General features: G+C 39.4%; 2 protein-coding genes, 1 long non-coding RNA gene and 1 pseudogene across 6 annotated transcripts; 2 read left to right on the top strand and 2 right to left on the bottom strand.

Annotated features, from left to right (window-relative positions):
- Positions 1 to 8864: 8864 nt before the first annotated feature.
- Positions 8865 to 13308, bottom strand: LOC132653037 (uncharacterized). Its single transcript, XR_009590674.1, has 2 exons — positions 13097 to 13308; positions 8865 to 12182 (listed from the first exon to the last, which is right to left on the bottom strand). It is a non-coding gene; the product is annotated as an uncharacterized LOC132653037 (long non-coding RNA).
- Positions 13309 to 13409: 101 nt separating this feature from the next.
- Positions 13410 to 87613, top strand: Tpp2 (tripeptidyl peptidase 2). Of its 4 annotated transcripts, XM_060379835.1 has the most exons (30): positions 13414 to 13668; positions 21241 to 21369; positions 27470 to 27565; positions 29973 to 30077; positions 33276 to 33400; positions 34500 to 34663; positions 36396 to 36550; positions 37326 to 37402; positions 39788 to 39915; positions 40552 to 40651; positions 44720 to 44868; positions 47328 to 47443; positions 48044 to 48212; positions 49195 to 49352; positions 50018 to 50094; positions 52448 to 52554; positions 54222 to 54376; positions 55813 to 55929; positions 56127 to 56227; positions 62303 to 62399; positions 63366 to 63503; positions 64812 to 65056; positions 65280 to 65358; positions 67130 to 67168; positions 72022 to 72173; positions 77262 to 77358; positions 78678 to 78808; positions 84230 to 84437; positions 85769 to 85888; positions 86665 to 87613. In XM_060379835.1, exons 1-30 carry the CDS (start codon positions 13504 to 13506, stop codon positions 86752 to 86754), a joined length of 3789 nt encoding a protein of 1262 aa, XP_060235818.1. In that variant the 5' UTR covers positions 13414 to 13503; the 3' UTR covers positions 86755 to 87613. The 4 variants fall into 4 exon arrangements, with proteins under 4 accessions (XP_060235821.1, XP_060235818.1, XP_060235820.1 ...); XM_060379837.1 differs by lacking the exon at positions 29973 to 30077; XM_060379836.1 differs by lacking the exon at positions 67130 to 67168.
- LOC132653036 (kelch repeat and BTB domain-containing protein 8-like) lies at positions 56238 to 62285 on the top strand (annotated as a pseudogene).
- Positions 87614 to 94671: 7058 nt separating the features above from the next.
- Mettl21c (methyltransferase 21C, AARS1 lysine) lies at positions 94672 to 101725 on the bottom strand. Its single transcript, XM_021664796.2, has 4 exons — positions 101644 to 101725; positions 98441 to 98592; positions 95550 to 95667; positions 94672 to 95066 (listed from the first exon to the last, which is right to left on the bottom strand). Exons 1-4 carry the CDS (start codon positions 101723 to 101725, stop codon positions 94672 to 94674), a joined length of 747 nt encoding a protein of 248 aa, XP_021520471.1.
- Positions 101726 to 129033: the final 27308 nt, after the last annotated feature.

Below are 129033 nucleotides of genomic sequence, written 5' to 3'. Positions count from 1 at the left end.
AGAAAGAAAAAAAGATGGGAAAAATCGACAATTAAGTTTGGAATGCACGAAGTGTGATATTCCCAGTTGGTATCCAAGCAGAAATAGTAGCCAGCTGACATTCTGAAGACAAGACCAAGTAGAGACTCAAGTTTTGGTCTGTTCAGCACAGTGCTGGGAGCCATGCAACCAAATTTCAACACAAGAGAAGCCAGGTGTGCTGAAACTAAGCTCCAGAGCATGCTGGCATCAGAGGTCACAGTAAAAGACAAACGAGCAGAGAATGCTGAAGCAGGGAAGCAGGGAAGCAGGGAAGCAGGGAAGCAGGGAAGCAGGGAAGCAGGGAAGCAGGGAAGAAGCAGGGAAGCAGGATTGTTCTGACAGCCAGTGAACGAAAGACTTCCAGAAAAGCAGAGAGCAGCGTGACTGTCGAACAATCCCAATAACAATCAAGGAAAAAAGACGAGGAACAGAGTTCAGGTTTCACATGGTATTGAGTTTCTGCTTTCAGAAGAAAGAAGAGAATGAAAGAGAAAGAGAGAGAGAGAGAGACTGACTATTCTCACTGGTCTTAATAAAACAGGAAAGGTTTATGGTAGACAAACATGGAGATTTGTCAAGGCTTAAAAATGAGCCAAGAAAGAGGAAGAGAGAAGGACAGATCTGAAGCTGAGAGGCAAAAAACTGCTAACACAACAGATTTCTTTAAGTCTTAAAAAGCACTGAGGAGATAACTCGGTCAGTAAAATGCTTACCTTGAGAACATGAGGGCCTGAGCTCACTCTTCAGAGTACATAGAAACAAAAGCCAGGTATCATAATGTGTGCTGTCCCCAAAGCTGAGGAACAGGCACATCCCTAAGACACCATAGCCAGCCAGTAGAGCCTCCCTAGCCAACAAGAGACTTGACTCAAAAATGGTAATCAGCACCTAAGGAAGGACACCTGAGCTTGTTCCCTGAACTCCATACGGCCGTAAATAGGCACCAATTCACACAGACCCATCTACCTGCACACACACAAACTCAAATACATACACAGGAAAAAAGATTGCCGTTTTATTTCTCTGTATGCACAACAAAGCTCTTTTAGAAATACATTTAGTGGTTAAGTAAAGTTGAGTTCAGTGGCCCTCAGCCTTCCTTAATGGTAAAACTTACCTGCCTAAGAGATAATCATTTGCAATGTGTTAGTAATGTTTGTGCTCTCTCTCTCTCAAGCTGTGTGTGTTATATGCTTGTGTATGTGCATATACTCATGTGTATGTTAGTATTTTTGTATGAGATCACTCTCACACACAAAAGAGACAAGGTCTCTCACAGAGCCCAGAGCTTGCCAAGCCGGCTAGAAAGTCTGGCCAGAATGGCCTTGGAATCCACCTGTGTCGGCCTGCTACAATCCCCAGTGCCTGGCCATTGGCTTTTACCTGGGTGTTGGAATCCAAACTCAGTTCCTCATGTTTGTAGGACAATTACTTTGCCGAGTCATCCCTCAAGTCTCTGTACTGTTAATAAGAGTGTTGCATCATGAAATCTTTGGGTAAGTTTGGAAATACTAGTTGAGGAAATAGTTCTCTCAGTAAACAAATACAAGTAGTTTCAGAAGATTAGAGAATTCTTAGCTATACCAATACTCTGTCATTATAGTTCACACACAGAGAGTCATTCTATAACCAGTTCTCCATTAGACATTCTTTCATTTTTTAATATTATATTTTTATTTCATGTGTATGGGCATCCTGCCTGTGTGTATGTCTATATATGTGTGCCTTTGTGCTTAAGGGCATTAGATCTCCTGCAACTGGAGTTATAGACAGTTATGGGTTGCCGTGTGGTTTCTGGGAATCAAATATGGGTCTTTTGGAAGAACTAGCAGTATTATTATGAACCACTGAACCATCTCTCCAGCCCTGGACATTCTTTTATTAAAGGAAAAAAAAACGTGCTGTGAAATCAGAGATGTATTTTACCACAACAAATTAAATTCTAGAAACTGAACATTTTCAATAAAATAATCTACAAATTATAATATTCTACAAATATTATTCCACAGTAATATACAAATTATAAACTGATTTAACACACAGAGGCATGTAAAGTCCATTTACTATATGCTTAAACTTAAAAAAAAAACAAAAAACAACAACTTCTGGCAAATGTAATAGTCCCTTAAAAATCACCTTGCCTATTAGCAAAATTTTAACTTGGAGAAGCAGAATTCTAAATGACTGGTTTGTTTGTTGTCTTTACCATATACCAGCATGACATAATAATAGCAGTTGTGTGATGCCATAGTGAAAAGTTTTGCATTTCTGTTATAAACCCCCACCTTGTAGTTGAGGAAACAGGGACCTTGTTATAGGTCATTAGCTAATAAGTGGCAGAACTAGGTTCAGAAGACAAGGTCCTTGAACTTCTGTCTAAATGCCTTGCAACCTACTCCCCGCCTCTCTTGCTCAACACAGGATACTTGGATAATTGCTGTGATGCATTTTTAAGTGGAGTCATAAGCCAAACATATTGTTCTGGCACTCCAAGGTGTGGGCTGATGGTCATGGCATGTGAAAACCTGAACAGGACCTCAAAAGACAGCAATCACACTTACGAAACCCAGTCCTGAGCCCAGAGATTCAAGCCTCTGAAATACTTTCCACAGGCAATCCAAGGACAGCAAGAACCACACCATGAACAGATCCCTCAATATCCCATATAATGTACGTGTTGTCATTATCGTAGTAAGTAGCTGCCAAAAATTCAGTGGGTGTAAACTCATGCTTTTCCTCCTGGCCCCAAACTCCCAGAATAAAACCTCTGAGACTCAGAATATATTTACAAATACCTAGGCTTTTTCTCTGACTAGCTCATAACGTAATAGCCTGTTTATACTAATCTACGTTCTGCCACATGACTGGTTACCTTTGCTCAGGTTCCATGGGTCTGTCCTCCTTACACCTTCCCACACAGACCTTTTCACGCCTGGCAGTCTCCCAGAAACCTTTCTGCCTACCTGATATCCCGCTTTCTACCCTTTCCTATAGACCATACATGTTTTAAATCGACAGGTGATGTATTTTACAATACAAAAATATTCTTTCTACAAGTGGGCATATGTTTTTGTTGGTTAGTATATATCAGGGATTTGGGTGAGTTCCAACAAATACAATGTTGTGTCTTAGATCCTAAGAACCAAAAATTCATGTGGTCCCCAGTGTGGAGCAAAGGAGGAGCAGGAGGACCTTTAAAGGGTAGAGCTTGTGGGAAGACCACACACCTCTTCCCCTCATCTCCATTTTTTGGCCATGAGGTGAGTGGGTTTTTCTCCACCAACCAGCCCTGCCATCATGTATTTTAATCAGTGTTCTATTGCTATGAAGAGACACCCTCGACCACGGCAACTCTTATAAAGGAAAGTATATTTCACTGGAACTTCCATACCGTTTCAGAAGTTTAGTCCAATAATACCAAGACAGGAAGCATGGCAGTACACAAGTAGACAATGGTGCTGGAGAAGCAGCTGAGAGTTCTACACTTGAATCCATAGGCAGCTGGAAGAGAGAGACTCTGGGCTTGGTATGGTCTTTGAGGTTTCAAAGCCCATCCCCCAGTGACACACTTCTTCATACAAGGCCACACCTCCTAATCCTTTCAAATAGTGCCAAACTCTGATGACCAGTATTCTAATGTATGAGCCTATGGGGACCTTTCTCATTTGAACCACCACAACTAATGGCCCAAGGCAATCAATTGAAACTATGAGCCAAAAGAAAACTTTTCTCTTTGTAAGTTGATCATCTCAGGTATTCACTATAGTAATGGAAAGTTAACACATTCAACAGGCCTTGTTCTTCTTAAAGTTATTTTTAGTGAAAGAAAATTGTAAAGAAAGTTAAGTAAGAGTATTGTCTTATTTGAGGTTTCATTGCTTTGAAGAGACACCATGACCAAGGCAGCTTTCATAAGGGAAAACATTTAAATTTGTGCTACCTTACAGTTTCAAAAGTTCAGTCCATTTTCATCATGGTGGAAAGCATGGCGGTATCCAGGCAGACATGGTGCTAAAGAAGAGTTCAGAGTTCTATGTCTCAATCCTCAGCAGCAAGGATAAGACTGGATGTGTTTTTCACTGGGCATAGCTTGAGCATTTAAGACCTTAAAACCCAGCTTCCACAGGGACACACTTCCTTTAACAAGGCCACACCTACCCCAATAAGGCCACACCTCCTAATAGTGTCATTTCCTACGGTCAAGCATTCAAACACATAAATTTATGGAGGTCATACCAATTCAAACTACCACAAGCATTAAATGTAAGGATACAAGGTAATCATAAGCCAATCCAAAAGCAGATAGCCCCTAGGCCTGGGTGGCTCTGAGAATAGAGCTGCATCGTAACCATAGGTCAACAGCAGCGCTGGGAACTTAACTTCTAGAACCTGCTCTCTATGCATCCTCTGCAGCTATGAACTTTTATGCTTTGTTCTATCTGTCTCACCTATTGCCTGAAAACATATGGGCAGAGCTTTCCTGTCCATTTAGCAGGTCAATTCCTCTAAGAACAGAATGGAACTTATGTAGGCCATAGGTGAAAGTCTGACTTTGTCAAGAATGAAATAAATTAAGATTGTTCTTCCATGAAAGATTTATGTTTTAAAAACTACTGTCCTTCAAGAAAGCTCTTGTTACCAGCTTCACAATATCCATGGGGTTAAAAACATAATAGCATGTCTAAACAAGTTAATAATATGCATGTTTAAATACAAATAATTATTTGTGATAGTATTCACTGAGAAGTATTGAGAAACAATCCCTACATCTAAGGTTCAAGGAATATCTTGGGAGAAGGGGCAAAAAGATTGTTAACAGTCAAGTGACCAGGATATCTGTTACAAGATAGTATTTTATAGACATGACACAGATGCCACACCCATGAGATCTCAATAATATTGGTATCTACCCAAGACCTACACAATGATAATAGTAGACATGCCAACATAGATGGGAAGTTTCAAAAGATCCACCCCTAGATGGAGGGCTACAGGAATTCAATAGCTGCTGAGAGAGGGAGAAGCAGTTTTCTGCACGGGTGAGCTTCCTGGAAAGTTATCCTACCCTGAGTGGTAATCCTAAACACAGGTACATAACAGCAACCCCAAATAGGCTCAGATATACATAAACATGTATATAACAATAATATAGAAGAAGAAGAAGTCATGATCTAAAAGGGAATGGAGGAAGGATATGGTTTGAAGGAAGGTTTGAAGGTTGAGGGAAGGAGTAGTAATGGTATATACCATTCATATAGTAAAGTCTCAAAAAATCTAAATAAAAAATTTTAAAACTCAAGAGAAAGTGAGGTATTAAGAAGTGAAATAAAAATGAAGTCAGTGATAAAAATATCATATGCCAAAATCTGAGTGAAAAGGAAAGAGGGATCACATACACACACATGTTCCTTGAATGTGTAAGGTGTTTCTGGAAAGACAGATAATTTATCTTTATACAATTTTAGTGTTTGAGCTGATACATGTTTTTCCTATGATAGGGCAAATATTACAACCTTTAAAATTTTTCTAACATGTTCATTTTTCTCACTTATTAAAAACATCAAGGAAATGAAAATCAAGAGACCAACTACTAAATAAGTAATAACCAATAACCAAACACTGAAGTATTAAAATGAAATTGACTTGTGGACAGAGCTTTCAGAATTTATTCATAGCTGAAGCACTGTGAGAGACACATGAGTATTAACAGAACTCAAATCCTTACTCAGGAAGGACCTGTCGCAGTTCGCCTATCATTCTTGAGACATTTGTGCTAGGAGGTGCACACTTAGACATGTGTGATTCAGGAGACCTGGAACATTTGTTGCAGTCTCTTTAGGGTACCTTCCATGAGCAGACACCTATCACACTCTACTTAGAAGTTCAAGCAAGGGAACTGACCACAGAGAGAGGTTGCTTCCTGCTGTAGATTTCACGCTATCAGAGTTTCACTGGAGTCAAAACAAGGGAATGGAGATAGAGGCAGTAGTAAAACTGTTCACAGAACTTACTCATTATTCTTGACTGCATGTTTGTGTCTGATAGTCACACATTGAAATCTAATCCATCAAAGAAGCAGTGATTGGAGGTGAACTTTTGGGAGGTTATTAAGTCATGAGATGGAGCCATCATGAATGATATAACTGCCCTTGTAAAAGAGGCCTTGGTGAACTCCTTTTCCCCTTCCCCATGTAAAGCTATATTCAAAATGCAGCTGCCTGTGAACAGAAACTAGACACTGAATTTTTCTATAAATTGATACTGTACTTCTCATCCTCTAAAATTATAAGAAATGTCTCCTGTTTATAAACCACTTAGCCCATGGTAGTTTCAAATAGCCCACACAGGTGAAGAGGGTTCCCTTGAGCACATGATGAAATGGCACTTTTTTGCTCTCTTGAAATTGAGCGTGGTTGTAATACTTTGATCAGCCAAATGTAAGCAGAAGTGATTAAGGTTTTAGAAGCCAGTGCATGCCACCCATGTAGCATATAGAAGAGCTACATAAGAGTTTATAGATTTAACGATTATAATACATTTACTATCATGCTCATTTTTCCTCCATTCTACAGAAGAAAAAGATGAATCTTTGAGCCTAGAAACGAGTTTCAGAGCTATTGTCTGGAGAAGGAGAAAGAACAGTTCTAGCTCCACAGAATGGGATATGATTGTAGCCAGTGTGGTTTGTTTATCTCCACCAAAGACATCTCACAAACTCCAAGCAACAGCAAAGCTACACACACACACACACACACACACACACACACACACTTTGGGTACCTACATAACGATAATAGTCAACACGCCAACAGAGATGGAAATTTCATAAGGCCCCACCCCTAGATGAAGGGGTATGGGCGATCAATAGCTTTTGAGAGAGGGTGAAGCCTCTGGTTGCAAGTGATTGCCATGCAAGGAGGGAACAATTAGAGAGAATGAATACATCTTCTCAATGCCTGTAACAACTCTGGAGGCTCCACAGCCAAATGCCCAGGTTGTCCTGCAATTTGGAGGATAAATACAGCTGTGAAGCTTTGATTTACATTGCACTGTATAGACTTCTGAGTTGTGTGCATATTTAATATATGTTGATACGCTGTATTTTATAGAGGAATGCATATATACTGTATGTACTGTATTCTAGTCTGGTCCTCCAAGAAACAGATGCCAAAACAGAATCAAATAAGCAAGATTCTATTGAGTGAAGTATTGTGCAGTCTGAAATCACATCCCCACCCAACAGAGGTGCCAGGCTATGGTGTACATGTGACTTGCGTTCAGAGAAGAGGGAAAGATTGAGCAATTGTACCCTAGATCATCATGCTCTCTAAAGTACACCTACACTTGAGAGACTTTGGAGGATCAAAGAAATCCCTCATCTCCCAGGAGATCAGCCTCCTTGAGATCTCTACTGCAATTAGTCATTGCTGTAGACCATCCACGGGGAGGTGTGGCCTTGAGGCAAGTGCTGTGGAGGATTTCACGGCCTGCAGAGCTGTGGCGTGTTAAATGCTTAGTCTCCACCTGCTCGAGGAAATCTGATGACACAGTGCTCTGTAAACTAACCCAAGGTGCAGTAATACTGCAATGTGATTGCGTTCTCGTGTGGGGCAGGTATGAGGAGAAGGCACATTCATCTGACTCAGCACCTCCTGCTTTAAACCATCCTCCCTGGGGCTTTCTGGGAATCCAGCTTGTTGCTTAACCTCACACAGGGAGACAGACATTTTGTTCTCATGATCTGTCTTGACGTATTCTTCTCTTCCTTCTTCTCTCACAGCTAAGCCTTGTTTTGTTTACCTGTAATTTTATTCTATTTCCCCCACTGAAAGTATCTTCTGATTATTTCTTTCCTATATCTAATGGTCAAGTTGTCAAGAAGCACAACTGAATACCTAAAAAAAAAAAATCCTTCTATCTAGAAATGCCATTGCATCAATGGAAGAAAAAATATGAACATGTATAATGTGCAATATTGTGGCTTGAAAATGAAAAAAAAAAAAGATTTTCAATGGAGTTAAAGTGGCTTCAGCATTACATAAAATAGAGGTCTTAAAACTAAGATACAAAGTCATGCTTTCTCAGACAACTGGGAATAATGCTACCTCAAGATCGAGCTATACCACTCCTGGGCATAAACTTAACTCCCTGACAGTGTGCCTATGGTGGAAGGGCATATCTGTTCTCCTTTGCACCTTCTATTTTATGATTGGGTCCTCTTTTTTTTTAATTGGAGGGGTGCCATATATCCCGAATATTGTTATTATTAACTACAAGCATAGGAGCCTTAGAAGCATACAAAATGGACAAACTAAAATACTGTGAAACTTAAAAATCAAAGTCCAATATCCTGTACCATAGGAAAATTTAAATCAAGAATAAATTTTTTGAGATAGAGTCTGGTTGCCTAGTGCAGACTGGCCTCCAATTCAAAATCCTTTTGCTTCTACCTCATAGGAGCTGGGATTACAAGTGCCACAACCACAGACCATAGCAAATGTTAGTCTTTCGAACATACCCCAAATCTCCTATGTGGAGCAGGTGCTGGGGAGTGAGCAGGAAAGCACAGCAGCATGCAGTGCTCTGCTGGGTTTTGTGTTTAATTTTCATCGTGTCATTAAATCTTCTTTGTTTCCAATTCAGGCAAAGATTACAGCAAAAGATGGCATCTGTCACGAGTGGTTCAAAAGATGAAAGTAACTGTGCTTCCAGATCTTGTTCGTGTCACCTTTGGGGCAAGTTACATAACACTTCTGTATCCTGGTTTTGCTCCCTAAAGAGTAGCAGCTGATGGCTCTGATTTTACACATGGAAATGTTATACTCTGTACTAGAGCAGTCTCGTTTTATTTTTGAGATAAATATCTTTATTATTATTATTTTAAATAACTAAAATAGAAGGCCATTTTTATTTCAGTTAAACAAACAATATGAAAATGAAACAAGACATTTTTATAATATTCATACAATACACACTTAAGAAGTAATTTTGTGTCCTGCTTTCCACACACAGGCCTTTTTTTTGTGGTTTTATTTTTTAAATTAATTTTTTTTATAATAATTACAGTTTATTTACTTTATATCCCAGCTGTAGCTCCCTCTCTCATTTCCTCCCAATCCCACCCTCCCTCCCTCATCTCCTCCCTGCCCCTCTCTAAGTCCACTGATAGGGGAGGGCTTCCTCCCCTTCCTCCCGACCCTAGCTTATCAGGTCTCACCAGGACTGGCTACAGTGTCCTCCTCTGTGGCCTAGCTAGGCTGCTCCTCCCACAGGGATTGGGGTCGTCAAAGAGCTAGCCACAGAGGTCATGCCAGAGACAGTCCTTGTTCCCTTTACTAGCCACTTGGATACTGAGCTGCCATGGGCTACATCCGAGTAAGGGTTCTAGGTTATATCCAGGCCTGGTCCTTTGCTGGAGAATCAGTCTCAGACAAGATCCTGTGCCCAGATATATTTGGTCCTTGTAGAGCTCCTGTCCTCTCTAGGTCTTACTAACTCTCTCTTCTTTCATGAATTCTGCCCAAAGTTTGGCCATGAGTCTCAGCATCTGCTTTGATACACTGCTAGAGTCTTTCAGAGGCCCTCTATGGAAGGCTCCTGTTCTGCTTCTCATTTTCTCCTACTTCCAATGTCCATCCAATTTGTCTTTCTAAGTAAAGACTGATCATCTTACCTTCTTGTTTAGCTTCTTTAGGTGTACAGATTTTAGTATGTTTATCGTATCTTATAGGTCTAGTATCCACTTATAAGTTAGTATATACCATGTGTGTCTTTCTGCTTCTGGGATACCTCACTCAGGATGATCTTTTCTAGGTCCCACCATTTGCCTGCAAATTTCATGATTTCCTTGTTTTTAATTGCTTAGTAGTATTCCATTGTGTAAATGTACCACAATTTCTGTATCCACTCCTCTGCTGAGGGACATCTGGGTTGTTTCCAGGTTCTGGCTATTACAAATAAAGCTGCTATGAACATGGTTGAACAAATGTCCTTGTTGTGTACTTAAGCATATTTTGGATATATGCCCAGGAGTGGTATAGCTGGATCTTGAGGAAGCATTATTCCTAATTGACTGAGCAGTTTCTTATTAATGGAAATATGGCTTATTCATGTCATACATCTTTATAAAAGCTGTCTTTTTATCCTTCCTCTCACTCCCCTATCCCCCCTTTTTCTGATTTTTTTTTATCTTAAGATTTACTCATTCAAGTGATAGCACATGCTAGCGAGGATGTGGAGAAAGGGAACTAGTATAACCAATTTGGAAATCAATCTGGCACTTTCTCAGAAAGTTGGGACTAGTGCCACCTCAATACTGAGGTATGCCACTCCTGGGCATATAACCAAAAAAAAAAAACAAAAAAAAAAAAAACCGCTCCACCACACAACAATTACATTTGCTCAACTATGTTCACAGCCACTCTATTCATAATAACCAGAGTCTGGAAACAACCTAGATGTCCCTCAACTGAAAAATGGATACAGAAGTTGTGGTACATTTACACAACGGAATACTATTCACTATTAAATACTATTAAAAACAAGGAAATCATGAAATTTGCAGGCAAATGGATGGAACTAGAAAAGATCATCCTAAGTGAGGTAACCTAGAACCAGAAAGATGCACATGGAATATACTCACTTATAAGCGGTTTTAGCCATGAAGTTCAGGATAACTATACTACAATCCACAGACCTAAAAAGCTAAATAATGAGGACCCTAGGGAGGATGCTTAATTCTTATTCAGAAGGGCAAACAGAATAAACACTGGAAGTGGTTGAAGATGGGAGCCTAACAGAAATGTCCTCTGACAGACTCCACCCAACAGGGGATCAAAGCACATGCAACTCACAGCCAAACTTTGGGCAGAGCGCAGGGAGTCATAGGAAAGAGTGGGGAATAGAAGGGCCCAAAGCAGGTAGGACCTCCAGAAGACCAACAGAGTCAACAAATCTCGGCCCATGGGGACCTGCCAAGGACCATGTATGAGAAGGACCTAGACCCCTCTCAGATGTAGCCCATAGGCAGCTCACTCTTCATGTGAGTTCCCTAGTAAGGGGAGCAGGGGCTGTCTCTGACATGGACTCTGTTGTCCATTCTTTGATCACTTCCCTCTGATGGGGGGCCATTGCCAGGCCACAGAGGAAGAGGATGCAAACAGTCCTAAGGAAACTTGACAGGCTGGGGTCAGAGAAATAAGAGGGGATAAGGGGGTAGGAGGAGGGAGAATGGGACAGGGCGGAGATGAGGGAGCGGACTACAATTGGGATGTAAAGTGAATAAATTATAAAAAAATAAAGTTAAATTTAAAAAAGATCTACTCATATTGTTTCATTACCTTTGTAATTGTAAGACAACTTAATCAAAAAGAAAAATTAATGTTCTGATCCCAAGAAATTCCTTGAAATTACAATTTAATACATTTTATGTTATGTAGTGGTAAGAGATATTTTATTGTTATGTATTTATAATGGAAGGTCACCTCTTCAAAACTGTAAGTTACATCAGGATCAAATTCTGTATAGAATGAAAATACAGTTGCAAAGGAAAATAGTGACATAGAATGGTTGACTTTCAGTGTTTGGGTGTTTTACAAATAAGGGATGTTAGGCATTAAAGAGTAATATTCAACTGACTATACAGAAATGAGTGATACAGAGTGCTAGTATATAAGTACACCTGCAATTTTTTTTTTTTTTAAATCTCCAAAGTATGATATGGCATCAAGATGTCACCTTACAACTGTATAAAGAATTACTTAATTAAAAAAAATGTGGGAGACAGGACAAAAAACTTGAAATTATTATTATTTTTAAAATTCTGCTGCTTAGTTTTCATAATAATCAGTTCTATTCTGGGCACTCACTGAGAAGGCATTCATACTCTCGCTTGTGGTCACAACACAGTAGGGTTGAAAATACTACAGGCAGACCATCAAAAAAAAAAAAAAAAGACCTTAGTTTCATCAGTGACTTGTTTTATAACCCGTGGCTTTCAGAGTCTTTCAGAGTCATTTCCTCTTTGTGAAATGAAGTGGTGGGGCCATGGCTCATGTAAAGCTGCAAACCAATTCATTTTGCACTGCATGATCAATACTGAATGTCTCTGGGGAGTTTGTCATTTTCTTTTCTTTATTGTTCAAGTACTTTCCAATTCTTTCCTAAAGGAAATGAAACACGGTTGGGAATAAAGAAACATTAACCTTGCTGCTTTTCCCTTACCACCAAGAGTAAATTCTAACCCTCACCCTTACAGAATGAAAAATGGTGATCAGCAGGAATTACTGCAGCCACTAGAGCAAAGTCTGAGGAGTGCTGTGGTTTGAAAAAAAGGCCATAGAAGAAGTTCAATTGCACCTGCCTCTTAAACTGGAGTCCATAGAAATGCAAAGAGCCCATTGACTGCATAGGAAAAAATTACTTTTATATCTGAAATTGTCTATAATTATGCATGTAAACTACACTGCTGCTTTGTTACCAATTAATCTGTGTAGTTTAGATATATTCAAATGTCATTTACGCTTGCTTCCCGATTTAGACATCATGGTAGTTTATTAGACTTGACGCTGTTTCCTGTAATTTAACGCAAAAAAGAGCACATACATAATTACTTGCATATGTGCAGCTGTGCCAGTAGAACAAAAATGGGGTTTTCCTAACTGTATTTCAACCGTTTACTTCCTGTATAATCCTCTAGATTTCATCTTATGGATTTAAAAACAGCTGTGAGAAGGTCTCTTGAGATTGTCAATGGGGCAATAAGATGACCCTGGAAGGTATAGGCACAGCCAGCTCATTCAGGGACCTGGCACTGTACATCCTAATGGGGGAAAAATGCAAACCATGGCTCCAGAACTGTCTTGAGCCAGAAGCGGCAAACAGGAACTTCGCTGGAGAAAAGGCAGATTATTATTTTTTTTTTAGAAATCCCGGAAGCCAAGAGTAAGCCGTGAAGACAGCAGGGGCCCACTTCGGTCCCGGGCGTGGCTTCAGAAACACTGCCAAGAGACTAGCTAGCAACCCACTTCCTGTTGACTACACCGCTCCCTCTCCCCACAATACCCCTCCACCGCACCGTGCCGGAAAACGCAGGACCCGGGGCCTCCACCGCTGAACCTGAGACCCGCAAGCTCGACTTCTCCCAAAGGCTGACAGCTCTGAAGCCCTAGCCCGGTCTCTCCGCACTCCAAACGCAGACCCTTTAAGAACCCCGCTGCGGTACCGAGCCTTCCGCACCAGCGCAAACTCCACCCCCGCTCTAAAATCCGTGCAACATTCCGCTCTAGCGCTTCGCAGCGGCGCCGTTGGCTTACGTTGCGGCATCCGATTGGCCGGGCATCCCTGCGCTCCTGTGATTGGGTGCTGGGGGCCAGGGCCCGCCCCTTCCCCCTCCGGCTGGCGGTCGCCGGGTGTTCTCGCGCCGCTCGTCCGCGAGCAGCCTGGCAGTTTGCCTCTTCCTCGTCCGTCCTCTACCTTGCGTCCATGGCCACCGCCGCGACCGAGGAGCCCTTCCCTTTCCACGGTCTTCTGCCAAAGAAAGAGACCGGGGCCTCCTCCTTCTTGTGCCGCTACCCGGAGTATGACGGTCGCGGGGTGCTCATCGCTGTCCTGGACACGGGGGTCGACCCCGGGGCCCCAGGCATGCAGGTGAGGCGGCGCCGAAGGCCCGCGGCCCTCCGGGACCAAGCCGGGGGCGGGCCGGACAGCTCCGGGCCACCGCCGGCCCGGTGCCCGCTCCACACAAAAGCGGCATGGTCGGCGTGGCTGGTCCGGATGGGGCGCCGCGGGGAAGCCCAGCCGGTCAGCCGGGGCGGGCCAGGCCCCGCGGCTCCTCAGGGTCAGCACCCGATCACGCCGAGCGAGGATTTTAGAGTTTTTAAGCTTGGGGGCGATGGGGAGGGTGGGGTCGACACCGGTAGGCCGGCAGCCCTGACACCACTCGCTAGTTACGTGGTTTGGGCATGGGTTTTGGCAAGACCAGCAAAGCTGGGTTCCCAGACGAAAACCCGGTACGCTTCCGGAATGGTTTCTTCTGATGCTTGTGTTTCTACAGTGTATTTTTTAGGTTGCGTGCTGTGTATTTGTTCAGCGTCCTTGAGATTTCCTCAGCTCGTCTTTTTACGTAAGGCACAATCAGTTTGGTTGGTGCGAACTTTTCAGGCCTTTTAAACCCTTCAAAACATGAGAGAACATACTTTGATTATGGCTTCCCCAAAAGATTTCATTTTCCTTTATGCAAGTTAGAAGTCTTACAGCACGGACCTTACTGAAAAGTGATGTTTAAAAAAAAAATGTCCCTGAGTAGAATACATAGTGTTTTAAAACTAAACTACCCTTTTACGAAAACCTACTAATAAATGCTTTCTAACCACTGTTGAAGATCTTCCCTGACTAGTCCTAGCGCTCATTTTCCTCCTTTTTGGCCCTGCCTCTGTGTTATCAGACACATTAGATTACATAGATACCATTTAAATCCTTACTCCTCACTAAAGAGGGATGCCTAATAATTCCTCTCCTCCTAGCTCTTGATTTTCCTTCCGTCTTCAGCTCTTTCATTGTGCTGTCTGATAATTGACATAAACGTTAGGAATTAGTGCAAGGGGTAGTAGAAAGCCTGTGTAGCCACTCTGTGGAATTCTCAGAGGGCCCTGCTTCCATGAATTTGTTACTTCTTTCACTCTCTGGAGCACTCCTTTGCCCTGGAGCATACGGTGGTGGTCCTGCCTGGCAGAGTCCCTGATTTGAAGTTCTGGTAATTAGTTCTGCCTTGGTGAATATAGTTATTTTATTAACAGTGATTTCTAAGGTGACAGCATTGCCGCATTGTGAGCTTTTTACACAGTGGAAATGCTTCCCATTACACAGTAGTGTGTGTTTACTTTTTATAGGGTGTGTGGGAGGGTAATTGGCTCACTGGTTCTTTTGTTGGAGGATCAGAAAATTGTGGAGTAGTACTACTCAGTGGGCATTTGTAATAGTTCCAGTTCTGCTTATCAGAGTATTTTGTTTCTGTAAAATAACAGTTTTCACTCCAGAGAATTACTTGACAATTGAATCCATTATATGTGACTTTAAAGTGCTAAAGAAAAAATATTGAATACTATTTTTTAAAAGACCTGAACAAACACTAAATGTCTTAAAGGAGTTCATTCTGAAGGGAAAAAGTTTGATATTTACATACAACATAAATATAAACAAACTATTGAACCAAATAAAACCTAAGATCATCTAACATTAATTCTCAGATTCTAAATAGATTGTTTTTTTTTAATTCAGCAAGAAAGTTACACGAGTGACTCTGATTTTTTTTATCTTACCTGACAAAATTATTTTGTAGCTCTGTACATATATCATTAAGTTAAGAAAGCAAATAGAAACAAACAAAAATAATAAAAGAGGAGGCTTAGCTGGCTATTTGCGATGCCAAATAGGCTTTAAGTAAAGACTAGAGACACAAATGAGAACTTGGAGGAAACAGCTGATAGCCAGTTATCTCCTCCTTGATAACTTCCTTAGACCAGGTCCTCTATTGTCACAGCTTCTGGGTGTATTCAAAGTAGAGAGAACAGCCAGATAGGAAAGCACTCTTCTGGGTACAGACAGTATAAGGAGATCAGTAATTACATAAATGATTAAATACTCCCTCAGCAAGCATTCAGGTACCTGGTAGATGCCTACAAATCCATTAAATAATGAAGTCCTGCAAACTATGACTTTCACAGAGATACAGAGTGAGATGACAGGAAGACTGATTGTAAGACCACGAAGGTAAAACTTGGTCTGGGCCTTATGTACAAAAGAATTCTCACTGCTAGTAATTCATGCTTCACTTTTCCAAACTTAATATTCATCAAAGGCAAACCAAGTGTCACATCTTCATTCAAAACAAAGTCAGTTTGCTTTTATTTGAATAAAACTCCGCAATTTTGAATTCTAAGGCCTTTCACTTTCCAGCTCCTAGCCTTTGAGTGTAGCCTCAGTACCACCCTAAACTTTCTTTAATATTTTATTTCCATCTTTCTCAGATCCTCTTGATGCCTCATCCTACTACATGTATTTGCATGTATTAACTTTGCCCAGAAGTTTTCTATAATCGCTTATAAACGCCTGCTTCATTCTTTTAACACATTACTGATTTAATTCAGCCTTTTGCTAGGTTTTAGTTAGATTGCTAAGGTCTGTGGCTTCACAGATGTAAGGTCCAATCAATCCCTATTAAAAATGATTTCAATTTTTCTCCCTTTTGTTCTCCTCTAAAGTTGTAAATTCCCCTAATTTTTTCATTTTATTACTTAAACTTAAATTTCTTGGAAAACATATATCAACTTTATTTGGTATGAAATCTGCTAGTAATAATATGCATTCTTGTTGAAAGGAGCCATGTATATGTATAGTAGGGAAATATAATTTCCTCTTGGAGAAAAACAGTTTGGTGTAAAAGTATACAAGTAACCTTTAAAAGTTTATTTTAATAAGTAATCATATATAGACTTGGTTATATAGTATTCCTGTTAATAGTCTTTTACTTATGTTTAGTTTCTGCAAGTTGAGCTTTGTTTTCTTTGTGTTTCGTGGCTACCTCCTTAACCTTTTGGATCATTATCTCTACTGATCTGTTATCTCAACTGATGATGAGCTTTCTAAAAGCAGGGATCCTTGATCATGCTGTTGGAATAAAAGTTGCTAACTTTTTTTATCATATATGAAATCCCTTACTTAAGTGAACATTTTCAGTGTCTCCCTTGAAAGTTCAACTACTTATACTCAAATTGTATTTGTTTTTTTAGTGAACTTCTGTTTAAATGGTTTATAAGCTTAGCCCCTCTTGTTCTGGTCTTCTCTACAGATGCTTAATGAATGGCTTCTACCCATAACAGTTTTTGCTTTATAATAGATACAGTGGAGAAATAAGTTACTTGGAGTCCTGACATTTCGGGGAAATCTTAAGGCAGTTTCTCTTTATTTAGCTAACATATCCAGGAAGCATTTCCCAGTCTTCCCGTCAGGACAGAGGACCTATTACTGTTGCTTTCTCCAAAATGTCATTCTATAGGCTTTCCCAGCCCTCACCCATGCACCTCTTCTTCAAAGATGGGCAGCATATTGCCGCTATTACTGGTTGAATCTTCTTCTGGTCCCAAAGCCCCACTGCAGAATTCTCATATGGACTTGCCTTTACATTTTATTTTCTAGTCCTAAATTCTGTCTGTTAGCATTTTTATCTGTGTAGGATACCTTAAATCACCTTGCAACCTTTATAACTTGCATTTATGAACCTTAAAGTGTTTTATTAGACCTTTAGACATCTATCCTCATAACTTAAACTTGTATATCCTTAGGCCTTGTATCTAATTATTTACTGTGAGACATAGGTAAGATGTCTATGAACCCTTCATTAACCTTTAAGTAAAGAATAGTAAAAGGTTATATCTGAGACCTGCTTTTTGAGTCTAGCAACAAAGCAGATTGTCAGTAACAGCTCTAGGAGTGAGGCTTAAGGCCAGGTCTCCTGCATATGAAGACTGAGAAGGCATCTGAAGCTTCCCAAGATAGAAGTTGGCAATATGACTGTGAGACCCAAGTGTAAGGTTAAAACAGACCTGCGATGTTATCCTGGGCTGGGCGAGGGTGGTGGAGGTTGCTGAATCTAGGAGCCATTTGTTCCCCACCAGGCCAAGGAGCTTGAAGGCTGCAAGTGTCTGTGGCTCTTGGTCTACATGGCTGGGCACAGAGGACAAGCCTGCATGGGAGCATTTTGACTTCCAGAGGCCATCTGCCATCAGGCAGTCATGGTAAATCATTAAATCCCATTTGGTTTCTTTTTTTTCTTATCTTTCTTTTTTTTTTTTTTTGGCCCACATACTGATAATGAGGATTTATTTTTCTACTTTAATATGATTTTGATAGTGACTTTTTCTGAATTGTGATATTAAGCCTTCTGGTTATCAGAATTCTTCTAGTATAAATATCTAAGTTAAACTAAAGAATTGTTGTTCATAAAAATCACAGCTGAGCCTGACAGGCCCTTTGGAGCCTCACAGCATCATGCTATGTGGGATTCACCAGCTGTGCCTTCTAAGCTTTATCAAGAAAAAAAATTGTGCGCTGTTTTCTCTAAGAGTTACTTCTTCCTTGAGTATATGTTAAATACAAAGCTATGCAAATACTGTAGAGGAAATACTTTGTGTTAGAGAAAAGATTCATGGTGGTCAAAAAGATTCATTAGTAATGGCATTAATGCTGGTTTTAATTTTCCAAGTGGAAGGAAAGTCTAAAGACTTTGTGCTTGTTACATTTTTGACATTTGCTTTTTTAAATTTAATTTTCTTTTTTTTTTTAGACTTTGTGTTTCCATGTTTAATTCCTGCTAGTGTGTGTGTATATAAATGTGTGTTTGTACACATAAGTACAGTTTTAACTAGTATATATATTTATTGTACAAAATGATGGGTTTTCTTATGACATTTTTATTCATATGTACCCCCAAAACAATAAATAATACATGGAAAAATGATTTAGAAAGTTCTCAAAAGAAGAACAGGGCTTGTAAGGTGGCTTAGTGGGTAAATGTGCCTGCCACCAATCCTGACAACCCGAGTTGAATCTTCATGACCCAAGTGGTAGAAAGAGAGAACCTGCTCCTACAAGTTGTCATCTGATTTCTACTTAAACTCTGGCATACTTGCACTCATATACATACCCATTCCTACAATTTAAAAAATGTCCAACTATCCAATAATTACATGAAAAAATATTTAGCATCCTTAGTCATCAGGGCAACACAAGTCAATTCTGTATTGAGATCTCAGCTTAACGAATTCAGAATTTCTATCAAGAAAAGCAATAGATGCTGGTGAAGATAAGGTTGAAGGCTTCTGAATGATCCTTATATACTCTTGGTGGAATTATATATTAGAACGGCTGCTATGGAAATAAGTATTGAAGTTCCTTAAGTATATAAGGACGTAACAACTTGCCTTTCCAAAACTCGCCCTGAAAAGAGCCTATCGGTTACCTCTTCTGTGAAGACACACCACTACTTCTTCCAGCAGTGGGATTGTGGCTGTCATGAAAGTGTATGGCTAGTAAAGAAACGTACCTTACCAAAGTTAAAGCTAATGCTAAGGAATCCATGTTGGATCATTCAGTAATTAAAAAGAAAAAGTTAAACCCAGTAAGCCTTGTTTGATGTTGGGTATATGTTGGCAAGTTGAATTCATGTAGATACCGCCTGTCCCTATGGACCTTATCCTCTTAACAGAAGAACATGATGAGTGCCACCTCGCTGAATATGTCATTGCAAGTTGGCTCATGTCCTGCAAAGTGAACAGTGCAGTCTGGTGATCAAGTTCACGATAGTGAGCACATTCAGAGATCACTGGGGAGGTTTTTCTGAAATGGTGAGACTTTCTGAATTTCAAAGATGATTGTATGAAAATGGCAAGTGGCGAGAAAGGTCTGTGTTTTATAGGAAGTTATTGCCACAAAGCTTTTCAAGTTCTGAGTGCTCTATGAATCTGTGGAAGGAAAGTTTAAAGGGGAGGAATAGAAAAACACAGTTTGTCTTAATAGTGCATTGTAGAGGCCCCGCTGTGAACTGTGAGCCTTTAAGAGCATGATTATATAGGGCTTCTTCAGTGTAACTAATTTCTTTTTGTCCAAGAAATTTTACACAACCCCAGGTGTGTAGGCAAATTAAATAGTTAAACCACACAAGCATTTACTGATAAGTCATAAAAAAGTTTAAGGGCTGGAGAAATGGCTCAGTGGTTAAAAGCACTTACTGCTCTTGCAGAGGTCCCAAGTTCAGTTCCCAGCCCACGTGGTATTTCACAGCCACGTTCAACTACAGTTCTGAGGCTCCACACCCTCTTCTGGCCTCTGAGGGTGCCTGGCACACATGTAGTACGTATACATACATACATACATGCAAACACTCATACACAGCGAATAAAAATTAACCTTTAAAAATTTTTTACTTAATATTTGGTTTCATATAATAGCATTTACTAAAGGCAAAAACAAAAAATGTGCATATGCAATGAAATGAATAAACTTACCATAAAACAATTTAATTTGATGTTACTATGCTCAGGTGTGATAGAGGGAAAATATTAAACATTTTTCTGAAATTAAGCCATTAGGTTTCTATAAGAGTAGAAAATTTCATGCAGTAAAGATGTTGCAGTCTTTAGGATACAGTAGGATCAAGTCAGCCTGAGGTGTTTCAAACAAGTGTCTGATGAATTTTGTGGTATGGTGGCATGCATATGTACATGGTGAATGTTCAAAACCAAGTCCGCAGTTTTTATACAATGCAGTCAGCGTTGTGTGCTGCCACAGATACTTCAGATTCATTGCACATTTGGTTTTGAAGTATGTTTTGGTTATAGCATATTCGGTAATGTTTTACTGTTGTCAATTTTTTTTGTGACACCATAGGAGATTAAGTGACAGGACCCTCATGAAGAGTGAGTTTCAACTCACTTTAAGAAGCTGATACCTATCTTCATTATGAAAGGAAGAGATGCTAGTGGTTTAGCAAGTTGCCACAATGGTGATAAAAAGTAGAAAATGGATTTGAATTCCCTTTTAGAGGGAATGCTTCCTGATAGCTGTGATGCAAGGTATAAACTAGATAATCAGAGAAGTGCTTCTGTTTCTGGTTTCAACAATGTGTGATGGTGGTAACTGAGAAGACAGTGTTTGGAGAAAAACAAATTAGGGAGTGTATTGCCTTTGAACTTGCAACTTACTAAATTTCAAGTATTAGTGACATTCCATAATGAAGCATTATTTTCTATCCAGTTGAAAGCTCACTCTCTTTAGACACTTGCTCTAAAGAAGGCCTTCCTTGGCCAACAACTTAAAATTGAAAAATCCATACTACTTGTCTCCTGTCTTCTACTTCATTTCTCTCAGGACTTTACATCTATATTGTCTCCTTTCTTACTCTGCAGTATTTAAGGGATTTTTGTGTACAAACAACGGCTATAACCAACACCAAAAGATTATAGATATTTAAGAAATATATGAAACCACTTGAAGGATTGTATATTGTTTCTGTGACTTTTTTCATTAGTGTTTGTTATACCTTGTCTTAATTCAATTATATTTTTAATATAAAACAATTTTCACAAGCAATTATATATATGTACATATATATACTTTACTTTCTTGAAAGACAATAACTAATATTTTATTTGCCTCAATTTTTAGGTTACAACTGATGGAAAACCAAAAATCATTGATATCATTGATACAACAGGAAGTGGTGATGTGAATACTGCTACAGAAGTAGAACCAAAAGATGGGGAAATTATTGGTCTTTCTGGAAGAGTGCTTAAGGTTGGAACATTTATCTTATTGAATGGGTTTTTTAAAAAATATGTTTCTAATGCCCCCTTCTTTTTGTAATGTTGCTTCAAAACATCTATTTTTTTTTTTTTCTTTTTGGTAACTGAAATTGGTAGTATAGCAGTATTTACCTGTTACTTGGAAAGCAAATTATCCCAAACCCCTTGGTTTAAAATAAGGAGAAGATGGTCTATTACTGTGCTCCAGGAGCCTAAGTGTGATGTTAATGAATGTAGACAGTAGTGAATCGTAATGAAGTTTTAAATTGTTGGCCACAGCTGCTGTTTCATGTAAAGCTTAGTTAGCTCAGGTGCACTATGAAGTTAGCTCTTTCGTGGATGTCTTTTTTTTTTTTTTCCATTTGTTTTGTTTGAGACAGAGTCTCTCTATGTACTCCTTGATGTCCTGGAACTCTAGGTAGACCAAGCGGGCCTCAAGTTCACAGAGATCTGCCTGCTTTTGCCTCCAGGTGCTAGAATTAAAGGCTGTGCCATCATGCCTTGTTTCTTTTTCACATGGCCCTCTTCACAAAGCTGTTGTGTAGTATAGCATGGCAGCTGTCTCATCTCAGGACAAGAGCTCTATGAGAGTAACCAAGGTGAAAGTCAATAAATCAGCAGACACGTGAAAGAGGTATTTCATGACAGCATAATAGCACATCCGTAGTGTAAGGTGTGGATCATGAGGGCCATCTTAGAAGTTATTTGTTCAGGGAAGTACTGAAAGTTTGGATTGTTTTCTTTAATTGCAGTCAATCCATGGTTTTTAAATTTAAAATAGAAAAACAGAAAGTAACCACCCATAAAGTTTTGCCTTCATCATTTTCTTAGTGAACCTGGCCATAAAGAAATATTTAGACCCTAATCCTGACCATCTTAAATGACTGGCTTTGTTTTATTTTGTCCTTGGTAGAAAGGCATGGGAAAGCTAAGCATGAGAAAATAGCTATAAAACAATCCTAGAGCTATTCATGAGTTCTGGTTAATGAATTTAGAGGATGACAAAAAAATTGAGAGTGATTTTTTAATATTAATTTTTTAAAACAAGCAGACTTAATTTAACGTCCATTAATTTACTCTAGGACAGTGAATCAACATTTCTTTTTTTTTTTAAAGATTTATTTATTATGTATACAACGTTCTGCCTGCATGTACACCTGAACACGAGAGTCCATTACAGATGGTTGTGAGCCACCATGTGGTTGCTGGGAATTGAACTCAGGACCTCTGGAAGAGGAAGCAGTGCTCTTAACCTCTGAGCCATCTCTCCAGCCCCCAGTGAATCAACATTTCTAATGAGCCTTGCAGATTTAGACTATGTAATTATTTTTAGTTGCTTATTTTTGGATACCTGTAATAACCTAAGCTTTAAATAAGCCATATGAACTGTTGTCTCTGTTTTCTACCTTTGTGCAGATAAATAAAATACAGTATTTAAGTTTCCCTATTTTTAGCTTTTCATTAATGCCCTCATTTCTTTATCAGTTCTTTGTGTTGTTGTGTTTGCAAGATTTGAGATTCTTACAACTTGCCTTTATATTACAGTAATTTGTTCAGCTTCACTGCTGAGTAGTGTGCTGAGTAGGTTTCTATACAGCACATTCTATCTATTCTGTTGTGTTGAACTGTTTCTTGCAGTATAGCATGGCCTGGTTATTAACAGTTGAGAACTTTTAATAACAGTTTTTTGAAAGCATTATACTCATTTCCTGTGCATATGTGCAGATGTTTCCAGGGTTTATGCCAAAAGTAGAATTGCTGAGTCATGGAGTTAGCTTTACTAGGTCCTGTGTGACAGCTTTATCATTTAGCCAAGGCTGGCCTTATACTCCTCTGCTTTTCAGCCTCCCAAGTGCTGGGATTACAGGTATGTGCCATCATGCCTGGCCAACTTTTAACTTATAATACTTGGTATTTTCAGGACTTTAAACATTTAAAAAAAATAGAATGGGAATCGCAGCACACTACATTGTAGGTTTAATTTACATTTTGAGATCAGTCATTATTAAAGTTCATTTACCTTTTTCTTTTTCTGTTTTTTTTTCTTTTTTGTACTAAATTGTCCTTTTTCTTGTGGTTTTTATATTCCATTTTCTGTTTTATACTTAAAGTTTTCAATTTGTACATATCAATTTTACATATATGTACATATTTAATTAATGAAAATTCCTGAATTTATTACTGTGATAATGAAGATATTCTCTGTATTCCTAGAAATGTGTGGTTTTTCTTATTTGTTCTAGAGAATTAGACTAGAATTGATTTTTCCGCTTAGTTTGAAACAGCTGTCCTATTTTTCCTGTAAGAACACCCAATGTGCCAACATCGCACTTTAACATTCCGTTAGTTCTTCAGTAATTCTGTCTTTATTTTTACTTTGCAACCTTCAAAGTGTGTTAACAAGCCATGTCTAACTTGAGGCTCACAGGAGACATTTGGGCCAAGAGAGCTATTGGCATGGCCTAAGAGAAAGTCAGATTCATGTACGAGTTGGTGGGGATTGGCAAGGGGTAGATTTTGGGTTGTCAGGTTTGTATGTAACAGTGTTGTGTGAGCAACATCAAAAGTTTGGGCGTACCTGTTAGTCTTAGTTTTAGTTCTCTTTGTCCTGTGGTTTTCCTGTAGTTCCTCTACTGCATCCTGATTGCATTTTATTTATTTGTTTGTCTATCTTATCTATTTTTACTTACAGTAATTTTATCCATGCACCGTTCTGATTTTAGTGACATTGGGAAGGGAACACCATGTTGTTCTCACTTTAGCAGATTTAAGTTAAGCACTTTTAAAATCATCTCTATTTAGTTTCAAACACTGAAAACTTTTTAGAAAGCTAATACAGGCGTGGAGAGTAGGTGACTAGATACAGATAGCCAGAGCAAATAGTGTGTGAATGTTCAGGCATATGCTAGCTGGCAGGACTGAGACAGCTCATGGTTTTGGTGACACTTGATCCATTAAAAAACATCTCATTTGTTAGGCAGCCTCTCTTACTGTAATTTGTAATTAAAGAGATTATGTACTGCAGACACAGAGAGATTTTGAGTTCCAGGCAAACTGGATTTACATACATAACAGTATCCTATCTTTAGAAAAAGAGGCAAAGAGCCAGGCATGGTGGTGTATGCCTTTAATCCCAGCACCCAGGGAGGCAAGGGCCAGCGGATTGCTGTGAGTTTGAGGTCAGTTTGGTCTATGAAGGACAGCCAAGGCTACACAGAGAGACCCTGTCTTGGAAAAAAAAAAAAAAAGGCAGCTATGCTCACCATGGGGCCCTGAGGGGTTAGCTCAGTAGGGATGATTTGCAGTGTGACTATGAACATGTGAGCAGCACAGTGTAAAATCGAGGTGTGGTATACACACACCTAAAACTTCAGCACAGGAATTTGGAATCAGTAGGATCCCTTGATCTCAGTAGTTAGCTAATTGGTGAGCTTCAGTTTAGTGAGAGAGCCTGTCTCAAAAAAACAAGCCGCAGAACAAGTGAGGAATTCTCCATCAACCTTTAGCTTCCATGTATTGCATGTGTGCAACATATGTGCACGCCCACACAGACATACATTACACACAGAAGAAAATGATTATAATTACTGTATGTAGTTTGAACCATTTTAAAGATTTTGCTTTTTCTTTATTACAATTTATTCACTTTGTATCCCAGCTGTAGCCTTCTCCCTCATCCCCTCCCAGTCCTGCCCCTCTCCCTCTTCTCCTCCCATGCCTCTTCTCCAGTCTAATATAAAGATTTCTTAAAATGAAGAAAATGTAAAGCTTTGCTTCTTAAAGATATCATATATAACTTCAAAATGTAAACATTCCATAATTGCTTAAGTTTAGATAGCATGACTTTAATTTTGAGGTTTTTTTTTAATATAATTTTTATAACTAGTCTCCTTTAAGGAAGACATACAGTCCTAAGTTTTGAGATGTATGTGATTCCGTGGGTCTTGTAGAGTTTTATTTATATCATAGTTAAACATAAATTGGCAGCTGGATTATTTTCATTGTGTTTTATATATATATGCTAGCTAATGTGATTAGAGTTTTGCTTTTCTTTATTAGCATTTCAGTGCCTTTTGAACAGTTTTGAAGTTGTTGGTAGGTATTTGTGTTGCCTGATAGTGGCATTTTGTTGCAACACATTTTTTGTTATGTCATGGGCATTACAAGAATATTGAAGAACATGTTTTCCCAAAAAAAATGATGGGTTTCTCTAGAAAGCCAGTTGGTTCAGAAATTATTAGTTAAAACATAGGCCTTTAATAATTTTCATGTATCTAAGTGTGTGAAATTTTCACCCAAAAGTTATTTGCTAAATTTCAAAAATCGTTTCTGGGAAATAATTGCAATGGAACATAAGTTGGGGAGCAATACCGTATAAGTGAGATAAGTGAGGATTCTTTTTGATTTCCTGTTCTCTGCTGCTCTGGAACTCATGTAGACTAGGCTGTCCTCAAACTCACAGAGATCCACCTGCCTCTGACTTCAGTTGCTGGGATTAAAGATGTAAGCTAGCCAGAATGAGTTGTTAGTAATTTAACCTTGTAGTTATTATATAGATAACAGCAATTTTTCATAATTAAGGGGAATAAGATTAGATTTTGATATTTTAAATTGGTTGGTGCTCTTTGCATTTTATTATTCATAAGAATCATAGAGTTAATGACCCCTAGCTTCCCTGTTGGGTAGAAGATAGACATGAGTAGTAGAGCTGGACAGCCAGAGGCATGTTCTTTGAGCAGCCTTCCTCTCTATTGCAAATCTCATTCTTCATTATAAGTTGAGCTTTAAAAAGAACAGGTGCTTTTAATACTGGAGAGGTGGAATGTATCAACCAACCCAGTGCATGAGAGCAGTCATGAACCTTTGAGTCAATCTCAGAGGGAGTTAACCAAGAAGCTGTGGTTGTATCTTGGCATTTGTATTTTCATAATGCTCCATTGTGCTTAAATGGCCTTGAGGCTGCTGATAGATTGACTGTTTCCACTATGATAGATGGGGTATATCAGAAGCTGAGGTGCTAGGGTATTTTCCCACACATGCACTGATGCCTACATCCTCAAAAGATCTTGACTTCATTATTTCACTTACTTTCTGGTTTTATCTTTTCCTCCCATAATTTAGGAAGAGAAGAGGGTCTTTTTACCTCATGAATATGCCACCCAGTTCATAAATATTCATAGAAAGTTCTCTTTGGAATTTATATTAAAACAGCAGTGCTGCCACCTCACTTTTGAGACAGCAAACTCTCCCCTCTCCTTTGGAGTGCTTACTTGCTTTTTTGTATTAACTTCTTTTAAACCTTGTCTTACCTTGTCTTGCAACTGAATTATTTTGCTTCTAAGAAGAATAGAGACCACACATATACACACACACACACACACACACACACACACACACTCATAAGGTTTGAATTATGCAATATTTTTGCCCTGGTACACAAAAGGAAATAAATGTACCCCCTACCCCATTAGTGTTGATGTTTAGAATCACAGCCACACTTAAAATCTCATGTCCTGTGAACTGAAATTTTTGGTTTTCATGATGGAACTAGATTTCAAAGTTTTACCTTCCTTTTGTTTGTATAAGTAATTTCATTTCATCTTTCTATTAAAAACTTTTTAAATATTATGAGGTAATTTGAGAGAGTATTATAGATCTTATATAAAATTAATGTGATTTTATAGTGCTTTATCTGTAAGGATGCAAAGAGCTCTGTTTAATATATGTGCATTATATGTATGGTTGTAGAAGAATGTCACTCTTAGTCTAGTAGGAAATTAGAGTGTGGAAAAAGTTCTGAAAATGTGTGCTTCTCCTCCCTGTTACTTAATTGGCACGAGTACGGTAAAGGGAGATGTGAGGTGTCAGAAATGTTTAAGAACTGGTTTAATGAAGTAGTATGTTTTCAGAGGATTTTATAAATTATGCAGCCACAGTGACATTAAGTGACTGCTTAGAGTATTAAAAGTCTTTCTCTTGCACATAAGCGCTGTTACGCAGTGTGAGCCAGTGGAATAGATGTGAAATAGTTTGTCCTCATGGTGCTGTATCATTGGCATTGGTAAAGAGTGAACAATTTGTTTCACCTGCAGATTCCTGCAAGCTGGACAAATCCTTCGGGAAAATATCACATTGGCATTAAAAATGGCTATGATTTCTATCCAAAGGCTCTCAAGGAAAGGATACAGGTAATGAGAAACATAGTGTCAGTTGCTTGCAAATGTCTATGCTTAGATTGTGTGAAGAATGAGGATTTTCTTTGGTTTTGGTTTCATAAACTCATGAGGTCTTAAATTTTTGAGAAACTTGGATGTTGAAAGACTGTTCAAGGGTATGCTTTTTACTTAAAGTGATTCTTAGTTTGGAGTAGTTGGTTTAAGGATGTTTAAAGCAAAATAAACTAAAGCTCAAGCGTTTGTGTTTTCTTTTTTGGGGGGGAATAGGTGACATAAACTGGTTTTATTAATGTATAGACCTCTTTATTTTTGTTCATGTGTGTGTTTGTGTGTATTTTAAGAAAATTTGCCCCATTTATCTTGTTGTCTAGTTTTCTTGATCTCATTTGTTTGTTATCATTTACTATTATTCTGTTAATCAGGTCTAAAGCTATTGAAGTATGTGTATAAGTAAACAAGTCTGGGCGTGGAGAGGTAGCTTAGCAGTTTAGAGGGTTTATTGCCTTTTCATCGAACCCAAGTTCATTTCCCAGCATGCACATCAGATGACTTAAAACCACCTATGACTCCAGTTCCAGGGAATCCGATGCCCTCCTCTGGCTTCTGTGGGCGCCAGTATGCATCTAGTGCACTAGACTCACACATGCACACATGCACACAAAGATAAAATCGGTCTGGAGTTACGGAAAGAAGAGTCAGGTGTGGGTAGGAGTCTGCTTTAAAGACTTGCTGGCTAACGGAACTTCTGTCACGATGCAAATGTTTGAAGTGCTTAATCTCTGCTCTGTTAAGGCAACTGCTGGGGGTTACTGCACCACACAGGGCCATTTCTGAGCCCCACGTGGCAGTAATTGTTGATGTAAGTCCAGAGTACTTCAACTGTAAAACAAAAGTGTGATCTTGTCAGAAATCCTAATAGATATGTGGATGCTGACATATAATCACAATGTATTCTTCTTCCTTTGAGATCCATGAATTGGAACTTACTTTAATGCACACAGCTTTAATTAAATAAAAAATACAGATGTCAGGAAACTTTTAATTTGGCGTATTATTTTTAGTCAGTTTCGATAAGGAAGAAATTGACATATGAATATAAATCATGTAGTTAGAGTAGACTCTTCCAAGATAGCTCAGTTTATTAGTTTAATGAAAGGATTCTTTTATTGAGCAGACTTTTGTTAGGAGATACTATGTGATGAAGAATGAAGATAATGTTAAGGACCGGGACAGGAATTATTGAGGGTATCTGCCCTTCCCAGTGAAGCTACAGTTTTTCTTTGCCATCACCTTGTAGTTGACTGTCTTCATTTTCCAATTCTGTATGGGTTCAGAAGTCAGTATTTTTTACTTTAAATGACAGGGATACAGTTTGTTTTCTGATGATACTCTACATTTTGGAGAAGGGTGGGTATAAATTGAGGAATAACAATATAAAAATATTTTTGTATGACATGATAAACTTGTTCTCCTAACCAACTTCATTAATTGATCCAATACTTTACCTTCAATAGAAATTTTTTATGTCTAAATTTTTGTATATTTTTATACTTTTTTAAAATTTATTCACTTTATATCCCAGTTGTAACCCCCTCCCTCATCTTCTCCCTGTCCCATTCTCCTCCCCCTTCTACCCTCTCCCTCTCCCCTAGTTCACTAAAAGGCAAAGTCCTCCCCTACTGTCTGACCCTGGCCTATCAGGTCTCACCAGGACTGCCTACATCCTGTTTCTCTGTGGCCTGGCAAGGTCTTCCCGGCAGGGGGAAGTAATCAAAGAGCAGACAACCAAGTTCATGACAGAGGCAGCCCCTGCTCCCCTTACTCGGGTACCCACATGGAGACTGAGCTGCCTATCAGCTGCATCTGAGCGGAGGGTCTAGGTCCTCTCCATGCATGGTCCTTGGTTGGTGCATCAATCTCTGCTGGCCCCCCTCGGCCCAGATTTTTTGGCTTTGTTGGTCTCCTTGTGGAGGTTCTGTTCCCTCCATGTCATTCTATCCTCCACTTCTTCCATAAGACTCCCTGAGCTCTGGCCAAAGTTTGGCTGTGGGCCTCTGCATCTGCTTCCATCTCCTGCTGGGTAGAGTCTTTCAAGACACATATGGTAGGCTTCCATCCTTTTCTACCTCTTCTGGTGTCTATCCTTATCCTGTTTTCCCTGTGAATGAGAATTAAGTATCCTCCCTAGGGTCTTCATTGTTGTTTATCTTCTTTAGTTCTATAGATTTTAGTATGGTTATTCTGTATTATTCAGCTACTATCCACTTACTTTGAAAGCCTTTGTTTGATAACTTTATAGTATCTGAACTGCTAGCATGCCATAAACATAATCATAGGTTTACTTGCCTGTTTTGTCTGCCTGATTGTGAGTTTGTTTTTTTTTTTTTTTTTTTTTTTTTCTTTTTTTTGGTCTTTGCAGAAGGAACGGAAGGAAAAAATCTGGGATCCGATTCACAGAGTTGCACTTGCAGAAGCTTGTAGAAAACAAGAAGAATTTGATATTGCCAACAATGGCTCTTCCCAAGTCGGTGCTACTCACTTTCATTTACATGTTTCACTGAATTATATTAGTATTCTAAAGGGTGCATTTTCATAGGATTAATCCCTTGGCTATGTTTTGGGTTTTGTTTTGCTTTTTAAAGATTTGTTTCCTTACATATTGCATATGAGTACTCTATAATGCACTATCTGCACGTACACTTGCATGCCAGATGAGGGCATCAGATCCCAGTATAGGTGGTGGTTTTGTTTTTTAAACATTTGTTTATTTATTTATTTTGTATGAGCATCTGCATGTACACCTGCACGCAAGAAGAGGGCATCAGATCCCAGTATAGACGGTTGTGAGCCACCATGTGGCTGGAAATTGGACTCAGGACCTCTGGAAGAGCAGACCGTGCTCATAACCTCTGAGCCATCTCTCTCCATTACCTCCTCTCCCATGACAGTTTTTTCTCAGTTGTTTAAAGTTACCAGTTCTGATGTCATTATTCAGACCACATCAATTAACAGTTTTGATGTCATTATTCAGACCACATCAATTAACATACTTCTTTTATGGAAAATTTAGAATTTATGTAATTTTTTAGAAACATGTATTTATGAATGTTTTAAAACATAACCATGAAATCTTTGTTACATAGAAATTCCTTTGTACCTTTTCGTAGCTGTTGTCTTATTTGTCTTCCCTGGAAGTCATAATCCTGTTTTATAACACTGTGGAATGATTTTCCTCTTTAAGATGGAACCATGCAGAACTTTTATACAGTTTCTTTTGCTAAGAAAGTTAGAATATCTTCCGTGTCCTGACTATTGCATTTAGTTTACCCCTGTTATAGTAGTCTATTTTTAGGGCTGCTACAGTGTGTTCATCTTGTAGATGGGTACTGCCTTTGTTTTTATTTTAGTTTCATTTACTCATTTATTCACTCATTCATTTATTTTTTTTTGACTACTAAGAATAATGTCATTTTAGGAGCTAGAGAGATTGCTCAGCAGTTCAGAACACTTGCTGCTTGCGAGGATGACCTAGAGCTGGTCTGCAACTCTAGTTGCAGAGGATCCAAGGCATTCTGGCCTCTAGAGGCATCAGGCGTGCTGGTGGTGCACATACATACATGCATGCATACAAAACCCTAGTACACATGAAATCAAAGTAAATCTTTAAGGAATCATTTAAAACATTGTTGGCTAAAGCTTTTTGTAGATTATAATGATTATGCCAGTTTATATTCCCACCAGATGCATATAAGTGTACCCATTAATGCCATTAAAGATTTTCTTTATTTTGATTTTATATATATGAATGTTTTTCTGCAGAATGTGTGCATGGTACCTTCAGGCCAAAACTCTGAGCTCCTGGAACTCAGACTTCATAGTTATAAGTCACCATGTGGGTCCTGGGGAGTAAATGTAGGTCCTCTGCTTTTAACCACTGAGCCATTGTTCTAGAAACACCCCCCCCCCCACTGGCTTTAAATCAGTTTATAAATGGAAATAATGTCTTTGTATGTTTTTTGTTTGTTTTTATGGTTTTTCTCTAAAAAGAAAAGCCAAGGTACGTTTATTTCAACAACAATGTTAGAATTTAGAACAACATTGAAGAAGCAAACAAGCTTCTCAGTGTTAGCAATTCTGGGAGTTTACTCTGCAGTTTGGGGGCAATACACCCATATTCCCAGGTTATTCTTACACTTTCCAAAATCATATTTTAAAAATACTAGCAGTTGTCATACTGTAATTTGATAACTACAATTAAATAAAATGCCCTTAAGTTTAGTAATACTGCCTTTTCCACCTTTTCACCATTTCCCTCTTTCTCTTCATCCTGTCCTCTCTGCCCCACCTCCAGCGCGCTCCCTTTTCCCCTCCCCTCCCTTGCTGCTCCCATTAAACCTATATTTATATAATATAGCTTCATCTTGCCATTAGCTCATTCCATTTTATTTAATCATCTGGTGCCTGTGACTCGGGGGAAGCTAAGCCCCACAAGCTGGACTTTGTGGGCCACTCCCTTGACCTCATAGTTCTCTGCTCATCATCTTCAAACCCTGAGAGAACTTGAGTACCCAGCCTGGCAACTTGGTAAACCGTTTCTCTTCTCCCACCTCCCTCTTCGTCTGAATTCATATCCTGTTTCCTCAAGAACTGCATCCAGAACTCAGGTGCTCTGGCCGAAACCTCACAGACTGAATCAGCTAAACCTGCTGGTTCCTAGCTGCAGATGGTCTCACTGATCCTGGAAAGCAAATAGAACAGCTTGCTCTTGGAATTAGGCCAACATTCCAGCTATTTGCCCCACATCCCAAAATTCAACACCCTCAATGTCAGCTGGAAGTAGTGAGAAAAGATGCTTTGCTCATTATTTATTAACAAAAGGCTGGGATGTCAAAGTCCCTTCCTGCTGCAGGGCGTGGCTGCCATACCCTGCCCTCTACCTAGAGGTGGATCTTCTCTCCCAGAAGCCCTTCACTGTATAATCCAGGCATCTTGGTTCTGCAGGCCCTTTCCCCAGTTTTTGCCCTTCCCACCTTTCTCCCCTTCCTGCCCTCTCCCTTCCTCCCCCATCCTCCCAGAGCATATTCCCCTCCCCCTCCCTCACTGCTCCCAATAAACCTGCATTTATATAATATATGAAAAAAATAGTTTAGTAATACTTACAAAGAACTATACCTTGTGGAATAGTCATGAAAACATCAGTAAGGTAACAGGTTCATTGGAATCAGAGGTAGACACTGCTGATTTAGGGCCTTACCTTGAATTGAAAATGTGTTAAACCTTGAGAGTGCATTCAAAGAACTTCCATGAAATATGCTGTATCTGTGAACTCATGAATAGTAAGCTTTTTGTCTTCATTATGAATGAGGGGACTGCAGCAGTGTTGGACAGCACAGGCTTGTAAATAAGTAACAAGTGAAAAGTGTTCATTATGCTGTCGCGGGAACAACTCACAACTTGCTGTTCATTCTTTTGAATTGTGCTTTTATTATGAATGTACACCTTTTCTTAATCAAAAGTCAAATGGTGGATTGAAGATAGAACGTAGTGGTAGGGCACTTGCCTTATATACCCAAGGCTCCAGCTTCAGTTTCGACCACTGCTTTAAAGCATCTTCTCATTTTTCCAAAGTGAGGTGATTTTTTTTTCTATTTGTTCAGCACTGTCTTTACAACTGTCAGGTACACACAAAATGTTCTAATATTAATCTGTTTTTGGTTAATAGGCCAATAAACTAATCAAGGAAGAGCTACAAAGTCAAGTGGAATTACTCAATTCTTTTGAGAAAAAGTATAGTGACCCAGGCCCTGTGTATGACTGCTTGGTGTGGCATGATGGTGAGACCTGGAGGTAATCTCAAGTCTTTTGTCATGCTTATTAAAAATCATTTTATCAGCTCTGAAGAACTCTCAACCCTCAGAGCTGTACAGAGTTTATAACCATATCACTTAGCAACACTGTGTAGTTGTGGATAAGCCTTTTGAACTTAGTATTTTTCACAGTAAATGTTACATTTATCTATTTTTTTATAAACTTAGTTTATTAACTACATTTTGTCAGGCTGATCACTGAGGTATGTGGAAATGTTCCTTGTTAAAGCTAGACAATTTGGAAAGTAACCAAAAATATTGTAGAACATTTACTAAAAACATATTGAGGGTGAAAAGAAGAAAAATTGATTGGCATAGATTTTTTTTTAATAGCTAAGTTAACTTGGCAGTGCTAGTAATTAAGTGTTCAGTTCTGAGTTATGCGAAATGATTCATATGTGCAACCTCAGTACTTGATAGGCTAAGATAGAAGGATTGGTACAAGTTTGAGGCCTGTGTGGGCTGCTCAGTGACTATTAGGCCGTTTGGGGCTGTGTAGCAAAACTCTGAGAAGGCTCACACAAACATGCAATACATAGAGAAAAGTACAAAAACAAAGTATTGATCTTTGCTTAATTTACATTTCATTTGTGACTGATTCATTTAAACAGTGATGTGCTTAAAATACATATTTTTTAATTTTAGAAAACCATAAGATGAGGTGGAAATTTTGTTTTGTTAAAAAATATATGTAAAGCTTTCTGTGAGTGGAGTTTGAAGTGTAAAGTCATGTGTTGTCGGGAAGCTGGAAAGGTCCTGGATTACAATGGCAGCAGGAAGTAAGGGCTGTCCTACACTAGTCTCCATTCTAACCCAATTTTTAGTTGTAATTTCTCACCAGCCCGGTTGATTTTCTATACCATCTGTGCCTGTCAGTGTCACTGTGTTTGGTTTTAGCACTAGCTTCGGGGAGACTTCTAACCTAAGCTTTACTGCTTATTCTCTGAAACAAAGGAATCTAGGCATTGGATTTGAGTGGTGGAAAAGTGAGCAGTGAGAAGATGACCAAGAAACTATATTGTGTGATTCTTAGAAGAGTGGAAGGATAAATTTTAATGTTTATTTTTCCTTCCCAACAGAGCCTGTGTTGATTCGAATGAAAGTGGGGATTTGAGTAAATCTACTGTATTGAGAAACTACAAAGAGGCCCAGGAATACGGCTCTTTTGGCACAGCTGAGATGCTGAATTATTCTGTTAATATTTATGATGATGGAAACCTGCTCTCCATTGTGACCAGTGGAGGTATCTGTTTTTCAAATTTACTAGTGAGAGATAGTCATGCAGTGGCTGAATGATAAATTTCTGCAGCCACAGTGAGGCTTTAGTGAATTTATTATAGAAATTTCTGTTGAAGGACAAAGCCTAGTAACTTTGATGTGATTTTACTCTCTTCTTTTTAAATTATAAACTGTGTAGAAGTAGTTCATAAATAAAAGCAAAACCTTAACATCCAAAAATTCGTTCATAAGTATGAAGTGATAATACTTGCACATATTAACCGTTGATAAATTGAGAAATTTATCTCTAAGTACAGACTTAAGTAAAATGGTTCTTAGCGTAGTAGTCTATGTAGGTTTAAAAAAGTTTTCTACTAGATAGCACACCACTAGATAACTGTCCAAGGCAGAATTTAATACTTGTGTCATGATGTAAAATATTACATAATCAAAAATAATATATACAAATGTCAAATGTGTGGGTTTTAGTGAAAATGTCTATCGTAAAACACTTGTATAAAGTGGAAGACTATGCCAGATAATAATGTACATTACAGATAAGTTTGGATGATTTAATACTGAGAATATAAAAGCAAGTGGAAAGATTATGTTGCCTTCAAGGTTGGGCAGGTGAGGAGACAGGAGGATGCAGTAAGATGTGACTGTTGAGGAAAAAGACCAGAGATATGAGTTCAAAAGACTATAAATGAGGACAGAATGTAATCAAAGTACAGTAAGCATGAAATTATTTTATGGGCTAACATGAGAAAAAACAATAACCTTAATATCCTTCTTCCAAGTTTACTACTCTCTTGATTTTTATCTTGGCTACTTTGGACCATATGGGTGTGTTTGTATTGAGTCAAAAGTGATAAAATAGTCTTAATTTCCACATGGCTTACCCTTTTTTCAATTATGTAAATGAAATTAACCCAGTTTTTATATGAGACTTTAATTCAGCCTTATTTTTATGAGCTTTATTTCAGTGCATATTAGTTCATATTTATTGTATGTCAATTCTAAGGATTGATATATTAAATATCCATTTGCTTTTAGTGAACCCTAAGTTAATTGGAATTTTGAATCATATAAATGATGAAGCAATGAAATTTTTTGTGAATATCTTGGTAAACATGTTTATGTGTGTCTGTTGGGTACTGGAGCAAAGGCGAGACTGCTCAATTCATAAGTATGCCTGTGTTCAGATTCTTTGAACAAGAACAGTGCATTGTATGCTCTTAACTATTGCCAACCTTCAACATTATAGTTATGTTGAAAAGTATATGGAGGTAACTTCATTGTGACAGTAATTTGCAATTCCAAGATGACTAATGAAGCAAAACAGGTTTTCCTATTTGTGTGACTTGTGGACATCGTTTTGTGAAATGCGTGTCGCATGTTTCACCTGCTTTCCTTTGTGAGCAGGTGTCTCCACTCCTTTTCCTCTTTGCTTGGTTTGGAAGATTTTTTATCTACTGTGGAGTTCTGTGTGTTACAAATACTGGCTGTCTTCTGTGGCTTACATTTTTTACTTACTATGAACAGAGTTGCATACAGGTTAGAGAAAAAATAAATTTGTAGTTGTAGTTTATTTTGTGTGACCTGTAAAAGCATGTTTGAAATACTAGATATATATTCAGGGTAATTTTTATTTAAATTATATTTTTTAAGTTATTTTGTCTTCATACACACATGTTGAAATGGTTAAAGTTTTAACCATTTCATTTTATACACAAACACCCTCTTTCTGTCTGTAGGAGCTCATGGAACCCATGTAGCGAGTATAGCTGCTGGGCATTTTCCAGAAGAGCCTGAACGGAATGGAGTCGCTCCTGGTGCTCAGATTCTGTCAATTAAGATTGGTGATACGAGGCTAAGCACCATGGAAACAGGCACAGGCCTCATCAGAGCTGTGAGTGTCTGCGAGTTCTTGACATAGATTAATAATTTAGGGATGTAGAAATTTACAGAATTTTTATAAGATACTCGGTTTATCAAAAGTATTTAAAACAATATTTTGGTGTATAGAACAGTATTTTTAGAAGCAAATCATTGCTGATTAATTCATTTTACATTTTTTAAAGTTGCCATGTGGCAGTAGTGCTTGGCTTTAATTCCAACACTTGGGAGGCAGAGGCAGGTGGATCTCTTGAGTTTGAGGCCAGCCTGGTCTGAGTAAGTTCCAGGACAACCAAGACTACACAGACGAACCCTGTCTCGAAAAACAAAACAACAAAAATTTAAAGTTAAAAATTACCAGGAAAAAGTTTTTTAAGTCTTTGTAGAAAAAAATATTTTATACTCATTGTAGTAAATCTCAATATAATTTTAAAAAATATATAACTTGCTCCAATACTCTAAAAGGAAATTTGACTTTTTAATAAATTTAATATTCTATATTGCAGTTTTTCATATAACTTAAGTATCTTTAAAATCTAATGAGAATCATTGTATTGCCTCACCCATTTTCTTTTATGGTTTCTTCATTCTAAAGAGAATAATTTCAGTTTTAATTGACAGTTTACTGAATTTGTTTCCCTGCTATCCTTTGGCTTTAATTACAGTTTGCTTAGAAATACCTTCAAAATTAGGATATGATTAGTCCTGACACTATAGGATTATTTTCTGGCTAAGCTGTTTCTACAGATAACTTACTAAACCAGATTCTTGTCTTAATCTTTTAATAGATGATAGAAGTTATAAATCATAAGTGTGATCTTGTCAACTACAGTTATGGAGAAGCAACTCATTGGCCAAATTCTGGGTAAGTATTTGTTGGCAGTTGTTATATCAGACTCTACTTAATGAAAAGGATTAAATGTTTTAAAGTAAACTGAACTTACAGTAAAATATAACCATGATGAGCAGAAAATTGTGTTTCATAAGTCAGACCTTCAGTTCCATGTCATGTCTTTGATGCCAGGTCCAGTCACTACATCTTGCAAGACCATTCCAAGCACTCCTTCATAATGGTGCTTCTGAGAGTCAAAACTACCAAGCCCTCTGGCTTCCACATTTTCCTTTCTAGCCAGTTTGGATTTGTTAGTCCATCCGTTACCAAAATAGCTCATTCACATCTGTCCTGGGATTTCTCAGTGCTACTTAACTGCAGACCCACAGTTCTCAGACTTTGGTGCTCTTACACATATTGGCTCCACTTGTTAAGCTGCCTTGTCTCCTCAGTGTGTGCCACTTTCTCTCCTAAATTGCTTTCTTTCTTGTAAGTTTGTTGCGTGACAAAACTTTTCCTATGGAGATCAAAGCACATGCCTACTTACCTGATAGGAAGCCCACAAGAGACCAAAATAGGAATACCATCAAAGTCCAACTTGGGGAACCAGTGAGTTTTATCAGAGTTACTTATGGCAGTATGGATGAGAGGTTTCTCACAGAAGGAGAAGTGACTCAAGACAGCTGCATCACCAAAGTCCACGCCAGCATAGGTGACAGCTCTCAAAAGGTGGGAACTTGGAGCACATTGCATAGTCTGCAGGAAGCTCAACAGGTTGGAGAGTGACCTTTTCAGATCCCTCAGTTGGTGTAAACCTCTTCCAGGCAGATTGGTTGGTTTCTGCTTCTTCCAGACAGCTGGTGTGTTCTCAGCATCTACTTTGCAGTTTAACTTTTTAAAGTCTTCATTGTAAATTGACTTCACTCCTGTGAGAGGGACTCTCAGCTTTCATTGCTTATTCTGACAAGGAGGGGCCTAGTGAATCTGGTCAGTTTCAGGCACTTCCTGAAGCCATTTTGAGTTGTTTACCTTCCTGCTTAAAGAGGAGCACACTGCAGGATTAACTATTTCAACCTCAGAGGAAACAATTTACATTATCCGTATCTTTTCTTCCAGTATGGTGTTTACCTTAACTTGATTTACCGTAGCTCCTTTCCTTTATATTCTATGTGTATAAAATATTTAGGGCTTAGTGGTCAGTGTCTCTATCACTCCTATCACCAAAGCATTAATATATGCCAGTTAACCTGGTATCTGAACCTGTATTTAAAGTCCTATCAAGAGGGAAGCTTTAATGATCTAGAGGCTGCACTTTATTTTTCTGTGAAGTATTATTTCTTTTTATAGTGCAGTCTTGCCCTTTCTGTCATCTCCTTAATCTTCATCTGAGTGATCCTTTTCTCCTGTGTCAGTTATACTAAATTTCACTCCCTATCTCCCCTACTCCCCCCCCCCCGTGTGTGTGTGTGTGTGTGTGTGTGTGTGTGTGTGTGTATGTGTGTGTGTTCAACTTGTGTCATGGTGTCCATGGAGGTCAGAAGAGGTCAGTAGATCCTTGGAGCTTCCTTTCACATGTATTTGTGAGTCTCAATGTTGATTGTGTTGGTAACTGAACTGGGATCTTTTGTCAGACATTGGATTTTGCAGGACCCTTTGGAGCTAGATGTTTTATAATTTCCATTTTCTATATTAATATAACTTCATCTCCTTTAACTAATGCCAGTAAACTTTCTTGCTTGCTGTCAATCTCTAACTAGATTGCGATTTTGAAATTCTTAGGTTTTCTCCTAGTCTTTTTCCTACATTCCACTCCCCCATTTAACTGTGTCATTAAAGATACTAGCTGTTTCAGTCAGAAAATCCTTGGTCCAAATACAGACAAGAGTCACTTCAGTTTTCTGTTTTATTTAATTATTTATTTCTCTCTCTCTCAGTGTTACCACTTCATAACCCTTGTGAATAATTTAATGCTTTATAGTGGTTTTTTTTGTTTGTTTTCCACATATGGTTTTGTTTGTTTGTTTGCTTGCTTCTTTTGGCACAGGGTCCCACTGTGTAGCCTTGTTTGGCCTCCATGTAAACCAGATTGGCCTCTTAATTCCTAACATTACTTTTCTGACTGCCTCCAGAGGGCTGGAATTAAAGGTGTGCACCATCAGCCAAGCTTTATCTTATGTTTTTCATGCATTTAATTTGATTTTCCAATTCCCTGAAATTCAACTAGGGTATATGAATTGAAATGGCATTGTGTCTTGCTAAAAGCTCATGTCTGTAAAATCACATAACTGAGTGAATCTAATATATATCTCCTCATTTAAAGCTACTATCAGTTTTACAGTTTGGAATCATTGTGATTGGTTTAGTTATACACAAATATGGGACAGTTGTATTTGCTCAAAGTAGCTCTTTCTTTTTCAGGAGAATATGTGAAGTGATTAATGAAGCAGTGTGGAAACATAATACAATTTATGTTTCTAGTGCTGGGAATAATGGCCCATGCCTTTCTACAGTAGGTTGTCCTGGTGGAACTACATCCAGTGTGATAGGTCAGTAAGCTTTACAGTTTCTGAAATAGGTTTGTTTAAGTACAAGCAAAACAGAGATTCCTAAAGCGGACTGGAGAGACCCTGTATCCAAAACTATATAAATTAAAAGTAAACCACAGTTTAATCAGGTATTGTGTTCTATATAGAAAACACTGGAGGCCCAGGTATTTTCAGTCATTTTACATTATGACAGGGTGCTTTCATCTAGAGTCAACTTGAATAAACTAACTTTCACTTCATACTCTTCTAAGTAAGCATATGGTTTTGTGGGCTGCATGTGACTTGCAGGCTCTTGCTTGGCCATACCTTCATATAGACATTAAATGTGTTTCTAGAAAAATCTGAGGAGCTGTTATCTAGAATTTATTGTAATTTAGGAAAAATGGTTTAATAGACACACATCCACACTTTTTAGCAGTTTTTTAATGTACATAGTATTTTTATATGTACAAACCCAGTATACTTTGTATAGCATAGCTTTCTCTATTAGGTGTTCCCTTTCCATTTACAAGAGAGAGAGTGCTGGTGTAGAGACTAAGCAGTTTACCCATGCGCACAGGGTATGTCACTGGGGAAAATAGGATACATGCAGTGAATTGTGTTCCCTTTGGTTAATGGTGAACTCCATTGTAATAGGTGTTGGAGCTTATGTTTCTCCTGATATGATGGTTGCAGAGTATTCACTGAGAGAGAAATTACCTGCAAATCAATACACATGGTCGTCTAGAGGCCCAAGGTAAGTACAAGTAATGATTGGAAGTAATACATGTGTTTGATTAAACGTGATATTATTGGGAGAGGGGGCTTGCAGATTATAAGTAGTGATAGTCTTGTCAGACAATTTGATATTTAAACTTTGGGGAAACAAATGTTGTGCCTTTTAAAGGATCGTAGTAACAGATCTTATGTTTATTTTGAGGTTACAATCTACTTTGAGGATTTTGGGTAGGATCTATAGGCAAACAAATTCAGATTGACAAGTTTCAGTTTTCTAACACTGTCTGAACTCTCTGTTTGGTTGGAGGAACAAATCTGTTTTATTAAGAGATTATGTAAGTCCTAATTTTTATTGTACCTCATTATGACATCATAGTGAGTACTGACACCTGATTAAAAATAAAATCTATTTTAATTCATCCCTTTATTTCTTTGGAGATGATTTAGAAGAATTTTGATTTTGATCCAGCAACTGTTCTAGTGCCTGCATTATGGTCAGACACAAACGGCCAGTTTGTGATATGAGCTCACAGTGACATTGCTGGATGGTGGGACAGTATGTGTGAGAATAGTTGGTTATCCCATCCTAGAGGAGGTGGTCATAGTTTTGAAGGATTGATAGAATGTTAATAGACAATAGGAAGTTCTATATGGAGTGAATGCATGAAGTCAAAGATGAGCAGGTTTTTGTATGGAACTAATTCATTATACTAAACTAATTATGTATCAGGGAAAGTTTGTCTTGTACCGTCACCATTGGCTGCTCTCCTTCATTCATCTGATATCAGTAAGAATAACTATAGATGAGAATCCAAAGTCTGGGTTTCAGAGATGTTCAGAGAAAACATTCTTACAGAGGACTTGAGTTCAGTTTTTAGCACCTACATTAGGTAGCTCACAACTGGCTGTAACTTAACCAGAGAATTTACTACCTCTGCTGTCCAGACAGACAGATACGTACACAAACACACACATACACACTTACTTAAAAATAATAAAAATAAAATTTAAAACATTTTAGAAGAATCACAGAGGTTAAAGGTTTGTGTTCAGTTAATACAAAAATTATTTAATGAGTTCTAAATCTGATTTCTAAGTTAAAAGTTTTATGTTGAAATTTAAAATAAAATTATATTTAAAATAAAACAAAAGTATTAAAGACTGTTACTTAAGCCAGCCTTTGCAAATGTCTTTTGCTGTATAACATTTAAGGAATGTTTTTAGATGATTGGGGTATAGTGCAGTGGTAGAATGTATGTATGCTTAGCATATGTAAGGACTTGGATTCAGCCTCCAGCACCAAAAACAAAACAAAGTGAATTAAAGTAATATGCAAAGAATTATTTCAATAAATTACCAAAACAAATTGATCTGAGTTTGTCTTTATCTCGTATACAACACACATGAAATACCTTAGCAAATATTTGGTTAAATTATTAAATTTATACCTTAATAATTTGTAGTAATGATTATTGTGGACTAATGATTATTGTGAAGAATATATTTGATAGTGCTCCCTGAAAAATTGTCCTACCTCAGTATTAAACATTAGATGTATAGATGTATAGATCTGCTTTTAATTTCTTTCGTTCTCTGTTGCAACTAAAGCTTTACACAAAAGTCTATCAGGGCCTATTTGCAGGAATTGCAGCCCTGCCACATAGTGCCTGGCTTCGGTTGCTCTCCAGGAATCCGTCAATGTAGCCTTCTTGTTCTTGTTCTTTTTTTTTTTTTTTTTTGGTCTTCAGAACCAATACCACATGGACGTTTATGACACTGCCATGTTCTGCTGTCCTTTAGAGAGGTAGCCCAGCGCTTGGACCACAGTTGTATCAGCCTCTGTGTGCTAACTCTAGAGAAACACTTTCCCATGCATTTGCCTTTAAGGAACCCTCAACCGCATGCCATCTTAGGCTTTCTTTAGATCACTATAAAATGGGGCCTCTCGAGGGGTAGAGTTTTGCTTTCAGAATATCCTTTTGTTCCAGTATAACATAGGTTTCATTGTAAAGATGCTAATCTTTATGAATTGTAAATGCTGCTTTAGCACCAGGGTGAATATCATTTTGCCTTGACATTTTCTCTGAAATCAAAGCAGACCACTGTAAATGATAATTAGTAAGGTATTGTAAGACCTGAGGTCTCACAGCTCAGGAGTTCAAGATCGCGCCCTTCCCAGAAACTCTGCCAGACCAAGACTCGTTGCAAAAGCAAGAGGTTTATTAACCATTGCACAGTGGGGTCACCCCTGCCGGTCAGCAAAGAGTGGCACTGGGAGACAAAGGCCTTTAGGTTATTAAAAGAAAAATTGCGGGAGATTTGAAGTTGCAGTCTTGGCAATTCAGGATTGGATGAGGAAGCTGTAAAGTGAGGTAATTGGTTAGTCTTAGGTGCTCAAGCTTGGCCAGTCCTGCCAAGTGTGGATGCAGCTGCAATTGAAGGTAGGGGTGGTTAGCTCATCCTTGAAGATAGGGGCTACAGACTTGGCTGGAGGTCAAAAGCTACTCAGAAGAAGTCTGGGTTCGTTGCTAAGAAACGCTATCTCAAGGACAAGGGTCTGGTCCTTCTTTTGCTGAGTGAAGGTCATTGCTTGCTTGCCTTTTTTTTTTTATCTGTCCTCACAGATAGGGTCACATTCCTCCATTCTCTGGAAAGGGACTAAGAGGCTTTAGCTTAACCTGGACCTAAAACTCAAAACTATAGGCTTTAGAAGACATATAGGTTACAAAGTTAGCCTAACCTTTTCAGTATGTAGCAGGAAATTAATACAGCGGCAGTTTTTCTTTAACATAGCTAGTTCCCAAATAATTACACAGAGAGAATGTGATTTATTTAATTAGCTTTGAAGCACAATAACTGGGCATTTTAAATCTATTCTAATCTAAGTACTAACTTAGTACTAGCTACTTCCTAGCCAAAATCCCCATAATATTTGCATGTATGGCCTTCTTTGTTCCAGTTCATTTCTCAAGATGGCTCCTGGTCCTCTCCTTGTGGCTTAATAGTCTACTCCCTCATTCTTTCTCCTCCTCTCACTGGAATTGGAGGTTTCACCCTATTCTCTCTATTACCCAGCTATTGGCTGGCCAGGTTTTTATTGACAAAGCAGAGAATAAATGGTGAGCAATATTTACACAAACTTGAGATTAGAGAGTCTTAGAATAAGCATTACAATGACATGTTTGGATTGAAACCAGGTAGTGAGCTAGAGAAATTAATTAGCATTTGAATTATTTGAGAATAAACTTTACGGGGAGGGTGTACAGTAATATTATGCCAAAGGCCATCACCTTCAGAACTTACCAGTCAAGCTCTTGGTTCACAGAATAAAGATTCCAACATGGTTCTTGGTCAAAATATCAAACAGATGGCCCCATTCCAGCTCTTTATAGAACACACACACACACACACACACACACACACACACACACACGATTTTAAGATTCCTTAATGTGGCCATGCTGTGGTAGCACATGCATTTAATCCCAGCACACAGGAGGCAGAGGCAAGCAGATCTCTTTGAGCTCCAGGCAATTCTGCTCTACAGATAGAGTTTCAGAACAGTTCGGGTTACACTGAGAAACCTTGTGTGGGGCGGGAGGGAGGGAGGGATAGCTGGGCGGTGGTGGCACACCTTTCTTCACAGCACTGGAGGATAGATCTCTGAGTTTGAGGCCAGCCTGGTCTACTTATTGAGTTTCAGGATAGCCAAGTTTACACCAAGAAACCCTGTCCTAGGGGAAAAAAAATAATGAAAATTACATATAAGACCCACGTCATATTTCTGTTGGACAAAGTGAAAATTTTCTAGTATAGAAAGAAATAGCCTGATCAAGGCGTTAGAGCACTCAAGTTTTTGACATCTTTGTGTTTCACACAAACATAGATACGTATTTCACTTAAAAGGGAAAAATAAGTGTGTGGTGAGAAATTAGGTGAGTTCAGTCATTTTCCTTTCATTACCGCCCATAATAATATCTTTGTCTTCTTTTTTTTTCTTTTGTAATGACTGCAATTATATTATCATTTTTGCACTACAGTTACAATTATCCTCATCCTATTTAAACTTTCCTGTTTTTCTGTTTAGTGCTGATGGGGCCCTTGGTGTGAGCATCAGTGCACCAGGAGGTGCCATTGCTTCTGTGCCTAACTGGACATTGAGGGGCACTCAGCTAATGAATGGGACATCAATGTCTTCCCCCAATGCCTGTGGAGGCATTGCCCTGGTACTTTCAGGTAAGTATATTACATACTACACTCACTTTTTTTTTTTTTTTAATGGTAGACTATGTTTTCTGAGATGGGACAGTGTCCCAAGAGAAGAGCATCGTGAGACAGGGAGGCCCAGGAACCACACAGCTCTGAGATAAGGTATCCCAGCAGAAGGGCATCCTGAGACATGGGAACCTAGGCGGTGCAGCTTCCAGGGGAGGGTATTCCCAGCTGAGCTGAAGAACTCAGGAGCCTTAGCCCTGTTACACTTTTTCTTTTCTTTCCTTCTCTTCATTGCCCCTTGGCTTCTTCCAGTGAGAGTCACACAAGGCAGCAAATCTCATAAAAGATTTATTGGAGGGTCCAGGGAATAGAGAGATTAATCCAGAAGTGATTGCCTCTGCTCCTGGGAGAAGGCAACAGGGAACTGAACACACACAGCCTTTATATAGGATTTTTGTAGGGGGTGGAGCTTTCTAGGGCAGAGATTTCCAAGGTGAAGATTATTGGGATTTCAAGTTCTGAGCTTGGAGGAGTTTAGGGATTGGTGAGTTTCATGCTCTGGAATTGGTTGGTTTTCCTGTTCAGGGATTTTATGGTTTTTTGTTTAGACTTTTTACCTAAAATTAGCTTTATCTGGAAAGGGTCCTATTGAATGGCTGGAGATGACAGAGGCTGGAAATGTCATTATGACAGTTAGAGAAGTGTCGGGGAGTGGCCTGTTGACTCATGCATCAAGGGGTTTACACAGACTTGAACTCTGGACTAAAGGAAACAACCTTCCTCAAATAAACTGTGAACTTCACTAAGGGGACAGATTCCTGGTCCTGGTCCCTGGCCAGCAGTGCCAGACAATGTAAAGCTCCCTGCCTGAGAAGAATGGCTAGTTTATACGTTGTTGCCACAGAGATGGCTCTAGGTGGAGCTCAGAGACAAGCATGCCTTTCTGCCACTGAGTTCCCTGTCAGATGCAGCAGCTTCTGAGGCTTTGGGGGATGCTGCCTTCTCTGTGACTTCAGCTTCTCAGTTTCTCCAGGAGTCTGATTTCAGGTCCCTGCAAAGTATACAAAGTTTACCAAGGGAATCCACAGCAGGGAAGGCTTTCCCTGGCCCTTTGTGGTCATGAATAACCAACAGTTTTAGTTCTGGGGCTTAAACGGATGGGTAAATTATAAAATGTACTTTGATGGTATGGGGTTTATTGCAAAAGGCAGACTATAAACAAATTCAAAATGTTAATATCACATTACCAGGTTATGATTGCTATGTAGTATTAAATAGGGCTCAACCTTCTGCCTCAAAGAGTGTCCTCCTCCTATTATTCACTTCTTTTCTGATTCCTGAGACTTTCTCCTCTGCCCAATATGAATAAGCTACACTGGGGAGAAGTAGTCTGCCTCCAAGCCCCAGTCAGTGCCATATCACATGCTAGGGTAAGTCAGACCTCACCTCAAGATAGAAATAGTTTCTACTTATTTCTAGTCCTTTAAACTCACCAAATATTTCAAGGTTGTATGTCTTTGATTATTTAGCTCTCTTCCCTGCAAATCTTTTCTGCCATGTTTCAGATCTGAAAGCTCATACATTCTCCAAGACTCAGTTTATCTACCAGTTGTTCTTAATGGTCTTTCATCCCTTCTGGGTTCTCATGGACATGGTTCTTAGTGAGAATCACAGAGTACTAGTACCTATTTGTTTTGTTTACACATTACAGTATCTTACTGCTAACATGTCTGATGAGTTCTGGGAGGACAAAAAATACTATAATATTTATCCAGTAATAGTGAGTAATAGGCTGGCAGATGTTGGCTATAGCCTTCTGTGTTCAAAATATTGCTACATGCTGGAATCACCTGGTACCTTGTCATTGAAAATTATGATCTATGGCTAGAGAGATGGCTCAGAGGTTAAGAGACAGGCTGTTCTTCCAAAAGTCCTGGTTTCAATTCCCAGCAACCACATGTCGGCTCACAACAATCTATACTGTGATCTGGTGCTCTCTTTCTGGCCTACAGGCACACATGAAAGCAGAATACTGTATACTGTATAAATAAAAAATAAATAAATAAATCCTAAAGAAAAGAAAAAATTCTGATCTGACCTGTGTGGTGTTTTTTTATTTTTATTTTTTGAAGTTCCATTGGTGATTATAAAATACCCTTGAGTTGAAAATTGCTGTCATCAACCATAGTTCTAAACATACCAACTTTTTCTTTAAAAAGTCATTTGAGTGCTTGTAAGCTGTCTGCTTGGTACATCCATATCATTTATGTGACCGGAGATTGGCATGCAGTGAATTTTTTCTTAAAGTATTTGTGTGATGTAAGCAGTTTAAATCAACTATTTAATTTTTAAGAAAACATTCAAAAGTGAATGTTAAAAGAAGACAGCAGAAGAGGATACATGTTATCATCTTGGTGAATGGGAGGTGTTTCAGCTAATGAGTTCATTAACATTACTTTCTTGTTTGTTTTTAATTTTAGGTCTGAAAGCAAATAATGTTGACTATACTGTTCACTCAGTCAGAAGAGCTCTAGAAAATACTGCAATAAAAGCCGACAATATAGAAGTATTTGCTCAAGGACATGGAATTATTCAGGTATTGTTGTCTTTGCACACAATAACTATAACGTATTGAGACAGTTCTGTGAGGGTGATTTAGCCTGTCTAAACTTTAGACGTGGCCACAGAGATGCTTTGTAGGGAAAAGAGATTAACTGCACGGAGACAAAGAAATGTTGAGGGTTTATAGACACTGGAAATTTAAATGGTAAGAGAAAGCATTGGTTTGCTCACGTGTAAGTGAGTGGCTTTGGATCACGTGATAATAATAATTGTAAATCTAGACTGAAGTGGAAGGTCATCATGTCATGATTAGAATGGTATTTTGTTTAAAAGTCTGGGTTTGCTGTCTTTTCAGGGAGGGAGGGTTGAGACAAGGTTTCTCTCTGTAGCCGTGGCTGTCTCTATAAACCAGGATCACCTCAAAACTCAGAGATCCCCCTGCCTGTGCCTCCTAAGCGCTGAGATTAAAGGTGTGTTCCACTGCCCAGCTGGTTGCTGTTTTAACTGTGGTATTTTTAGTTTAGAGAAATGAATACAGAAATTAGCTTTGCTACAGCTGAAATTACGTTCATAATTTGTAATAAAATATTTTCTTGACCTAGCCACTTACATTTTACCATTTATATTCTTTTAGGTTGACAAAGCCTATGACTACCTCATTCAGAATACATCATTTGCTAACAGATTAGGTTTTACAGTTACAGTTGGAAATAACCGTGGCATCTACCTCCGAGATCCTGTTCAGGTGGCTGCTCCTTCAGATCATGGTGTTGGCATTGAGCCTGTATTTCCAGAGAACACAGGTCAGTACAGGGCTGGCAATAGGTAGAAGCATTTATATTTGTGGCTTAAATGAATGGTAAATAAAAGAAGAATGCTGCTTGTCTAATACTGTAAAGTAGTGGTTCTCAACCTTCCTAGTGCTGCGACCCTTTAATACAGTTCTTGTTGTAGTGACCCTCAACCATAACATTATTTTTGTTGCTACTTTATAACTATAATTTTTATACTGTTATGAATTGTGATATAAATATCTATGTTTTCTGGTGGTCTTAGGAGACTGCTGTGAAAGATTTGTTTGACTTATCCCTCCAAATGGTCATGACCCACAGGTTTGAGAACCACTGCTCTAAGGGGAGGCTACAAATTAACAAGCGATTATTTTAAAACTTAATAGATTTGATGGAAAGTACTAATTAGGAATCCCAGTACCATGGAAACGCAGTCAGCATCTTAAGTATAGAGGAAAACGGTATGCCCAAGCCTTCAGTGGCCCATAGTTTTATTAAAACTATAAAAAAAAAGTACAGATTCCTTTTCTTTGCATCTCATTCCTTGGATAGAAGACAGAGCTTTAGGTGAGTGTTAGAAGTAGAAGCAGTTGGTGGGGGCAGGAGGATAGGGACACAGCTGCTCAATTAAGTATAAATAAAACTGTCCTTGTATATATGGCAGTTTGTTTTATCAGATGCTTATTCATTGTTTGCAGTGATACAAAATATCCACTAAACTTCTGTTTTTAACACCTGAGCAGTCTCTCTAGCCCGAAACTTCTGTTTTTATCAGCGTTGGATGAAAATGTGTATGAATCTCACACAAGGATACTAAAATAAAAGGAACATTGTGTTTTTATTTAGGTTGTAATTTGGGTGTCATGTCTAATGCATGATACAGTTGACCAGACTCCGTTGCTAAATTTTCTTGACAGAGCATAGAACTTTTAAAATGGTTCCCAGGAAAAGGGGGAAATGCTGACTTTAATTTTCTATTTATCTTTAATGCCAGAAAACTCAGAAAAAATATCCCTTCAGCTTCATTTAGCTTTAACTTCAAATTCATCTTGGGTTCAGTGTCCCAGCCATTTGGAACTTATGAATCAGTGTCGGCACATAAACATACGTGTGGATCCCAGGGGCTTAAGAGAAGGGTTACATTATACAGAGGTATTGTCCTAACTATTATTTTTTCTTTGCTCTTTGAAATGCTTTAAGAGTTACCTCTTAAGTGAACAATCCCCGGTGTGTTTTCTCATTAAAAAACAACTGTATACTTTTTTTACTTGGTGGATTTTCTTGCTTTTCAACTGTCTCAATACTTGTCCATTTAAGCAGTTAGTTATATGCAACCTTCTATGAAGAAGGCTAGGGGAAGATACATACAGCAAAGCCTTGTTGATCAGGCCTTTCCACCTTGTTAATTATGCAGTGCAGCTAAATTTGTGCTGTGGTTAGCTTTACTATTTAGACAAAACATTTGTTAAACATGGTAGTTGTAAATAAACACAAAATAGTGTTATATCATAACTAAGTTTTCTACCTCCAAAAGTATTTATGATACTAAGTATTAGTTTGTATTTGCAGAAAGTAATTAAAGTGCTTTTGTTTTGGTTTTTTACTAGATAAGCCTTATTGTTTGTTCATCTCAGTCATGGTTTGCTATGTGATTATTTGGATTGTGGGTTACTATGTGAACTAATGTCAGTAATCTGGTATTAATTTACTTGTAGGACCTTTAAACGTTAGATTATTCTGTGATTACAGTACACCCTTTACTTCCCGTTTTGCAACCTTTTGTGTGGATGTTGAAATTTGCCATTTTTTTCTTCAAGGTATGTGGCTATGATATAGCATCCCCCAATGCAGGTCCTCTATTCAGAGTGCCAATCACTGCAGTTATAGCAGCAAAGTAAGTAAGATGTTTAGCTCACTATCATGTATAAATGGACTTTTGGAGGATTATTAGCCCAGAAGCAAGTTACCAGAAAGATTTAAGACAGAAGCAGGTAAACAGGTTCTGCTTCTAGCTAGCAGTCTAGTTGGTGTGTAGTTAGCTGTGATGTCTTTGTTCATTATAAGTAGTTGAGGGTATCTAGCATCTGTCTACCTTCCACTGAAGTGTCTTTGCCCAGATTACCAGTGACTCTATATTGCCCCATTGAGAGGTTGTCTCCACTTTATTTTACCCCGTTTCTCTCTTACTCGGTAGTGAGTCTTCATCCTCTTCCATTCCACCCTACTTTACCTTCCTGTGTCTGTGATTATACTCTTCTGATTTTTCTAGTTACTTTCTGTTTGCAAACTTATATTTTCTATGTCAACCGTCCTGGAGTTAGTGACTACAACTTTGATAATATTTTGTCCTGTTTCAAACACATCAGAAGCACTCCTTAAGGATAAGGTTTACGTTCTTTAAAAAAGCCCACAATTACAACTCGGAATCCCAGACAGCTTCCTGTGTCTGATTATACTAAATTACACATTTTTAGCTGGCTCCTTGCCCTGACACTCCTGGTTTCCTCAGTTATGTATGCATTTGTATTTTTGTTTTCTTTGCCTCTTTTGCCTGTCTGTTAAATAACCAGACTTATTTCTGGGCATCCTAGGTGAAGGGGTTCCTTCTTTCTTTCTTTTTTTTTTTTTATAATTTTATTTTTTCTTATCAGTTACATTTTATTAACTCTGTATCCCGCTCCCTCATTCCCTCCCACTCGCACCCTCCCTCCCTTATCTCCACCCTGCCCCTTTCCAAGTCCACTGAGAGTTCCTTCTTTCTATACAGCAACACTTTTTACAAGACCCTGACAGCCCTCAGCTAATGTCTTCCAATGTCTTAAATTTAATTTATATCATTTCATTGTGAGTCCTCTGAGGATACAAGCTTTATCTTACACATTCTAAATTAATGCATTTGGGGGGATTATTTGAATTAAATATCAATTACGAAATAGGCTTCAGCCAATGAGGTCTATAGCATAAAATTGAGGAGATTGAGTTTAAATCATGTCAGGCACAGGGAAATTGCATCACAGTTAAATTCTCCATTATATATTTTGTGTAAGTTCAGTGGGAATTTAGTTAAGACTTTTCAACAATCTACAGGCTCACTTTTAAGATCTAAGCCTTCTTCTATTTTTTGCTATCACTCCCTTTCTGGAGCTTGTTGCATTAAATGTTTTTTTTTTTTCTCCTCATCAGTTTTTATAGAGCAAAGGGTTATATTTTACTCATTGGTATATTTCTAGCTACAAATAGTAGTGTCTCATACGTAGTAGGTACCCATTTCTTGATTGTAAAATTAAAGACTGTAATTGCAGCATGTACTTTATTTCCATAACATATAGTTAACACATTTCCTTATAGAACCGCCATATGTGGTTTCTGGGAATTGAACACAGGACCTCGGTAAGAGCAGCCAGTGCTCTTAAGCTTTGAGGTATTTTTCCAGCCCTCTTTTTTTTTAATTAATACTTTTTAATTTTATTTTTATATTTTATGTGCATTGTTTTTTTGCCTGCATCTATGTTACAGACAGTTGTGAGCTGCCATGTGGGTGCTGGGACTTGAACCTGGGTCCTCTGGAAGAACAGTCAGTGCTCCTAACCACTGAGTCATTTCTCCAGCCCCATATAGTTACACATTTGATGTTTATGTTTCTTTGATTTCTTATGAAAGTAGTTTGTCTTTGGAGCATTTGAATCATGTTTCACTTACACATCTGTAAGACTGTTACTGACACAAAATATAATTCGAGTTTAATATTTAGAAATTCCAGCCTGGTAGTAGTGGTGGTGGCGTATGCTTTTAATCCCAGCACTCGGGAGACAGAGGCAGGTGTATGCCTTGTGAGTTCCAGGCTAGCCAGGTCTACAAAGAGTCCCAGAATAGCCAGGGCTACACAGAGAAACCCTATCTCAAAAACAAAAACAAAATTAGAAATCAGTAGTTGAGAGTCTGGTAATTGGAGAGTCTTGTGAGACAGCATAAGCTTTTTACTATTTCTGTTACAAGGTATAAAAATAGTTGAGTAGAGTCATTTGTGAGCCGCTGTCAGGTTATATCTGCTGCTGTGGTACAGGAAGAGGGAAGATTGTGCTTACTGTTTATCACTGCAAGGCCCCGAGATTATTTCTAGCAAATTGTTCTCTGTTGGATGGCGTCTAGAGAGTCTGTGAGTTTTTGTTTACATAGCTTTATTTTTAAAGTATCATGTTTAATTTTTTTCTTTCTTTCTTTTTTTTTTTTTTTTTTTAAATTTTCAGAGTAAATGAGTCATCACATTATGATCTAGCCTTTACAGATGTACATTTTAAACCTGGTCAGATTCGAAGACATTTTGTCGAGGTTCCTGAGGGGGCAACCTGGGCTGGTAAGTAAAATTTGTATGTGATTTTTTCTTTTTAATCTCTATTAGAGAATTTGCACAGTGGTAATGATGCACTATTGCTGTATTGATTTCCTTCTGAGGAGTCTCAGGAGATACTCCTGACTACTGTCTTTGTATATCCTAAGTCTGTTCTAGGCCCTTGGAGGAGGGTTGCTTCTAGAGGGCTTTTCTCCTATAGAAGACCTTTATCCGAGCTCTGACTGACTTTTGAGAAAGAGGAAGCATGAAGTCGTGGGAATGCCCAGCTTTGGAGAATAGGTCTAGGTTCACGTGTAGACCCTTTCATATGCTAGTGCTACTTGGAATGGCTTGTTTTATACTTAGATGAATTTCTGTCTTAACTGATACTGCTCCCTCTTAGTCTGTATGATTTGACAATTATGAAAGTGTTTTGTCTATGTTAAGGTTGTAACTCGTCGCAACTTGGTATACTCAGTGACAGAAAGCTGTTTGCGTCTATAATTGTGAGTTGTTTTGTGGACTATTTTGAGGTCAGGTTGTGTCGTTGCCTAGTACTACAGTATTTATATAGGGCCTCTTGAGCTTGTATAGCTCAGGCTCTAATAAATTCAGAGAAATTATTTGTTTCTGCCTGGCCTTTGTAGTTTCCTCAGAATCTGTTTCCTTTAATTAAAAAAAATTTTGGTTAGTGATAAGAATGAAAAAATGTAATTATCTTATGATGTATTTAGTTGTTGAAAACATGTATGGGGTTTGGGGTGGTGGTTATTGTTACAAAACATTACTGAATGCTATAAAGTGAACATCTTCCCACATAATTCCACAGTGTTCTGATGGCTTCTAGTTCAGATCAAAGTTTTGTCAAAACATGATATATGTACTCATAGCAATTGATTAATTTCCCCTCTGTGTTTCTTGTTTTGTGAGAACCAAAATGAACTGAACCTTGCTTTAGTGCCCTTAAATTAGAGCAAGTGTTCCTTAAATTTTGGCTAATGATTTTGGTTTACCTCTAGCCTTACAATAAAGTTAAGCAGGTGTGTTTCTGATGATAATACTTTGGGGAAAAAAATCAGAATACATACAAGAGTAAAAGACTAGACATGATAAATTTCTAAAATTATAATTATTTTTACTGGGAATTAATTTTCTTTCTGATTAAAATAGAAAGGAGAGATTTTTTTTAAGCCCTAGTTTTGATAATTGTGTGTAGATCTAGAAACAGCTTTGTTCTTTCCTAGTGTCTGCAGTAAGGATTGCTGTCCACTGAATGGTTTATTTCTTATAGAATACCATCTACACACATACGTTGTTTTTTTGTTTCATGGAAGCTTGCAGCTTTCCTTGGAAAATAACCTTTTAGGGCTTGGAGAGAAGCATGGTTCAGAGCACTTGCTCCTCTTCCAGAAAGACTGGAGTCTGATTGCCCACACCCACACAGAGGCTCCAACCATTTCTAAGTCTAGCTCCAGAGTATCCAGTGAGCTCTTTGGCAGCTACCAGTGATACACATGTTGTACAGACATACATGAAGATAATACCCACATATGTAAAATATAAATAAATCTAAAAAAATAATAAAATGTTATTCTACTTTTTATTATTCTGTAAACAGGTAAACATTTTTAAAAACTATTTTTTGAGCATTTTAATTCTTGCCAGTTTAAAATTTAATTTCTTTATTTTAGAAGTTACCGTGTGTTCATGTTCTTCTGAGGTATCAGCAAAGTTTGTCCTTCATGCAGTACAGCTTGTGAAGCAGAGAGCGTATCGAAGTCATGAATTTTATAAGTTTTGTTCCCTTCCAGAAAAAGGAACACTGATTGAAGCCTTTCCTGTCCTGGTAAGTTTGCCTGACAGGAAAATCCAGAACACTCACAAGATGTTATAGGTTGTATCTAGAGCATGTTAGAGCTTTAAATTCTGTTCATGCCTGTCAGATAAGGTAGGATGATCATAATTTAATGAAGGATACTGAAAACCAGGGCTGGAGAGACGGCTTGGGCCTGAAGAGTGGTCGCTGCTCTTGTAGAGGCCTCTGCTTCAGCTCACTGTGCCTGCTTGGCAGCTTACAGCCATCTGTAGCACCAGTTCCAAGGGCTCTCTCGTGCCCATCTGGGACAAGCACCACAGTCAAGCAAGACTCTCATATGCATAAAATAAAAATAAATCAGTCTTTAAAAAACAGTGAAAACCAAGCCAGTGCTTCACTGTAATCCTAGCATTTGGGAATCAGAAGTAGTAGGAGGCTCTCCTAGACCAGCCTGATTTATATAGTGAGAATCTATGCCAGAAAATAAAATTTAAGTTTTGTTTCAGAAGTGAATTTTCCTCCTCTATTCTCCCTTTATTAAAGTGCTGTAATGGAACTCATCTAAGCCAAGTCTTTTGTAAATGAACTGTACCTCAACCAATATTCATATCTCTCTAACTTAGATACTTCAGTCAAAGAAAAGTTCTGATCTTGTGCCACTTTATAATTTGGAGCTTCATTTACATTGTTAGCACATTATTTTATTTACATTATTAGCAGATTATTTTCTTAATGTGAGACTTTTCTACAGGGCACTTGTTATGTTACTAAAGTCTTACTATTAAGAATCTATAGTTTGTTTACAGTCTCCATTTTTACCTGTTAGGAATGGCTAGTCCTTCCTGTGTGAGAGGTGAATGTGCTTTTGTGCTTGCTGAGCTTGCTCTTTTGGGTTTTCATTTCTTTCTATATTGTTTTTGTATCTCTTATCTTACTTTTATATAGGGCAAGGTTAGCATTATTCATCTCTAAATGTACTGTTTCTTAAGAGAAGGATGTAACCATGATTTTATTGGTACTTCAGTTGCCAAAATTTGTTGAAACGAAAATTCATTCATGCCTATTGAGTATGCTTTATAAATTTTATAATATTTCTTCTCATTATGAATCTTAGTTATCTTTAAATTGGTCCTAGGGTTCTTTTATGTGTGTATATATAAATAAGTAAAATAGATAATATAAATATTTTGTTTTAATACAAATAAAATTTTTTGGGGAACAGATCATGTTTGGTAATATAAGGAAGAATTAGAAAACATTAATTCTTTTTTGTTTTTGTTTTTTGTTTTCTGGGGCTGGGTTTCTCTGTGTAGCCCTGGCTGTCCTGGACTCACTTTGTAGACCAGGCTGGCTTTAAACTCACAGAGATCCTTCAGCCTCTGCCTCCTGAGTGCTGGGATTATAGATGTGTGTCACCATGCCCTGCTAACAGATTCATTCTTTAACTTTTTTATTTTTATTTTAAGGGTGGGAAAGCAATTGAATTTTGTATTGCTCGTTGGTGGGCAAGTCTCAGTGATGTCAATATTGATTATACCATATCATTCCACGGAATAGTGTGTACTGCACCACAGTTAAACATTGTAAGTACTCGAACATTCTAATTATTTTTGCTGTCATTTTTGTTATGAAAAATAAGTGCTTTGGTAGATATAAGCCTTAATTAGAAACCAATCTATAAATCTGATTATATTCATTCATGGGTATTTAAAACTTATTTTAGATACAGATTATTATCTGTTAAAATTTGAGAAATTAATTTTTAAATATTTTTTTGTAGCATGCATCTGAAGGGATCAATCGTTTTGATGTTCAGTCCTCCTTAAAGTATGAAGATCTGGCTCCTTGCATAACTTTGAAGAGCTGGGTCCAAACATTACGGTATCTCTCATTGTTTTAAACAAAAGTTGAATGTTAATGGGAATAATTTTTTGTTTGTTTTTTTCTTCTTTTTAAATTTTTTTTAAAAATCCATGTGATGCTAACAATAATAATAAAAAAAAATCCAGTTTAATTTTACTGCTTAGGAATCCTCTCAGGTTTCCAGAAGTAGCTCAGTATTACTTTCTACCCTCGCTGATCGCAGCATCACTAATGTTACTCTGTTGACCATTTCACTTCTTGACATAGACAAATTAACAGTTGAGGCTGAGGCAGGAGAAGTACAAGTTCAAGGCTAACCTGGATAATTCAAGGAATTAAGAAAAAGGACTGAGGAGCTGTGCCAGAGACCAAATCCTGCTCAAGGGTTCAGGTCCTGAGACTGGAAAGGGTATCGGCAGAAAGTGAAGCAAGTGGGTCTGAATAGCTCAAGACGTCTTTATTTAAACAATCACAATCCTATCCTGAGCAGTGACACCATTGGTTATTTTATTTAAAGAAGTCACAGCCTGAGCAATACCTAAGCCCCCCTCATTATGAAAAGCCCCTGATAATTTCGCTTCCTCTTTCCCACCTCCCCCTGGGTTAATTACCCCCCAACCATATTTTGTACTACAAAGCACAATTTCAGCAAACCAAAAATAAATGTCAAGCCAGGCATGTCTTGTAGACATGAGCACATACCTACCTGGCAGCAAATGTGGTTACACAGTTATGCAAGGTGAGAGACAGGTTAATCATTTGTGATCATATATCTATTCATCAAATAGACTCCCTCTGTCACAGTATGTTTTAAATTGTAGACTGAGAAGTAAGTATATATCAGGAAAGGTTGCTTGGTACCATGGGCCTTTCTGATACCGTCTTTCTTCTAATAACTGTTGTGAGTCTCTTTCAGCCAGACACAGAGCTTCTCCAATTTTCTAAATCTCTGTTGATTAGACATAGCTTCTTCAGAACAGTCCTGCAAACAGGACCCATTGCGTTCTACCCATGCCTCAGACTTACTCAGTGTGACTGCAGCTGTTTCTCTAGGAATGTGATTATGGTTCATAAAATACCCTAGGATAAATGATCACATCTGGAGGATCGATAGCGACAGAGGAGAGGAAAGAGGTTTTATCCCTCCAAAGAGTACTGAAAAAACCAGACTCACCCCCCGGGCTTTTAGCCTTCATGGTCCTGGCCCTGCCCGTGGCTAACAAAGTGAAACTATATTGCTACGAGTATAAACAGCATAGTGAAAGCAAGGAGAGCTTGTAGCACATGCAATGTAGACAATAAGCATAAAAGCCACCAAAATTCACCACAGGTCCTTGCCAAGTAGGAAGGTCATAGTAGAGTCCCATCAGTGACGTACTCATATATAATTCCCTGCAGATGGTACCTGGCCACTAACGGAACTGCTTGACGGTAGTGTTAACTTGCCGTGCATAAGACCATAAATTTAATTTCAGGTATTATAACAAAGAAAATTGATGGTGTCCAATTTTTATTTTGTGAATGCATTGTCCATTGTTTGTAAAAATTCAGTACCAGAAAATGCTAGAAGAAATTTCCCTCCTGAGTGTATGCCATAAACTCCCCGTGGAAGCAGGATCTTCCAGTCTCAGGGCTGTGCTGCTATTACCTTGGTAGTGTCATTTCTTTAGGACAAGGGTTAGTTCTATCCCCAGCATGTGAGGGTGCTCCTGCGAAGCCCATGCAGCAGCATCAGCAGGTGGGGGTGAGTTCACACCTTAGAAACGTGCTTTAACTCTTGTGAGTAATCATCACCCAGGTGTTGGGATTTGCCTGTGCTAAGAGTTTTTTGTAACATTTTTAAATGTTTTGATCATGAACAGAATATCTTTGTAATATTGCAGTGATTTAGTCAGTATGGAGTACATACTAACAAAATATTGAACACAATGATGTTTCCTCTTTAAATAACCGGAGCTGGGGCCCCTTGGAGAAATGCCGTGTTGGTAGATTTAAGTAAGTCTTCCTCAACACAAAGTGGGGTTCCATATTAGACACAGCCCACAATACCATGGATTCCTCCTATGCTTGCAGTGTTCTTAAGAAACTCAAAACAGTATGTGATGAAGGACAGTTGAGAGTGGATAGTGGAAGTGGATCACAGGAAAACATGTTCCTGTCATAGAAACATTCTTGCTGCTATCAGCCCCTATTTCAGGTCCATGTTCACTAGTGGCCTTACCAAAAGTACTAAAGAATTTCGAGTCATTGGTGTTGAAGGTGAATCAATGTATTTAATATTGAATTATGCCTATACCTATGGAGTTATTCTGACAGAGGCCAGTGTGCAAGCCTTGTTCACTGCAGCTACTGTCTTCCAAATTCCTTGTATATAAGATCGGTTTGCTAAGTATGTGATTAGACAGTTGGATCCACAAAATTCTGTTGAGGTCTTTGCCGATCATTATGGTCCATCAGGAACCATATTGGAGATTGATAAAGAATATATCAATAAAAAAGTTTCTGTGTATCACCAAAGAGCAAGAGTTTCTCCAGCTGACAAAAGACCAACTCATACGCATACTAGATAGTGACAATTTAAGTGTAGACTGGGAAGAGCATGTTTATGAAAGCATTATAAGGTGGTTTGAATATGAACAGAATGAAAGAGAAGTATACCTTCCACAGATTTTTGCCAAATGTATATGTTTTCCTCTGATGGAAGATACATTCATCGAGAAAATTCCACCTGGATTTGCACAGGCTGTAGTCAAAAGCTGTGGGGAAAAGAGACCATCCAACACCAGTGGCTAAGCATGGAGACATGGGATTTCTGCTTTTGATGTGATCCTGTGTTTTGATGCTGCACACAAAACACTCAGGAAAGAAGCAAACAGTGCCTTGTCTAGATATAGTCACAGGAAGTGTTTAAACTATGCAAACCACCAAATGACCTAAGAGAAGTTGGGATTCGTGTATCACCAGATAACAGCATTTACATTGCAGGAGGGTATGGGCTAAGCAGCAATGAGGTGTCCACTGATCATAAGACAGAAAATTACGTTTGGATGTGTGACCATTCCACCAGCAGATGGATACCCAAGCCATCCTTTCTTTGAGCCAGCATAGGCTGCAAACTTGTATATTGCTGTGGTAAAATGTATGCAGTTGGAGGGCGTATTTATGAAGGTGATGGAAGAAACTCACTGAAGTCCATGGAGTGCTATGACAGCAGCTAGAACTGCTGAATGACTCTCCATGCCAGTTTCACTGGAGTGTCATAATGCTGTGGAGCACAGAGAAAAGATCTATGTTTTACAGGGGAATTTTGCCCCTTCTATGAGCCTCAAAAAGACTACTGGGGATGTTTGACCCCCCATGACTGTGCCTAGAATCCAGGGCTTAGCAGCTGTGTACAAAGACTCAATCTACTACATATTGGACCCTGTGGAAATCATCAGCATGTGTTTGCTGTGGAAGACTATGATATTGAGCTAATGGACTCGTGAAAAGGACTTTCCATATGATCAGTTTATAAATCCATACCTTAAGCTGGTACTTTTCCAGAATAAACTTCGTTTATTTGTCTGAGCTACTCAAGTGACTGTTGAAGAACCATCAGGAAGCATTTTCTTTACCAGTCGAATGACATTGCTGACCAGTGAGTGAAAGTGTATGAGACCCCACATCTGTGGGATCTTGGCCGCCATTTTGAGTGTGCCATGGCTAAACCCTATCCTCAGTGTCTTCAGAAAATTCTCTGATAAGTGGGAGGCCTCAGCACATCATTGGCACCTCATACTATGGAAGCTTGTTTAGGAAATGCTGTCAACGTTGAAGGAAGCTGAGCAAGTTCTGTGCACAGAAATGAGTATTCGTAACAATTGTGGTATGGGGAGGGACTTGCTTTTATCTTCTTAACATTTTCACTTCAGTAAGGAAAGGGAATCAAATGCAGTTATCAGTATTTTTCCACTCCTGGCATAAAAATGTCATTCTAGAATTTTGTGATATATAGTTGCTAAAAAACCAGGAGAATCAAGGCAGCGATGCACTCTTAAAAAGCAGAGTATTCCTGGGTCGAGACATCCAAACTGGTTAACGTGACTTTTTTATTTTGAATATGGGTAAACAGTATGAGGCAGTATCATTTGTTTAGCTGTGATCTCTTTAACAGAGAAGCACTGATTTAGATCATCACTTAATAACTATTTACATATATCTTTTTGTGAATTGTTTTCAAGTGTTAGAGATTTAAACATGCTCCATCTGTAGACTGAAGAAAAACTTAGTTTCAGAAAGAACTTTTAGTCAGATTGTTTCATGTTTTTCATGTAACTTTAAGTTAGTCTAAGATGTTAAAGTATCAGTTTTCTGTCCATAACTTTTTCAAGTGCTAATACTGTCTCACTTCTTAAAATCCCAGAAAGGGCTCAGATTTACAGATGACTTGTGCTCGTATAGGTTAATCCATGTGTAGTTAGGTTGGTTCCAGTGGTTTATGAGCCTGTTTTATCTTTCAGATTAGCCTGCTAGTTCCATGGCCACGCTACTTTGCCTGGTGACTTTATGAGGTCTGTTTGTGTGTTAGGATATGGCCAATGGCCATTGGTCTAACTGGATTCAGTTTTACAATTCCAAGTTTAATTCCAGGGGCTGTTTGGTAGCCCAACCTCCTTTTCAATCTATCTGTCTAGTCATTATTGGTATTGTGAAAGCTAAAGTATAATGTGAAGTTTTACACCTACTTTTAATATTCTGTTTTCTAGAAGCAAGTGTCTTGCAGTGGCTTATACGGTTTATACTACAGTTACAATTTCTATTTTTTGCACTCAACAGTGATGAATATTTTACATTGAATTACTTGTTCTAGCTGAAGGTGATAGAGAAGGAAGGATGAGTGAGTGAACAGAACCATGGGTTTCTGTGCCATATATGTACTAAGTTCATATTTAACTGATAAGTGTCTCAGTTAGTTAGGAATATTAATATAATGGACAAACAACTCCTTTTTACCTAAGGCAAGCATTTAGGTTAATAACATTCTCATTACTATGCCACCTATAACAGATGAAGAAGACTGTTACGCATAAGGCCCAAGTCTGTTCTCAATCAGAATAGCTTGATTCTCTTGAAGAAAACTGGCATGATTTGTATTGAAAAACAAAAACAAACAAAACATAAGAAAAGAAAAAAGGCTTGCACAAATTCTAAGGTGATACTGTAAAACAAATTGAAAACATTGCTACTTGCATCACATACCTTCTTTTCCAGAAACTTAATGCATTGCTCTGCAGAGGCCCTAACAAGTAGAGGTAGTTCTCTGAAACTGAATTTAAGTGGACAGCATTTATAGAATGAGCATGTATGTGTTCTGTAGAGCTGGGCTGTGGTTTTTCCTAATCTCTTTGTAAACATTGTCAACCAGTGTTTTTTATCCCACTGATTTCTCTTGTGTTTTCTTTTGCTTCATGCTGTCTTAGGGTTATTTCTATGATTTTTTTTTTACTTATGTTATAGCTTTGCAATGCTAATGAGAGGGAAAATAATTTTTACAGGAGATATCCATGTAATTTATTTTTGAAAACCTTGTTGAGTATCAAGATTTCCTGTCATTTTTATAATCTCTGTATTTAGGAAAGTGCATTACCTGAAAACAAGACATAGAACATTGAGTTAGCAATGTACTAATACCATATGATATGTAAGAGAACAACACACTGTGGCTAATTCTACACTAGATTTATTCTGTTGATGATCTGTATAACAATTAGTTCTCCTATAACAGTGCATATTGAGGGTATCATCTAAGTATAGTGTGTCAAAGCCAAGGTTTAGAATTTGCTACGGGAGTAGAATATATATTGAATTTTATATGAAGAAGTATTTGTTTACATTATATAGCTGGGATATTTTCCAATTTTTAAAATGATTTCAGAAATGGTCCTTGGAATCTTACAATTACTGATATTAAAGGTTAAGTTTATGAATGTAAAAAAATTAAAATAGTAAAAGGCAATTTTAGGAGTGTTCTCTAACCTGGTATGTTTAGCTTTCTTTGTATCATTAAATGAAGTCTTGACTTAATTCAGTGATGCAGTTGTTTTGTTACAGCCCAGTAAATGCAAAAACCAGACCTTTAGGATCAAGAGATGTTTTGCCAAATAATCGCCAGCTTTATGAAATGGTCCTGACATATAGCTTTCATCAGGTAAGTGTTTCCTAGTAAAATATACCTGTGCAGTAAACTCTGATTTTATGTACTATGAAATCACAGATGGAAAGACATGGGTTGTCTTGGTGACTTAGTTTTTGTTCATAATTTATTGAGGGTTTTTTTTTTGTTGTTGTTGATGATAGGACAAATAAAGGGGGAAAATACGTAAAGGAAGGAATTGTTGCTCTGCCATACTCTTTAGCTTTATGGGCTCAATGTTTCTGGGCCTGTAGTCAGGCAATATACAGTGGCAGCAGGAACATTATCAGGGGCTTCTCAACTCTCAAAGGACAGAAAGCAGAGAGAAGGGGACCAGTAAATAAAAATTGGAACATGCCCCCTGCTACCCATCTTCCTCCAACGAGTCCCTGCCTCCTAGAATTTCAGCCATCTCCTAAAGAGCACAGCATCAGCTGCTGGGTACCACCAAGTACTCAGCATGTGTGAGAGATACTGCATGTCCTGACCACAACAGCTTCCTGCTGATTGTAACACCTAGCCCGATGGCCCTCTGCGAAGTATCAGTAGTTAAAGTAATTGAGACCATTGTAAATGTTGGACCCAGGGGATTTTTTAGAATCAGTAAGAGTTCATTTCATGTTATGCTTACTTTTTGAAGCATAGTGTGAATTTAGTTTTAATGTTACAGAATAGTAGTTTTTAGTAAATAGTTACATTCCAATTTTATAAAGAAATTAGAGGCTATATGTTAGAGCTACATATATTTGTTGAGGTGTGTGTGTGTAGGTGTTTGTAGGTATGTAGGAAGAGCACTAGGTTTGTATATTTTAAAGTTTGCAAAAGTGCATCTATTTTATGCCAAGATAGTAGCTGCCCTACACTTTGAAAAAAGTGTTTATAAGAATGTATTTGGGGTACTTCATTGAAACTATGTTATTTATATAATGGTATTATATATTATATATAAACATATCAATAATTCTTTTTTTTTTTTCATAGCCCAAGAGTGGAGAAGTAACACCTAGTTGTCCACTTCTTTGTGAATTGTTATATGAATCAGAATTTGACAGCCAATTGTGGATTATTTTTGACCAGAACAAAAGACAGATGGGCTCAGGCGATGCCTATCCACATCAGGTATAAATTGTAAAAGAATTAATAAATCCCCAAATTTTTGTTAAGGTAAAACACTTAAAAAGTTTTTTAAAATACCATAATTTTTCATTCAATTTTTTTACACCTATAGAAATGTCTTTTGCTTATTGTAGTTATTAAGGAACAGGCTTGACAACTTTTCTCCTACATTCTAGAGGAGGGTCCTTATAAACACTGGCCAGCAGAACATTTTCAGTTGAGGAAAAGGGGCAGCAGCTAGGACTTTGCACATCCTGAAGCATGCACTTTGCCACTAGATTAGACCTGTAGTTTCAGTGCAGCTGTTTGTTGTGTTTCTCCTTCCTACCCAGTGCTTCCATAGCTTTAAAGACAGTAAGTGAGGTACGGGAGACTGTAAAGTGATCTAAGGTCTGAGTGGAATACTAGGGTTAGCAAATCAGTAGCCTGGTGGTTTGTTTATTAGTTACCTTCAGATGTGGAAGTCTACTGAACATTGAACTGCATATTAGGCACTGCTTTCCATGTTACTAAAGGAAAAAAAAAAATCTCTCTTGACATGTAACTACTTGGAAATTTTGTCTTTAGTTGAAGAAATATGAGATACTTTTCCTGAAATGCTCATGATTTTTCTTGAATAGTTTAAATTGTTTATGGAAGTTTTTGCATTTAATCATTTAAGGAGTGATCTCAGTTTTCCTGTCAAGCAAGCATCAGTCTCATTGCTGTAGACTGGAATTGTGAGGCATTACTTGAGTTACATTTCACATTGGCTCAGAAGACTCTGTCTACAAAATACAGCTTCCCTATTCATGAGCAAGGTGGAATGTAATAGCTGTACATTCCTTGATCCCCACTGGCTCCCTGTTTTCCCTCTCATCATAAAGGGGTGTGACACTTCACAGTTAAAATGTGAAGTTTACCAGAAGTCACACATGTCCAAACACATGGATATTTGTTTTACATAATATACAGAAGCTCATTTTGCCTTTTTGACTGCTACTTCATATTTCTGATGACCCATAAATGAAAATTTCATTGTTTTCCTTGTTATGTATAAACATTGATTATGTGAGTGTGTAGATATGCTAGGGTGGAAAGAATGAGGGCATTGGGGTCAGACCTCACTTAAGCGCCTTCATTCTTCACTCCCTGTGTGACCCTGAGTAAGCCGCCTGATCTTGTTAATTCTGCCTGTTCACCAGCACCCTAGACATTTCATATATAGATGTCTCATACCTTGTACTTTCTGTAAGTGGAACTGTCTCTTTTATTCTTTTACTGTCATTTTATTGAGCTACACTTACTTTTTCCAAATGTTTTCTGTTTTAGTATTCTTTGAAGCTGGAGAAAGGAGATTATACAATTCGGCTACAGATTCGTCATGAGCAAATCAGTGATTTGGATCGTCTTAAAGATCTTCCATTTATTGTTTCTCATAGATTGTCTAATACCTTGAGCTTAGATATTCATGAAAATCATAGCCTTGCACTTCTAGGAAAGAAGAAATCCAGCAGTTTGACATTACCACCCAAATATAACCAGCCATTCTTTGTTACTTCCTTACCAGATGATAAGTAAGTGATGATGATGATAATGATGAATGACATTGTGGTTCATATATTAATCTAGATTTATAATTTACTATCACTGTAGTCTGAAGTTATTTCTCAATTTGAATTTTGAAAATTTGGACATGGGAAACATTTCAGTATGGAATTATTTTGATGGTTTTCCTCTAAGTATTTTTGTGAAACTTTTTCTTTTGTTACTTTTTTCCCTTTTTAATTCTCTCATTAGAATACCTAAGGGGGCAGGACCTGGATGCTACCTTGCAGGCTCCTTGACATTGTCAAAGACTGAGCTTGGAAAGAAAGCTGTAAGTACTGGTGTTTTACACTGAAAGTACCTGCTTTAAATTTCCCATCCCTTTGAAGATAAATCCTTGGTTCAGAAGGGGGAAAAGAAGACACACAGGGAGGGAATAGAATAAGTGTTATTTTCCTTTTTCTTGAGCTTTTATTGAAGGTGAATTAATATTTGGTATCCTTTTAAATGTGTCATTAAAAATATTTTATGTTCTTTCCCACAAGCCTTATGCCCTGAACCTATCCCATCACAGTCCCTAATCTTCTTGAGATACAGATCATATTTGGCTGAAGTAAATGTGATATGTAAAGTTACAGCATGCCCTAGAATTTTGACCAGTATATTGTAAAGATTGGAATAAGTCAGATTCTCTTTATTTGTTTGAAAAAACCAATCTGGAGAATTTTTACTAATGGATGTTGACTTTCACATTTGTGAAGACTTGTTGAGATCTTTTATAATTATGCGGATAAATGTAAGGTGTTTATTGTGGTATTGCGTTTTATGTTTCAAAATGATGCTTTTTGTTTTTAGTTTACAGATAACTCATTAGAATTTTATAGGCATTTCAGGTTTTTCCATCTTTTCATTACAGAGTATTTTGCAGATAATGTTGTTTATGTGGATCTCACCATTTATAACAGATCATGTTAGTGTAATATAATTCTTACATCTTTGCATTTCTCATTTAGCATTAGTTCATACAAAACTATGTAAGTCTCCTTACCTAATACTGGGATCTAAAAATGCTGTTGTCAGAATGAACTCATCTCATTTATCTTGAAATTAATTTTTATTCCTTGTCTCTGTTCAACCAAGGTCATATGTTCACAGTCACTGAAGAATAATTTGGGGTTTTGTGCTTAGAAAGAGCTATTTACCTTGACATTTCTCAAGATGCATTTCAGTGTGTACTGCTTACTTACACATACTTCAGTGTCATTTGAAGTAAATTGGCACTTGATACTGGACTTTATTCTTGAACTGATTTAAGAAATTATCATAGATCTTTTTGTGGATTTACGTAGATAACTGCTTCTGTGGGACTACAACTGAATTTTCCACCCAGATGATAGATGGCACATCTCAGAAGTCCACTTCTCATGAAAAGTGTAGCAGAAAAGAATTCATAACAATTCAGAAACAGTACTTTCTGACTGTACTGTTAGAGGCAATTTTGAAATTACAAGTGCTTGCAATTGACTGTAGCCAGCTAACCACCATTAGAAATGTCGTTTATAAGAAAATAGCAATAATCTAAAGAGTTAGTATAATTGCCATTGGGTTCTTCATTTAAACTTTCCTCATCAGTTTTATACTTCTTACGTTTTGGTAGTTAGAAAGGAAATGAGATTTTTACTTCACTCTGCCTTTCATAGTATCCCTGAGTGGGGTTTTTTTGTTTTTGTTTTTAAAGGATGACATAGGCTTGTGTAATGATCGTGACCTCCTATATACAATCGTACTCTGCAGACTGTCAGCTAAATTTAAATGTTTTTTTAATGTTTTAATGCTAATGGAGTTTGATCACTAAATATTTTAACTAAAAAGCTGGAAGTTTTGCCTTAAAATGGCACATTTGAGTGCATTTTTCTTTTTAAAACTGGCATGGCAGTGCTGCTGTCTTTAAAAGCATGCCATTTGGTCACAGATCTGACCCGTCTGAGTACTGTGACACATACAGATGGAATGTTAAACTGGAAGAAAGTTAGGCAGAGGTGGTATCTCCATCCTGTGTAGATTATGCATGTTTTCTTACAGAATGTCGTTCTAACTCCCAGGGGCAGTCTGCAGCAAAACGACAAGGAAAATTTAAAAAGGTACTGATTGTCAGTTCTTAAAAACCATGTCTTAAAGCCTTATTTACATAGTAATTAAACTTTTTTTCTCTATAAATCTTTATTTTTAAAGAATCTCTCCCATAGTTTCCTTTCTTTACATTCTGCAGTATAGTTCTCTCAGTCAATGCCTACAAGCAGTATTGGCATATTGCCTTTCTATAAAAGGGTTTTTAAACTGTAACCCCTATTTTTCCAGTGGTATGGACAGTTTTTATTGTTTCTCACTTCTTACTATAGAAAAAAAATGTCAGGTTCAAAAATTTGAAATTTTCCATATCCAGAGCCATAAAGAGATGAATGTGGTAATAAACAATGGAGAACAAAGTGGTTAGATATTTTTAAAATCTAGGGCTGACAAGATGGCTCAGTAGGTTAAAGTGCCTGCTGACAAGTCTAACAACCTGAGTCTGATCTCTAGGACTTACATGATGGAAAGAGAGTTGTCGTCTGACCTCCATATGTGTACCATGGCACTTGCCTGTGTGTACACACACACACACACACACACACACACACACACAAATATTAAATATTTTAAAATGTAAGACAATTTGAAAAAAAACCTATGAAAATCTAAAAACCATTTTAAATAAAATGATTTTGTTAATAAACTAGTTTCTGCTCTTACATTTATCCTAGTTTTGGGAGGACAGAAAAAAAAATAGCAAATATGGACTCCTAACCAAAACCTTAGTCTGTAATAAAAATACACACAGATTTGATGCTCTGAAAGGTTCTACTTGGTTTCCTTTAGCGTGTAAGAGTCTGTATTGACTGATGGAACCACATTTAACTTAAGATCTTTTCTCTAAGTACAGAGAAAAGGACACTTTGAGGAAGAGCCACTGATCTCCTTTAGCATTTCAGTGGTCTCTAATTAAGAGGCATCGCAGTGAGAGAATCAGTTATAATTCTTCGAGTTGTCATGAAGACAGTCTGAAAGGTTCCCCAGGAACCGGAAAACATAGTAAGGGTTTAGGCATGGCTTTTCTTCCACTTGTATTTTTTTAGTTGGCCTGGAAAGTTTTGTTGTGCTAAAGTTTTACAAGGTACAATAGAAGAATGAGATGATTATTACTGGAGGCTGAATAAAGCTTGTGTAATAACCTTGGGAACTAGAGTCACCTGTGTAATAAACTTGGGAACTAGAGTTACTTCTGTTCATTCCTTCTTATCAGTACAAGTACACAGGACAGGACAGGTCTAGGACTTGTATTAAAAAACAAATATAAAATTACAAAGAGAAATACAGTTTGATGTAAAATAATATAGATACTTTTAATCATAAATGGCATCAGTGATATTCTTTAAAATAGTTGAGCGGTATAAAGCTTTTAATAACTTAATAATTGAGCCACTCAAATCGGGCCTTTTGAAGTAAATCTAAGTGATGGTGTGTTGTCAACTGAGCAGTTACTGCTTTTACAGGTAATATTAAGTTTCTGAAAAATATTCTTCAGTTTGAACACTATTGAAATACTTTATGGATAACTTAAATATTTTTCAACTTTTATAAATACTAAGTTTCCTGTTCAACACTTTGTAGCTTTTCTGCTATGAATAGTCTCATTCTTATCTTATTCATATTCTTATTCATGATTTAAGTTACAAAATCATTACTATTAAAATAACCTCATATGACTCTTAAAAAGTGAGTTGAAAAATGCATATTAAATAAAGAGTTTATGATCATGATGTTACGAGTTAAAACACCTCCCATTTTCCTCTTGATTAGTGTTTTATTGAAAGAACTCCCATTTTTCTTTAGATTGGGGTTTTAAAGTATTGATTTGTAATTTTAATAATGGAAAAGGCTTGTGAAGTGTTCTATAAGGTTTTGCCAACACTTTAACTGTGCTGGTTACTGGCTGTTTTAAGATTGTAAACTTCTCTACCAGGCTTTTGAAGTAGGATCTTATTTTATAGGCATTGCTTGGTTTTTCGTATGTTAACATATTACTCATTAAGTTCCGTTTTCTGTCTTCTGTACTAAAACAAATGTCTTATCTTTGAAATTCAGGGGACAAATTGCCTTCGAAAACATAGTTCTCTATGTGGAAATGTCTCCTGCTTCCCAGCTTGGCAAGCTAAAGGGGTTCCCATTACTGTTAGAGTGAGTAGGGACTGCCAGGCAAGTGGTAATGGACAGTTTGTGTAACACCCTGTATGAAGAACTTGATTCCAAAGGCAAAATAACCATATTGACCTAAGTAAATATTGGTGACTCTTTATCCTTACTTCTTAGACAGTTGTGCTAAACACATGAGATGGAAGCTGATTCTGTGAGAATTTGATTGTGTAGGGCCAGGTTTTTCAAATACCTTTTTGCTTTGTCTGGGGCAATACCTACCCAGGAAAGTGACCTGAAAGCGGTAGAGAAGAAAGCTGAGCATGGTGGAGCATGCTAACATTGTCAGGGTTTGGGAGTAAAGACTCTGAGACAAAGTCATGAATTCAGAGCCAACCTGGCTTCTCTGTTGCAATACCTGGTCTCAGCAATAAACAGAAGGGGTGGGGCTGAGGAAAGGAGGACAATAGGTGACAGGGTTCTAATGGAGCGGGCCCGACAGCAGACCTGTTCTCTTTTCTAGCTTGGACCGTATGTGAGCCTTTGTCCCTTTACCTCAGAGAATATATTGTGAAAAATGGATTGTGAAAAAATGGTGCTTATTATTTTGTAGTGAAGTAATAGCAGAGCTACAGCAATAATTCCTCATACACTGTTGCATCACTTTGTTCCCCAGAATCATCAGAATGTTGTTAAAATGGATGTGCTTACACATAAAGAACCTATTTGGTGGGGGGAATAGGGTTTTGAAATACTTTTCACTCATGTTTTTCTGTGAGGGCAGTATATGTCCTTTTGGTAATACAAATTTGTTCCAATGTTAGAAATTTCATTAAAGTGAATATAGATAATAACTTAGCAGTTTAATACAAACCTAAAAATAGAATTTGAAAAGCTGACTTAATAAATGACTTAGTTAAAGACAATCAGTTTTGGCCAGAAACTAAGTCTAACCACTTGGTTCCATTTCCCAATCAATATATATATTTATAGGAAAGGTTTATACACCGTAGACAAACCAATTAAGGTATATGTTTTCTGAACTTTCTCAAAGAACTGAAGTCTATTTCTCTGTCCTCTCTTTCTTCTTTGGTTTTCATCTTGGGACACTACTCTTGGCCAAGGTGATCGGCAGGCTCCTTACAGCCAAATTTTCCAGTTAGTCTCTCCTCAGCATCTTTCATCTGGATTAGCAGTTGATCACTGCATTCTTTTTGCTGTGAACTAACTTCTTTATTCTGTATGGGGAGTGGTGTATGTATTTGTATTGGGGGAGAGGGTGGGATCTAGCATCAGTCAGTTCTCTCCTCGCACCAGATCAGCCCAGAAATCAAATTTAGGTCATCATGCTCAGTAGCAAGCACCTTCACTGTCTCAGCCATTTGCTATCTCTGCTACTTCACTCTTTATGGTCATTCTCAATGTTTCGAAATCCCAAATTTCTTTGGTTTTGTCCCTGTCTTAGAGCATCTTTGAGCCCAGCAATATTACTAGGTCTACTCTCTTCTATTCTCTTAATCCCTGCAGGTCTTAGTCATGCCATGGATGTAAGCACTTGGCAAACACCTCAAAGACTATCTATTACTTGCTTTTGTCTCCACAACCTACTATTTAGTTCTACACAATGTAGAGTTTTCTAGGCTTGTTTCCTGACTTGTTTTCCTACCTCTGCTTTTCCCTTCTGTGGTCTGTTCTCAAGACTTATATCATCAAGAGTTACAAAAACATAAGCCCAGTTTTTTGTTTTGTTGTTGTTTTTATTTTTTCGAGACAGGGTTTCTCTGTGTAGCCTTGACTGTCCTGAACCCACTTTGTAAACCAGGCTGTCCTCGAACTCACAGAGATCTGCTTGCCTCTGCCTCCCAGAGTACTGGGATTACAAATGTGCGTCACCGTGCCCAGCTTTCATAAGCCCAATTTTTAATATATATAAAATCGAGTCATTAAAAAGGAAAGTCTTTAATCACTGCCTTGCTTGAAATATTTGATAGGCTTCTATATATTTAAAATAGGATCTACATATTTTTACCCATGTTCTATCAAACTCCACTGCTGTAGCCCATTTTCTTGGTTTACATAACTGCTTTCATATTCTGGATTCAGGTTTTTGTACTTGTTCAACTTCCAAATGGAAAAGAGAGGGTCTTTTCCTCTCTTCAGTTGGATTATTCAGATTCATTCATGTTTTCGTTTAGCTTCACTGACCTTTCCATGACCACTTTGTTTGCATGGTTTCCCTTCTTACCCAACAACCACTCTATGCTTTATTGTTTGATTTATGTGTGTGTCATATGTAACTTTCAGAAAGTATTTACTTGTGAGTTTATTGTCTGACTAACACTAGATTGAACATGCATTTATAAGTGCAGGAATGGTACTTGTCCTCTTACTAGGAGAAGAATTTTTTCTCCTTTTAGTTTTAACTTGTTTACTCCTCTGTTCAGGTTTAATTGTAAAAGAACAGGGTAGACTGCTCTCACGGTGTCAAGTGCAGCTAAGAATGCTAAAGACACTCAAGAAAACTTCTTACCTCTTTTGTTTTAAAGGGATGGATAAAAAAAGCTTCCATATTTTTAAAGTTGGGGGTGGGTATGCCTGTAATTGCAGATTGATATTTTTTGATGTTTTTGACCCTTCAGATCTGGAATACAATATAATGCAACTCAGGCACAACTCATATTACAAGAATCTCAGCTTTTGAAAATGATTTTAAAAGTGTGTGAAATGAAGTCTATTAACCTAAGGCTTTCTTCCAACTTCCTAGGATGTGATCCCTGTTCATTATTATTTAATACCTCCACCAACAAAGACTAAGAATGGCAGCAAAGATAAAGAAAAGGATTCAGAAAAAGAGAAAGATTTGAAAGAAGAGTTTACTGAAGCATTACGAGATCTTAAAATTCAGTGGATGACAAAGTAGGTTGGTTTTAGTACTGGATTTCAATCCTTGAGTCTTTTGGCAACTAATAACTTTTGTGTGTGTATAGACTTTACTCAAAATTGTTAACTGAATGAGAAAACTACAGGTTTTAAAACTTTTCCTATTTTTATACTTTATATTTTTGACAATAAAATGTGTAAAATTTTTGTTCTAATTTGCTTCAGAAGAGAATTTTATTGGAGGACATAAAAAAGAAAAAAAATACCTTTTCTTTCCAAATATCACCGTTGCTTTTGTTATCTGTTGTCTCTCTGTTTGAGCATATAGGAGTGTATGTGGTTATGTACTTTTCCAGTTAATTTTGTTGTCGACACTTCCTTTGTCATTTAATAGTTTTTTTCAGTGACTGTATAATTTATTATACTATTAATGCAGTATAACATATTTAATAACTTATTTAGAACATATGTTTATAGCTTTTCTCTTTTTGTGTGATGACCCTTTCTCATACATACAGTTTTAACTTTATTTTCTTATTTGTTTGGTTTTGGTTGTTTGAGACAGTGTTTGGTTTATCCCAGGTGGCCAAAATTTACTTGTTGGACAAGAATGACCTTGAATTCTTAATCATCCAATCTCCCAAAGGCTGGAATAACAGTCATATACCAGCATACCTGGCCTAGTGGACATACTTTTAAAATTCCTGTCAGATAGTATAGTCTAATTGTTAGTTTAGATGATTTTAAAATTTATCTTGATATCTTTTTCAAATTGGCTTCTGGTATGAATATAAGATCACTGTACAGGGTAGAAAAAGCTGTTGTTGCTGGCAGTTGAGCTGTTACCTGTTGTTCTCAACATTCTTAATTAGAATGTTAGGCCGTTCTTACCAGCTTAAACTTTTTAACGTGAAAGATACTCTTTTCTTACTTATCACTGCTTTCCTTAAGTTTATTCTTAGGCTTTTAGCTTACCGTTTAACACAAAACTTTTCTTCTGCATAGTTGAGTTAGTTGCTCTTTCCTATGTTGTTTTCTTTTACTGATGATTTACTGGGAGAGTCCTCTTTAGCAGACTTTATGTATACATCCTTTTGGGTATGTGGCCTGGCTCACTGCACACACATATACACTCACATTTTTTTTTAAAATGTGCAAGTACTACTACAGACCACTGCCTTTTCCCTTCCAGATCTTGATTTAGACTGGTACCACCAAGATACAGTCTTTATGTGCCTTACTTTCCAGTAAGAAAAACTAGCTGTACCATTCTTTATTCTACACATACTCCTTCTTACTGATTAGTGGAGGCTTAGTTCCACCTTATAAAGACCGCAGGTACCCTCAGCTCATGTGCTCAGCTCATAAGCTGGAGAGATAGATAGCTCAGGAGTTAAGAGAGCATGTGCTGCTCTTCCAGAGGACCAGAGTTTGGATCAAACTATCTGGAGCTCCCAACTCCATGGATTTTTTTTTTTTTTTTGACACCCTCTTCTATCCTTTGTGGACACACAAATACAAGTGACAGACATCCACACAAATGCATACTTACCCATTGTTAAAAACTTAAACAATTAGAAAGAAGGAGTTCTCATCCATGAAGCTGTGGTTGTCACTTAGATAAATGCATATGGTTTCCCCACTGCTCCAGAGCCTGGGCTTAGATATTACGTTGGTGAGACAGAATTTTTTTTTTTTTTTAATGACAGCTTATAATGTCTTTAAAGAACTTACTTCATCTGAGCAAGACAATCTATAAATTTCAACTGAAGACCTCGTGAACAGTGAAGTGGGGAGAGGATTTAAAAAAAAAAAGAACTAACAAAATCTCAGAGAAATGTGAGATCTCAGAGGGTTCTAAAGTACATATAGTGGTGTACTGGGAGAAAGAGGGAAGGATGAGAAAGTAGCTGAAGAAATAATGGCTGAAAACCCGTATTTATTGAAAAACATAAATTTATACATCAAGGTCCCCTAGTAAACTCTAAGAACAGTAAATACAAAGAAGTATTATAACAGAGCTGTCACTTGTCCACCACATAGGATTTTAATCAACCACAGACTGTCTACAACAATGACCCCATGAGATGATAATCTGAAAATGTTCTATTGCCTTGATGTTAAGAGCCTCATAGTGTCATTGTTGAAGTGTTTATGGTAGTATAAACCTGCAGTATTTCCACTGTGAAAGTATAACACATAAGTTATGTACACCACAAAATTATCACCAAGTGACCATGTTACCAGCTTGCATATGTACTGTTATGTATGTACTGTATTATGCTTCACATTTTAGAGAGTCCTTAAACTTACTTCAACAAGCTTCTTACAATGCAGGCAGAAGCCTTATACATCTTCTTTTTTTTTTTTAATTTGTTCTTCTCTCATGTATTATACCCAACAGCAGTTTCCTCACCATCCTCTCTTCCCATTCCCTCCCTTGCACCTGCCCTCTACTCCATCCACTTCTCTTTTTTTCCTTTGGAAAGGCAAGGCCTCCCAGGGATATCAAACTAATCATAGCATATCAAGTTGCAATAACACTGGGCAAGAGGCAACCCAGTAGGAGTGAAAGGGTCCCTAAAACAGGCAGAGGAGTCAGAGACAGCTGTCTCTGCTCCTACTGTGAATAGTCCCATAAGAACACTGAGCTATACAACCATGATATATATTTATGCAGAACCCTTCAGGCTCCATGATTGTTAGTTCAATCTCTTTGAGAGTCTGTGGGACAAGGTTAGTTGAGTCTGTGCGTGTGTGTGTGTGTGTGTGTGTGTGTGTGTGGTATTCTTGTCCCCTTTGGCTCCTATAATTCTTCCTCCCACTTTTCTGCAGGATTCCCTGAGCTCTGTCTACTTTTGGCAGTGGGAATCTGCATCTGTTTCCATCAGTTGCCGAGTGAAGCCTTTCTGGTGATATTGGGCTAGATGTCAATCTATGAGAACAGTGGAATATCGCATGGGGGTGCCTCTCATGACATGTGTCTCAAGCTGGACCCGTCCGTCGTTGGTTGGCCAATCCCACAAGTTCTGTGCCACCTTTACCCCAGCATATCTTGCAGGCAGCACAGATTGTAGGTTAAAGGTTTTGGGGCTTGGTTGTTGTCACCATCCCTACACTGGAATCCTTGGTTGTTTACAAAAGATGCTTGCTCATTCAGGTGTTGTATTCCCCATTCCTAGCAACCTTTGTTCACTAGAGTCACCCTGGTGGATTTCTGGGAGTTTCCCTTGTACGAGGTTTCTACATTTCCAGTACGCACCGCCAGTTCCACTCATCTCTCCTCGTACTGTATCCCTCCACCTCCCCCACCTCATCACTCCTGTGTTCATCTCCACCCTCCCCAAGTCCACCCACAAAATCTTTCCCCTTTCCAGAGATATCCAGGTGCCGCCTCTTGAGCTCTTGTTACTTAGCCTCTCTGGGTGTGGATTTTAAAGAATAAATCTCTTTATGATGTCTCCTGAGTGCTTCAAGAGGCCACATGGATTGATTAGCCTATTCTTTCCAGGTTTGTATATATACATAGAAGTGTTCATAGAAGTGTTCTGAAATATTACTCATTGCCAAAATGTAGAAATAAACCAAGTGTTCAGTAGCTGGTGAATAATAAAGTATATTTTAACGTCCACACATTAAAAAAACATTAACGCTATCAGACATTAAAAAAAGGACTGGTACATGTTATTACTTAAAAAACATTGTGCTAAATGAAGTAGCTAGTCACAAAAGACCACCTCTTAATGTCCAGTTCAGAAACCTCTGTAGTGACAAAAGTAGGTTATTGGTTGCTTAGCGTTAGGGAATATAAGTTTCTAGGAAGGTTTTGATAGCTAGATGCACTTTAACCACTGGTGTATCTCTAGTCCCTTAGTTTTGTTTTTAGAACATGAATTTTCAGTCTGGTGAAACATTTAAGACTGAATGTAGCTGATGCAAAGGTGTTGGAAATCTAAACATAACATTCACAAAGCCAGATGAGCATGGCTGTTCAGAAACAAAAGGAGACAAAACAACGGAAAAGGATGTTGATCCAGAACGTGTTTTAGAAGAAATTGATAGATTTAGCAAAGGTCTCTTGTAGAATTTATGAAAACTGGAAATGATTCTGTCTGTGATTAAGCTGTAGAACATACTGGTTTCCCCCAGGCACATTGGCGCACGCCTGTAATCCTAGCACTTGGGGAGGCAGTTGGAGGCCAGCCTGGTCTACAAAGTGAGTCAGGACAGCCAGGGCTACACGGAGAAACCCTGTCTCAAAAACCAAAGAGAGACACACACACAGACAAAATATACTAGTTTTTCTTTTGTATGATTGGAGGAAAAGAAAGAAGGAAGCAGGCTCTGGTTTGTTCTTTGTACTAAGGTGGAGAGTGTAAATGGCCTTTATTGAAATATTTCACTATAAAAAAATTCTTGCAAATCTTATTTTTATATTCTATGAGATTTTGAATATTTTTAGTGAATTCCCAGACGTGGTCTATCTGTACTTCTAGTTGTTTATTTATTACTTGGATGTTAATGTGGGTTATTTTTTATCCTAATAAATACAATCAGAAAGAATTGACATAGTTTATTCAGCTTCCCCATTTAGGAACATAGTGTTTCTCTTCATTTAAGAGTTTATTTTTAATTGTATGTGTATTTATGTGTGAATATGGATTTGTGAGTAAGTGTAGTACCCTTGGTGGCCAGGAGAATTTATTGTATATCTTGGAGCTGATACTCTAGGTAGTTGTTAGCTATATAACATGGGTCTTGGTCCTCTTTAAGAGCAATATGAGTTCTTAACCACTAAGCCATGTTGATGTATACTTTCATCTGAATGTTTTATAGAACTCTAACTAAAGTAATTTTCAGGTGTGTATATTATATGTAACTAGTCTTTATTACTAAATTATACTTATGAAATATTTTAATGACTAGAACTGTAAAACAATGTTTTTTTTACATTTTTTAATTTTATGTGCATTATTATAAAGATGTCAAATCCCTTGGAATTGGAGCTACAGACTGTTGTGCTCTTAACCACTAAGCCATCTCTCCAGCCCCTAAAACAGTGTTAAATCTTTTAACAGAAATTTGCTTTAAATTGAAAATCTCTAATTTGTCTCTTTTACACAGGCTGGACTCTAGTGACATTTACAATGAATTAAAAGAAACATATCCTGCGTACCTTCCTCTGTATGTTGCACGGCTTCATCAATTGGATGCTGAAAAGGTTGGATATACTTGTTTTTTAAAAATTTGGTTTTTGTATAATAGAAACTAATGTTTGTATCTTTTAAGCAAAGGTGCATCTCTCTCTGCCTTTTCTCCCTGACTACTGAAAATGAATCTCCCACAATTGAATATGTCATTAAGATAATCGTTAAGAACTGGCCACAGCCAGAAGTGGTGGCACATGCCATTAATCCCAGCACCCAGGGAGACAAAGGCAGGCAGATCTCTGTGATTTAGAGGCCAACCTGGTCTACAAAGTGAGTCCAGGACAGTCAAGGCTACACAGAGAAACCCTGTCTCAAAAAACCGAAAAAAAGAACTGGCCACTACTGAGTTGTAGTAGCAGTAATTGTGTGAAAACAGTACTTGCCTGGTTAAGGAAATTATAGTACTGGAAAAAGTATAAGGTCTGAATTTTGGCCTTAGTCTAAAGGATGAGTTGTCCTGGACAGCTGGAAATCTAAACACCTTCTATAACTACTTTATTACTAAAGGGGTTATTTTTGTTTTGTTTTTTAAAGATTTATTTATTATTTATGCAGTATTCTGCCTGCATGTGTGCCTGCCTGCCAGAAGAGGGCACCAGATGTCATATTAGATAGTTATGAGCCACCATGTTGTTGCTGGGAATTAAACTTGGGATCTTTGGAAGTGCAGTTAATCTCTGAGCTATCTCTCCAGCCCTATTACCGAAGTTTTTATAATAATGCCAGATTGCCTTAACACGAGCCATAGGCCAGCTGTTATTCCTGTTAATGGAAGTAGAAACATAATGGTTATCATCAGTTAAAAATCATGAAGGTTTGGAATGAACTAGAAGGAGGTCTCTCAAAAACAGCTTGACAAAAGAGAAAATTACTAAGTAGACCATCCATGGTGGTCATAATTTTAGTCTTGATTATAATCTTTATTTCCTCTTATTTTAGTGATTGTTTAGAAAGATTTTGCTTATGAATGAAGTTTTGTGGAATTTAAAATATTTTTTTTCATGTGGCATGGTATAAAATAGAGATTGTTATCACTAAAATCTTTTATGCTACAAAGGAATTTCCCTTGATTAAAAAAAAAACCCTTGTTTAAAAAATTTTGATAAATTTTATATATTTGTTTATTTTCAGTTTTGAAGTATAGACTTAGGTTACGGACGCACCTGAGCCTGTTTTTCAGGGATACTGGAAATTGTAAAAATCACATTAAAACATAGCACAGAGTTCACAGAGGCCTACAAGGAAGTGATATAGTGTACTTTCATGGCTGGGACAGTAGAAATGAAAATGTTTTAATGCACTTATTGATACACCTTTGTTTTCTACCCAGGAGCGAATGAAAAGACTTAATGAAATTGTCGACGCTGCCAATGCTGTTATCTCTCACATCGATCAGACCGCTCTAGCAGTTTACATTGCAATGAAGACTGACCCCAGGCCTGATGCAGCTACTATAAAAAAGTACCTAACCAGTAAATAATCTTTCTTGCATCTCATTTCTTAGTTACTTGTTTAAAAACTAGGGACTAGTTTTGAGGATTTTTTATTTTTGTTGTAATATGCTTAAAATCAAGACGGACAGTTTATTCATTCTTCCTCAGAAATGTCATAATTTTCTTCAGCCTTTTAAAACACAGCCCAAGGAAATAGTTTGCTTAATCGCCACCAATTACTCTACAGGTGGAATAGCTTCATAGTTCTGATCAAACAGTGCCGCCCTTGGTAGGATATATATATTGGATGGGTAGAGAAGACATTGCCTCAAGAAATTCACTTCTAAGTTATTTACTGACCAATAGCATAAAAAACAAAATCTAGTTCTTAATGCCTCATGAAATAAATGAAATGAGGGTAAAGCTTTTTGGCTTTAATTTTATGGAGGAGATTTGGAATTAATATTGGAGAGGAGTACAGAGGAGCTTTTATAGTTTGGCTTTTGTACAGCTTGATGCTCTGTGTGCGCGGACCTTCAGTGCCTGTTGTGGTTCAGTCTCTTCACTCTTCTGTGGGCTCCTACCGTTACCTTTTACTAGCTCTCCCAAATCACAGTTTTCTTACGTTGTATGGGTTCCTTTCAACACGGGGCTCATTAACTTGCCAGGTTCTTACTATCCTAATTATTTCATAGTTGTAGCTGGTAAACCAGACTACCTAAAAGAAATACTATTTTCTTTAAAAGTTCTATGTTCTACATAAAATATTGGATGCAAAACTGCTAGAACTCTTTGTGTTACATTTTAGTCATAGTTTTGTTTTAGGAATCATTGTAAAAGTAGTAGTTTTCAAGTGGAATAAAACTTAGTAAAATAGCTTTATAGTCCATGGTTAGTAGTACCCTTTCATATTTTCCAGATGTGTAATTTTTAAAACTTTTTATTTGGATGCTATTTTTTAATTTTAGTAATATTAGAAAGTGTATGTGCTATTTATTAAATGGTGATCATGTACAGGGAATTTTGATTATTTTAAATGCATGGTCCTCCAGACACTGTAAAATAGAATATTTGCTTAGCTCTCAGGAGAGAGGAAAGTGAAGCTTACAGAGAATGAATGGCTTGCCTGTAATGCTGTAACAGGAAGTGGGAAAACCAGCATTCACACCTTTGGAGATCTACCTTCAAAGCCTGTGCTTTTTCTTTTTCTTTCTATCTTTACCTTATTTCCCTTTTCTTAAGAAGATGAGCAGCACTGATTTTTATCTCAAAGGAAACAAAGGAGCTGCTTAAGTGTGTTTCTTGCCTCTGCCTCTGAGTGTCAAGAGACTCCCTTCTCCAGGCCTGACGGTCCTGAAAAAACACAGCTTTATCTCACTATCCTCTGTAACTCTACTCAGTGAAAAGACACAGCCTTTGTCATATTCCTGCCAGGCTCCTGGTTTGTTGCAAGGCTGGTTTGCACCGCTGTCCTACTTCCTTAAAGCCAGTATTTGTCCTGATACAGGAGAAACTGACAGTGACATGTTAAGCTATTTTCCTTGCCCTACATTACCTTCCCTGTCCCCTCTGCCTTCTAAAATGTGTTATTACATCATATAGTTTGTAAAGTAATAGAATTTCTGGAAGGTACAGATGGCGCAACTGTTTCATGTAGAGCAGCAAGGACCCAGGCTCAGTTCCCAGCACCCATATGTCAACTCAAACCGTCTGTAACTTCCATTCCAGGGGTATCTAACATCCTTTCTTGAACTCTGCAGACACTCATACACATAAAAAATCTTTTAAAGTAGTAATAGAATCTTCTCAAGTTCAGGTATATATAAAATAAGATAGGACTCATTTTGAGATTTTAGTAAGTAATAAGGCCCATTTATTTTTCCTACTATTTTGGCCATTGCTTTCTAAATTTTAATAACTACAGGAGAAATAACTCCAGGTTAAAGGGAGTCAGATGTATATTAGTCTTTTTTTCCCCCCTTTAGTTGAAGTTTTTCTGTGCTTTGAAAAACTCCCAACACTGACTTTAAATGGCTATCAAAAATAATAATAATAATAGGGAAGTAGCTGGTGAAGAATGTAGTTCTAGAGATTTTGAAATAACTAGGTTAAGCCTATAAAAAGACCAACACACACACACATCATACTTTCTTAGATGTCTCTTTTCCATGCAGAGTTCCTTTTGTTTAAATCACTTTTATAAAAAGTGGCAAGATTGCTTGCCACATCTGTTAGCACATGCCTTTATTCCCAGCATGCAGAAGGCAGAGGCAGGTGGCTCTCTGTGAGTTAAGACCAGCCAGGTCTACACAGTGAGACCCTATCTTTAAAGAGATGGAGAGGAGAAAGAGAGGTGGAGACAGATAGAAATGCTGTTTTATAATCATGATCTTTATCTGTTTTATGATCTTTTTCAGTGATCTGTTAAAAATTTTAGTTTCTTGTTTGGCCATTAGGATTAATCATTTCCTAAAATGTGGCTACAATGGCCATGATGGGATAACCAGTTTTGATCAGAACATGTTTATTGAGCAGGTATATGTAAATTATCATTAAGAAGTGCTTTAGAAAGTAACAAGACTTCCTGTTGAGAAAACTTGATCTAATTCAAAAGATTAAATTGGCAGATTTAATCTTGAGTGTATATCTTTAGTCCCAGCACTCAGGAAGTAAAGGCAGGTTGATATCCATGAGTCAAGGCAAGCCTTGTCTACATGGTGAATTCCAGGACGACCAGAGCTGTATAATGAGACCCTGTCTTAAAAATACAAAACAATAACAAAAAAATTCCAGGTGGGATGTACTATAGTAAATATTTTTATAAATATTTAAAATTTTAAAAGCCTGTAGAAAGGAAGTCTGACTCTTATTCTGAATGGGCAAAGCTTCACAGCTTAACAAGTTATTCAGACTGAACAAGTCAGTACTAAGGTAGAAAAGAGGAAGAAAATATTTCTGTATATGAGATTTCGATGATTTCATCAGAGGATGCCAAAACTTTGAGAAATGTGTCCTGTTGGTAACTTAATTTATTCTGACAGGCATAGATCACCAGCTTCTCCCTCATCCCCAAAAGCCCTTCCTAAGTAGCTGTAACCAGTCAGTTGGGTTAATAACTACCCTTATTGATTCAGTCTGTTCCAAAGCACTCCTCTTCTCCACAATGAGGACAGTTGTTCTACCTGACTCTTAGAGCTGTCCTAAAGCAGAAAAGAATGGTACCAGGCATTTGATGCCGTGCAGTAAGTGAGCAGGACAGTAGATGCCTCAAGAAGGAACCCAAAGTTTGCTGTTCTGTGTCTGGATTAGCTAAAGCAGTGTCCAGGCATTTCCACATAGAAGAGGAAGGGTAGTTCTTTAAACCTTGGATGTGCTTGCTGACTGGTGGAATTCAGGGCAACCTAGAACCCAGACAGGAGAGTAATGGAGCCCTCTTTGGAGTCAGAGGATTACAAAGATTAGAATTAAATTGAAGAGGACCTCAAAGCTTGGGATGTGGAGTTTATGCTGAGAGACTACTTAAAATAATTAAAACTGGGACCTGGAGGAATCATTTGTGTTTTAGTATAATCTACTGAGGGAGGCAGACATGTGGGATAGCAAATTAATGAGTTTTGCCAAGCGTTGTGTGATTAAATGAACCGATGAGTGAGGTGTGCTATGGCCCATCAAATTCTGCCTTCATTTATATGTTGAGAGGTACAGGCGTGGTACTAAACTAACCTGGTGAATAAAGCCGTTGCCACAAGAAATACTGAATAAGTAACTGACCTGAACTGGAGGGCTGAGAGGACAGTGTAGCACTGCTACCACTTCACGGTTCAGGCTGACAACTGAAAATGGTAAAAGGACGAGGTGGCCAAAGAGAGAATGAGCATTTTGCCCCATGTCAAGCACTGCCTTCCCATCCCTATGGCTCTATGGAATAAAACTGTATATCGAGCCATTCTGGTGACACCATAGGATAGCTAGATATGAGTTTGTGAAACCCCTGACTTGTGGTTGTATGTCAGTTCAGAAATAAAAAAGGAAACTTTTATTGTTCTTGGTAATAAACTAGGGTATCTTATGGACTAGTTTTATTTTCACTGGAGATGATGTTGAGGCTATCTTCTTAGATGACCTCACAAAATCAAATGGTCTTGGAGCTCTTGAGAACATCGAGTCTGGAACTGTATGTTAACACCAGCATTTTATGCTCCCTTTCTGCAGTTCCAGGGACCTGTTCAAGTTAATACTCCCTCTCAGCATGCAGAGCTAGTAAGCCTCAGAGCCCCAAGTTGCTGAATTGGTAACTGTCCACCTGCTTCTTGTGAATCCAGTGCATTTCACACATTGCACGTTTTACTATGGGTCCTTCAGAGTTGGTCTTCTTGTTAAACTGGTCATCTTCCCACAGCCATGTACCTTGTGGTCATTTTCTCAGCATTTTAAGCATTTGTTTTCACACATCTCTGGCATGAACTGGAAATAATGCCTCAAGTAAGCTCAGTAATGTTCCTTGGAGTGGAAGTTACTAATACTGAACAGTAATGGATAAGTGTCTAGTCTATGCCAGGCATGGACGTAGGCACTAGAAAAAAATCTTTACATTCCCAGAGGAAGACAATTTACCCTAGAAACTGAGCACAGATCACAGAACCAGACAGCTCAACTTGGGAGTCCTACATCTGATACTTTCTAACTGGAGGCCATGATCAAGAACTCGATCTCTTTGTCCTTCAGCTTTCTCCTATGCAAAATAGGAGTATTTTATTCATAGACTTGCTTTTGGGTTTGTTTATTTTGTGTTTGTGTATGGGTGTACACATGTCATAATGTGCCTGTAGAGGTCGGAAGAGAGCTTAAAGCAGTCAATTCTCTTCCTCCGCTTGGTTGGTTCCCAGAATTGGATTCAGGTCGTTAGATTTGGTGGCAAGCACTGTTACTCACTGAGCCATCTTACTTTTCCCATAAAACTGTTTTGACTATAAGTGAATTCATATGGTTAAGTGCTAAAGCAGTTATTGGTGCACTCAGAGTAAACATGATATTTGCTTGATTTAATATATGATATCATTTGTGGATACAAAAACCTTGTCTTTCTATACATTACATATAGATATATATATAATTACTGTTTTTAAATGTAAAGACTTAAAAGATACTGACCTTATTAAAATGTGTATGCTGAGAAAAGAACTGGATAATCTTTCAAACTCTTCGTTACTGTGGCATTCTGCATCAGCCAAGCACAGTTACCCTAACTCATTTCACCTGTATGTATGATGAATCTTTTGATGCTTACTAATAACAGTCTCATTTGATGTGTAACACAAACATGTACAAGGATATACAAAATTTATGCATGGTAAGTCTTAGAGAAAAGAACGTGTGCACTAAAAATGAAATCATCCCTTGGAAATACTTTTAATTGACAGGTGGAAAAATTTTTTTATTTACTCTCCAGTGATATGGACAAGCAGAAATCCACCTTGGTAGATGCCCTCTGCAGGAAAGGATGTGCTCTGGCAGACCACCTTCTTCATGTACACCCTCACAATGGGGCAGCAGCTGGAGATGCAGAAGGAAAGGAAGACGAAGGAGAAAGTACCTTGGAGACTCTGTCGGAAACCTTTTGGGAAACTACAAAGTGGACAGATCTTTTTGACACTAAGGTAACTTACTCTTCTGTTGTTGGTCTTAGTACAGCTCTTAATATAATGATCTTGATCTCTCAGGTCTTCTTGTGCTCTGACTGCCAAAGAGAAAGAAGTTGATGCTACACTCTGAAGAAGATGCATTTTAGCTTAAGTACCTTGCTTTTGTCCTACCTGTTTTAATATGTTTAACAATAATTTTGAAAACAATTTGAGGACATTTATGGTAGCCTTTTAAGAGAGTTATAGAGGAAGCCAAAACTGATGTAAAAATGGTCCTCTTTCCTCCCTGCGTATTTTTTACGCTAATTTTTAGGGTAAAGTGTGCTCTTTATATATTATTATTTACTTTCTTCAAAACTCTGTAATTTCTACATATCTCAGGTTTTAGCTACCAATTTCTTTTTTTAATTTTATGTGCATTGGTGTCTTGCCTGCATGTATGTCTGCGTGAGGATATTGGATCCTGGATTTATAGACAGTTGTAACCTGCCATGTGGGTGCTTAGAATTGAACCTGGGTCCTCTGAAAGAGCAGCCAGTGTTCTCAAATGCTGAGCCATCTTTCTAGCCCCTAGCTACCAGTTTTAAACAAATATTTGGAAAAGCAAAGTTAAATTTTTTTTTTGGATTTGGGTTCTAAAAAACTTACATCAAATTCCTTTTGTCTGTCTATAGTACAATTATATAACTGTAGGTTTTTATTAATATTGTTGGAGAAGAAAAAGTAGATGAGTTCTCACTCAGAAATTATCAATCACTGGGTCTCAGGATTAGCTATGGTAATTCTTAACTGAAAACAAAACTAGGAAAAATATTTTTCTTGTTTGTAGTTCCCCTATAGACCAGGATTAATGGTTTAAAGTGGATTTTAGTAGCCTATGACTTATCATTATTTATTTCCTGTGTAATTATTTTATGTAATTATTTGCCCTTAAAAGACATTTTTTTTAAAAAATTTCCGTGGTACAATATATTCAATTTAAAAGCTACACATTCAGGGGCTGGAGAGATGGCTCAGTCAGTAAATTGCGTGTCACACAGCTATGAGGACCTGAGTTCAGTCCCCTGCATCAGTATAGAAAGCCAAGTACTATGACATGTACCAGTAATTGCAGAGCTGGGGTGGCAAAGATATGATGGTCTGTGGGGCCAATAAGATGGCCAAGTCACCCTTAAAAAAGATGGAGAGCAATGAGAAAGATATCCTGTGTATCCTGTGTTGACTTCTGCCTCTGTGTACACACAAGAAAAGCTATGTGTCTGTAAAAGCCTTATTTTGTTGTTAAAGCTATATGCCTTAAAATATACATACTCCATTGATAATCTTTATTTTGTTTTATATCATAGGTTTTGACATTTGCATATAAACATGCATTAGTAAATAAGATGTATGGGAGAGGCCTCAAGTTTGCAACTAAACTCGTAGAAGAAAAACCAACAAAAGAAAACTGGAAAAATTGTATTCAAGTGAGTAATTATGCTGCATATCACTGCCATACTACATAGTGACAAGAGCATTCAGGGGGGGAAACCTGTGGTCATTATAAAACATTACTTAACTTATTATGGCCCATTGTTACTATTACTAAAGCAATATGAGTTATAATAAATGCATGAGAGACCATCGGTAGCCATCAAAATTTCTAAAACAGTGTCACTGCTATTTAGAGATCCTTATTAACCTTGAATGTTTTCAGCAAGGGCAAAATGAATTAAGTACTTTCTGTTGTTAAAAGAAATCATTTTTGAAGGAAGCATTCCTTCTTAATGTGTATTGTTTTGGTTCTAATGTGGTTGAATTTGTGGAGTTTCTATTTTACTTTTTGTCTGAGGTGATTTCCACCTTTGTTAGTTTACTATATATCACATATACAAAGTAAAACTTGTTGGAGCTTTCTTCGTGAGTTAGTTTGAGATGATAGGAAGAGAAATGATAGTAATGTCATCTTGTTTTCTGTCTACCTTTGTCAGTCACTCTGAATAGTTAGACAGTTTGAGTCCTTTGGATCTTGACTAGACTAAGAGAATTCTTTCTGGAGTTCCTATCATTGTTTCTATGTTCTTATACCCCTGTGATAAGATTGTAGTTTGCTAGGAAGGACAGTCTGTTGGTGGACGGATTAATGGATGACAGACTGAGAAAAGGAAGGTTCTGTCTTGTGGTGCTATAGTGCTATTACTAAATTAGGAATTTTGGGCTTGGAACTGTCACCTCCTTTACTAAATGCTCTCTTTTATTGTAGCTGATGAAATTACTTGGATGGACCCATTGTGCGTCTTTTACTGAGAACTGGCTTCCCATCATGTATCCTCCTGATTATTGTGTCTTCTAAAATAAGAACCAAGACTAAATTTCCAAAAAGAAAATTTTATAGTGAACAGATATATGAACAAATGTGTGACATTTTTAGTCTAACTAATGCATGTTTTCATCCACTATCCAATACTGATCATTAAAACTATATATATTTATCAGAGAACTCGATGGCGTGTGGCTTAATACATGAAATCTAGACCTCTGACATCATGCTGTTTTCCTAGTCCTCCCACACCTGGCAAGGGCAAGGCATATCCTGTTTGCCAGCCTCAGCTGGATGCAGCTATTCACATGCATGAGAGATTTTCATCTTTTAACTGTAAAATGTCAAATCCTGTTTTTTATTTTATAAATGAAAAAGGTTAAAACATGCTCAATTTTTTCCAAGTATATAAAGGCCTTTAAAAAGCTACATTAGATGTAGCTAAATTATTTATTTGACTAAAAATTAGGAGAATATCATTTCCAGAGCTTGTTGGGTGTAGTTTTTTTTTTTTTTTTTTTTTTTGTTTTGGTTTTTTATTTTTTTATTTTTATTTTTTCCTAAAAAATTCAAATAACTTGGGGGGCCATAAGCACATGGCTGTTGATGGAGGACACGTGTTACAGAAGTCTTCACTAAGGAGTCCTAACAGACAAGTTGTTTTTACCGCCTCCTCAAGTACATAGCATCAGAATGAGTTAAAATCTCCTGTGTCAGTGCCAGACAGCTGACTTTATCTGGTATTGTAAAGATATACACAGTATGTTTATAATGTTGAAATCATGTAAAACACATGAATAAATGTACAAAACCACAGGCACAGTACACCATATGCACTCTGATACCTTAATTGCTTTTATAAATAATAAAAGTAAATATTGAAGCTCCTTAAGATTGTTCTTAATTTTTCATAAATCAAATTTGGGGTTAGAACATAACAATGTATTAAATCTATAGGCCAAAAAGTTAGATAATTTATTTTATAATGTTTCTTATGGGTTTTCAGTTGTTTGAACATATTTACAGTGCTTATCATTTGTTTAATTTTTTTTTAATCTTTCTGTCTAGTATCCATAGCTTTATAAAATATACAGACAAAAGTAGACAATATTAAAAGGTCTAGAGTTAATCTGTTAGCAAAGTGTGTTTTTGTGCTCACGTTTTTGTATAATCTTGTTCTTTTGGGTTACTGCCATAAGAGTTAATCTTGTTTACTCATTTGTAACTGTTTTCTTTTAGCTGACAAAAACATGAGAGCTTTATGAAAAATAGAATTATGCTTTAAAATGCTTTGCATGCAGTCTCTACAGGATCTTATGTTAGAGTACAGTACCCATGCGTGGATAGCTACAAGCATGAGCTCTCAACATTGCATGTGTTTTCAGATGTGCACATCAGGCATACACATCTAGTCTCAGCTCAGTAACAGAATTGAAAGGCTCAGAAATATTAGGGCGCTTTCCAAAGATCACTGCAGAGTGACCTATTACTAATTTCAGAATCTGTTCTGCCAGCCAGGTCCTGCTCCTTCCACAGAAGTACCTGGGGAGAGGTCAGTAAACCGTGGCCGTTGAGCTGTTTTTGTAGTTTTGTTGGTACAGTTCTGTAGCTGGGACAGTAAAGGTGCTGCCATGACATCTGCTCTTTCTGTCTGTGTTATACTGTGCTTCTTGAGAACAGATGAACTCAGGTAAGCTCTAGACTCGAACGTGTCCTCTAACCAGTAGAAATCTAAGAAAAGATTCAAGGATGAGATGACTGAAAGTCATTGTGGCGAATGCTTGCACTACTCACACCAAAAAATAAAACTGAAGAACTAGAGAAAGTAACTTCCTAAAGAGCTGCAGAGTATGGCTTGGGATTACTTCCAGAGGACATTTCCAGTACAAGCAGTTTGTCATCATGAACTTCCTTCTCCTTAGTACTGTTATCTGCATCTTAGAAATATGTATTCTTCACCTTTGAATAGGCCAGTCCTGTCCTTAGACACACAAGACTTAAGCTTCCGTTGTGGTGCCCAGTACCCTAAAGAGTAGGCAAGAGGCTGGATAACTTGACGCCCACCTGCCCTTGCAGTGTAACCTTCCTGCAGGCACTCAGTCCTTTCCGTTGATCACTGTGTCCGTGAGAATGTGTGCATTCAGTGTGCTACTCACGTTCAGAAACTGCTTAGTTGAGTTACCTGCAGCTTTTGTGTCATGTTTTCTTCTCTGCTCTTTCAATAAGCCAGGACTTGAAAATACCTGAGCCTTCACCTTCTGCGTGTAGGATATAAGAAGATTGAATGTAGGGAGGTAGGTGAGGGAGCCAAAACCTTTCAGATGAATTTCATTTTGAAGAATATAAAGTCGTATATAAGCTAGACTTGAGTCTGAACATGTATACCCAGAGAAAGGAAGACATGAGTACTGCTCTGTGAGTGAGGGACGTTTGGGGCAGCATTTTTTCCTGACAGAATTTCCCACTGCCCTCCTGATCCTCTGGATCTACCAGCTATGGCCTGATGGGAGCTTTGCTCTTACAAAGTACTGGCTACTCCCTGGTGCTGGTTTAATTTATCTAGAACCCCCAATTCAGTGAGAAGCAGTCCTGATGAGACTTAACAAGCTATGGGCAGATGGCAGTAGGAGAGAACTCTCCGTTTCAGTGGACTAGGGGAAGAGTATGGGGGAAAAGAGGGAAGGAGGGTGGAACTGGGGAAGGGGCTTCGATCGGGATTGTATGATGAATAAATTGTTAAGAAAAATAAATTTTAAAAAGGACTTTAAGTTAGTTGAAATCCTGTAGGGATGGGAGGCCAGGAGGCTGTTCAGCGTCTGGTGTCGTAGTTGAGCAATGGTGGCTCTGTGATAGACTGTGTACTAGGCACCAGGCAGTAGTTTGTTTATTTAACTATAGTCAATCCAGCCTCTGTAGAAATATTTCTGTCCAGTTACAGAAGAGTGTTGTGGATATAAACATGGTTTTGTTTTGATCCCAGGTGTAAGATACTGCACTGATTTCATTAGCAGCAGACTGTTTGCTTCATGCGGGCTCTGAGAGGGGCTCTTTGCCAGCTGCAGATAGATAGCTGCAGCTGAGGACTGTGAGAAGGGAATAAGGACCAGAGAGCAGAGGGAGGGGAGGTTCTGAGAAAATAGGGCTGCTGGTGCTCCCACCTACTGCCCCTGGTTGCTGTTGATGCAGTTTGACAAGAAGAAGTCAAAGATACCCTGAAACAAAGATTGGACTTGCCCCAAGTAACCTGATGACCCTAACCAGCAGGAAGTAGCTAAGAGAGAACTACTCACCATCTCCCCACTAACCTTGTTGTTCCCCTACCTGCTATTGGAGTGTTGGAAGGGGTTGGAGTAGAGAAGGGAGGAAGAGGCATTAAGAAACGTAAAAACTCTTTTTTAAGGTAATGCTCCAGAATATTGTGGAATTTGAGTCCTACCCTGGAAATACAAATAAAATACATTTGTAAGTCCATGAAGATATTTAGAGGACAGGATCCCATTGCTATAAATTTTACTTCTCTACATTATATAGGGAGCATTTGAGAAGAAATTAGGCTCCATTTGATAGAAGTGCTTTTTTCTTTTAACTTTATTTGTGTGGCATGTGTACACACATACATAGAGGTCAAAGGACAGCTAGTGGGGACTGATTCTCATCCATCTATGGTTTGTGGAGATTGAACTTGAGGCCATTAGGCTTGGAGGCAAGCCCAAGCCATGTCACCAGCCCCTAGCACAACCTGTTTTTAAACATTTGTCCATTTGTAGTCAGTTTCCATTCCCGCCCTTTTCCTGAACAAGCCGTGTCCTGCTTCTTGTCACTACCCTTTGAGTTTACTACAGTGTTCTAAAAGTGGGATGCCCGAACCCAAGATCCTTTCAGTCTTCTTTAGTGCAGTATTCTTGAGTTAAATGCACACTGTAGGATGGCTCCGTGCTGTGTGTCACTGCTGGTTCTTTTTAATACATAAACATTCTTCATTCTGTTTATCTGCTCACCAATTGGGGGGTATTTGTATTTACTTTATGATAAATATTTTAGAACAAAGTTGCTGTTTCTTCTTCTTTTTTTAATGTAAGAAACTTTCAAATTGTTTTCCAACATGACTATTTAAATTTCTTACTGGCTAAGTGAGTCATGGGTTTCTGAGGGCTTTTTGTTGTGGTACTTTTGTTTTTCATCCTTCTCAGTGTTTAATAAACTTTTAAAACTAGGTAGTGGTTGTGTTATCTGTTCGTGGTTTTAGTCCAGATTACCACAATAAATAGTGTACTTATTAGATATGTGTCGCCTCTTTGGTGAAGCCTCTTCCAAAATTTAATCTTTTTTTTTCTTTCTGTGTTGTTTAGTTCTTTTTGTATTTGACACATAAAGTGCTGTATTGTGTAGGTATACATTTTATAAATTTTCTGCTAGAAAAATTTAAAAAGCAAAGATTTTGAAATTAGTATGGTCCAATTGCATGATTTATTTTATATTTTATTTTAGGCAGAGTATCACTATGTAATCCTGACTGGCCTAGAACTCACTGTGTAGACCAGGCTAGCTGGAGATTTCCTACCTCTGCCTCCTAAGTGCTAATATTAAAGGTGTATGCCACCACATTTGCTGCAGAATACCTTTTTAAATTTATAAGTTATGCTTTAACTATCATTTCTGAGATCTTTGTTTAATCCATAGTTATAAAAATTTTTACCTTATTGTATTTTACACCTTTTATAATTATTGGTGCTTATATTTCACTGTATGTTGCTCTTTGATTAGCTTATGAAATTAACCAGTATTCAGGAGTTTGTTATGTAGGTGTGTACAAGGTTTATTCTTGCATTGGTGGTTTACTGTCCCATTGAATGACCATAGCACCTTTGTCAGAATTGGTTGACTGTGTGGTAGTGTATTTCAGAATTTTATTCTGTTCCATTGACCCCACCACCACCACCATGACTATCCCATGGCTCTTTCATGCTCAGTTACTGAAATTCACACTGAGAAACCAATGATTTCCAGACTGATTACTTCTACCCATACTCAACAGAGAAGCAACAGCAAGTAAAACTGTTCAGTAGAGTTCTCAGAAAAATACCCTGTACCTGCCACACATTGTACAGTTACCAAAAACACTGTCCTTGCCTAGGTTTCTTCTGTGTGGCTTGATCCTGTAACTTTTGTATCCTAAAGAAGAATATTTAAAAATCCTTCCTTTTGCTCAAAATAAGGAAAATACAACTACTGTGTTGACAGATTACTTGTTTTTATTTAGCTGCTGAAAGTAGAGAATACATAATTTGTGTGTGTATCTGTGTTTATGGGGTTCTAGGGAACTGAATCCTTTTTTTTTTTTTCTTTAAGGATTTTAGAATTTAGAATGTACCAGGCACCATGTGGGTGCCTGGTGCCCATAGAGACTAGAAGAGGGTGTTGAATACTGTGGAACTACAACTACAGTTGTGGGCCAGCATATGGGTTCTGGGAACCAAACAAATACCAGGCCTCTGTAAAAGCAACAAGTTCTCGTAACCATGAGCCCTCACACTTTCTGATGTTGTTTTTCTTTTAGAATTTTATATAATGTATTTTGATCATATTCTTTCTCCTCCTTGAACCCTCAGATTCTAGCTGCATACCCACCTAAATGTTCTTTCTCTTTCTTTAGACACACACACACATATCAGAACCAAAACCAAAATATCAGCCACGGAGTCTTGTTTATGTTGGTCAACTATTGGGCATGAGGCCCTCTCTGGGTTGTGGTTGTTATACTCAGTGTAACTCCATTGAAGAAAAGTGAGTTTCCCTCCCCCAGTAATTACCATTTGCAAGTAGCCTCTTGGGTAGAAATAGGACTTTTTTTTTTTTTATTGTTGTTAACTTTTATAAAGCAAGCCTTTTCACCAGGTTTTTAAGGAGTATCCTGACGTCTCTTAGCCAAACTACAGAAGCAATTCATTTCATAAGAACTTATATTGGGGGCAGGGAAGCTGGAGAGACGGCTTAGAGGTTAAGAGTGCTGCTTGGTCTTCCAGAGGTCCTGAGTTCAATTCCCAGCAACCACATGATGGCTCACAACCACCTATAATGAGATCTGGTGCCCTCTTCTGGCCTACTGGCATACATGCATATAGAATACTATATAAATAATAAATAAATAAATAACTTAATGTTGGGAATTTGACAGTGACTTCACATTATCTGTTCATAAAATTTGTAGAAAGTTAATCTTTGAAATGCCTTCCAGTGTAGGAATTTGCTCTGTTACCCCTTTTGTTCTTCTCGTTAATGCTATAAAATTGAGTAGGATTCTAAAATAGCTGTTAATAGATTCTCTTACGTATTTGGCAGTGTTGTTGTAAGAGGAGTCTTGTATTTCCAGAGGTCTGTGGCTAGAATGTATAAGGAACATTGAGATTTGTATTCTGACACTTATCTTCTTTGCTAAACTATTAACAGATCCCAAAAGTCCTACTGTAGATGGCCTGCAAGTCAGTGGCCTGGCAGGAGGTCCTGCAGGCCACAGGCCACATAACAGCCGTAGTCTGGTTTTGCAAGCAAAAACAATGAAGTTTATATAAGTTACTGTAAAGAAAAAAAAAATCTAGGTAGTATATGTTCTACAGAAGTAGTATGTAGCTTGCTAAACCAAAACTTTTATCTGATCCTGACCCAACCCCCTCACATCAAACATGAATATTGTATTTTTTATTTGTACTTAAGGTTTGCATGTTTTCTTTGCCACCGAAGCTAAAAATCTACACATACATAATATGTATGTACATACATACATACATCCATGAAATAATGGCAGTCAGAATTTTGTTTTCCTTTTCTCAAAAGAAAAGCGTAAATTGTGTGGGGTTGGCGCACATGTTCCTCTGTGCACATGTGTGTGAAAGCTAGAAGTTGACATGGGTGTCTTCCTCAGTCACTGTTTTCTTGAGGCAAGATCTCTGAACTTGAAGTTCTCCAATTAGGACAGGACTAGCTATCCAGCAAGCACCCAGTATCCTCCTGTGTCTGTCCTCCCAGCACAGGTTTCAGGAGTGTGCTGCTGTGCCCAGCTTTTTGTGTATGTTCTGAGGGAGGGAGTTCAGATGTTCGCACTTATGAGGCAAGCACATTACTGACTGATTTTCCTTTATTTTTATGATGTTTTATGAGAGCAAGTAATTCCATTTTTTTTCTAGTGTTCCAAGAATTGTAATCAAGTTCAGGGTAGGGGACATGCAATCTAGAAATCCAATGGAAATTTGCCACACGTAATTAAGGTAATTTTTAAATTCTGGAGAAGTTTTTGTTAAGATATTGTTAAGATAAGTGGCTGAGTGTGCATGTATGTGTGAGTGTGAGCATCTGTGCTGCTCAGAGTCCAGACGAGGCCATCAGATTCCTCAGAGCTGTAAAGAGTTGTTTGCTGAACACCAGCTTGTTAAATGGAGATCTGAACTCCAGGCCCCATGATTTCCTAGCAAGTGCTCTTAATTGCCAGGCCCTCTCACCAGCACCTCCTCAGAGATAGCTGTTTTCTCATTCCAGCAGCTTCCATGTTTTCATAGAAATGTAAACCAATCACTGTGGCATACACCTGTGATCAAGAGATGCATATCTACTTTAAAGCTGCCCTGGGCTACACAGTGAGACCTTGTCAAGCTCAGTAACAATAATTATGACAAAAGCATATTGTCATATGACAAATCTAGACACTATAGCAAAAACAAGGAGGAACCCACTTGTTCATTAATTTGTAGAATGTGCTAAGCACTTAACTGATAGTCTTGGGGAGTCAGCAAGGCTGCTTTCGTGTTTCTGTGTTACTCTGTAGATACTTAGAGTGACCGTGTCATCTTAGCATCTTAGTTGTATTCTGAGTTGCACTTACTCTAGCTATACCAGTATGGTATAGTGTACCTTCTAATAGCTCACAAGGCACTGATACTTTCAAAGGCTCCTTATATTTCAGTCCCATTTTAGTGTCCCTTTAAAAAGTTTGACTGATGACTCTGAATATTCAGCCAAGAGAGTGGTATCAAAAACTTGCTTGAATGTATCTAAAAATTCATAATCAGTAGTAAATCTGAATTTGTTTGCCCAAAGCACCACAGTGCCCTGCTGGGAAAGGTACACCATGGTAGCAAGCAGCTTATCCAGGAAGTAGTGGTGGTAGACGACATCGGAGGCCAAGATGTAGTCATAGTAAAAGGTTGACTTCGGGAATTTCTGGTCGAGGTCTTCCCCCCACACCAGTTCTTTCACTTCAGGTGGATGAGCTGCGCATTCCACTGTGTTTTTTAAAAGATTGTATTGAAGATTTCCTAGAACATCAGGCAGATCTGTTGCTGTGACTTGAGCTCCTAAGAGAAAAAAAAAATGGTGATGCTGCCTGGAGACTTGTGGACAGCCACAGTTTCCTTTGCTAAGAGATAGACAGGAACATCTACATGTCTGACCCCTGCCATTGTATGCTAAGCAAACTGATGTAATTCAGATTAGACAGTTTCCTCCTGTAGTCTTAACCTGGGCTAAGATTTGGTACCACACTTGATTTCAGCAGCACCCTAAATTAAACCTCCACTCCCATTCATGAATGTCAAAGGGATTTAGTTTCATACCTTTGAACTCTCAACTTCCTTGCATGAAAACAAGGTAAATTAAAATAGCTGACTAACCTCTCCAAGACTGTTATCTCTGAATAACTAATGATGCCTGTCAGACATTTGGGGGCGATTCAATGAAATTGTGGCCAAGCCACACCCTGTCAGTAGTAAGAAATCAAATTTGTCACAGAAGAGAGTTTTGTTTTTGTTTGTTTTAAATGAGAACAAGAAAAAACAAACCTAAAAGACTTGACACAATGGAAACAAGGCCAGGTCCAGCACCAATTTCAAGTATTTTAGCATCTTGGAGATTTAATTCCTCTGTATGGTCTTCCAGATATTGGCACAACGCTGTAGCCTAAAAGACATGAACAACGATTTTCCCTTTGGAACTGGATTATTAGAAGCCATGAGCAGACCATTGTATTCTTGTAGTTGAATATTAAAGTGTAACCCTAAATATTTTTAGTTTAGTAAGTGTTCTGTAAGAACCTAAATAGCCAGATACAGTGGCTCAGACCTGTAAGCACAGTAACGAAAGAATGTGAGCCAGCCTTGAGCTGATTCTGTCTCCTTCCTGGCCCAAATGAATGCCATGAATGTTGTAATTCTGTCTACGGAACTAGAGAAGTGGTTCCACTCTTAGAGTAAATCAGGAATGTGTGCTGAAAAATAACAGTTCTTGATAGCTTTGTCATGTTGGGTCTCTAAGTGCCTCACGTAAATTATAACAATTGGAACATCGTTTAGCTCTTGTATGAAAATTCAGACTAATTAAGTCTGTTACATTGAAAAACGGACCAGTTTGCTGTTCTCCCCACTTCCTGTCTCTCTCCCCTTTCCCTTCTTGGCTGACAAACACTGTCAGAATAGTACTTCTCAAAGTGTCCAGAGTAGCTTGTTAAAGATGCAGATCCTTTGCATCTAGATCAGGCCTGAAAATGCCAGTCTGGACTATAATCTGAGTAAGCAAATTAGTTCTTATGAATGATGTCAAATGTCCTTTTTCTTTCTTTTCTTTTCTTTCTTTCTTTCTTTTTTTTTTTTTTTTTGTTTCTACTTCCCTTAACTTTTCTATAATGGGATACAACATCTCACTGATTCATTAAAAAAAAAAAATTATGTCAGCTATGCATAGTGGCACACACATTTATTCCCAGCACTTGGGAGGCAGAGGCAAGAAGATCCCTGTAAGTTCAAGGCCAACCTGGACTATATATTGAGCCCCACGACAGCCACAACCTTGTTGCCAAAACAAATGTGTATGTGTGCATGTGCAGAAGCATGTCAATGAAATACTAGAAACGCCCTGGGAAAGACTAAAAAGTAAGTATTACCAAGAGAGTAACAGTCCAGGCTAGGGTTGTTGCGGTGTGGACATGGAGATGAAAAGCAGTTGAGCTCTGTAGTTGGCAGTCTACTTTCTATTTGGGCTACACAGAAAGTTACTGGCCAGGGAATTTCTGAGCTCCTGCTCTTACCATTGCAGGTCATAGAGTGATTACCACAGTAACCCTAACCCATTGCATCCTGTGTTCTTTGGAACAGATAACCTACAAAGATAAAAGTTATCTATGCTGCCAAGGTACTCTAGTGGCAAAGCCAAGACATGTGAACCACTTACAAATTACTGTGCTTTATGTAGCATAAGCGAGGTATACAGATAGCACTCAGCAGACTAGAGGCCACTTGGAAGTCAGTACTGCCGTCCTCATGCAGGGAGGGAAGAGCCAGCTAAGGAAAGATGCAAATGGCCTTCTAGGAAAGAGTTGGAGATGTTAGCACAAAGGCAAGGAAGGAGGTTTGGATTGGCAAAGAGAAAGTTTTTGTGTGGATCTTCAATATTCAGTGTCTCTTAGAGTGGCCCAGAGAACATATTCTGAACAATCTTGTAAAGATGGCTGAAACCAGCCTCTTTTTGAGGACACCCTGCTGGACAGCTGCACCAGAAACCACAGGAAGTACCATTTTCCCACTTACATTCACTTTATGTAGCTGTCTGAAACAGATCCCAAGAAAGGCTGATTTGGTACATGTCAGGCTGAGACCTTTCTTTTCCTAATGTCTTACTGTCTTGATATCACTATAGGTACCTGTTTGCCTGATGTAATAGGAAAAGGAAGCAGGGAGGTTTAGTATTTTCAAACTTCTGGCTAGGGAAAAGACCCTTGCTTGAAGGAAATCACCCCTGTGTTTGAATTACTGAAAGAGGCCCCAGACTTGAAGCCATGGCTCCTTTTCTCCCACTTACTACCAATCCCCAAGACCATTTTGGGGACCCTCGTCACAACTGTTCAGTGCTCCACAGATGCACTATCATGGCTTCCTAGCTCAGACACCCTTTCCTATGTTCACATGTTACCAGTTTTGAATAAATAGTCAAATCTAGCCAGTCATCAGTCAAAATCTGCGTTTGAATAACATCTCAACATAACTTCCAAAGGTCTGTGAATTTTTGCTCTGGATCCTTTTTAATCTTCTGGACAAGCCTTGCATTGGAAAATCTAGTAATTCTGGGCCCCGGAGCACCCAAGGGTTAAGGTTTACTAAGGCTATGGACCTTCCTGAGCTCTGGTATTCTCAGCTGTGTGATAAGAACAATTGTTGGATCCATCACTACAGCTAGGTGTAGTGCCTTGTAAATATTCACTATGTCAGCAACTAGTTACCATTAGCTCACATTTTAAATATAGAAACTAAAGAAAAATAGACAAATGACTGCTCCTGACCACACAACCTGAAAATATGGACTTAATCTTTTATGTAATAGTTGTATCAGCTTACATCCCATTTCTAGTATATTCTACTTGTATCACTTGAAATATTTCAGTAAATATTGCTGAGGGCTGTGGGTGTGTGTAACTCAATGATGAAGCACTCGTTGTCTATCATGACAAGAAGGAAGGGAAAAGGTGGACGAGGAGGAAGGTACAGGAACAGGAGAGGAAGGTTTTGCTTCAAAGCCAGTGCTGCTAGAAGAGCCCAAACCCCCGGGGGACCAGGCAGTTACTCATCAGCTGGAAAGGCACAGAGATGAGAAAGCAGATGGACCGTTGTTCTAGGCAACACAGATGTACAAAAACATTTCATCTCCAGAAAGCTGGACCACAAATAAACATAGCAGTTCTCACCCCTGGCCACACCACCGTGCCATAGTTCTCGATGGATTCTTGGATGATGATCTTCTTGCCTGCAAACCGGTAATGCTCTTGTGTGTAGCTAGCAGAGTCTGTAGGAACAAATTTCTGGATGCTATGAAGTGATGACTCTGTTCTGTCAGACTCTGAAACAGGAAAATGAGATGGGCCTCAATAAGATGAAAATAGATGAAACTGAAATTTTCCCTAACAAGGAAAGGACATCATCAATAGCTACGATTGCAGATGGAACACTAAACTGAATTACATAGGTGATGGGGACATGGAATTCACATGTGACACTTTATATTATGGCAAAATGACAAAGAATGCTCCTGGTATGTCCTTAGGAGAGGACAGAATCGGCGAGGGCCCACGAAGAGAAAGCAGTGTAACCTGGTTATCTGCAAAGTGGCCTGAGTGAGCTCTCTGAACATGGCAGAGCTAGATAAGCATGCATACAACTATTTTTAGGTCTTGGGATGAGGTGGTGTTCCCACATGTTGGCAATAGCATGTTCTCTTAAATTCACAACTATGCCTCAAAAGTGGGGCCAGCTCTCCAAGCCTGGAGAGGCTGTTAACTGAACTCCAGATATTAAATTACAACTGCTCTAAATACTGCTTTAGCCCCATGAGCCATGACAGCCGTTCTCAAATGTCATAAAGCCATGACAGCCGTTCTCAAATGTCATAAAGCGAGAAAGAGAGCACCTGATGGGGCTGGTACCGTGCAGTCACGGGTCTTCACAGGTTTTCCAGTGTTAAAGAGCAGTGAGGCAAAGTGTCAGCAGGGAGGATAAGGGTGCCGAGCTATGAGCAACCAGTCACTGTTGGCTAAGCACTACAATGGCATCAACAGCAGGAACACTGGCTTACAGCAAGCAGAAGGGTCGTGTATGGCCTTTGTTTTTATGTCCTAGGATATGACTAGATTTTGACAAAAGTAGAATCCGGTCTCTAGAAAATAGAGGGGAGAACAATCAATGAACACTTGGTGTCTTTCAGAGCAGCCACTGAAGGTGGAAGGGGAAGGATGAATTGGGAAAGAACCCTACCCAGTGGTAGCTTTCTTCAGAGCAGGCCCTACAGTGACTTCAGGTTACGTTGACTGTGGCATAGTTTATTTTTAAAATAAACTGGGCTAATAGGTTGTGTCTGTGTATGCTCATTTTTGTTTCATGGAAGTTTGTTGTGTTTTATGATGGTATCCATGTGGCACTTGTATGGAACAGGTTCTGATCACAGTAGGGAGGATTGAGTCAGTTATAAATTAACCTAGAGGCAGCCTTTGGTTTCTCTGGTGGTATCATGGTTGTTAACAAGCAGGCGGTTCTAACTTACATCACTCAAAAGAGAAACTTCTGTACTGAGACAAAAGCAAAGATTCCCTGAGCTCACCAAGAGGCAGCACATACCCATTAGCCTCCGTAGTGACCTAGTTATCCAGTCCAGTCTTTATGAATGACTAATGAGGTCCTAGACTCCTACAATGGGGCTGTGAGCCGGTGATGGGGAATGTTTCACTCACAACCCCTACAGAGAGGAAGAGACACTGATTCACAAGGCTTGACAAGGACCCTGCATAAACATACCCACCGTGGGTGGTGTGTGACCCAGCAACAGAGGAGATGGAAGGAACCTGTGTCACTGTGAGATGTAAAGGTGAGATCTGAGCAGGTTTTAGATTTTATTATTTCATGTGTATGGCTATGTTGCCTCCGTGTAGGCAGGTATGTCTGTGTACTGTGTATGGTACAGTCTCTGCAGAGGTCATAAGGCATCAGAGCTCCTGGAACTAACGATGATTGTGAACCACCTGTGGGTACTGGGAATCAAACCTAGGTCCTCTGGAAAAGTGACCAGTGCTAATGACCACTGACCCATCTCTCCAGCCTGAGATTTGAGTAGTTATAATATAATTGTTAGTTCACATAACATCAAATGTTACTTGGCCACAAGTAACAACCAGATTCAAAGTTTGTGAAATGCACAGCCAGAACAGGCTACAGGCTGTTTCCAGCACACCAGGCCACCGGGGGATGCCTGTCAGCCCTGTCGCTTTCCTCTAGCCTACCACACCTGCTGGGTACCTCCATGCTTCTCTCCCAAGGACCACTGCATCAACCTAGGTGGACTGGTTTTCATCACTTCACAGGTAAGCAAGCAAGTTTTAAGCTTAACAGTTATTCTATTCCTGTCAATATTATTCATTACTGTTATTTTTTTCTTTATTTATTTGGAGACGTGTCTTTCTGTAACACAGGTTGGTCTTGAACTCTTGATTGCCCTGTCTCAGCCTCTCCTGTCCTGGGAGTACTGATGTGCGCTACTGTGCCTGACTTCAAGCGATCATCATTACTTTAAAATATGATTGCCACAAACTTTTCTCTACACACCTACTGTGGCATGCACCTACTTGCACAAACACAACTTTAAAAAAAATTATTAAAAACAAAAACTGGCCTAGGGGTGCACAAAATAGCTCAGCAGTTTAAGGTACTTGCTTCCAAGCCTTAGGGCCTGTAGTGCGAACTCACACAGTCAAAGGAGAGAACCAGCTCTAGCAAGTTACCCCTGCCTTCCACATGTGTGCCAGGACACGCTCATGCACACAGGCACAATAAAATAATACACAAATCAGTTATTAAAAGTTTAAACATGAGCATGTGAATAGTTTTATGTAAGACCCTCCGAAGGTCCATAAAGGAAAAGTATCTGCATTATACCTTAAATATTGTAATTAGTAAAACATCGTAGTTTTAAAAAGTTATATTTTATGAAGAAATAAGTTAACACCCTCTTTAGCAAAGGTGAAACATTTTTACCACTTTAAAAGGTTGTTTTAAATGGCTCTCAGGACATCCTTGGTCGTGTGTATTATTTATCTGCTTCTGAATCCATGCCCAGACACAATTCTAAACTTCCACAGGGCTCTAAGGAGAAAGATGCCAGAAATACATCTGGGAGAGAAGTAAAAACAAAGCTAAATTTCCTTTTAATGTTTTTAAAGTTCTTGTTTCAAACATATAGCACTTTCAGAACTATGTACATGATAAAACATTGTAGATGTGATAACAATGAAAACTAGAAGGTAATTGGTTGTATATTTTTCTGCTGTTCTCTATTTAGTAAAAACAAAACCATAGAGTTTAACAGAAACATGAACTCTGTGGCTCGGAGTGCTCTAGGGCTTACCTGCTGAAGGTCCTGCAAAGCCATCCTCCTGTAGAGTACCGGTGCGTAGGGGCTGCTGTGCAGTGTGGAGACACTGGTCCATCTCCAGAGCCTGTGAAGAGGGAAAAGGCACTGGAAGCTCGGCCTTACAAGGCGCCAGAAGGCACCGCTTATCACCTTATTGTCTGCTTGTCTGGTTGCTCCCTCAGGGTAGGGGAGGCAGCCACCCCAGGAGCTGGCTTTGCAGAGTGAGATGCAGCCCCGGTAGGCTCAAGGAGAAATGCAAACCAGAGCGGGTGCCCCTGGGAGCAAACGCTGCTGTTCCTGGTCACGACCCAGGGCTGTGCAGCTCATCATTAAGTTCCGGACTTTGAATAGTTTCCCATAACCCCTGAAAGATAACTTGAGTGAAGAAAGGCTGTGTAACGCTGCTGCCACTGGCGACACTTGTGGACGGTTTGCTGGAACCCAGCTCGGATCAGACTCCGAGGCTGGGCTGAACACTGTGGAGAGCACTGTGCTCTAGCTAGGAGACCAGCTTGGCTCCCCACATTTACTACTTGGCATCTCCTTAAGCCCCTCACTCACACACGGGAAGACTGATTTGCAAAAGGAGAATTGTCCAGGGACCAGTGATAGGCACAAAAGCCACAGGCCTGTTGGACCTGGAGGAGCCAGGGCGCTTGGTGTTTGCTGAGTGTGAAAGCAGACACTGCCGCTTAGAGGTTAGTGAGATAAACAGACACAAAACCAGCGCTAGAAGTGTTTACCCATTCATTGTCTTCAAAATCACCATACTCCTGTTGCTACCCCCCCTGCCTGGGAGGCTGAGGCAAAAGAATCACAAGTTCAAGGCCAGCCTTGGCAATGTAAAAAGCCCTGTCTCAAAATAAAAAGAGTTAGAGTTGTAGCTGGGTGGTAGACGCTTGACTTGCACGCACCAAGCCAGTGTTAAGCCCACAGGTAAGAGGGCGCTCGGGGGAGAGCTTCTCAGATAAAGACAAGATTGATGAGTGGTACTGGCTGCTTTTGTGTGTCGACTTGACACACATTAGTTATCAGGAAGGAGACTCAGTTGAGAAAATGCCTCCATGAGATCCAGCTGTAAGGCGTTAGTGATCAGTTTGGGAGGGCCCTGCCTATGGTGGGTGGTGCCATCCCTGGGCTGGTGGTCCTGGGTTCTATAAGAAGGCAGGCTGAGCCAGCTATGGGGAGCAAGCCAGTGAGCAGCACCCCTCCATGGCCTGTGCATCAGCTCCTGCCTCCAGGCTCCTGCCCTGCTTGGGTTCCTGTCCTGACCTCCTCCAGTGAGGGACTATGATCTGGAAGTATAAGCCTTTCCCCCCCAACTTGCTCTTTGGTCATGGTGTTTTGTTGCAGCAGTAAAACCCTGACTAAGACAACCAGTGACAGACCAGGAGTCTGGGTAGACATCCAGCTGCACCCCACACTGTGCCCAGGAGGCTGCCTACTTCCACCATGGCCTTCCTTCAAGGCCACACTGTGCAGTGACATAATTAATCTTTCTAACAAGGTTTTCTGGTTTTTGCAATCTGCATTTACTATCCTTAGTTTATCGTGATGCTCAAGAGCTCAAGCCCCACCCTGCTCTTTGAGCTACAGAGGGTGGTGAGCAGGCAACCCAGCCCAAAAGCACTACACTGAATTTGCTTGCACCCAACTGGTCAGGCCTGCGAATGAGCAGAGAATGCCAGAGGCTCCCCGGCCATGCAGCATTTGTAACTGTACATCTGCAGAGCTGGCGTGACCCTGGAGTCTGTATGCGAAAGGATGTCAGATGGATTGTGGTGACTGTGATGTGGTCGCATGTCGCTGGTATCTCTGGTAAAGGGAGTGTCCAAGACTGCAGTGGGTGGGCATGATGTGGCATTGTCATTACTTTAAGCACCAAGTCACCCCGGGTAATCCCCTCAAAATTCCAGACTAACCAGCTAGCCGAGAGTGGCCCACCCGTATGCCCCAAAGGAGCATCTTTGCCCTTGTGGACACTTTCTTGTCTTGGTTCTTAGGTTTTTTTAGCTTTTCAGTGACTTCGCCCCTGGTGAGGCGAGAAGCCTGTGTTAGAATGGTAGCCCTGCTGTGCACGATCTACTTTGAAAATGCAGTTAATTATGACGCTTACCGCATGAGTCTGGAGGACTGAGCGCTGTAATCCAGCAAAGCCTCTCAGACATGCTGTCCCCACGCTGTTATCACAGCCAGGGCAATGGAGTGGACATTCGATATGACTATTTCCAGGGCTTTGGGGTGGACACAGTATATCGCCACTTCCAGGGCTAGGGATGGGCATGCAGTATAACCCCGTCACAAAGCGCCTGCCTGCCACCTTGGGGGCCACACATGTAATCTAAGACACTTCTTTCCTTCACATGCAAGGGAGGGGGAACATGTTTCAGATAAGGACCATGTGGCCGTTCTTGAGAAGGCAAATGACCCCTCCCACCACTATGCTTGATGTAAAAACTTCATTCTCCCCAAAGACAGCTGTGTACTGAAAAAAATCAGTCTAGAACAGCAACTGTTATCTACTTAGAGTCTGATATTAGTTTGACATATATTAGTATTTATTATTAAAGAATTTGATCTTCCTTTTGGCAACTCAAAAGGGTTGCCTTCAAAACCCTCAAAACCTTTTCAAGCTATCAGTTTAAGCATGCCTTTACCTTATGGAGCAGAGATCGCAGTTTGTGTGGCCTCCAGTCCCCAGGGTTTTTTTATATAGGTCCTCTCTTGAAATGATGAGCTCTTTATGACCAAAAGCCAGCCAGTGGAAGTTCAAGTTATTTATGGCAGCATTACCCAGAGTACTCACAGACACATCACTAGACCTCGCTCTCTCTCCCTTGCCCCATCCAGCACACATGGAGCCCTTGCAGCATGAAATGGAATGTCGCCCCCCAAGGTCTATGGTGTTTAAACAGAGACTAGCTCTTTAGCTCTGTGGTGCCCTGTGGCCGAGGGCAGGGTGAAATGGAGACTTCTGTTTCAGTTCTAGAAAGAAATGGGAGGTCAGTGGGGGAGGGAATGAATGGGAACAAAGTGTGACACATGTATGAAAATGCCATAATGAAACCCAGTACTTTGTAGCTAACCTAAAAGAAATTCAATTGAAAGTATAGCCTGGGTGGTTGGGGTTTCACACAGACCTGCAAATACTCTTTATGGTTCAAGAGGCACGTCTGCCCAAGATGCTGAGCCCAGCAGCCAAGAACAACAGGAGCCAACACCCAAAATAAAGGAAGGGATTTTCCAGGAAGAAAGAAAGAACTGCCCAGAAGGGATGAAAGTTACAGGCTTCAGCTACGTGCAGGATGTCTGAGGTGGAAGTAGAGGGAACAGAACTCAAAGACTCCTCCTGGAGAAAGCTATGGAGGGAAGGAAACCCTTTCCCTTCCTGCTCAGGGAAGAAGCTCCGTAACTCTTAAAATAGAATCCAGGTCATAAAAAGTAAAGCTGCGGGCAGACTGAACTTAATGAAGTGATCCAGTGTAAACAGTGATTAAACTTGAGTGCAGAGGAAAACCAGTGTTTGCTTTCCTATCCAACCTTAGTTCTCATTATTCTGCTGTCACCATCGCTATGTCACATTCTGAACGCGGGTCCTTATCTGGGTTGCTGGGGCTCCATGCATGCTGGATCTTCCTTCTGTGACATGAAGGAGCAAGGTGCTGTGATAGTTTCCCAACTTTATCAGTTGGATGTTCTCTTGCTCCCGGCAGGCCCAGTTCTGTGACTGGACCTTTGTTCCTAACATTTACTTCCACCAGTTTCCTTAATCTCCGTGAAAACAGTATCAACATGATCACCACAATTTGGTTTAAAAGATAGAGGAAACTTTGGAAAAATGGATTCAATGGTGTCACACACCTGTAATCTGTTTGAAGAAAAGAGAATCAAGAGTTGGAGCACAGCCTGAGCAATTTAGGAAAGTTAGAGGTGTTCAGTGGCCTAGCTTGAAAATTTTAAAAATGTCTGCAGTGCATATGAAAACCTAGTCATTCTGAAAGCTTCAACATGAAGAAAAGGGAACAAAAATGAAAATTAAATATACAGAATCCCACTACCAAGAAAAGATCAACTTGGCTAGCATTTTATTTTTGTATTGTAATCTTTACTTTTGAAATTACATAAAAAGAATGGGTTTTTTTGTCTACCTTTTCTTTTTTTTGTAAAGCTATAGAAAAAAAGGCCGGATGGGGTGTTTGTTATTGCATGGCTTGTTTGTAATAATCTTTCCTAAAGCTTCTTGTAGTAAATCACAGCTCTGTTTCCTGGATTTCAAATGACTTAGGTCAGAGGTTCCTAAACACAGGACCATTGGAAACTGTCAGAAATCTGTAGAAGCTTTAAAATCCCTGGTAAGTCTTGCTTAGAGGCTTGAAAAGGAGCCTAGGGGTTTGACCAAGAACTGTCCACTGACCTCCTGGCAGGCGTAGTTGCTGTTTTCGAGCTCAAATCTTGCTGTGGCAGGGGTCCACAGGGCTCTCTGGGAGATGGCAGGGATGAACACTACTTCAAGAGCCAGCCCACGAAGAATTAGGACTGCGGGGTGCACCGATGAGGTAAGGTCCCGGAGTTGGCTTTGGGCTCAATAGGAAAGAACTTTCTAACAAGCACTGCTCAAAACAGCTGTTCCTGGGAAGCCCTACAAAATGGAAAGTGGGCCAGATCTGGAGTCAGAAGGCTTACAGGCTTAGGCAGGGCCCACAGGCATTATCACTTGACTCTCCCCCTCATAACAAACCTCTGATATTCACTATTTTTTTTTTCTTTTTCTGACTGACCCAGTTCTGTCACCCCTGGTGCTCATACAGACCCATCTCTCCCTCCCACATAGGACCCTGAGCAATTTGTAGAGGCATGCTTTGTTGTCACATCCGTGGACAAGGGTGCTATTAGCATCTAGTGCCTGCCATCCAGGATGTGGTTCAAAATCCCGAAATACACAGGGAAACACCCACAACTAACAATTATTTGGCCTCAGCCGTCAACAGTGTCAAAATGAAGACAGTGCATCGGAGTTGCCGTGTGGGAAGATTACGGAGGGTCTCGTCCAAAAGCCATGTGCTGCCTGCATAAACAGCCTGCCTCCCTCTCGCCTCCGTGTGTAAAACAGAGATGGACTGGCTGGCATTCACAGAGCAGTTAGCCCAGGAACAATTGCGAGTCATGTTTTCCAAGTACCCAGCAGCCCTGAGTCTAGATTCTCCAAGGAGCAAACACAGAGATGGGAATTCAAAGGAAATACTTTTACTTGGGAAATATAAGTAAACACAGTGAAGAAGATGAATAAATGATACCATAGAGTGAACTGCAGCTAATAGAGGAAACAGTGCCAAGGGTGGGTTTGTTGGTGTGATGAACCTGACCCTTTGCCACGTGGCTGAACTTCCAGCTTCTGTTCCCAGGTCAGAACACGGAGCCTGGCAACAGCTATTGCCTTTTGTTGAGGTAATCTGTCACATCAATAGAAAGTACAGTCTGCTCAAAATTGTTTTCGCTACCCAGGGACTTTTTCCTTTCCATATGAATTTTAAGATTGTTTTTTCCACTTCTGTGAAGAATAGCATTGGGATTTTAACTGATGTCGCTTTGAATCTGTGGATTGTTTTTGCTCCGATGGCTATTTTCACAATATGAATTCTGATCCATGAGCATGGGTCACTGCAGTTCTTAAAACAGACATCTACTGGTGGAAAACACCTTGTTCTAATTGTATTCGTTACACCTTCAGCCTCAGTTGTGTGAAGTTCACTACTGGCAATCACCAGGTTTCATGATATCACAATAGCCAAAAGTGCCCTGTGACTGAACTACAAGCCTAAACATTCATTACAAGGAGGACTCCATGCTTGGGAAACAGGTTTGAATGAGAATTCCGACACAGAAAAGATGTTCTCAAGGACCAGCGTGACGGCTCAGCCGGCAAAAGTACATCCTAAGGATGTCGGTCACTTGAGTCTGATCCCTGAAACCCACAGTCGGGGAGAACGCACTCCTGAAAGTTGTCCTCTGACTTCCACGCACATGCTGTGACGCGCACACTTGCGTGCTTGAGCATTCACATGAGCATGCATATGTATACAAGTCGTGTATATGTAATATGTATGAAAATATTTTAATATTTAAAAAGTTTTCAAAATTATGGTGATTTTGATAGCACTATTTCTTCAGTCTTACCCTTTAACAAATGGCAGGTTTCTGACTTAATCTGAGCAAACCACGTGGGTGCCTAATAAATGCAGCCTTCTGTGGACAGCGCTTCCTAGTGGCTGTGCTTGGCGACTGGGGAAGAAATGTGTTTAGTTCCAGCTGTTTTCCTGTTAGACCTCTAATCAAAACAATTAAAACCAATAACTACATTAATCTACTCTCCAAAATGTATGTAAGAGTTCACAAGAAAACACATTGGTTTTCTACTAAAGCCATTTGGTGAGTTTGAGCATGCGCTGCTCAGGGCTCTTTTGGATACAAACACCTCCAGCAGCATCCTTGTTTCCGTGATGCCACCCATGGCTTGGAAGTACAGCTTTTTATAACCTAACTGTAACCGACTAGGCTCTGATTTTAGCTGCAGCTCTTGACCACTGTTCGGAATGATAATTCCCCCCCCCAACAGACCTCTATTAGGAAAGAATGTGTTTACCTGGCGGAACTATTCTGGAATGTTCCATGGTGTGACATGCCTCCCATTCTTTCCCCCTTGTAGTGTAGAGTTGGTCGGAGAGGCATTTCTGTGAGATTACATTGTCAGAGTTTGGAGGGATGTGCTAAGTTATTTAAGTTCCCATCCTGGCTTTAAAAAGAACTGAGAAAGCCTCTGTCTTTTTGGAAGCTACACTCTGACTTTGTAACCTTAGACAAGCCTGTCTCTAAGGCTCTATCTCCTTCTAGTAGAGACATAAACGCCTTCAGGATATCTACTTCAAAATGTTCTGAGAAGAAATACCTCTGGCTCGTTCTCCTGTTTCTCTTCTCAGCACTAGACAAAGCATAAGCCTGGGTACAGAGATAATGGAACCTTCATAGACAGGTCTATGCCAGGGATGCCCCAGAGAGTTGCCCCACCATCCTAGGTGGTCAGGACATAAAAATTATGGGGATACATGAGCACAGTAATTATTAGGACATATGATTCCAGGCTAACCTGACTTATGATTCATGTGTGTGCAGCTACGTGTGTGGTCTTATCACTGTGACTATGTGAGCATGAAGAAAAGCAAAAGACACACCCCAGAATATTAGTGGGAACTGATGAAGAATAAATTAGGTGCGAACAAGAAATAAAGTGAGAAGTTGTCAGAAATAATAATATTAATACTACTACTACTAATAATAAAGCTTGTAGTTATACAATTATTTGTGGCATGATCCCATGATAGTCAAAATGTCAATCGTTATTACATCTGGATGTTTGCATACTGGGTGCTCTTCTTTTCTTCACTGCCCTAATCTGAGCCTCTCGAGGCTTAGTTAAAAGTGGTGCTCAGGAGCAGAGAGAGGAATGAAAAGCACGAGTCAATACACGAGTCTTTGGGGGAAACAATTCATATCCGAACCATAACAAGTAGTCTGGAAAGGCAATACTACAGAGATAACCAAGAGGCTACTGGTTGTTAAGTGGGGAGAAGTAGGGACTGAGGGACAGATCGCATAGGGGGCCTTAAGACAGTGTAACTACCCTGTGTAGTACTGCAATGCTGAACACATGCTGTGACACTTATCCCAACCCAGAGACTGCACAGCCTTGAGAGTGAGCTGCAGTGTGCACCACAGACCTGAGTCCACAAGCATGTAGACCCTGTTCTAATTCTCCAGGAAAAAAAATCCTGCAGTTCAATATTCTGCGGACTCTTTCTCATGGTGTGAGTAGAAAACCCTGAGTGGCAATCAGAAATCAGTCACCAACTCAGTGTAAGCTGAAACCCTAAACTGCAGGGCGGCTTAAGTGCTTTGCACATGTGAAAAGATGAGCTGATTGGCTGCAGGCTTGGTTCTCTGCCTTGGCACGGAAGCAATGATGGCATCAGCAGCCGTTCTCAAAGAGGATCATCTTTTCATTGCTGACATATGAGTCACTCTAGGTTCTGGAATAAAAACACAGTGGCTCTTCCTAAAGGAAAAGATTGCAACATACCTTAATACACAGACAATGAGATCAGAAATACTCATTGTACATGTATGGATGACAGGGCCCTTATTTGGAAGGGTCTCTTCGGAATAGCAGTTTAATCAGAAGAGAGAATGAAAATGGCGCCCTCCTTTCCCTTGGGAGGATGAATGTGGTTGAATACGCGCTTGGCTAGGGAGATCCGTGTCACTAACCAGCCCCCATATGTCGGAACTCACATCCAGTTATCCCAACTACTTACAGTCTTCTGCGTTAGCGGACAGCCTAGCAATGGTCTAGGACCCACATACAGCTTCTCTGTTCTTTGCTCTCCTAGCACAATGGGAACAGACGGACCTCTGCTCTTTCGTAAATGCTTTTCATACCACCCATCTTACGTCATTTTAGTTAGACCAAATCTCATTCTTACTATACACCTTACTTATGGGGCATCTTTTCCCATCCTCTCGGTTTCAGTATTTCACAGATGAAAATTAAGCTTGACCTCTTTTGATAAACTGTTATTTCTCCCCATCCTCCATTGAAAAAACAAAAACTAACCGTAACAGGAAAGGAGATAAGAAATGGTGTCTTCTAGCCTGGGGTGGCCGCCGTCGAAAGCAGCAGCCATGGCCCTGTGCTACCCCATGGCCATGGGCCTCAACAAGGGTCACAAGGTGACAACGAACATCAGCCTATGCTCAGCCGGTGCCGCCAGCACCTCACCGAGCGCACCAAGCTCGTGCAGGTCGCGAGAGGGAGGTGTGCGGCTTCAAACCCTACGAGCAGCGCGCCACGATACTGCCCAAGGTGTCCGCGTAGCGTGGGCACGCACATGTCCGCCAAAAAAAGTGGGAGGAGCTGAGCAACGTGCTGGCAGTTTTGGGGAAAGTGGTGGATGAGAAGGGCTAATGACCCTTCCCCCATACATGTGGAGGGAGGGAAGGAAGGAAAGGAGGGAGGAAGGAAGGAAGGGAGGGAGGGAGGAAGGAAGGAAGGAAGGAAGGAAGGAAGGAAGGAAGGAAGGAAGGAAGGAAGGAAGGAAGGAAGGAAGGAAAGGAAAGGAAGGAAAGTATGGAGAGAGGGAAGGAAGGAAGGAAGGAAGGAAGGAAGGAAGGAAGGAAGGAAGGAAGGAAGGAAGGAAGGAAGGAAAGGAAAGGAAGGAAAGTATGGAGAGAGGGAAGGAAAGGAAAGGAAGGAAAGTATGGAGAGAGGGAAGGAAGGAAGGAAGGAAAGGAAAGGAAAGGAAGGAAAGTATGGAGAGAGGGAAGGAAAGGAAAGGAAGGAAAGTATGGAGAGAGGGAAGGAAGGAAGGAAGGAAAGGAAAGGAAAGTATGGAGAGAGGGAGGGAAGGAAGGAAGAGAAGGAAAGAAAGGAGGGAGAGAGGGAAGGAAGGAAGGGAAGGAAAGAAAGGAGGGAGAGAGGGAAGGAAGGAAGGGAAGGAAAGAAAGGAGGGAGAGAGGGAAGGAAGGAAGGAAGGAAGGAAAGAAAGGAGGGAGGGAGGGAAGGAAGGAAAGGAGGGAGGGAAGGAAGGGTGTCTTCTGAAGCTAAAACATAAGCAGCTATGTCCCGGGAACACACAGATTTAGGATATATACGTGTGTGTGTGTGTGTGTGTGTGTAAGTATATAACTGTAGGAGGAAGGGACTTTGCATGTTCCTCAGTGGGTAACATTTACTGTCTCTAAGTCGTCTTATTTTGCATGCTTAACTAAAAATCCTAGATGAGAGAAATTTTTAAAAATCACAAATGGGCAGCATGTTTAGTTGGAATTTAAAATAATTTAATAATGGTAAAAATTGGCAAGGTACAAAAAATAATAGTTCTAAAGAGACTTCTAACTGAAAGGGAGGTGTAAAAAATAAAATACGATTAATTTTTAAAATGTTTGCGGTTATATTAGAACTAGAGATAAATTCCTAGAACAGCCCTCTACCTCCATCTCTCTCTCTCTTTCTGACCTTGTCTCTTATCTAACAGAACAGAGTTCTGTGTCAAAGGAAAACATGATGGCCTGTTTACTTATTTATTTAACTCTGTGTGTTTGTGTGTATGCCCAAGTGCATGTGTCGGCACCAGGTGTGCGCAATGTCAGTGAGAGCTGAGAGGAGGCTTTCGGCCCCTGGGACTGGAGTTACAGGTGGTTGTGAGCACCACGCGGGTGCTGGGAACAGCTGATTCATTCTCCTCTGCAGGAGCAGTAAGCGCTCTTAACCACTGAGCCATCTCTCCAGAGCCGTATGCCCTGCTTTAAGATAGAAACCAGACAGCTTTCCCTTGGGAAACTACACTTTAAAAAAAAAAATGAAAAAGTGCTACCAAGGAAAGATATGGGAGTAAAAGATTTATTTATTTATTATTTACACAGGATTCTGCCTGCATGTATCCTTGCAGGCCAGAAGAGGGCACCAGATCTCATTATAGATGATTGTGAGCCACAGTGTGACTGCTAGGGAATCAAACTCAGGACCTTTAGGAAGAGTAGTCAGTGCTCTTAACCTCTGTGCCATCTCTCCAGCCCCCGGCATATTTTCTTTCACTTTCATGTTTAAGCGTACATTAAAATATCTTGGTTATCTCCGTGAATGGTCCTTGGTTGGAGTCTCAGTCTCAGGGAAGACCCCTGTGCCCAGTTTTTTGGTTCTGTTGCTCTCCTTGTGAAGCTCCTGTCCCCTCCAGGTCTTTCTATCTCCCCCTTCTTTCCTAAGATTCCCTGCAGTCTGCCCAAGGTTTGGCTATTGTGTCTCAGCCTCTGCTTTGATCCTCTGCTGGGTAGAGTCTTTCAGAGGCCCTCAGCGGTAGGCTCCTGTCCTGTTTCCTGTTTTCTCTCTCTTGCAATGTTTGTCCCATTTGCCTTTCTGTGTGAGGATTGATCATCTTACCCAGGGTCCTCCAACCAAGGACCATGCATGGAGATAACCTAGAACCCTTGCCCAGATGTAGCCCATGGCAGCTCAGGGCCCAAGTGGGTTCCCTAGTAATGGGAACAGTGACTGTCTCTGACATGAACTCAGTGGCTGGCTCTTTGATCGCATCTCCCTGAGTGGGGAGCAGCCTTACCAGGCCACAGAGGAAGACAATGCAGCCAGTCCTGCTGAAACCTGATAGGCTAGGGTCAGATGGAAGGGGAGGAGGACCTCCTCTATCAGTGAACTTGGAGAGGGGCACGGGAGAAGATGAGGGAGGGAGGGTGGGACTGGAAGGGAATAAGGGAGGGGCTACAGCTGGGATACAAAGTGAATAAACTGTAATTAATATAAAAAATTTAAATTTAAAAAATGAAAAAAAAATCTTTATTGTGGGAGCTGAAGAGATGGCTCAGAGGCTGAGAGCACTGTCTGCTCTTCCAGAGGTCCTGAGTTCGATTCCCAGCAACCACATGGTGGCTCACAACCATCTATAGTGAGATCTGGTGCCCTCCTCTGGTGTTCATGAAAACAGAGCACTCATGTACATAAAATAAATAAATCTTTTAAAAAAATCTTTATGTGTCAGCATTGAAGTCACAAGTTCTGGTGTGGTGTCAAATTGAGATGATCCTTTAAGCTTAGGGGACTCCTCAGGCAGCTAAGGATTGATCTGCCCCAAGAAGCACGGCTTCTGTGTTACATTGCTTTTTTTTTTTTTTTTTCCTGGCTGGAAACCCACTTAGAGTCTGATAAAAGCCATTGGCAGTTAAAATACAAATCCCAGCTGGGAGATGATAGTGCACATTCCCGCCTCCGACAGAGGCGGGCCAATCTCTGAGTTCGAGGCCAGTCAAGAAAGCTCTCTTCTCCCTGCTGTGGGCTCTGTGCACGCATGGAGCATGTACACACACAGGCAAACCACTCAAACGTAAACCAAAACAAACGAATCTAAAAACTATTTAACAGAGACAAATGTAAACTCTGTGGTCCTACTTCACGGAAGGCTGACAGAAAACGGCTGCTCTGTGTAACTGCGTCTTTAACTTTGCGCTGAACGGGAACATTTCTGATCTAAGGGCCTCTGAAGATGCCCCGAGGGAAAAGTCGCCCTTCGTGTACTGGTTTTAACCAGATTCTGGGTAAATGGCTGTAGGGGACAGGCCTGTGTTGCCTAATCCAAGATAAGGGACAGGCCAGCATTGCCAGACGGAGGAAGGGACATATGTCCCAGATGGACCCTGGCCTGGTGGAGGACGCCTGATCCAAGAAGCGATACTTCTGTTTTCTTCCTTTTTCTTTTCTATACCCAAGCAAATATGAAAACTATAATTTAGCACCACTATAAATGAAAAGAGTAAAGCTCTTTGGCTTAAAGTAATACTTAAAAAAACAAACTCATATTTTTATTCACATTTCACTTGAACAAAAATATAGACACAGAAACAAAAGAAACAAGTGGTGGTGGGAATCTAATAGGTAATGAAGGCACTATCTCAAACCGTGAGGAAGCTTTGGATTATTTAACCAGCACTGTTCCTCTGCTGCCTCAGCTTCTGTAATATGCCACTATAACAGGCACCTGAGAGAAACAAAAGGAAGGACTCACTCAGGGTTATGGTTCCCACAGGCCGACTAAAAGAGGCTAAAAGAGCCTCGGGAAACACAGCTTCTCACGTCAGTCAAGATGGGAGGTAAGGGCAGGAGAATGTGCGTGTTATCAGGGTCCTTTATCTGGCTCCTAACTTGTTGAAAGCTTCTGTCCACAGTCAGGGCTTGTCTTTCTTCCTCAGCAGCTGCCCCTCAGCTGAATACTCCCTCTAATTACTTCTGTGCACAACGGGAAGTGTGCGTTACTAATGCTCCGTGTCTCCTAGTACAGTCAGGTTGACAATCAAGGTTGAACCTCACAGATATTTAGGAGAAATATTTCCAAGGACACATTTCTAATGAGTCAATTATAAATTTACTTAATGAAATACTAGAAAACAAAGTACTAGAAAGGAGCATAGGTCAATTTCTTTGTGAGTTTGAATTTAAGACAATGTTTTCACAATGTTTGATATTCCAAAGGCAGTTTTCAAAAGATATATACATTTAACAGCATCATATGTAAAAAATGCTACGTTTTAAAAAGTCAAATTGAGGACACAAGAGTAAGTTAGCAAGCTAGGAAAGACATTGAGTTAAATCACTGACAAATGACTTTTAAAAGATACCTAAAAACTGACTAACATTCAATTTTAGGAAATTTAGGGAAAATATGCAAACTATGAAGTTAAAAATTAAAAAAAAAAAACCAATAAGAAAACAGTTGAGCCTTGCCTAGGTGGCACATGCTTTTCATCCCACCCCTCAGGAGTCAAGCAGGGGCAGGGGCAGGGGCAGGGGAAGGGGCAGGGGCAGAGGCAGAGGCAAGGGCAGGGGCAGGGGCAGGGGCAGGGGCAGGGGCAGGCCAAACTCTGGGTTTGAGGCCAGCACGATATACACAGTAAGTTCTAAGACAGCCAAGGATACACAGAGAAACCCTGTCTCAAGAACACAAAACACTGATTTTATGTTATAGTGATATTCCTCTACTCAAGTTTAATAAAAGAGTATTATCTAGTTTTATGTAACGTTATCATTTAAGACATTATAAGCTAGCTTTCTGTTCATCATAGAAAGGAGAACTAAGCTGAAAAGAATAAAGTGCCTTGACCAACAACAACAACAACAAAAAGAACACAAAACAAAATATTAAATAAAAATGACTTTACACATAAAAGATGGTTCAAAATCATATAATATACACATATATTACATATATTATATATACATATGTATATGTACATATATAGCACCACTATATTATTATATATTATATAAATATATATGTATATGTTATATATAATTATATATTATATCTATACATTTATGTGTATATATTATATATAAAATATATATTATATAATATGTAATATGATATATATATATTATAGGAGCCAGAGGCAGTAGATGACTACAAACAGGCAGTGCTTATAGGAACTCTACATCAAGGTCAGCCAGGACTACATAGTGACACTATCCCAAACAGAGTGAAAATAAGTATGAAACTAATGACATATTATTTAAAAAGATAAACATGTTCAGTTACATTGAGATTCCGCTTTCCGTTTGTTAGTATTTTAATTTAACAAAAATCCAAGCTTTAGAAACTCTGAAAATTGAATACAAATTAAAATAAATGTGAAAGATTTTGGAGGAGTGACCTCAAGAGGGACGCTGAAACAGATTACTGTGGAGTTGGAAAAGTTATAACACCGTAGACAGACAGATAGACAGCGGCATGTCACAGGCTCTGAGGGCAGCTCAGGCTCCATTGCCAAAGACAGACAGCGGAATCTGAGCCCAGGTAGCAGAAGCGGAGGTCTCTCTTTTCTTGTCCCATCCTGAGGGTGAGTGAGGCCTACAGCTAGGCTCTCTGATTTCTCAGGCAGGAGACGAAGAAGCAAGCTGTGTGGCTACCAACACATGCTATGGTGTCAGCTCACCTTGCCAAGTGGAAAGACGTCCGTTAGTTAGGGGCTCATGGACAGTATCTTCTTTTCTAAGATTTATTTCTTTATTTTATGCATGAGTGCTCTGTCTGTATGTACACCTGCGCGCCAGGAGAGGGCACCAGATCCCAGTATAGATGGTTGTGAGTCACCATGTGGTTGCTTGGAAATGAACTCATGACCTCTGGAAGAGCAGCCGCCGCTCTTAACCTCTGAGCCATCTCTCCAGCCCCAGAAAAGGGGAAAGGCTGCTTCAAATATTGTCATCTGAACAGCAGCTGGATTCTACCTTCATAGTCTTACAAAATGAGCATTAATTTGCATAACATTATTTCAAGTGATTTTAGCACATATACTTTAATTATACATCTTTATTGAAATATACAAATGAATACCAGATTTAATTCTACAGTCTGATTTTAAGTATGCACGTTAATATATTTTAGAACTTTCACTTTATAAGACAATGTTATAAGTGATTGGGTTGCTACTGTTAGTTACCAAAACTTTTAGGTTGACAAAAGTCAGATAAACATATCAGAGTTTGGACACTAGAAATGCAAATCATCAAACTAATCAAACAGCGAGAGAGGGAGAAGGAAAGGGTCTCATTTGGCAGCATAGTATCAGGGCACCAATTTTTCATTCTGGAAACTGACAATTAAAAGGGAAGAATTAATCACTGGTCTTGCCTTTCAAGGTACTCAAAACATTATTTACAGCTAACAACAGAACAAATAGTGATAGAATCTACAAACTACCACTGTGCTAACTAAACAGTTCAGTCATGGACGTATCATCAAAGGAGGACATCGCTGGACAAAGGGGAGAATCACAATGAAGGTGTTGGCTTCACCACTTGAAGCCCTTGATCAACCTTAGCACCACTAAAGACAGAAATCAGGCATTAGGTGTCTCCCGGTGTCATTCAATATGAAGCACACAGAACCAACTATGATGAATTCTTACCAAACCAAACAGAAACAAAATGAAATTCAACTTGATCTAGCCAAGCTTCTGTAGAAACACAAAGAAAAGAGAAAATTATATTAGATCACAAGGAAGCAGCTGGGTGTGGTGGCGAACACCTGACATCGAGGCACTCGGGGAGGCAGAGGCAGCAGGATCTCTACGAGTTCGAGGCCAGCCTGGTCTACAAAGCAAATCCAGGACAGCCCGGGCCACGCAGAGAAACACTGTCTCAAAAACAAACAGGCCAACTAAATCACAAGGAAGCAGAGAAACAAATCAGAATAATACAGAATACCCTGTAAGACGGTGTCTGTCCTGAGCAGACAAAGCCAGGACGAAGGCCGGGGAGCCACCAGAGGTGACCACTCCACTTATAGACAAATCAAGTCTTTATTCCAGTGGGCTGGGCCTACCCTCAGGTTTTAGGAACCAATGTGTAGCTCCAGAGGTTTGGATAAAAGATGTTTTTAAGGCAAAAACCACATCCTTCTAGCTCTCTTCAGCAGCTGCAAAGGTTATGCAGTTTAACATTCGCTAGGGGGAAGCGGGCGGTTTAGTACAAATTAGCTTGACCATTTTGACTTTGGGCTCCTGGAGTAAAGTTTGGTAATTTTCCACAGGATTCTTCACCAAGGACATCAAATTCTAGTTAAACCTAACTGGCCTCAGCAAGAATACAAAATGGGGGGGCCTCTGCCCTGCCGTGCCTGTTAAAACAGTGGAAGGAGGGTTGCCTTGATAGAGATGAGCACAATAACTGAAGAGAATGAACAAACCTTAATCTAATTTTTTTTTGTTACAGTTAAAATTTTTATTTGTTGGGAGGGGATATCTTATCAGATACTATGAACAATCTTAAATAAAAAAACCGAACCGTGACTGTCACCTCGTTTTTAAGGAACGGTAGGGTCTGGGGAGTATGGCTCAGTTACTCTGTCAGGTGCACCCTGCCCTGAGTTCAGTCCTCAGCACCCTGGAACGCTAGGTATAGTGGGCCTATCATCACAGCAGCCCAGAAAGTCTAGGCAGGAAGGTCAGAAGTTGAAGGTTGTCCTTGACCACTTAGTGAAGATGAAGCCAGGCTGAGTTACAAGAGGCTGTGCCCCCCCACCCCAAAATACATAAACAATACCCACGAACGTAAAAACTGTACGTTACCCATGTGGATATGGCTGGGTCAATAGGCAGAACTGGCCATAGATAGTAGTTTCGACAGATTTTACTCTATTTATGCCCCGATTTTGATAATTGTGCGTAGGGCACTTGAGACAGTGCCCGTACTGTAAGCCCCTCGAGGCACACAGGGGCCAGGACCTGCTCCTGAGATTCTCCCCCTGTGAGGCTCCACCCACAAAACACCCTAAGTGCCCTGACGGCTGGACCCAGCCCCTGCCCTGCAGAGTTAAAGGCCAAAGCTTGGGACTTGAAATCCCGTCAGTCCCTGGCCTCACCCCAAGTCTGGACTTGAGACCACACCAGAACTGGCGATTTGAGTTTGATCCCTGAACTGTGTATGGTCGAAGTGTTAGGGACTCAGGAGTAGCCGCACACTGACCGCTCAAACGCCAGGCTCAGGCTGACGGAAGTTTATTCAACGCTGGACAAAAACGGACCAGCCGGGGACACAATCCGGTCTCGGGGCCGGATTTTTCAGACGAGAAAACGAAACCAGGTAGCAACCAGGTGTAGGAAGCAGCATCCTATCACTTTGATTAGCTAAACATAAATGATTTTGTTCCAAGTGTAAAAGCGCTTTGAGCTGATTGGCTGGGATTTAGGGTAGGAGAGTTGCTGGGGGGCTGGAAAGCGCTTTTGGGGAATAAGGAACATAGCAGGCTGTAGCAATCTTACCTCTAACAGAACATACATTAATCCTTAATTCAACCAGGACATACATTTATCATCTATTGTTTTATCCTAAGCAGCAAGTATTGAGCTGCTGAATTGTATCCTGGTCTCGGGCATATAGAGCCTGAGAGCTTGAACTTAATTTCACCTTATAATCAAAATGGAGACTTGGAGGCAAAATGGCTTCTGATATGCTAATGGCAGCAGCAGGTGTTAACAGAGGAGCCACAGTTATGCTAAGAACTAAATAATATTACTTTAATATTATTATTATTTATTACAATTTATTCACTTTGTATCCCGGCTGTAGGCCCCTCCCTCATCTCCTCCCAGTCCCACCCTCTCCCCCTCTTCTCTGCCTGTGCTCCTCCCTAGTCCACTGATACAGTAGGCCCTTCTCTACTATCTGACCCTAGTTTATTATGTCTCATCAGGACTGGCTGCGTTGCCTTCCTCTGTGGCCCGGCAAGGCTGCACCGACACACCCCTCCCTGAAGGAGGTGATCAAGAGCTGGCCACTGAGGTCATGTCAGAGACAGCCCCTGTTCTCCTTACTAGAGAACCCACACGAAGGATGAGCTCCCTATAGGCTACCTCCCAACAGAGGGTCTATGTCCTCTTCATGCATGGTCCTTGGTTGGTGTGTCCGTCTCTGCAGGCCCCTGGGGTAGATTCTTTCAGAGGCCCTCTGTAGTAGGCTCCCGCCCTGTTCCTGCCTCAACAGAAGGGCTATAGGGTGTAAGCAGGCTACAACAGAAGAGAAGCAGTTGCTGCAGGTTGTTCTCAGGCTAGCATATTATGCCCTTTCCCTTCCAACATACACCAGCGAACTGGAGAGGAATCTGAAATCTGAGAGACTGGAATGTGGCTCAGCTGGTATTGAATTTGCCTGGCGCACACTCAATCCAAATTTGAATAAACACGCTCTGCAGATATTTTTGTAATAATTGGAAGAATTCAATCATGGTCTGGACACGGGAGTTGGAAGATCTATGAGGTATGATAATGACAATGATTAACATTCCTGTATTTTGTAGAAGAAAGTGTTCTCACGGTTTAAAAACAAGAGAATGCGAGAGAGAAAGTCTATAGTTTTCCAAAAAACCTTTTGGGCATGAGTGAGTGAGTGAGTGTGTGTGTGTGTCCACACATAGGACACAAAAGGACATTTTCTTTTGTCACCCTTGATCTTATTGTCTTGATATACATTCTTTTACTCAACCGGAAGTTCCTGTTTCTTCTGGGCTGCCTGGACAGCAAGCTTTCACCCAGTACCAGGCATGTGCAGCCCTGCACAGCTTCTCATATGTGAGCTGGAGGTTCAGATTCAGACTGTCATGCTTACAGAGGAGTGTTCTTATACCCCAAGTTATCACCTCAGCCCTCCTAAAAATGCTTTAACAAAGGCAAAGAAAACAGCTGAAATAAATGTGGAGGAAACTTGGTAACTTTTGTTATCTGAGAGAATGCCTCAGCCATGAGGAACTGAATCAGGCTGCACTGCACAGTAGCTCTGAGCCACAGAGAATGGCCAGCCTGATCCTTCCAGCCCCACTTGCAAAAACAGTATTTCCAGGTATCAAAAACAACCCATCTTGGAAGGGGAGGAGGACCTCCCCTATCACTGGACTTGGAAAGGGGCAGGGAGGAGATGAGGGAGGGACAGTGGGATTGGAAGAGAATGAGGGAGAGGGCTACAGCTGGGATACAAAGTTAATAAAATGTAACTAATATTAAAAAAATAAACATTTAATTAATAAATAACTTAAAAAAACAACAACAACCCATCTTGCTCCCAATAAAACCACAAAAAACAGCTCCTCTAAGTTTCTCCCACCTTCATTCTACAGAAAGATTAGGGTCCCTCAACTGTTCTAATCAAGCAGTCCCAGCCTGTTGAGATCAAGTCTGTTTGGCTCTCTGCCTCATTTTTCTTACACAGGGCTCTTTATTATTTTTAATTTTATACTTGTTTAAAATATTTCATAATAAGATAAGATAGCTTAAAGCCTTTTATATGATACATTAATAAAATACAAATTATAAACTATTGAAATGAGCAGTAAAGGGACAAAATATATAAACATAGGGAACACCGAAAAAACAAACATTCTCACGAAAATCTCTAGACTTAAAGGTAATATATATGTATATACATATATATACACATATATACCTATATATATATGGTATAGATAGATGATAGCTAGCTAGATAGATGGACAGATCTGAGAAAAGTAAATACTTAAATACAAAAGAAATCATCACTGTTGAATAGACACATGTAATTAACCTGATTTCAACATTGTGCATCACATATATGTATTGGATAGAACCCCAAAAATACACCTACCTTCTATTTTTATGTAACTGTTAAATTAAGATTTGCCACACTGAAGTAGTAAAAGTTTTGAAGAGTATTTTGGTAAATTTATTTTCAAATAAACTACATTTTTATCTGCCCAGCAGATCATTAAGAAAATGCGTCATGATGGGGATTTAGATCATCAGTTGGAGAAGGCTCCTGTGAAGATTACTGTTGGCTGTGAACTTGACAGGCTCTGAAATCCCTTTAGCCCTCTGGTATATCCATGAGCGACTGTGTGGATTGGCTTATCCTCTGGGAATGTGTTCTAATTTCATTCTGTTGCTGGGACGAAATCCATGACGAAGAGCAACATAGAATGAAAAGGTTACAGCTTACAGATTTCGGCCGTCATGGACGGAAGTCAAGCAAAAACCATGGTATCATCATGCTTGTTGGCTTGATCCCAGGATTCATGCTTATCTAGCTTTCTTACAGGGCCCAGAACCACCTGCTTATAGAATGGTGCTGCCCGCCATCAGATGGCTGCTACTACATCAATTAACAATTAAGACAACCCCCCCACAGACAAGCCAACGTGACCTGCGCAATCAATCCTTCAGTTGAGATTCCCTTCTCAGGTGACTCTACGCTGTGTCAAGTTGGCAGTCTTACAGCTAACTAGGGCAATACACCTGTGAGTGGGGAAGACACCCCCCCAATGTGTAACATCACCCCCAGGGTTTGGATAGTAGCGTATATAAAAAGCAGGAAGTACTAGTACCTATCACTTTCTTCTTACTTCCTCCAGATGGGAGCACTGGGATCAGCTGCCTTAAGAGCCATGAAGATGGCAGACCTGTCCCCTCAAATGTGAGCCCAATGCAAATCTTTCCTTAATGCTTTTGACAGTGTATTTTACCATACTGACAAGAAAAGCAAAACAGCCTGACTAGCATGCACAAGGCCTTGGGTTCAATTCCCTGAGCTACCTTAAATAAAAATAAAAACTAACTTAGTTTTCAAAACGTTTACAGTGTTATTCAGGTCTGCTCCATTCATGAGCTATTCGGATGTCAATGTGGATGTGGCGATTTTACAACCCTTTGCTGCTGATTCTGATTCATTTCATGCAGAAGTTTATTGAAGTTGCCTCAAAACACCAGGTAAATAAAGTATTTTTCTTTTTCTACGCAATTCTTTACCTGCTTATCAATGGGGGATGCATAACCTTGTTTCTGCAAGATGGTGATGAGGCTCCTTGTGTTAACCACGGGCTAGTGAGAGGAGAGATTTGCTGCTCTTCTCTGGGTGGCAGCTGGGAAGTCAAGCAGTGTTCATACATCCAGTGCCGGCCACAGCAGTCAGCAAAGAAAGACACGGGCGTGCAGTAGGGCCGTGCGGAAGTGTCCCATTCTGCTCAGCATCCTTTTCTGGCCCTTTAGCTACAAAGAATAGTCTTTTCTAAGGGGTTTCTTACTCTTGTTTTTGTGGCTATTGACCGATCCTGGGGTTTGCCAGTCACTGGCTGGAGGACAGAAATGAAAACAGAGGCAGTGCGCTAACTTCCATAGTATTTTCAGAATCTTAAAGGCCCTGCCCAATTTGCCTTATTTTAACCACCTTCCGTGGTCTCCTGATATCTGTTTTACAGATTTTGCCGAGGGTTTTCAGCTTTTGTTAAAACGATGACAGCGAGAGTAGAGAGATGGCTCAGAGGGTCAATGGGCTTACCACCAGACAAATTGCTGAGCAATGGATTAAATGAAAAGAAATAGGGTGGAGAGCAATTGAGGAAAACACCCAACACTGACTTCTGGCTTTCACACACGTGTGCCCACCACTAAACACACATACGCACATGCATAGTCACATGCATCATGCATACACACGCAGGAAAAAGAAATGTGGCAGAATATGCTTACTCCATCTTATCTGGAGCTGGAACTCACAAACTCTAGGTTTTTATCTTTAACCATTAGAAAGATGAGGTTACCGTCAACTGGATGAACAGGACAACGCACAATGTTCAGCCTTTGTGAGTTTAAAATATCTACTACTCAAAGCAGCATCAATACTGACTAGGTAATTATACAAGCTTAGAATTTAGGAAAGATATTTGAGTTGGTGATGTGAGTTTGAGTGCAAAATAACATACAGAATGTCATTGCCGCTGTGATAGTGAAAGGTCAGCGCTAAGGGGGGAAATAAAAGAACAAACAAATGCAACTGAGAAGCAGGAAGCGATAGGGTAGGAGTGAAGCCAAAAGTCTGTAATGTCACAAAAAACAATCAAAGGGTTTCAAGCAAAAGGAAGCTATTCCCTGTTTTAGCCAGTGATGATATGTTAGCAGAACAGAGAATGAAATTTCAAAGTGTAGAATGAGAAAAACGTGAAGATAAAGGGTTTATTTCGGCTGAGAGCTTCAGAGGTGCCTGCTCATCATGGTGCGAGAGCATGTTAGAGCGAGGCAGCTCACTCCCACAGCAGCCAAGTGGCACAAAGGCTGTGTACAGGAAGGGATCGGAGAGCAAGGCCCAGCCCCGAAGGGCCTGCTTCCGGTGGCTGCTTCCAACGAGGCCTCTTCCTCCACGGCTCCCGCCATTTCTTCTCTTTTTTTCTTTGATTCTTCTCTCACACATCCTCACCGCCGTTTTCCTCTCTCCGCGTCTGCCAGTGCCCTCCCTAACGTCTCTCCCCCAGATCCACTCCCCTTCCATTTCCCTTCAGAAAAGAGCAGGCCTCCCCGGGATATCAAGCTAAGGGGTCATAACAAGCTACAATAAGGTTAGACAGAAACACTCACATCAAGGCTGGGCGAAGCAACCCACAAAAAGGGCTCCAGAAGCGGTGAAAGAGTCAGAGACACCCCTATTCCCTCCGTTAGGAGTCCCCCACACGCAGCGGACCTCGCGCAGACCTGTTCCGGCTCACAGAGATCGCTGCTTCCGTTTCTACCGCGGCCATGCCCTCCAGGGGCTCTCCGTCCCTCTGACTTCCACAATTCCTCTTTTCCCTCCTCCGCAGGGTCCCCTGAGTCCCTAGGGACAGGTCCCATCATTTTTGACTTTTCGCCACCTTCAATGCCAAGATTTATGGGTCTATGAAGGGAGTAGGCTGTGGATCAGGTCAGTGGACTTTTTAGTTAGATTTAGATGAAAGAAATGACATACAAATGTTCTGAAGAATGATTTGGTGTGGATTTTTTAAAATGGTGGTGCTGTGGAGAGAAAAGAGAAAAGTCGGGTGATTCCTGGAGCCCATGACGACTATGGTTTAGTGTTTGTGTCTCTGGGGTGTTTGTGTTGGAGTTTAAGCCCAAAGCGTTAGTTCTGAGGGGAAGAGCCTTGAGGAGTGAAGCAGTTGTTGAGATGGCTTGCTCACGAATGTGTCACAGCCGTTAATAAGGGCCTGAGGTAGCTGGTTAGCCTGTATGCTTGTTCCATAAGGCACCGCATGTGAAGAAGAGGCAGCCAGCCCGCGCTGAACTTGCAAGTGCCCCGATCTTGGATTTCACAGCTTCCAAAGCTGGAGGAAGTCGAGCAAGTCAAGGTACTGTACTCTTGCAGCCGCGAGGGACTAACTCAAAAAGGCAGAAATGTTTGTGATGTGGTGGTTAGTTCACTCAGTTTCTTCATTCCTTTATTAAATACAAGGCAGGGTGTCTTCGTGTGTGGTGTCCAAAGACTGGGGAAGAAAGTGAAAGTTGGAGATAATTAGGAGAACTGGGCAGGAAATAGATGGTGGTGATGCCAGACAGAATTTGTCATAGTGAAAAGTGATTCCGGGGTAATCTGTTGGCAGAAAGCAGTGAATCCAGCTCTACTCTCTCATGACTTTCTGGTTCTCTTTGACCCAGTTTTATATTACCCTTTGTTTTCCTATTGTTCTAGGAGATATGCCTAAGTAAAATACAGAAGGTGGAGTATGGGAGACACCAGACTAAAGTTGAAAGGCAAATTGATCCATTTTAACTTGTGTGGGAAACACAGTGCCATCTGCTGGACATGAAATGGATTGCTCCCTTGAATTCTTTCCATTTGCAATCAAATGCTGATGTATTTTAGCCTTTGCTGGGACAGGAACACTGAAAAAGAATCAATGTAGCATTCCAGCCAGATTCCAAGGCATGAGAAATTCTATAATCCCTGACAGGCATACATTCTATTAGGTGATTTCAGTTAAGAATAAAATTTACCTATAGTATTGTTTTCAAGATACTAAGATATTAAGGCATGGCATGTTTAACTATGACTGTCAGTTTAGAGACAAACTTGCAGGTTGTGCTTGCAGAATACTTCCAGGAAGGGTTCATTGAGGGAAGAAAGTTTTCCCCCTGAAGTGGGTGGCAGCTTCCACTTCTGGAAATAACTCAGATAGCACAGGAAGTTCAAGGAAAAGCAGCGCTGCTTTGTCTGTGCATCTCAGCTTCCTGCCGCTGTGTGCCTGTCCTGTTGCTGCTCCTGCTGACCTTTACTGACATCAGAACCAGCTTCTCCATGTACTAAAGACCAATAGCTCTCCTGTGGTTTTTTTGTTTTGTTTTGTTTTGTTTTAAAGACAAAATCCCAAACATTCAGTTTTACCAATAAAGACTCAGGAGCCAGATGCTGGGGGGAAAGCCTACTATCTCAGAGAGGCAGAAAAGCACCCAGCTGACCTTCCTACTCAGCTCCTGTCCCAGAAGGAAAAAGCCTTTTCTCCTTCCCCATGCTGTCTTAAAAACCCTTCAAACTGAATGTCCCTTCTTTCTACTTTCCGTGTGACTCTCTATCCATCCTCTGGGCTTCCTCTCACTCTCTGCGGTTTTTTCTTTTGCTCACTTCCTGTCGACAGTGCTTGCTCTGCCCCTTGATTTTATTTAATCTTCTTTGCAGAAATCTTTTGGATTAAAGGTATGTGCTATGGCAGAGTCCCACCACAACTAGAAACAGGTCTTTCCAGTACACAATCTAGGGGTTCACAATGTGATCGACTATCCTGCAACGCTCCTGGCCTTCAGTGCCAGACTTGGAAGCAGCCAGCCAGCCTCATGGGCTAAACAGGTTGTAGCTTCTCAGCCTCTCCAGAATATAGACAGCAATTGCTACACTACATATACTGTTTAAACCAACCTAACAACCCCCTTTTCATAGAACACATTCTTGCTGTCTGTTTTTCAGAGAACACTGAATAGCACAAGATTAGATCTGAATTAAGTCTTTTGGACTGAGGTTACTTTGTTACTTATTTTGGTTTAGCAATCCAGTAGGGAAGTTCAGACTTAAATCAGGGGCACTTAAACTGTGAGTCACTGTGACCTTTTCATGGAGAGGGGAGCACCTCATGCCATTAGAAAACACAGATGTTTACGTTATGATTCATAACAAGAGCAAAGTCACAGCTATGAAGTAGTAGTAAGAACAATTTTATGGTTGGGGATCACTGTATTAAAGGGTCACAGCATTAGGAAGGCTGAGAGCCAGTCTCTAAGTCCTTAACTGGAAACACTGGAAAGTTAAAAATGAGTTCCTCTTACTCTCTCCATTTCTTCAAAGTCAAGGGCTTTGGGACAGGGAGTGCATGGTGGAAATCCTTAGGCTAACACTCACTGTTGCAGGGTATCCATTCTGAAACACCACACTCTTCCCTCTTCCCTCCAAGTTCACTAATGACTTTAAACTCTTTGAGCACCCCCATTTTCGATGGTCTCCAGCGGCGCCATCCCCACGTGCCACTATTTTAACATGTGCAAAGACCCACGTCATATGTGCCAGACAGCCCTCTGGAGTCTGTGTTCATCAAAGAAGCAACATGGGTCCATCAGAAGACTTAATCTTTTTGTAACCATTCACTTTCAGTGTCTTGGTCCAAAGAATTGTGGTCTTAGCCTAGATAGATACCAGATATATGTGTTGAAATAAAGCTAGGTTTAATGTATGCCTGTGTCCGTGTGTGTGTGTGTGTGTGTGTTGAGAGAGGGAGCGAGATAGAAAGGAGCTTTTCAGGACATTGATTTTTCTTCTTCAACCTGATACTGAGTTTCTTAATTCAAGACTGTGCTTCACTGTGAGTTTCCTAACTTTAGGTTGTGCTTGCTAATGTTTATTTATTTATTTATCTATTTATTATTTTAAATTTATTTTATTAATTACAATTTATTCACTTTGTATTCCAGCTGTAGTCTCCTCCTTTGTCCCCTCCCAATCCCACCCTTCTTCCCTCTTCTCCTTCCATACCCCTACCCTAGTCCACTGAGAGGGTTGTCCCTCCTCCCCTTCCATCTGACCCTAGCCTATCAGGTCTCATCAGGACTGGCTGCATTGTTTTCCTCTGTGGCCTGGTAAGGCTGCCCCACCCCACCTCCCAGGAGGAGGTGATCAGAGAACCAGCCACTGAGTTCATGTCAGAGACAGCCCCTGTTCCTCTTACTGGGGAACCCACTTGGACACTAAACTGCCATGGGCTACATCTGTGCAGGGGTTCTAGGTTATCTCCATGCATGGTCATTGGTTGGAGTATCAGTTTCAGAAAAGACCCCTGTGCCCAGATTATTTTAGTTCTGTTGCTGTCTTTGTGGAGCTCCTGTCCCCTCCAGGTCTTTCATCTCCCCCTTCTTTCATAAGATTCCCTGCATTCTGCCCAAAGTTTGGCTATGAGTCTCAGTATCTGCTTTGATACCCTACTGGGTAGAGTCTTTTAGAGGCCCCTTTTAGAGGCCTTCCTGTCCTGTTCCTTGTTTTCTTCTTCTGAATGAGGATTAATCATCCCAGGGTCCTCCTTCTTGCTTAGCTTCTTTAGGTGTACAGATTTTAGTACGATTATCCTATATTATATGTCTAATATCTACTTATAAGTGAGTATATACCATGTGTTGTTTTCTGGCTTCTGGGATAGTTCACTCAGGATGATCTTTCTTAGTTCCCACCATTTGCCTGCAAATTTCATGATTTCCTTGTTTTTAATTGCTGAATAGTATTCCATTGTGTAAGGACTTGATAATATTTACTAGGTTCATTGTTCATGATGAGGTCTAGCACATGAGAAACCTTCAATAATTATTTGTTGCTAAGATATGGAAATTGATAAATCAATGTTTTATTTACATAAGCATATATATTATAAATGCTAAAGAAGTCTGATCTTGTAATATGTTTTCAATGTAGTTAAAAACATTATTTCTTTCCTCTCTGACTTATCCTTTGCATCTGCCTTCACATCCAGTGAGACTGGAAAAGCTGAAGACATTTCTGGGGCTGGGACCAGGAGGGGCTAAGTTAGGACACATTCTCTCTGGAATTAATGGGCTATCTGTGTATTTATGTGACTGACATTTACTTCCTATACAGTTGTGCCTTGCTGGGATGGTGATAGCTTCCAGAGAGTCTTCTGCTTACAGTGAACCCATCCCTGTGGTGACCCCGGCATCAAGTACAGAGTCTAAGCCACGATGTGAGAGCCTCCTATGGTTCGTGGAACTAGAGGAACCTGAGTGATGGAGAACAAACAAGTGGGAAGCTCCAGTGTTGGAAGGAAGCTGTGGATAAATCTTCAGAGTTAGCCGAAGTGCCAGAATTTTCTAAATTGTTAACAACAGCAAAATAACTTTTTGTTGGAACACAGTCCAACAGTGGTGTTGTGTAAGGTGGTTTCAAAGTGCTTGGGGGAACACAAACTATAAGAAAATACATCAAGCAGGTAACTAAGATAATATGTTAATAAACTTTTT

The sequence above is a fragment of the Meriones unguiculatus genome, chromosome 3, assembly GCF_030254825.1.
Source record: "Meriones unguiculatus strain TT.TT164.6M chromosome 3, Bangor_MerUng_6.1, whole genome shotgun sequence".
In the NCBI taxonomy this organism is placed as follows: Eukaryota; Metazoa; Chordata; class Mammalia; order Rodentia; family Muridae; genus Meriones; species Meriones unguiculatus.
The sequence above is the reverse complement of the archived record's forward strand: the minus strand, read 5'-3'. Positions and strand labels throughout refer to the sequence as shown.

What these genes read in the sequence shown, in the direction of transcription:
- Mettl21c (XM_021664796.2), bottom strand. Translation starts at nt 101,725, where the DNA reads ATGGACCAGTGTCTCCACACTGCACAGCAGCCCCTACGCACCGGTACT. An exon ending in CTTTGCAGGACCTTCAGCAG is followed by an intron (nt 98,593 to 101,643) that starts GTAAGCCCTAGA and finishes TTCCTGTTTCAG; the next exon opens with AGTCTGACAGAACAGAGTCA. An exon ending in CATTGTGTCAAGTCTTTTAG is followed by an intron (nt 95,067 to 95,549) that starts GTTTGTTTTTTC and finishes TTTTTCTCTTAG; the next exon opens with GAGCTCAAGTCACAGCAACA.
- Tpp2 (XM_060379835.1), top strand. Translation starts at nt 13,504, where the DNA reads ATGGCCACCGCCGCGACCGAGGAGCCCTTCCCTTTCCACGGTCTTCTG. An exon ending in TTTCTGGAAGAGTGCTTAAG is followed by an intron (nt 21,370 to 27,469) that starts GTTGGAACATTT and finishes TTTCACCTGCAG; the next exon opens with ATTCCTGCAAGCTGGACAAA. An exon ending in CAGATCTTTTTGACACTAAG is followed by an intron (nt 84,438 to 85,768) that starts GTAACTTACTCT and finishes TTTATATCATAG; the next exon opens with GTTTTGACATTTGCATATAA.